The sequence below is a fragment of the Lottia gigantea genome (assembly GCF_000327385.1).
Source record: "Lottia gigantea unplaced genomic scaffold LOTGIsca_4, whole genome shotgun sequence".
Lineage (NCBI taxonomy): Eukaryota > Metazoa > Mollusca > Gastropoda > Lottiidae > Lottia > Lottia gigantea.
Window position 1 is genome coordinate 2,804,961 of NW_008709379.1, and position 130,304 is coordinate 2,935,264.

The 130,304-nt window shown below is 34.2% G+C and overlaps 12 protein-coding genes across 12 annotated transcripts in view; 2 read left to right on the top strand and 10 right to left on the bottom strand.

Moving 5' to 3' along the window:
• Positions 1-1,637: 1,637 nt before the first annotated feature.
• Positions 1,638-6,925, top strand: LOTGIDRAFT_105230 (hypothetical protein; the record flags this gene model as incomplete). The annotated part of the gene is made up of 8 exons (XM_009059730.1): positions 1,638-1,786; positions 2,033-2,143; positions 2,386-2,652; positions 3,418-3,553; positions 3,968-4,134; positions 5,551-5,672; positions 5,924-6,597; positions 6,818-6,925. Coding segments are annotated over 8 exons (1,734 nt in total), but the record flags the coding sequence as incomplete, so codon positions are not given.
• A 7,786-nt stretch (positions 6,926-14,711) lies between these two features.
• Positions 14,712-15,587, bottom strand: LOTGIDRAFT_58927 (hypothetical protein; the record flags this gene model as incomplete). The annotated part of the gene is made up of 3 exons (XM_009059547.1): positions 14,712-14,761; positions 15,002-15,186; positions 15,457-15,587. Coding segments are annotated over 3 exons (366 nt in total), but the record flags the coding sequence as incomplete, so codon positions are not given.
• A 20,539-nt stretch (positions 15,588-36,126) lies between these two features.
• Positions 36,127-41,134, bottom strand: LOTGIDRAFT_153709 (hypothetical protein; the record flags this gene model as incomplete). The annotated part of the gene is made up of 3 exons (XM_009059731.1): positions 36,127-36,150; positions 37,250-37,490; positions 41,040-41,134. The coding sequence occupies 3 exons, from the start codon at positions 41,132-41,134 to the stop codon at positions 36,127-36,129; spliced, it is 360 nt and encodes a 119-aa protein (XP_009057979.1).
• A 16,292-nt stretch (positions 41,135-57,426) lies between these two features.
• LOTGIDRAFT_105703 (hypothetical protein) lies at positions 57,427-61,677 on the bottom strand (the record flags this gene model as incomplete). The annotated part of the gene is made up of 7 exons (XM_009059732.1): positions 57,427-57,531; positions 58,123-58,217; positions 58,905-59,067; positions 59,480-59,680; positions 59,843-60,027; positions 60,325-60,450; positions 61,581-61,677. The coding sequence occupies 7 exons, from the start codon at positions 61,675-61,677 to the stop codon at positions 57,427-57,429; spliced, it is 972 nt and encodes a 323-aa protein (XP_009057980.1).
• A 2,884-nt stretch (positions 61,678-64,561) lies between these two features.
• LOTGIDRAFT_228761 (hypothetical protein) lies at positions 64,562-70,211 on the bottom strand (the record flags this gene model as incomplete). Its single annotated transcript, XM_009059733.1, has 4 exons — positions 64,562-65,240; positions 66,801-66,890; positions 69,978-70,084; positions 70,166-70,211. The coding sequence occupies 4 exons, from the start codon at positions 70,209-70,211 to the stop codon at positions 65,181-65,183; spliced, it is 303 nt and encodes a 100-aa protein (XP_009057981.1). The 3' UTR covers positions 64,562-65,180.
• Positions 70,212-80,145: 9,934 nt separating this feature from the next.
• On the bottom strand, positions 80,146-82,613 carry LOTGIDRAFT_153713 (hypothetical protein; the record flags this gene model as incomplete). The annotated part of the gene is made up of 4 exons (XM_009059734.1): positions 80,146-80,367; positions 81,114-81,364; positions 81,835-81,977; positions 82,600-82,613. 4 exons carry the CDS (start codon positions 82,611-82,613, stop codon positions 80,146-80,148), a joined length of 630 nt encoding a protein of 209 aa, XP_009057982.1.
• A 286-nt stretch (positions 82,614-82,899) lies between these two features.
• LOTGIDRAFT_182555 (hypothetical protein) lies at positions 82,900-84,507 on the top strand. Its single transcript, XM_009059735.1, has 5 exons — positions 82,900-83,014; positions 83,378-83,503; positions 83,695-83,759; positions 83,935-84,222; positions 84,287-84,507. Exons 1-4 carry the CDS (start codon positions 83,009-83,011, stop codon positions 83,999-84,001), a joined length of 264 nt encoding a protein of 87 aa, XP_009057983.1. The 5' UTR covers positions 82,900-83,008; the 3' UTR covers positions 84,002-84,222; positions 84,287-84,507.
• A 2,706-nt stretch (positions 84,508-87,213) lies between these two features.
• On the bottom strand, positions 87,214-88,857 carry LOTGIDRAFT_153715 (hypothetical protein; the record flags this gene model as incomplete). Its single annotated transcript, XM_009059736.1, has 4 exons — positions 87,214-87,396; positions 87,760-87,851; positions 88,214-88,315; positions 88,755-88,857. 4 exons carry the CDS (start codon positions 88,855-88,857, stop codon positions 87,214-87,216), a joined length of 480 nt encoding a protein of 159 aa, XP_009057984.1.
• Positions 88,858-89,209: 352 nt separating this feature from the next.
• On the bottom strand, positions 89,210-92,537 carry LOTGIDRAFT_153716 (hypothetical protein; the record flags this gene model as incomplete). The annotated part of the gene is made up of 4 exons (XM_009059737.1): positions 89,210-90,343; positions 90,823-90,962; positions 91,768-91,903; positions 92,448-92,537. 4 exons carry the CDS (start codon positions 92,535-92,537, stop codon positions 89,210-89,212), a joined length of 1,500 nt encoding a protein of 499 aa, XP_009057985.1.
• A 5,738-nt stretch (positions 92,538-98,275) lies between these two features.
• On the bottom strand, positions 98,276-109,551 carry LOTGIDRAFT_91696 (hypothetical protein; the record flags this gene model as incomplete). Its single annotated transcript, XM_009059738.1, has 19 exons — positions 98,276-98,377; positions 98,767-99,302; positions 99,921-100,095; positions 100,416-100,434; positions 100,737-100,901; positions 102,016-102,157; positions 102,395-102,540; positions 102,660-102,729; positions 102,962-103,039; positions 103,422-103,561; positions 103,710-103,899; positions 105,072-105,276; positions 105,889-106,021; positions 106,362-106,509; positions 106,799-106,944; positions 107,325-107,484; positions 107,870-108,015; positions 109,107-109,170; positions 109,479-109,551. Coding segments are annotated over 19 exons (2,838 nt in total), but the record flags the coding sequence as incomplete, so codon positions are not given.
• An 8,869-nt stretch (positions 109,552-118,420) lies between these two features.
• Positions 118,421-120,241, bottom strand: LOTGIDRAFT_105396 (hypothetical protein; the record flags this gene model as incomplete). Its single annotated transcript, XM_009059739.1, has 3 exons — positions 118,421-118,739; positions 119,338-119,814; positions 120,195-120,241. Coding segments are annotated over 3 exons (843 nt in total), but the record flags the coding sequence as incomplete, so codon positions are not given.
• Positions 120,242-130,156: 9,915 nt separating this feature from the next.
• The window catches only part of LOTGIDRAFT_153720 (hypothetical protein), a gene marked incomplete at both ends in the record, with an annotated part of 4,602 nt that continues 4,454 nt past the window's right edge, over positions 130,157-130,304 (bottom strand). Inside the window, one exon of the mRNA XM_009059740.1 lies at positions 130,157-130,296. Coding sequence (XP_009057988.1) covers positions 130,157-130,296 — 140 coding nt within the window. The remainder of the gene's footprint in view (positions 130,297-130,304) is intronic.

The following is a 130,304-nucleotide window of genomic DNA, read 5'->3' on the forward strand; positions in this document are numbered from 1 at the left end:
TCAGGACAACCAACACCAACTCTGCTCAGATAGAACTTTGGTGATTTTTAGACATTGCTTCAGAATAATTTTACGAAATGTACTTTTAAATTCTTAGACACAAGTTCGAGTTTTGCAGGCGCCAGCGTTCCTCTTCGTTCGATTGTGGTAGATAGAGTTCGGTGATTTATCTGATTTGAAACAATGGCTTCTATAATTGAACTACTTGTTGTAATATGTATGATGGTTGGTCTGTCGCACCAGAAGAAGGTAAGTTAGTACTTGATTCTAAAATTCAGATGGATTACCAATATTTTATTGTAAATGTACACATGTATGTGTTTTGCAAATTGAAATATTTTGATAATATTTCAAAACAAGATAGGAGTGACTTAAACTCACTTGTTGAATTTGCGAAATATGTGTCTGAAATTGGAAAACTATCTCCTTAAATTTATAAAATGCCACATGAAATTAAAAGTAACAATCCTGTGTTAAATCAATTTAATCAAAGTTGACAAACGTCTGCTCTGATGACAAAAAAGTGTCGGAAAACCACAAAAATCTGTTCTGATACTAATCAGCGTGTCTGAAATAGGCCAAAAACTCAATTGAAAGATCCAAGAGAATCTATAATTGGATAAAAGGGTGATCTGAAATGAATCAACTTGTAAAGTAACGTGCAAAGCTGTGCAAAACTGCTTCCGAAAGTCTACAGAAGTTTAAGTTCAAGAGACGTAAATTCGTTAAGAAAAAAATCAAAATTTTAGCCTTAATAGGAAATGAGAGTTCGATAATCATAAGTTTGATCAAATGTTGTTCATCAATGTATCAAAAAATGTTGATACAGGTTCTGTCAAAATTGTGTTTTTGCTATCTGTTTTTACAATCATACTTTTCTGACACAATTTGGTTAGTGGCAATGTTTATTCTTATTAGGTAAAATAAGCATTGGTTTTAGTAAATACATGACTTTTATACTGACGCGTGTCTACAGTTTCTAGACCAAACTCGCCAGAATAACAAACTTCTGTTCAGGAAACTGAATTTTAGTGTATAATAATAAAGTTTAATTTTATGGGATTATATGGGAATTTCCTTATAACATAGAATATCTAGTGGTCGGATTCCAGATGACACCAGATTGTTACATAAACCTTTATTTTGTTTTATACTATAACTACTAAATCTAGAAATAAAGGTATAGATAGGTATTTAGTAATGATACACTCTATTGTCTTAGAAACGTTTATCAATGTCGTCCCAAAAGGCTAAAAGTTGATCATTTTGACAAATGATGTCTAAGAGTATCTCACATAAATTTATCTTTATTGGAACAGAGGATTTGATTGGTTGAATATTAAATGATCCAAAACACGATATGGATAACAATTTCGTCAGATCATGGATGGCAAGTGGAGTCACAAACAAAGAAACCCAATAAGAAACGAAACGAAACATCCAGATTTGCATCAGTTGCATATGTTTGCATATAAGAATAGTGGACATAAGTTTCGAATGCAACTCCCATGCCGCTTAGTTATGAGGTGCGTCCGGCAAACTGGCAATCGTTTTGGTGTGAGGACCTCTTTACGATGGTTTGACTACACTATGTACCTATGTAAATTGCCTTGATTAATGTTTTGCAGACAACAGTAATAGAGAACCTGTATATTAATACTGATATCAGATATAGATTTGCTACCACCACTGTATCTAGTACCATATCAAATCCTACGTATGTCACCCGAGAAATAGACATGGATGTAATCCTGCCAGAAAATGCATTTATTTCATCTTTTGTCATGTAAGTATGTACATAAATCAGGGTATATATTTTATTAATATATATATAATATTATATATTCATTATCGTCAATGGCGTATCTGGACGTCCAACGAAAACTAACCTTACATGTGAAATCAACAAGTTTCTTCTGCCTTTCAATTTATTTCTTTTGCCCGAAATCAGCTTATGTGGACATACATCGTAAAGATGAGTGAGACCTTAAAGTTTCCAGTCAATAATGAGTTTAATGTTGGGTTATTTCAGGGATATTGAAGGCAAAGAATACCAGGGTCACGTGGAAGAAAAGTCAACAGCCAAGCGAAAATATCTGAAAGCTAAGAAAGAGGGAGAAAGCGCAGGTCATTTAGCTGCCAGGTTAGTAGTTCCTTAAAATTCAGAAATTGAGTCAATTGAAGATTTAATAAAAGTCAACTCTTGTCGTGAAGACGAATTGTCAATGGACTCGACCCTGAGAGTGACAGAATCTGTGAGAAACTGTATTTCAAAGACTGCTAGCAGCTAAGAGATCTGATCAATCGTTCAAAAACGACATCGTGTTCTTTTCTTTTCATTAGAATTCCAGCACCATAAATATTATTGTGCCCTGTTTTTTTCAGACCTCGAGATACCAACAGATTTATTGTACAAGTTAATATCAAGGCACACAAGAAAGTGGCATTCAATTTGACCTATCAAGAAGTGTTACGACGAAAGAAGGGATATTATGACCATACAGTTTACATTAACCCTGGAGAGCCCGTCGATGATTTAAGGGTTAACGTCAACCTCGTAGAATCTCGTTATATAACGTTCCTGAGAGTTCCACCAATCAGAGATGATCTACTATCGAGCATGGATATGTCAAGTATGTATCTAAAAGAGCTGTTCGACTTTGCATTTTAAAGACAATCAATGCTAGATTGTGGTTGAAATAGTCTAGAGGAACCGGTACCAAATTCTTTGAAAAGTTTGCCCTTTCCTCCGAAAAAAATCTGTACTGAGATGCCGGTTTATCAAATTTTTGTAACGTAAAAAACACGTCCTGTCCCAAGTTTGAACAACCCAAACAAAGGAAAGGAAATTCAGAACCTTCCGGTATAAAAGTGGCAGTGTTTTGTCAAAAGCTTGTAATTGTCACCAGATGTAAAAGAAACAAACACCATTTTTTCATCACAAAATTCAACTTTGAAATATGATGATGTATATGCACCCAGTATAGCAGGACAAACATTTATCAGGTCCTTGGGGTGTTAAAGCCTTTTAGATGTAATAATACATCTTGAATCAGCTGAAGAACTCAAAATCTTTTTTCTGATTCTTTAGGAACAAGAGTACCACTTTGTTCATACTTTTCTGAATTGTTTACGTCTGCATGTTTTAGGAGGCAGTCATTGATGTGTGCTTTGCCACATCTCGAGGTTTCAATCCTGTCATCGATTGTAACTTCGGATCTTTCAACCTAGTGCATCCGGTAGGAGGGGCCGGACAAACAAACTTGTGCATGTGACAGATAGCAATAGATGGAATAAAAAATATAATTAATGAATGTATGCCACTATCATCATGCATAGCGACATCTCTTTACAGTTCTAAATGTATAAAGTAAAACCTTTTGTTTCAGGAGATAATCCATTGGTGAATATTTACAGACCAAACAATGTGACCGCCCATATTAGTTTCCATCCTACTACTCAGGAACAGATGAACTCTAACCCGTGGGGTATATCAGGAATGTTCAGTGTTCTCTATGACATTGAACGTGATTTTGACGCTGGTGATGTTTTGGTAGGTACATTGCTCACAGAGAATTAGTCTCTTGGCCACAGTTCAGAGTAGTTTAGTCACAGATGTTGGTCAGCAGTGGCAAGTCCCCCCATCCCTCGGACGTAAACCTGGCTCAGACACTGTTGGTCAGAAGGTAAATTGGGTAAACTATGTCCAATTATTGAGACCAATGTATATTAAAATGTCCTTGTGGCTACTGTCAACCATTTTCATGTGATACTATGTGTACCGGACACACGTTATAGTTTCTATTTGCGCTATTCAAATTTTTACTTGACTAAGAGCCTCTGTCGAAAACCATTCTGCTTGAATATAATATATTATCACACTACCAGCCCTCAACCAACAATATACTTCCCAAAGACACAATTGTTTCCTATGGACACGACTTTTCAATGTAATTTTGCCTTGCAGATTATTGATGGATATTTTGTTCATTTTTTCGCACCCAAATTAACCTACCCATTGCCAAAAGATATTTTGTTTATATTGGATACCAGTGTTTCCATGGATTTTGGTAAACTAGATCAGCTGAAATCTGCTATGAGAGTTATTCTAAACCAACTTCGACCTGGCGATAGGTAAGCTATGGAATAACAGTCTATTTTAACCCAAACATTTTATCAAAATAATATACCTTGTTTGGTTCATTATCTGAAAAGCACAATAATTCCTGAAAATGACCCGGTTATAAGTCGTTTACCATGTCATTATATGAAGGGCGAGAGTGTTTATTATTTAAACCATAATGTTAAGAATGTTAAGCTATTGTTCTAATGTAAACTATAATATCTAACATATTATGTTATTAACTGAAACATGTGCAGATCCAGATTTAGCATTGTAATAGGCACTCTTGTTTTAGAACAATAACATGCATATTAAAGGGACAAGTTTGCCATCCGTTTCACCAATCATACTTTAGTCTCAGAAACGATATGTTTTTTACCTAAGCTAATCACCACTAGTGTTGACAGCTCACCATCGAAATTGGGACCTTCAAATCCATGTGTGTCCAGAATTATCCGCGTTCTCTAGTCAAAATGACGACTCGTCTGTTTTGGAACTCTGCGATATTTAGACAAGACATAGAAATAGACAGTGAAATTCCCAGTTTGAGGTATTTTTGAAGGTTTTTTGCGATTTTCGTACATAGCTAGAATTTCTGAAGATTATTTGAATGTATTAAGACTAAAATCAACCCCTCAAAATTGACTAACCTGTCCCTAAATGCAGAAGCGGAGCACAATTTACGGATAAAAATTATAAAAAATAAGTGTTCACTATACGCCGATTCCATGTCCTTGACAAATTGTTCTAGAAAGGGGAGCGACACTGTTAATCGGGTCAACATGACATTCTATAAGGAATGTCTATTAACTGTAGACTAATGGTATTACAATTTTTGATAGTTAACAGCCCAGGTTTAGGTTAGTTACTAACGCAATATGTTAATTTGACCTAATTTATTTTCAAATTTAGTAACGGTTTCCTCTGTATAATGGTACGACTAAAACAAATTCGTAAGAGTTATTACCATCATGGTTGAAACTTTATAATTTGCTTCGTATAAAAGCTTCTAAAATAGAACTCCTGAAACTCTATATCATTCTATTATTTTCGTTTTGATAGTATTTCTGTTAAAGGGACAGTTATGCCATGATTGGGAGTTGACTTGAGTTTTGAATATACATGTATGTAAATACACTTCCTTCAAAAATATCTCAAACTTTTCCTATTTTTATATATGTCTTTTCTATATATGGCATTGTCTCAAGAAAAGACGACTCATCTTTTTAACTTTCAAACGCAGATAATTCTGAACAGATATGGATTTGAAGACTCACATTTCGACGGTGAGAGGTGGATATTATTACTGATTGGCTAAGTTAAAAAGGCATGAGTGGTACAGCTGTCACTTTAAATGGTTCTGATCTCAAAATATCCAAGGCTTGATCTGGGGTATTGAAATTTCCAGTTTCTTTACGTATTGTTAGATTTAATATCCTGGATTTTAACACCTACTCTGACTTTTGGAACAATGAAGATATGGTTCCTGTAAATGACGTCACATTACTGAAGGCAATGGAGCAGATAGATAATTTACAGACACAAGGAGGTAAATGGCCATTTCAGGCGGAACATAATTGAACTTTGAATTTACTAAAACAAGTTGGTCAGCAGACGACAAACTATCAGCCAGTTATAATATGAAATTTAAATTGTTTTCTTCGCGACTTACAATTTGAAATATTATTCTATCTGAATGATAATCATTAAATGATTCAATCGAGCATCATATTTTTTGTCACTCTCTGTCCAATTCCAAACAGTCCCCATTAATTTTGTTAATTAAATTATACCTTTCAGCAACCGATATAAACGAGGCTATGGTAAAGGGGGTTAATTTTCTTTATGATCATGCTAGTGAACACAACAGATCAGTCGTCATCTTTTTAACTGATGGGAGATCAACTGTTGGTGAGACTCTGGACTCCGAAATCTTGAAAAACATCCGTGACGAAAATCGTTATCATATCCCTATTTACACACTTGCTTTCGGAGCTTATGCCGATTGGCCTCTCATGAAGAAGATTGCCGTCCAAAACGAAGGATTCGCACGACGTATTTATGAGGAAGCAGATTCGGCTCTTCAAATTCAAGGTTTCTACGATGAAGTGTCAACATCCATGGTAACAGATTTAGATTTTGACTATTTGGACGAAAGCGTTGATCGAGACACAATTACCAGTCGAAAATTCAGTAACTACTTTAACGGCTCTGAGCTCTTGGTGGCTGGAAGAATTGCTAATGGATCATGGGAAATACCAATCAATGTCCACGGAAACACCTCACTGGGCGAAATGGAGCTAACCCTTGCTGCCCGAGAAGAGCGAGAAGAGGCTAGGGAGGAATTTAAAGGAATCACAGAGAAGATGTGGGCTTATCTTGCTATTCAAGATATTCTAAGAAAGCGAGACGGTGCAATAGATGAAGACGAGCGAGAGGACTTGAAACAGCAGGCTATTGATCTTTCCCTTAAGGTACTGAAGTTTCCTTTCTCCTCAGAAAAAGCATTGGCGTCAATGATGCGAGGTTTCCACCTTAAGAGACTAATTAAATCGTTACAGAAGCCCATAATTAACATTATGATGCCGTCACCTCCACTGGTTTCAATTGTTCCTTTATTATCTGATCTATGTTGAATCGTACGTTGGATTTCAGTCTGACTAATCCTTAATCCTTATAATCATACATTTTCAGTATAACTTAGTAACACCAGTAACATCTATGGTAGTTACTAAACCAGGAGATACTGATCAGAGTGACCAAAGTGATCTGATTAGTACACATGAAGGCGAAGGTAAGTAGAGTTGCCTTCCGTGCAGGCAATCCATTATGGCGGCACATTGCGTATAGAGAAACTCATATTTCAGGAACACAGGGGTCGATTCTCTTAAATGTGTGGTTGCGATACTTCAGCCAGGAATGGGAAGACCTAATTTGAAAATTTCCTTGTAACCCAAAGCCGAATTGGTAGCGTTAAGAATTTAGACTATTTATACACTGCTTTCATATTGTAGCACCATCTATTCCAGTCTCTGGTGGTTATTTTGACAGTTGTCCGCTGGAGTAAAAACATGTAGGCCCTGTTTAATGTTGATTTTAAACACCTCCGAAAATGCGTTTTTTCGAACATAACATTAAATTACCTTTACTATAACTGTAAATTAGTGTTGGGCATCACATAACTTTCGTTTTGTTAGTATCACGTGACTCTGTGACCTTTGAGCTTTTGGCTGCGCACACAGTTTAAATGACTGCAAGAATGCAAGATCAGTTTGTTGAAAAAAATGATAGAACCGGAGATACATAATTTATTACATAAATTGAAAGAAAATGATGGTAAGACTGGAATGCAAAAATATTCTTCTTTCCCTGTGTTTTGCAGACTGAAAGTATCTAACTAGGTTTTAAAAACACACACTGAAATTAACAGGGCCTATTTTGTCTTGTCTCGACAGGAGCCGGCATCGATCAGAGGCTGGTAGAGAGTACAGATGTTTCGGTCTTATTTTTAGCATAGACCTAAGCAAAAGTAATTTTCTGCAGTGTGTGGAAGACGATGCTTAGTAAATTTGCCCCATAACGTGTTGATATATATTTTGACGATATACCGATTTTCACCTATGTTCATATTAATCTACAGGATTCAACATAGGACAGTTTGGTGGCTGGAGAAACCGTGGAAGAGGTAAGCATATAGATGAAATAAACCCATAGCGTGTTACCAACACGTGTTATCGATATAATGGCCTTGGTGGAAGAACTTTTTATCACAAGGGGTTTTATGTCAGAAACTGACGCATAGGTGCAAATGAGCCGAACTTGCCAATTTTTCAACCATAAATACTTATTCAAATAAACCAACTACATTTCTTTACTTATCAGTTGGTGGAGATCCCCATTTTATGGTGGATATAGTTGGTATGGAGGTTCCTGTTTGTTACGATGTGAAAGGGAGAAACAATGATGTCTTCCAGTTAATTCAGGATCCAGATCTAGGTTGGTAGTTTCTGTTGGAAAATCCACCATCAGAGGCATAACTTAAGAAGCCTCGTTATATTTTAAGATTTCATATAATGTCAACAAATAATAAGACAAAAATGGCATCAATTCGATTTGGAAAAGTCGTGGACTAGACGCAAGAGCAAATAATATATGTGTGCTAAAATGCCCAAAAAAACGAGATTATTATCAGTAAAATACCAATTTCCACGCAATATAACGGCATATTGATTTGATTTTCCAATTTAAACCAAGGGTCGAGGTCACAATATATCCTACATCATTTACATTTTGCATATTATTTAAGTACGCAGTGTTATTAATCACCCTATTACTACTATTTGATATTATACATAATATATCTCCAGATTTGCGAATTAACATCAAGATGAAACTAGGAAAGAAGAAAGACAGAAATGGTCATCAAAGAAAGTTTATTAAAGCTGTAGCTGTATTGTATAAGGAATTAACGGTAGTAGTTAAACTCGATACCGTGGTAATTAACGGTAAAGATTTCAAATGGGAACAATACAAGATCTTACATCGTTCAGGGGCTACCATTAGAGTAAGTTATTTTCAAAATAATACGGACAGAATTGAGTTGTATCGGATATTAAAACAGACCCTGGCATCATATCCGAACGAATTTTTAATTCAAGCAAGTCTTTCCTTGTTCTGCAATTACATTTAAAATATCGGGTATTTCGGTATGGTATAGGTAGATATGGAAAGTCTATATCATACTGAGTAACACCGCTGGTATTACTGAAGGCTTACTTTTATTGAAAATCTGATGGGATTCTGCGACTTGATGTATCAACTTGTTTTGAATTTCGCAAATGCTATATGTTATCATAGCGGTAAATGATTTTAAGATTTGAATGAAGCAGTTATTAGGAGGGCCCCCTACATGGCGTCAGTTCTCTATAATTTTGAAAAATTCGGATTTTCTTTGGATTTTTTTTTTTGCATTCTTTTCTGAATGAATGGCTTTGAATATCTTTTATCATTAACTTAGTACATTACTGACTTTGTGATTCTGAACAGATCGAGGAAGATGAAGCGGTGCTGATCATCACGCTAGAGAATGGTCTACCAATTATTATAGACAGACACCAACACTGGTCTCATGATGACGCTACTGGCGATGACTTTATTAATGTTGATATCCAGAAAGAGAATAAGCTTTCTCATAAAGCTACTGGTGTTTTAGGTATGTAGCGGATACAATAGAATTGTACAATAGATTAATTGTGCAGCAGGAAATAGTGCCGAGCAAGAAACTTCTCCCATTATATGGAATACAGACTCAGACCTAAGTTCAAATATTATCTGTTATTTTTTCAATTATTTGTTTTATTTAAAAGCAGCCTGCTTTTATACCTTTTGATCCTTGTGACACATATGATCTCTTTCAGGCATGTTCATCCATAAACATGTAACAGCAAAAGAGTACAGATTAAACGGACGACATACAGCAATTATCCGAATGATGATCAATGGCAGGCTTCAGGGCGATTCTGCAATTTTAGCCAAACGTCACGACCCTCTGGTGAACGCAACAGTGCCGTGTTGGTCCTTGCCAGAGCACGGGAAGATCCAAAAACATATACAATCCTTCCAGAAGAAGCATTTTCTGGATAAGTAATCTATTTGCTTTGATTAAAAATCAGAAGAATATGCATTTATTTGATGTAAATAATAAACTAAAATTCCTCTATAATACATAAATTGAAGAGGTCATTAGAAAGGGAGATAATCGAAGGCAAAAGGCGGAACGGAAACGTTTTTTATTGAATAGTATAATAGGGAGATTTGATAGAGCACGTTCAGCAGAAAGGGATGACAATAAGTATATCAAGTCAAAGGGAGGTAATTTTTAATAGAAATTAATCATGTAAGGTTTCTATTTTGAAAAGTCCATAACTTCTTCGACCTTTCTACATTATGGCTAGATCAAAAGCATGGATCAAACAAGTCCGGGTTTTAAAATGTTAAATTTTTTACAATGCGAAAACGATGGACGAGGGTTATAGATTTTAAAGGATTCACGAGGTTGGATCTAGAGCATCCAAGTAAGCCTGCTCTATAATAAATCTTATGCGCATGTATTTAAAGATGGATTTCCTCATTTTTTAGTGTCAAATTAAGCAAAGTATTTGATTAATTGGTGTTTCTAATGAATTATCATGTTCTCTTAATCATATCATTATGTTCTTATTGCATATGATTAAGAGTTTTTTTTATGTCCATGTATGTACTATCTGGATAAACAATCTTTGCAACCTTTCTTGATTGGTCACTCATTGTAATTCTGCTGGTAATTCTCTTCTAATTTAGCTAATGAATTTGTGAAACAAACTGGTATTTTTCTAAGTCATTAGAACACCTCAACTTTCTATTCATATAAGTATTAGAATTTCTATTTTCATAAATGAAAACAAGGGAACCCATCTTTAACACATCGCAGAATTAAGAGAATATTAGTGAGATTATGTAAATGGTGTTAGAGCCACGTATTATTCGGAAGAGTATATCAGGAAATATTATATAAATAAATAATATAAATTAATAATAGTTTTATTTATCAAATATTAGAAACCAATTTCAGCAGTAACAATGACGTCACAACGCAGAAAGAATTAAACTAAGGAATATAGCAACAAGGGGGAATAATCCATTTTTCCACCTATTATCTTTCCAGCAAAATTTTATGATTTGTTTAGTATAAGATTTTGATTGAGATATTCATGGCAAGCCTTTATTACCGTCGGAAAAGGGTTAGATATCGAAACTGACCCAAAAATCCTTAAGATAAGAAAAAGATGATACGCATCTTAAGTTGATATGTTTTACATACACAGGACACAGATTTCATTATATCGACACAGAGTTTATTGAAAGCATCGTTTGACTGTCAAAATATTGTGCTTCTTTCAAATGTCAATCAATTATTTCAATAGCAAAAACTCGTTAACGGCTATTAAGATGCCAAATTAATCAGATATTATAATTACAAAAGTTGGTTACACAGTGACACGAATGTTGATATAACAAATTTTAGAAACCAGGCATGTTATTTCTTTAACGGAAAATGATAACAATAATTTAAATATTCTAAAATCACAATGCTTGGATATAAATAAAACAATAAGTACACAGTTTAAATCCTGAATTATAATTTGAGCTATACACATCACATTCATACAGGTTAAAGTCACTTTATGCTATATTCTTTCTACACATCAAATTTAACATTGAGCTGTATATATTATATCCATTTGTTTGTATCTATTTCAAAGTTAGAAGCATACATTCTATATCGTATCTATACATATAAGAAATATAAAATAAAAATGTGCACTATTCTACATTTTATAAACATGTACACTTGTTATATTATAAAATACGCAAGAAATGTACTCATTGTACATCTATTTGCATGTACATGTACACTTAAAATGATAAATATGCATGTACACTTAATATTATAAATATGTACAAAATACTATATAGTACACAGATAATATCAACATCTTTGAACTACATGTAACCTTAAAGTTCCATATATCATCACCCATCTTCACTGGTGCCTATAGCTGTTAGTAATATACGTCAGATATCAGTACATAACTATAACATTATAAACACAGAATTATTCGGCAAATACATCCAATTTTTGGCACATTTAAATATTGTGTAAGCTAAGTATATACCGTTTGTACATAAACATTTTATTTGTACATATAATGTAAAGTATGCATACAATTATTAATACATATAGATACATAGATAATATATGAAGGATAAGGTACTTCTGAACTTCTCTAATTGTTTTGTTTTGCACACAAAATAATGTGTACACAACATCTGTACAATTTAAAGTTAAGCTTTGTACATCATATTATAATGGTCTGTATATTTAAAATATGAATAGAATAAGCATACTAGTATCCACGACAAGAACTGCATAGGTAAGTCTATAATGCTACACAATTTGATGATTTTCACTGTGTTTTTTTTTCATTTCTTGTGATGAACATAAGTTCATATAACCAGTATCTTGCCGTTCAAGTTAGTACTTCAGTATTGCTTAAAGCTTATGAACGCTTCACGATTGAAGAAGATTTGTCAAAATCACATAGATTTTTTTTTCAAAGCAGTGTTACAGAATCAGTTTTGAGAGCAGTAAATGGTAACAGCGAGTATATATCTTTCTGTTGGCGAAGCTTCTGAACGTCTCTAGAGGATGATCTTTTCTGGTCAATCTTAATATATTGGTTCAATCTTCAATTAATCAAAAATTCAACAAACCATACACAATTCAGTTCACGTTCATTTTTTGTTATGATTGCTGGGTTAAATTTTCTGAAAAAAGAAAAGTTATTCATATTTAATAATAATTTGCAATTGCTTTTATATACATATGCATAAATATATATATATATTTTGGACATATCTCTAAAAATACATTTGCGTACCTGCCAACACGACAGGCGGTACCCGAGAGATTCAACTGGGACATTCAAATAATATGTTTGTAATACAAGAGGATGGATTGAGACCCCTGTCGACCGTATTCAATACTTTTGGATTTCCTTGCATTTGGTTGGAAGGTGGTGTACAATGCGCAGAATGCACAAAAGGTTAGAAACCAGGAGCTTATTGGGTCGCATATTCTTACTATGTATTTCATAGGGCCAGTAGTAAGTACAGTAGTCAGTTGGTTCCTGAATATCTAAATATTGATAATTCCAAACCAGTTGTCCCAAAGATAATTATATATCGGTAGTACAAATGTCGACAGTACACAATGGGTTTATATCAATTAAATTGGATTGTGCTGTACTGTACTTATAACGTTCTTCCTTTTGTATCTTACTATCCCTAAAGTATTCGAGGAATTGCGTCCCTAACTAAGACTGGACGATTAAAGCAGTGAACAGTTGATCACAAACATCACAGACAGTGGCAAAAGAACATATAACCAGAACGAGGTAAGATGGAAAAGTTTGAAAAAGAGAACAAGTGGACATTTGAAGAATTAAGTTTTTGGAAAAAGAGGAAATTTGAAAAAGTGAAGAATAAAGAACATTGTAGTCAACAGATTAATAACAAAAAACTGCAAAAACAGAAAAATAGTTGTTTGAAGTCAATAAGTGGACAAACTGCAATAAAAATTTGAAACAAGTGAGTACATTGCCAGAGAAAATTCGGAAAAGAGAGATAAGATTTATTGGAAAAAAAAGGGACAAATTTCAACAAACGAAATAGGATTGGAGACAAATATCAAATGAACAAGTGCACATGAACAAGTGTGTAAACAACAAATGTAACTGAACAATGTCGAGTTCTTACCAACGAAATGGCGAGCCTGTAATACAATAGTACATATTAACATAAGTGAGTATTTGGGTGACAATAAAAAGTTAAATTCACTTTAAAAGCATGATAAACAACACAATAGAGATAAATAGGTTATGTTTGGATACAATTAGTATTGTTCTTTTATACGACTTAAATGTCATGCTTGCATTTACTTGTATATGTTTCTAAAAGTGATTTGGTTCTGAACTTACCACTGGATCGAGATTTATTGGGTGATCTGGAGTCACGTGTTCTTCTCCGTGGTGATGGTGACGCATGCGCTGACATGGACTGACGCTGTCCTTTTCTAGATGGCGCTAAATTCAAAAAGAAACATTGACTAGATTAGTTTCCAGCGTCAGTGGCTATAAAGAGAGCTGCCTAAATTAGCTATAGCTGTGTAAACGCCTTTATGCTAAAGGTTAGAGTTCCTCTGAATCAGCCAAGAGCATGACAATCTTCCAATTCAAGATAGCCCATTCGTATCAATTTCCGTAGACGATTAGATCAATACTTACAAATTCTTGATTGATCTGAAACTTCATCTAATGCATCAAGTGAGCGTCTTCTCTGATCTAATCTTCCATTATTGGAATCGTCCTTCTGCAATGATTAAACGGGATTACAATAAAGGAAATGTAAGCGGTACAATTAAGTGATAAAAGCACGGACCTATACGTTTCGTGCTTACCTTCGGGTTCCAAACCACATTCAGATCTGCATTTATAGCCTATCAGATTATATTTTATCATTACTACTAATTAAGTCATAAATTGACTTTTTTTTTAATAAATGGAGACTGGAGCATTTTAAACCCAAGTAAAGCCGCGAATAGAGAATAGACGAGTTAAAGCGTCCGGTGCGGAAAAATCGAACTCAAAAAGAAGAAGTGAACAAACGAGGTACGGGTCCGGAAACCATTCGTTTCGTTTCTTTTATTTTCTACTGTATCGATAATCCCGCACCATACAACGCACTGTACGCTTTACCTCGTCTATTCGCATCTTTATTCTACAACTGTATGCTACCGATCAAGGGATTTATCAATACCTACCTTTGCTTTGGCCGGATGTCGTCTGTGATGACGTGGTGACTTCGAGTTATCTCCCTTCTTTCCATTTTTACTGGAACTGTTCCCACCACCTTCGGCACCACCTGACGAACCACCAGAATTCGGCGGAGGAACGCTGGATTTTGGTAGTTGAAACCCTTGTTGTAGAACATGATCACGTAACGGATACCAATGGGGTTTGTTGTCTAGGAATGCCTTTTCTGGAACAGAAATGACGAATATTGCTAAAAGCTTTCTAAGCATAATATTTGGTTGGAATTTGAAAGAGAATATGGATGAAAAAGGTTGCATGCATGGCTTCACAGAGGATTTGTCCGAACCCCCAAAACATTCACATAGTATACATACTGCTTCATTCAATTACAGGTGAATAGTCCTTTTCTCAGAATGACCTTAAAACCAACAAATATCAATATGATTCGTATTCAAAATCAACATACCATCTAGTTCAATGATGAGTTCTCCAAGAAAATCATTACTTTTAAATCGGTCGTAATCCCAAACGGTGATCTCCAAAACTTTATTTTTCAATTCCTCAGTAGCTAGATTCGGGAATATTAACGTTTGGTGCCACTCGGGGTTTAATGTCCGAGCAATGTGCTTCGTTCGCCGTTTATTTTCGGCCCTGAAAAGGTGATACACGATGATTTTGAATGTTTGTTACAATTTCAAGACCTATTTCAAGTTATGTATGAGCTGTTTGGACTACCAAACGGGATGTTTTTTTTTGTCTCAAACACCCATCATTCTGATTTTTGTTTCCATATACGCAGTTAAATCAATTACGAAACCAACCCATCGCATTTCAAGGAGGAGAATGGTTGCATCTTCTGTGGGAATGTCAATCTCTTGAACCAAGTAGACACCCCCGAATAATTATAATTATTTTACTCACCCTCTGCCAGGCAAAAGATAAATCTTAACGAAAGGGTCAGAGAGACCGTTGAGATCACGCGGTTTCAGATTACGAGCCTGGATTACATGAATGTTCAAAATATTATCAAAATCATCGTGGCTTATCTGGATCTGAAATCAAGATTATCACAATTGTATCTTGAGCATTTAAATATTGTATTCACATATTGACAATATGAATGTTCTTCAACTTGCAGGTTTGTAGACGAATATGGTCTATCCTGAGGTGGAGGAATCCCTTACAAAAAGAAATATTTAAAAGATTTCTCCTTTGACTCTAAAATATGGATTTTTGAAAAAGTATAGTTTTTGAGAGATGTTTAATCTATATCTCGGATATACACTCCATTGTCCGGAAGGAAATCCTGATGTATTAGTGTTACGAATGCAGAATGAATCCACGTGCTTTAAGACAGGACCTACCTGTATGGTGCCTTCGCCATTACTATCAGAACTGTTTACTGACGGTGTGGCGCTACTGGCAGTAGACAGGTTTCCTGGGTTTGGTGATTGTCTTGGTGGTCTTGGTGAATGGCTTCCTGGATTGATACGGCTTGGTGACTGACTTGAGCTGGAAGACTGGGGTGATGCCATTGCTCGATGCGACGTTGATGTTGTTGGCTGTATTGATGTTGTACGCTGTGTTGTTGTTGTATGCTGTTGAGAGGTAATAAGCGAATTAGTTCACATAATCATTAAGAGGAAAGTGCATGTAAAAAATTTGCCTATTTATAATTTAAGATTTAAAAGGTACCGCACAAGACACTAAATATGGTGCCAATTTCCCTATACAAAGGCCAAAAACCTGTTATCCATTCCGTGGAGTAAACGACAGGGTGCAAACAAACATAGATGTTAAAGTCAAAGATGTGCAGTATTTCGCAATTACAGATATTGGCTATATTTTGGACCGCTCGAATATAATAACTGATAAAGTATAGAGGATGAAATGAAAACTTACCCGAGTTGTTGTTGTAGGAGATGTAGTTGGTGGGTGAGAGGTAATGTTGGGTTGAGAAGACCGTGTTGAATGGGTCGTACGGGAGGTATGAGATCCGGACTTCGTGCTGCTGCTTCCGCTCGTTCCAGTTTGGCCTTGACTTGAATGACCTTGACCTTGCTGTTGTTGCTGGCTTTGATGTTGTTGTTGTTGTTGCTGTTGCTGTTGTTGTTGCTGAGCGACTTGGATGGCAAGAGATTGTGATGCAGTCTGAAAGAAAAGTGATCGCTAAAGTTATGTTATAAGGGTGTATCGAAATAATAGCCTACCACTGTTTATATATGAAGCTTTGCTATTGACCTCGTTAACCAGTAAAATGGGACAAATTAACATGCGCAATAAATGACCCAGTAGAATGAAATTTACAATTTTTATCAGTAAAATTCCTAACAAAAAAAATTCTAAAAAGTGAAAAAAGGGTTCGTACCTTATCATGAGATAAGCGTTGATGTTTATCAGAGGGTGTAGAGGTGGGGTCAGAAAGAGGGGTGCTGCAGGGTGAGGATACACTGGGGGTAGCGAAATCGTGCTGAGAGGAAGATGGAGAGTTTTCAGGGGAAACGTCTTCGCGAATTTCTTCTAACTGAGCTGCCAGTTGCTGTGGATCAACACCCTTTGGTGAAACTCCAGATCGGGCTTCTACAAGAGAAGTAAAGAATTCTAATCAGACTTTGTTCGAGAGGAAAAGGGTAGCTCTATGATTTGGTTGACTGTTGTGTTTTATTTTATTTTTTTTACAGCAGATAATTGATTATTTCATTCTTTTCTGACATTTTCTCTTGTAACTCATTGCAATAGAGTCACAAAAAAAATCGTTACTTTCGCCATCGACAACAGTCAACCAATAATGATTGCAACGATGAATACAAAATCTACCTACTAGTGACTATTAAAATCAAAATCTAAATACTCGTAATGGCTCATATGTAACAAATCAAATACTGTCGAATGATGATCTATAGTCATTAAATAATGAATTAAGACAAGATATTCAATAATGAATTATGACAAATATGTACAATTTGATTTGTAATAAACGGGCATATAATTGGATTATTCTATCGTGAAAATGGAGAATTAAATAAGCAGTGATATGATTTGGTACATGTGAACCATATTACTAGACGCTATCTATATTTAATGATTAAATGAATATAAAATTGTATTAAAAATGATGTAATAATGCAAATTGACTTACTTTCACCAAGTTCATCATCACTATATGGAAGGTCGAGGTTATCGTAGGAGGAATGGCAACTATTAGAATGGCCACCTGGTTTCTTAGATCCCGAAGGAAAGGCAAGTCTGAAAGCATATAGTCATTCAACTATTTAATTCATGTAGACCAAAACTTAAGTTCCTTTCTTTTGTAGTCAAATACATACACCGAAAAATGCAAAGTACTGCTGTCAACACGCTACCATATTTCAAAGCTCCAACTGTGACCTGGGATGATAAGGAGGAATCAACAAATCAGAAACTTACGGTCTGACAACCATTTCTATTTCGCCATTAGGTTGAGAAATAATCTGCTGTACATCTTCATAACTTTTACCTGATAGAGTTACACCATTCCATTCTAGTACTTGATCACCTGGAAGAAACGAAATCAATGTTTGAAATAGTTAACAATGTCCCAATTCAAAAAATAAAGGGTTATATTCGATTTTTTTTAATTCGTTCCTACGCACGGTATCCGACAATGTTTGGCGCTCTTAAATAAGAAGATTTGAATGCTTACAATAATTCGGCATCCGAGAGACATCGCATTGAACATTTAGAAACCTAACGTTGCTTATTTCCTTTTTTTAATTATTCAAAAAAAATATTGTTGTTCATTTCGCTTGATTTGCACTTACTCCTTTAGGCCAATATTTCACAGTTAACACTCATTTCCAAGGCTGACTGTCTCTCTTCTCCTTGTATTCCACAGGCATTCGAAGGAGGCCAAAATAAATGGCTAAAAACAATTACGCTATTGAACCCTTTGGAAGTTCCAAATTATAAACCCTGTTAATATCCTTAAACCCTAGAGTAAATACAAGGATACTTACCAACTTCCAGTTCTCCATGAAGTTGATCCGCAACACCACCTGAGTAGATAGCTGTGACGTAAGCACCAGTTTCTTTTGTTCCTGGTACTTGTTTACCACCGACTATCTTCATTCCAAGACCATTTCCTAGGAACAAAATATATTCATTCAATCATTTTGAGTGACATATGGACAACACTACATTCAAAGTAGCTAATGTACAAGATGCAATGGACACTTTGGCATAACTGGGCTTAAAACTTAAATGTAAAATTTAGAAAGACTCATGCTGGCGCATCCTACGAAGACGTAATCGACTCTGCCACAAAATCATCGTGTAAACAATTTACAAACAACAAATACCAAAAATAGCGATTGAATAAAAACAATGCTGTATAATCAACATCCAAAAGGAAAACTTTTACAAGAGCTCAAAAACTGAGCAGTTATCACGGGAAAATATAAAAAAAAAAGACATAACATACAAAGAGGTGCTGAAGTTTTGTTGCTCACACAATGGAAGTGCTTTTTATAGATAAAATGTGCTGTTATATTCAGAGTGAAAGTGCCAAATAAAAGAAATTGTTATTTCAGACATCCGATGCAGGGAAATAAGATGATAATCCCAGTGGCAAGATGCCACCAAGTGATTATGTGTTCTGGATTGACAATAAAGAAGTATGCTCGATTAAAATTGAGCGATAGGTTTAATATGTATGAGGTCAAGGCCAAGTTGAAAAACCTTGATGCACGGTGTCAAAAGCTTTATAACACAGTTACGAAGTGTGATCGGATGCCTATGTCAAAAAGTCTGACAATAAGCGATACATTATTATACTTTTAACACGACAAGCAATAAGATAATAAAAGGTGACTCACTGACAATAAGCACAACACTGACGAAGTTTGAATTAAAATTACTATTACCTGTCGTACCTGTCACAGACCTGTCTTTAGGGTCACGTGTTACCAGGATTCGTTTGGTTGGAAAGGGATACTTTATTGGATCTCTGGAAGGAGTCTGCAAAAATGAATAAAAACAAATATTTAAAGGATACTTTCTTATTTGAACTTGCTGCTTTTATATACATATATAATTTTATTTAATTCGTACAGCATCATTTACAATATTTATAAATTATTCGGAATTTCAAATCATAGTGATACGTGTATTGGTGTTTTGGTTTATGGTTCTGAAGTAATCACCTTTACCTCTACAAAAAATATTCTCATTTATTCATTTATTCATTCATTCATTCTAGTAGAGATCAATAAGCAATCACTCTATCCCGTTTATTATTCATTGTATTAATCTAGTGTATAAACAAAGGCTGTTATTCTCATGTTATCTTGATAAGTTTCTGTGGTGCTAAATACACAAATTATTCACATAATAGTATAGCTGGAAAACTCTATTTAAATAAATACTTTTGTGGAGAATAATGTCGACAGAAACAAAACCAATTATACGATACAGATGTGGTGGATATATAATACCTTATAAACACAGTAAGAATGTACAGTCAAGGAAAGAAATTTGTACATAAGTTTCAATGTCACAGTTAGTCCGAAACATTTACCTCTATCTGGTAGATATTTTGACAGTTATCGGCTGGAGACAACTTTCAAAATAGTTATTTCGGTCTATGTCACAGTTAACCGTGAACGTTGTTCTAGTTCATGCAACTCGAAGGTTTCTGTAAAATCTGTATTTATTTGCATCTCCTCAAGAGTTTTCAGAAAATGGTTTGTAGTTAAATCTTCGATCAATATCATATAAAATAATATCTGGAACAACAATTCTTCATTGTCAGGAAAAATGTCCAAAGTGCCCGAGAATATCAGCTTCCATCAATCAACGTTTAATGACATCCGATGTGAAATGACAGATACCCAGTGTACTATTCAGATGACAACATGGTGGATTACAATATTCAATCATCTCAATTAATATTAGATATCCTAATTAGGCTGATATTTATAATCCCTTGATTAAATCAATCATGTATTCCTGTTTTCGGTCATTTCCACTCTTTGGGGGCTACTCTAAAAACAAACTAATAAACAGATTTTGAATAAAAAAAATATTATTCATTTTTTTGGTTATGCATTTCATGCTCCTATACTATTTGTTTTCTTCAAAGTGAAAACTTGGAGATCGGTATAGTAAGAGAAAGTTGTATTCGCTATTTCGTTGTGTTGAACTTAAGTAAATGTACACTGTAGTTAATGAAATCTAAGTGTATTGTCTGAACTGAGTATGTGTGCCTTATCTCCATACGGATACGATAGGGTCTGTTTGCGACTTAAAATAAATTCCGGCATATGATTGTTACTTTTCAGGTCTCATTACACAAGAAACCGACCTTTTGGGATTTTTTTCGCCTGGATGTTTGGTAGACACGAACGCTCGTGCTTCTTTGTAATTTAATTGACAAACCTTTTTCTTTCTGTCAAGCTGTTTGAGAATAGTGACACCACCTTCTGTCATGTGTTTCATGATAGGTTCATCTGCATCCACACTGTTATCACTTTCTACACGATACATCGCGTTCATTAAATCTGAAATTTATAAATCACAATCATTCAAATGACAGAACTAGAAACAAATCATAATGTATCGAAATAGCCAATCCTTTGTTTGCTTTTTATATAGTAGCATTTTAAATACCACTTATGACAACGAGGTTTGTAATCAAACATGGGGAATATAAGAAGTTGCAACATCAGCATGTCTGCTATTGATTGTAGAAGTCAACGAATCTACTAAAAGAATTTTTACTCGGACACCTGCATAAGTCCCCCTTGCTTCCTTTTCAGCTTACCAAACACGTTGACTCTGTATAAATAGGAATCTCTCCATACATCAGAAAGAAAACCCATTCCAAAATTAAGACAGTGTATATTTTAAAGCCTACCTTCAACACCGCCATCTAAATTGAATTCAGCTGATACTGGTCTACTTCCACTTCCAATATCCCGGATAATCTTCCGAGACTTGGCCATGACGTCATCCAACAAAGGCATAGCTGGAGTATAGTCACTAGCCGGACTTCCTTCCGACCCAGAATATACACTAAACGCATCTCGTGTTGGAATGAACTCATAGTCAGACCTATTGTGATACATATCTGGTAACGTTACACTTGCTGAAAGTCGTGCCTCTCGACACGGCGTAGCAGAGGGGTAGGACGATTCCATCCGAGTATTCATATGTCTCGGGGGAGATCCCACGTCCATTTCACTATATCCGTCTGAATAATGCTGATCATCCGAATAAATACCGGCTTCATCTGACTTATATCTCCGCGATTCATTTTTATGGGCTAAATATTCCGTAGAGCTATATGCATGTTGTCTCTGTCTACGTTGACGTCCATCACGACGCACCGGAACGTCTATATCTTCCATATCATCGTCTATTGGTCGTATTATACCCGTAGGTATCGGTCTTTGTGGTGCATAACGATATTGCCCTTGGTAATCACCACCATAACGCCCAGGAATATCGTCATAACTGTGAGCCAATGCTTGTCGTGCTCGTGCAAGTTTCAATAGTTCGTGTTTAAGACGAGTAGTCTCTTCGAGTTGTCGCTTCCTTTTGTCGATTTCATATTGAAGTTGAGCCTTTTTCTCTTCCTTGGCTTTGATTTCTTCATCAGAATAATACGACGGTGTCCGAGATCCTGACCCGGAACCAGAGCGATGGTCGGAACGATAACCACTTGTCAAATGCGACTCCGACCTACTTACTGACAGTTGATTTTGAGACGACGTTGGCTCCAATTGATCACGGGGCTCAATATGTTGTTCACCTGGTGCACCTTTATAAAACATCCGCGCGTACGCTGAGGGTTTGATCTTTTTATACCGAACGTTTGAGACAGGTTCAGAGCGCGCACTATCACAGTCACTAAGTCCTGATTGGGAACTATCGTCCGTAGAATATTTGGAATGCCTAGATTGGTCCGAATTATCACTTAATTTGGATTGGAAGTCCGATTCAATATCTCTGTCTTCCTTGATCGGAGAAAATTTGGCGATCATTGGATCCGATGATTGTCGTTTGTGTCTTTGACGTCGAGGAGTCACTTGTGGAGAAGATCTCGGGGTTAAAGAAGCATTAGAAGGCGACATTCCTCCTCGCTTTCGACTTTGCTCTGGTGGCTCATATTGCTTTGCTATAGGAGACCTTTTACCGTTTTTAACTCTAGCAGCGTGTCTCGCATCTAGTTGTAAAGCACCAATTTGTACTTGGAGTGCTCTGATTTCTTCCAACTCTTCTATCTTCCGTTTTCGATCTCGCGTCACTCTTCGTAGTTCTTCTTGCAGACGCTTTTTCAAGGATTTCATGGCTTCAGTTATTGGAATGTTATAAATACTGATAAGAGAGTCAATAATTGCATCGGTTTCGTCTTTAGGTCCAACTTTCTGACCAGATCCAACAGAGCTAGCTCTGAGCAGTCTTTGAGCTTCAGCACGAACTTTACTTGCCTTTTGAACCTGGGCAACCACATCAAGACTTTTAGCCTTGCCCACATCGGAGATGGGTTTACGTTTGTGAACATGATGTTTGGTGATCCTAGCTACCTCCATATCTTCTTCATTCATAGAATCATCACTAGCAGACACTGTCGATTGTTTTGCCGGTTTCGGAGCTGTTGCAGGTGCCATTTTCGTTTTGGCTTCCGGTTGCTGTTTGTTTGATTTTGTTCCACGAATTTTAGCCTTTGGTTTGAGAACAGGTTCTTCTCCGACAGGTATGGGAGGTAACTTTCTTCGTACTTTCTTGGCATCTTTCTTGTCGTTTTCCATTTTCTGTGCCCTTGGTGTCGGTTCTGGTTTACTTGCATTTTCGGATTCCTGTAATAGTAAAATAAAAGTCCAGATCGTCTTCCAAAGCACAAAAACAGTACAAAAAGTTAAAAAATTAAAAGCTGAAAAGACAAGACTTAAATTCAAAACTGCGATACCTTATATGAAATTCATTCCTTACAATATAATACAGAAATATAAAACTGAAATATTTAAAGGAAAATAATACCTTTTCAAATTTGGCTATCTTTTCCTTTAAAAGTCGCTCCTTATCTGGAGAAATGGTGATAGGCTTGGAAGTTAGTTTGGCAATGGTTCGTACTGGAGAGACTTGGGGTTTCACTGGTGGGATTGGTTCGTCAAGAGCTAGAAGATCATCTCGAGAGGACTTGTGAGAAGCTTCATCGTCAAGATCTGTACCAGTGGATGAGGGAGAATGGGGTTTTGGAGGGGATGAATCGGAGTCGGGTGGTGTAACTGGCGAAGGGAACATATAAACATCTTGATCTGGGGATGAAGACGGTGACACTGATGTGCTCTCGGAGAATTCTCTCTTGATCGGTTTCTGTCCTGGAGTAGGTGGGGAATCCATAACTTTGTATTGTGGTGATACAGATTGTTCCTCTGATTCGATATGTTCCACTAAGATAGGGTTTGGTCGGGCTTTCAGATATTTAGCAGTCTTCTTCTCAAATGAATCTTGCTTTTGAAGCTTTGGTTTGTGTTCCGCCTTTGGTTCATCTGTTATCTCTACAATTGTAGCAGTCTGTTCCCTGGGCATGACCGGAACAATGGCTGGCTTGGGAGCAACCAAGGGTGGTGTCTTTTTAACAACCGACTCAGCTGCTGGTTCAGGCAGTTTTCTTCTTGGTTTAGGTGGGGGGAGTGGTTTGAATTCTGCCACTCCTTTACGTGCAATCTCTTCTAAGTCTTGACTGATTTTTCGAATTTCGATACTTGTTATTGTTTCCATCACTGTTTTGTGGTGATTATTGTTTTCTCCCTCAGTATTATGAAATATCGGAGACGAGCTGTAATGTGGACCACCTTGATCAGCCGGCGTTGGTTGTGCAAGACTTACGCAATGCATCATAGCGAATTCGTCCTTTGGTGGCGAATCTTCAATGCCGTAGTTTGGATCATTGCCATTTAGTTCATCTGAGAGAGTACTCAGTGTCAATCCATTGTCGCCGATTTTGCTCATATCTTCGAAATTACCGTAACGTCGCAAGGATCTGAACAAATATGGGTCTGGGACTGGTTGTGCTGGCACTTCTTCTGGTTTAGCAAGCGGACTATCTTCTTCCTCTTCTTCTTCTTCGTCCTGCTCTGCCATGGCTAGTTCTGCTCTCTCTATCTCCTCCTCTCTGGATTTCTGCCTCTCAAACTCTTCTCTCTGTTTGGCCAACATGTCGGCGTGTTCGGCCTCCTCGATAGAGGGAGATACATCTAGGATCGGAGAAAGATCAATCACAGGAGACCAATCAGTAGTTGGAGGCCGTGCTTTCTGTCTTTTAGAACCCTGATAGTCTATTGATTTGGTAGATGGGTCTGCTAACTCTACCTCTTCTAATTCCCCTTGGTTCGACACGTTATCGTAATATCCTGGAGATACTGGAGAAGTTGACTCTGCACTTTCTTGAGAATCAGGAGACACCGTATCACCATCATAACGTGCAGGGTGAACTTGAAGATTCGTTGGCGAAACGCTCATGGATGTTAAGCTAGCAGTGCTGCTTGCAATTGTTGCCGCATACGTGGCCAAATCCATGACCTGCACTTGATCATGGATATCTTCTGCTTTCTTTGCTGGTGGGAAGGTAAGAGCCGTCTTGAATTTATCCCTCGGTGGCATAGAGAAAGTGAATGGTTCCCCGGATGTAGTCATAATGGGTGGGATTTCATCGGGAGAGATCGGAGATGGTTTTTGTGCCATGCTTATCAAGGGTGGGGTGCTATCTATTATCGGACCTTGATTGTCGCCGTAAAGTTCATCCACAGACAACTGCCTTGATGGAGGGGAAAGATCAGAATAGCTAAAATGATGCCTTTTCTCGTCATCGCTACGAGAACCCGGTGACCCAGATCGTCGTTTTCCCGGGTAGTTATCTTTCCTTTTAGGTGAAAATGGGGGACTTTCAATGCCTTCTCTCCAACTGGGACTCCTGGGTGGGGTTGGAGAATTGATTGCTTTACATTCTATATCCAGGGAGGAACTCGACATTGATGAAGATTCGTGTGTCTCTGTTGGTTCTTTGGCACTGATAATTGTTACTGGAGGCGGCTTGGTTATGGGTTTCTTCGCAACAGGCGGGGGTTGTTTGGATTTAGCTTGAAGGTCTTGATTTTGGTTTGTCACTGCGATTGCCTGTGCTACTCCTTCGGATGTGTCCTCCTCGTCGGAAGAAGTTAGACTGTGGGACCTGGATAAATTTAGGGATTTGGGTCGGTACTTTCGACGGAATGATCCTCCGTCTGTTTCTTCATTACTTACGGTACTTATGGACATATCGTCCCAAGCTTCATCTGTACTTGCACCATCAGCTCGGTACCGTTCACCAAATATTTCCTCCATGTCCAGGTCGGAGGCTAAATCGGAGAAATCGTCTGAATCGCTTTTGGAGCCGGTACCTAAAATATATAAAGAAAAGCAACATCAAAACGTGATAAAACTCTGGGTTTCGTACAAGACAGTTCCTAATGCAGTATTCAAATGTACAAATTTGTCATATTATTTTGACTCTCAGTCTAAACCCTGCTGTGTCTTTCCTTAATAGACGGTTCAAGTTATTTATTTTTCTCAGTATTACGACATTGCAAAATTTGCTATATTTTTAGACGGAGATTAAGCCCCCAGCTCCCAACAGATTTTGTATTCATTAATATCTGTAATGGTATGTCTTGACAATCGAATAATCGAGACTTGGAAATGGAGACTAAATTCCAGGATATTGTTTAATATTCTAATCTCAATAATACCGTCTCCCATCTTATCCCTCAAGCTATGAATAACCCATATTGATGCATAGGAACTGCCTAATTAAATCGATTTAAGCAGCAATTCGGAGTAGGTCATAGTGACCAAAAAAAAAAGAATTGGCAACAGACGAAGAGATGCTTTTTAACAGCCGAGTCCTGAGGGCAAAAATACATGGATTTGAAAGTTAAATATAGGTTTATAATACTCTATCATTATCGACTATATCATAGTGTCAGAACAGTATAAAAATTGATAATTGTGATTGTTAAGTGTCAATATGAGTAGGCAAGTGTTAGGCTGTTTTGAAATGAAATCATTTCTTTTTTTACGTCCTGCATTGCTGCACCTGATAGGGCCAATGAAGATTGACAAAGCATTTTGCAGTTTGCAATAATAGGATATTGAAAGAAGAGCAGCATTAGCATTACACTTTTTCCCTTTGTTAAATATAAGTGCATTTTATTAAGCATTTAAGTTTAAGTATTTCCAAAAAATCTGGATATTCAAGTGAAGACTTCACGAATTAGGGTAACTTTGCAAATTCTCCATATTATTAAAGAAGCAAAAACAAAATGCTTGAAATTTCCATTAAAAGATTGATGATCTTGTAATAAGCAAAAAGCTCTCTCTCTAAAATTTTTAATTCCAGTTGACAAGAAAATAAAATGTTACACACTTTAATGGGTTAAAAATGAGAATATAGGCAGGACAAATTGGACACATGTCTAAACGAGTTGAATGATGAAGACGATATTCCGTTGGGACGTGGCCAAGTTTAGAATTTTCTGATACATTTGTCAAATATTCCCGCTGTTCAGCAAATGATCAATTTTCTTCAGGACAAACTCCAACTGCGAGAAGAAATTGAATCTGGTTGCATTTACAAAATCGATTCCCGTCTTAAAGTGATCGTCTCATTTCAGAAATGTCATCACAACTTAAATTGGTGTAAACTCAATTGTTTATTTTAGCGATACAAGTGTGTCGAAATAGAAGTAAAAAATCTACAATCTAAGTTAGAAGTATAAGTCAGTTATTCCAAAATTTGAACAAAGCTTGGAGTTGGAGAACTGAACATCAATCAAGTCGTATAACAGAATTATACACAATTTTAGTGAAAGCCACGCATGACAGGTTTAAATATGGGTAAACTTCCTCTGCAGTCTGCAATATCATGAAGATTGCCTCTTGCCGGTGTTGAGTATAAACGTTTTACAAGTAACTGAATATTTCTGGCTTTAATAGTAGAATTATTCATAGTTTGCCTACAGGGAATTATTAATTCATGTATGTAATGGTTTATCCAGTATGGAGTAACAATAAGAATAAAGAACAGAGTGATAGTTATTTTAAAGAGCTCGTTGTTCTAGAATTCCTGGAAAAACCCGACTTTGTATCCACCTGATTAAAATTCATATTTTAATATTTCGTTTCGGTTTTTTCTTCCGATTACTATAGTTGCTACAGGTCATTGTCAGATTTTGGAGAAACAAAAAGATGAGCCCCAAATCAAATTGGAAGAAGGGTTCTGAGCTTTCTTAGTTGGCTGAATAGTCAGCATTCACGACAATATCTTTTTATGGAAATGATATCGATTGAAATTCAATCGAAACCTATTAATGAAAATTTCAATTTTAATAGTTTATACAAACTTTGTGTCAATTATTCTTTATATTATAATGAATAATGATCACATGCTATAAAATAAATATATTCAACACTGTCGTGAACTTTACTGAATTTAAACTCAAGGAGGTGCAAAAGAAGCATGCCAATTGGGTTGGGGTGTCTTTTTATAAGGGTCTAAATTAATGAAAAGGTATGAGTCTATTGCAATACAACAAAATGCAAGTATCAATTTAAAGCAAACATGCAAAAAGAAAAAAAAAAGTAAACTGTGAATAGTCGTTAAATTAAGTTAGTCATGAATATTCATTGCCTATTTACTTGCGTGAAATTGGGAATATAAGAAACGAGAAAAAGCTTCATGCGGTTGTCATGTAAACCGTTTTCTCACTGTCAAAGTTACACGCATCGCTGTAACTTCTAAAATTTGGTCGTTGTTTTAAAATGTATTTGCCGCGCTTCCCATCCCTACGCTGCGGCCTTGCCCTAAAGATATATATACAGCAATATTTTCAAATTGAAAAGAGTAAGCGTACAGTGTGTTTTCCTTTTTTGTTTGGCGTTGCTTGTTTCACAGTTCATAATAAAAAACTACATGTATGTATTATTTGAATCAGCGAGAAAACGGCTCCGCTACACATAAACTATGAACAGTACAACTAAAAGAAATAGTCACCACATTGGCCTATGACTGACAACAGTACACCTTTAGTGAGAAAACAAGACAATGAATAATTAATGAACACATTACAATAATTTAGAGGGAGAGGTGAGAGGGAGTTAAAAGGATTCATGTGGTGCATAAAGATTTAGGTCAAATATCAAATCAAACATCAAATTGTTATTCTTAAAGGTACCATAGTGTTTCATCAAAAAGAACTTGATTAGCATTATGGGAATTTAAGAAAAATCGCAATGTGCCAGATTTAAGTCAGATTTGTGTTGGTTATTCATTCTGGTAGAAATAAGTCGATAAGTCGAGTTAAATGGCTAATAAAGTGGTAAAATATAAGGGAAATGTGACGATTTCGTTCAAAAAGGATCCAAAAATGTAACTTACCTTTCATGCGAGATGGTGGTGTCTCAGATGAACTTGATCGAGACAATCGCTCAGCCCTTTTACTCTTGCGATCTTCCTTTGACTTGCTGTCGATCTTATTTCCCTGTGCATCCATCGGTTCTAGGCGTTGGTGAACGATTGGACCTGGAAATAATTTAGGCTTTCCGTTGGGGAATCCTCTCGGTCCTTTACCAGGAATGATTGGGGTGGGTCCCTTTCCAGATGTCGATGGCTCTTCCTGCTTTTGTTTTTCTGTTGATTTGCCTTCGTATGTCTTTGTGCCTTTTTTAGGTTTGTCTTCATGGCCGGCCATTTTCCCAGAATCAGAATCAGAAGATGTTTGTCGACTGATGCTTTTAGTTGTTGGTTTCGGTGGCGGTAATGGTGGTAGAGGCTTAGTTGTCACTTCCTGTTTGGGTTTCCGTGATGGAGACTTGTCCGATTTAACTTTCACATCCTTAGTATGCGCACTTAAACTCGGTGGCTCCTGATTGAAATTGAGAAAACTTGCACCAGGTATGTCTGAATTAATAACCACTGATGGATCCTTCTTGGGATCGACAACTGGTTGGTGCTTAGGACTGAGAGATTGCTGAGGTAAGTCCTGTTTAGGAGCTTTTGGACTTTTTGCATGTTTAAATGGCACGCACGGGACCGAAGAACTACGTTTCTGACTGGGTTGAGGTTCAGATGTCTCAAAAGGTTTGAAAGGTGAAGGACCATGCTGTGTAGTCTGAGCATTCGTGGAGTTGGCTTGTGATTGTACTGGCCCCGGGAAATGCAAAGCTGGCTCCCTAGCGCCCGTCTGTTTAGCGTGATCTTTTAAAGGTACAGAGTCTTGTTTCCGAGGTACGTTTTGTTTTTCCGTCACAGTCTTTGACTTTTCCTTTTTTGGGGATCTATCTTTAGTTGTCTTCGACCTTGAAGAATCCACATTATGTACGTCCAATGTGGCATCTTTTGATGAACTTTGAGATTTAGATACCTCTTCAATGGGTATATTTGACGAGTCTTTCGAAACATTTGCAGATTTCGGTGTGAAAGATGTTTGATCCTTTGAAGCACTACTTGGTTTTGACAAATCGGCATAGGGAACGTTCACCGCCGTCTCCTTAGAGATGGTCTTTGATCTCGACAGATCCACAAACGATGTGTTCGATGACGTATCCTTAGAAACAGTCTTTGATTTTGACAAATCGGCAAAGGGAATGTTCGATGGCATATCCTTAGAAACAGTCTTTGATTTTGACAAATCGGCAAAGGGAATGTTCGACGACGTATCCTTAGAAGCAGTCTTTGATTTTGACAAATCCATAAACGGGATATTTGATGACTGATCCTTAGAAACACTTCTTGATTTTGACAAATCCACAAATGGAATGTTTGACGACGATTCTTTGACAACACTTTTAGTTTTGGATTGATCACTTCCAAGAACTTTTGAGTCATGTTTCGGGCTACGTTTATTATTGCTACTTTGATCTGCTGGTTGTAAATTAGGAGACACGAGAGCCGTTGGATCTGAAATTACAACTTGCTGTGGTCGAACTGGGGATCTTTCTTTGGAAGTTGACGGCGAAGTTTTGGGGATCTGGAAGTAGAAAGGTTAGCACAATATCAAACTAGAAGTACAGTCAGTAGAATTTCTTGTCGAATACTCTATCAATATTGAGAAATCACTATTATTACCAGAAAAAAGAAAATGTATGTAATGAAAAAAAAAATAGAAACCAGACTAATTTTATACACTGGAAAACTGATCTACTCATTGATTAATTTAACACATTATGAATTTTTAATTGTAGTTTTTTAAAATCGACGGAAAATTATTCACTGATACAAAGGAGGATTAAATATTATTATATTCGATTAGTTTGGGTTGTCATCACAGTATTTCTAAACTTACAGTTTGAGATGAAAATGTTTGTGGAATGATGAGTTCTTTCTCGAGTGGTAAATCTGTTTCCGGGTGTGACCCATGGTACCATAAACCACTCGTCATTAATAACTTCCGGCGTCTTTCACATACATCGCAAACCCATTCTTGCATCTGGAAAGACAAAATTCACAAATGTTATTTACACCCTGTTTTACCAAATCTGACACAGCTCACTAATTCATATGTATTATTATTGTTTATAAATATTGACAAAATGTTGTAGGTTATTGATTCCGGATGCTATTTCATTACAATTCGGTCCAGGATGATCATGGATTCTAACCAGAATGTTTTACAATGTAGATAAGTCACTGATATGCGTATTCAAAATATTACTGGAAAGTTGTAGATAAATGCAGTGTTATGTATTCAAAATAAACTTGGAAATTAAGTAAAAATAAAATGTAATTTCAATGTATTAAAAATATTTTGTAAATGAGCATGGAAAATATAATACTATAGGTATATTTAATAAAATGAGTTTCAGAATATAATTCTGATTGTTAGAAGAATGCTTCCAGGATTGCGTGTTGGAACATTTCCTGCCTGTCTACCTCGATTTAAATCTGTGCTCATACACGCAACTCCTGTCATTTTAAACACTTGTATCTTTTATCTTAGTTCAGTTTCAAAGAGCATTAAATATACTATGGCTTCAGGCTACGTATTGTTAAAATAAATTAATGAAATAATCATAATCTGTATGAATTTTGTGGAAATGACAACTAGTCGCTGGTATTCTATGATACGCAAGAGCTTGCATGCGTCAACGTATTATTGGAAGCCATTATAACATAACGATTAACGAACACAAGGCGTTTTGAAAGAAGTAATGATAATATTAATACATAAATAGTGGTACAAAATAATAAATCTTCTTGACATTTCAGTGTGTTTGCGAAGATGTCATGTGCGCGTGAAAATTGAAAATTCACTTTTTGAGCAAGACAGACATACGACAGAAAATATTCATGGTATGAGCCGTTTATACCACATAATTGGTGTGCTCGTGAACATTTGTTTGTGCCTACCTTATTGAACATGACATACATGTTGAGGGTATGTTTGTAAACATTGGTTTCTATATTTATTGAACATAAATTGTCAATGTATATGCGGCTTTATTATATCTCATCTCACATATTTCATGTTCTCACACGTTGTTGTCTTCGTGTAATTGAACATGACAGAAAATTGTCTTGACTAATCGGTTTGTTTGATACTCTGAGTTCGTGAACAATTCCATCAGCTATTTTAGTGAATAATATAATCAGCATTTCCATTAAGAATTTTTCAATCACGTGACATTTTGAAAGTAAGTAAGAAGTCGCTTCACTCCTTCTGCCAAATTAATGGAGAACATTTACTTAATATGCATATGCCGTTTATATCCATTTCTATCAAGTGATTATATTTCATTTACTGAAACTTGACATAGAACTTTCACGTTTCTCTTTTGCAATTGAAAATGATCTTCTCTAATAAACCTCATGTACACAGCGTGACCGTGAAAATTGGTTTGTCTCTTTGTAATGTCAATGGGTGGGAAAAAACAAATTGAAATAGGAAATATGTTACTTTTGAATTATAATCAAATATATCAAATTTTATCATCTATCATTTTAACTGAATGTCAAGTCAACACATTTCTGTTTCCATTCTATGGCAATTCCTTAACATTATTCAAAAATATACAAAATAAAACATACAATGGTTAACCTTTGTTCATACAATGTCCACAAAAAGTAAGGACTGTTGTTAACGACACAACGTTCTGCGAAGTCAAAAAATCCTCAGGATTGTCAGTCTTAATCGATTTTTAGATTTGTGACAAGAATTGGTTTTGTTTGTATATCAAATTTTAATAGACGTAGCATCCTTCATCATAGATCTGACTCTCTTCTTGCTGTTGTCAGTGATATTCGCATTGTCAGACACAGTTTTGTGTTAGAAAACAAGCGTGTAATTGTTCTGTCACTCCGCTATTACAAACCAATGTATTCTAATTGCCACAGGATCAGAGCCATTCTACGAGTAATTCCTGGAGATTTAACATCTTTTATTCCAATAAACATCGAATACGGATAGCTTTTATCACCAGTTTTAATTTTTTGTAGAAGCACGCCACGTTGTATGTTTCCGGTTGATGTTTTCTATGACTGCAAACTCTCATTAAAACTACACTTTATAAAAGACCTAATTCAATTGACATAATGGAAAAACAAATTTTTACCTCACAATGCTCACAAATCAATTGTTGATCATTTGAAGAACGGATTTGGTTACAATTCCTGTTGTTAAGAAATTGATACCCTGTCAGCCACTAATAAAACTTTAAAACATGCACATATACCTCTAGCGGTCAAATGACAAAAGGTATATCATGGTTTATTTCACGATATAAGGCGCTTGGGTCTGTTCTTGGAATCATCAATATGATGTATTGGCTTTTACATTATTTTATACATTACTTTCAGGATGCCTACTATTCAAAACATTATATTTATGGTATATTGGTAAGTCTAACTGTACGTTAAATCCAGTCTATGTTATTTCTTTTGTCATCATTACCCGTGCCCATTTCAATTTATTGTCGTATCCCTGGGGCATATTAATTGTATAGATAAGTTTTCTACTGCTATCGGAGCCAACCATTAGCTATAGAAACAGTTTTTGATAGACGTGATGTAACTTCAGATAGTGGAATATTGATGGAAGTAAAAATAACTATATTGATTCTAGAAAATTACTGCTGACAGTTCTGAGACTTGGAACTTAATAGGCCAGATCAACCAGACTTACGTCCGTCTGGCTTATCAAGACGCTAAAGCATTTCTGAAATAGGACCTTTCACTGAGCTGCTAGTGGTGGATTCCACTAGTCATTTCATCTAACCTGCATCAGTGACTAAATGCAATGAAACAGAGTTTTACGCCAAGCTGCAGTGAAGGGTTAGAGAGAGGTTAGAAAAAGGATAGCCACCTTACCCGTTTGCAAAATCATATTTGCGACACAACGTCATAATAATAATAATTAATGTTTAATATCGAGTTAACAGGGACACTTGACGTCATGCATGAAATCAGAACACTTCAAATATGACTCTTATTCATGGTTACAAAACCTTTTCTTGCTTGGAATCAAACTATCACAAATCAGAGAATGCTAGCAAAAATAATTGACTGACGCGATGGTACTCATCAAATTTGCATCCATTCATTACTTTTAAGTAATTTAAGTGACTATAGATATAAAAGACTAGCTCTTTGAACGCCTAGAAAACCTCGACTAATATCAATTCTCTACGACAATTTCTTTAATGGAATACCTAGATACTTTAAATCCAATTTCCAATAAACCCAACTTCACTAAAATGAGCTTCGATTTTTCTCCCATGTTTTTATGTATTTGTGTTGAATGTTTTTGACCGTGATTGATTAAAGTGCTTGTTCAAGTGTTTCTGAATAATTTACTTCCAAATTATAGCACCGCCTTTTTTTTTGTTTCAAGGTAACAAGAGATTTGTAACGAGATAACGACATAAAAGCTCGGGGAGCAAATTTGTTACTTCCGGTCTGTTATTTTGATCAATTCTACGAAGTAACGAAGGAAAAAATCTGTGCGATGGCAATGATAAATCTTTAGAAGGAAAGAAAGATAGAAATATAGAAAACTACCTAAGGTTTACAAATACGGAGCTGATGCAAATTGAAGGACTGTGTTACAAACCTTGTAAATACCTTGTATTAAGAAATATATGAAAATGAAATATCGTTGAAAAAATTTCAAAGGCGATAAAAATTAGGACAATTATATATTTCTAGTTTTAGCATTTGTCAAAGTTTCGAATATTTGGTAATAAAACAGTCAACTGTAACTAAAATCTGTCCAAATTCATATATATTGCTATATTATCTTCGGAAACATCTAAAATTGATATTTTCATTGGTCAGTATTCTATATTGTGTTTTTAATGAATATAAACGTAACGAAGCACACGATATATGGATACACTATTTGTGACATATCTGATATTTCATATCCATATATATCTTGTGCTTCGTTACCTACTCCTATTTCTATATGCCTTATAAACAGAATATAAACGTATTTCCGATGTGTATATCAAACTTACCAAACTAGACTATTATTTTCTAAGATTGACAGTTTTCAATACAAATAACAAAATGAATAACTCATTTATTTTTCGTGGTTCATTGTGATTTGATTGAATTCAAATTGAAAGAAATTCTCCAATTAACAATCCAGTTAAACATTTAGAGAATTGCTTGATTGATTATTGATTGTATCGATAGATTATTGGGAAAGTAAATAATGGTGATATATTGACATGAGATACTAATGGGAAAACGAGACAAGTTATGTTTTAATGCAAGTCTTAGGATATAAGGTGTGAACGTTGAACAGCGTGCTGGAAACAACAAAATTATAATTCGGTGAAACATTCATTGTAATCTTCATGAGTCTATAGTACTAACAACAACTCCGAAATGCTGAGCTGAATTATAAGTTTATTTCTTATCAAGTGAAAATATTTCATCCACATCTAAGAGTCTAAGAAAAAGCAAATTTCAGTGCTGCATGTTTTTTTGAGTCAAGATTCTTCATCAGTTCTCTACAGATTTTACTAAGTATGTATTTGATTTCTTGATTGAAATCGATTTGACCTGAAGCTTTTACAGAACTGATTGAATGAATTTCAACATGACTTTATATTGAAATGAAAAACAAATAATGTTTCTAGTCAAGCTTTCAAATGCTACAGAAATAAGCCTCTATAGTCATTGTTCAAAACACCACGATTTGTAAAGACATAAATTTAGAATTTGATTGTCTTATATTTGAGTAGAGTTTTATTTGATATTGCAATTTCTTCGTACAGTATAGTCCTAGATTATTGTGCTAAGTATATATTTAACCTTATATGACCTTATTCTTGCCAAAACAAACACGGTGAATCCAATAATGCGTTGCCATGCCCTAAGCAATCCTCGACAGAATCTTGCAACTGTTGAATTAATACGTCTTGATTCTAATGAGTTGTGGTCTAAATCCAAGATACAGTGCCGGCAGTAATTCACTTAGTATCAATATTGTTAAGAGACGATGTAGTCCTCGTAACCTAATTACTCCATGTTTCAACACTATCCGCTGTCACTTCCGCTAGATCCGATCACTAATCGACGCTTATTGACAAGACCTGAACTGGATAATCAAATCACAAATACATTGTTACTGAAGATGAAATTGAAAGTAGAAGCAGCGTTGAAGTGGTAACAAAGATAAAGTCTTTAAAAAGGTTGTTTATATCAAGGAGGTGGTTTCAAACAGAATTTCCATTCCATAAAATAATATTGTTCTATATTAGCTTTTAAATCTACTTAAACCTAATTCAATTTTCTTTCTCGCTCCTTTTAAGGTGGTTGACATACATTCAGAGTAGTCTCAATCACCTGGCCATGACCTAACAGTTTTGTTCCGAGAGACACGTTATGGTCGGTTTAGAATATTTAAGCACACTTTAAAACGTTTCCAGACAAACAACCTGTTATATTATTAAAGGGTAGAATAAGTGGTAATAGACACAATGTCGGTCTGACATGGTCTCAATTACTTCTATTATATAATATTAGCTTATATCTATTAAAGACGACTGTGCGTGCAGTATTTATATATCAAATGCTAGCATAGCTTGGGAGTATCATAATTATAACATATATATGATATATTATATCATAACAAAGTATAACGAAGTATACATAAGGGTGACCTCAATTGTGACATTTAAATTAAAATTTTCTGAAAACTGCTCTACTTCCTGTTACATAAAGTTTACTTTTTTCAACGAAAACACGGCAGCAATGGCAATAGCTATCACAAATAACGCAGATGGTGCAATATCCTTATCCGATACTGGTATCAGAAAGTGAAGAAAAAAAACCTTGGAAAAGCGTATTTTTATTTTTGCTGACGAATGTGAAGGTTGTTTTGAACAATACTGAGCTTTTCTATTCAGGGTTAGTTTTTATTTCTATATGGGAAACTTTGATTTGAGTCAAAATAGATATTTGAAGATATCTTAAAATGATTTACTTGTTCAGATATTTCAAGGGCTTTGATTGACTGTATTTACTATCAATCCAATCAAATCGCTGCATTTACAAACTTGAGTGATACAAGAAAAGTGTTTAATGATGTCAAGGTAGTAATGGTATTCATAATACCTCGACGTTGTAAAGATGGATCTTTTTTTTATATGACATTTTCTGGAGTAGATCTAACAAAATATATTCTCTTACCTTTGTAGTAAGTGACACTGAAAATTTCCCACATTTTGAGCACGTGAGATGTTCACAGTCAACACAGATATTAGTTCCGGTTTTATTGAGTTCAGATGGTGGTTTGTTCACATCCACGGCATCACAAATAGTCTCCTTATTACAGATTGGGCACTTGAGGAAGCCTTGTTCACTGATATCTGTTAGACTAGCTTCACGTTCAATCCTAGTCGCATATTCTATATAATCTTCTTCTAGTTGCCTGCAAATATACAAATATACACATGAACTTCTAGATGCTTTGCCATTATCAATAACACCCCTTGCTTTCAACAATTTCAGGTAGGTTATTTCTTGGGATTGTGGACGTGGAATCTCCACTCATCACCTTTGTTGGTTTGTTCTAATGAAAGAAAGGGGTTTTGGACTAAAACGTACATGTATTTGGTGAACTGGCCACGGGCACATTTAGATTGATTTAGTAGTATCACTAGAAAACACAATTTTATCATTATATACAATAATTAATTCACAAGAGGTGTTGCTAACTATTGTATGAGTATCGGGGACACTTATCACTTCCAATAGCCTTTTCGCAGATTTCCCCCAATACACGTACAAAAACTAGAAAACCTCTGTAATGAATATTTTTACAATTTCAGACTACAAACTTGTATCTGGAAGACTACGGACTCGGAAAATAAGTTTTAAGAAATCTTCAAACAATCAGTGGAATTTCCTTCTTAATAGTTGACCCGAATACGAACATTACAGACAATAGAACAATAGTTGTAGAAGTTATACCTTTTACACCGACAACTAATTGGTCCCATAATATGTACTGCCCAATTTAATTTAACCTATTGTCTACACGTATATGTATAACTGTGGAATATGATCAGGCATTAACTTATTTAATCATTATTTAAACCTTTTGACATCATATTTTCATTGCCGCCATTTAAAATGATAACTATGATACACTCGAGGAACTAAATCTCAAGGGTTTGTTGATCATGTCAAAGACCCACTTCAAGTAGCAACATTTCTCACGCCTATGGAGGTCAATCGTATTCAGAATTAGATGCTATGTACTTATGTCTAATACATACGACACGATACATCTGTGCAATGTTCAAAGACAAAATACTTCTTTTACTTATGTCATAATACGTCTAATTCATAATGCAAATGTTGAATTACATAAAACCACCGACAGAATACCTAAAATGATACGTGCAATGTCCTTTAACTTTCAACATTGTACATTGAACAAAGCATAATTGTCTTTGCGTCTTTTACATTGCACTAGTTACGTTACATCTTCGTCTTAGTATCTTCTACATTGCATTAGTGAACGTGTTTTATCCCGACTGCATTATCTTTTTGTGACCTGTGGGCGGAGCCTATCAGCAATATTAAATCATACACAATAACTTCTCCCCCATGTAGAAGATACTAAGACGAAGATGTAACGTAACTAGTGCAATGTAAAAGACGCAAAGACAATTATGCTTTGTTCAATGTACAATGTCGAAAGTGAAAGGACATTGAACGTATCATTTTAGGTATTCTGTCGGTGGTTTTATGTAATTCAATATTTGCATTATGAATTAGACGTATTATGACATAAGTAAAAGAAGTATTTTGTCTTTGAACATTGCACAGATGTATCGTGTCGTATGTATTAGACATAAGTCCATAGCATCTAATTCTGAATACGATTGACCTCCATACACGTCCTCATGTTTAAATGTTTTTCAGAATGTCTCTACATTGAAATGAAATCACACAGGAGATCCATTTCAATAGACATTCCTTTAATCATTGAAACACTGTAAAAGACTCATGGCCACAAGTTTGATAGTCCAGAATAGCTGCTTAATTTAAATGAAAAATAACACGATGTTGGTCACAACTTTTCAAACTCTGATATTTGTCTGTTATCCAAAGCTGAAATTCATATTTCCAAACTGAGGCACAAAACAAGTACATGATTAGTTTGAACTGATTTCAAAATATCCCTTCCATTCAAAGAACCAGAATATTTGCACAGTATGTTACCAAGATGTCTTATCCAGTCCAGTACACAGAAGCAATAGAACCACGAGATTCAAACAGCTACGTATAAAGCACAAAGTGTTAAGATATGAGGGTGTTGACATTTACAACCAGAGAACTATTCAAAGTGATTGAATACAATTGACATTTAGACTAATAGTAACCCTATATATATTTAATGATTTCTAAGTAAAATAAGAATTTGAAAACTACCCAGACGCAACTATGCAATTATTATGCTCTTCAAAATTGAGAGTAAAAAAGCTTAAATGCGATAGTTGGCGCGTTTCAGTTTTCATTTTAGACATACGATATTGGGTAATAAATAAGGTATAATATAATAAGAGTAACGTAATGGCAGAAGCATTGACGTCATTACTACCATTTTGTTCCATTTTGAAATTCATATTTAAATGTATTAGGGCTTGTCGAAATATTGACAAACCAATATTATGAATGCATATTGATATACCCTTTTTTTTACCTTTCTTTATCTGTTAGTTTAACAAGACAGGTTGTGTAGTGAAGCTCTTCCCCCAAACAGGGGTTACAAGGATCTCTATCTATGGGACCTCAAGTTTTTATACAGGCTGTGCACGTTTAATATCACTCTTTGCACACTGTTAAGCGTTGCCTAGCTTTAGCCCAATAGGAGAACAGCATGATGATACACATTACTCTGTTAATGATAATGTGTTAAATATAAATGGGTGTTACAAGAGAAGGAAAGCACTATGATTTAGTGTCTAGACTTTCTACAAGATATGAATATTTGATAGAAGTTCAGATTAATTACAGTCAACGTCCACAAAACTAATGTCGATCGACCTAGTGTGGTGTATGTCAACTTCAGACATGGTGGCAAAGTTAAATGCTTCTACATGAATATTTTGAAAATAAATGAATTTAACTCTAATGTCATGTCGTCTATGGTCTAAAGGCACATGGAAACAAATGGAAATGAGGATGATATAAAATTAATGAAATGTTACATCCTTCGGGTACCTTGCTGAAACAATGAGCTTTCTGCTTAGGATTGGAATAATGAACACGGGCAACACAATTAACTGTGTAATGTGATTTTTCATCAGTATCGCTACAATTTCCAACAGTTGAGATATTTATGATATATATTTTATATAACTTGTTGTTTACGGGGTTCTTGTTTCGTTTTTCAAATGTGTACACAAATATTTGTTTTTGTCAGTAATAACTCTCTGTGTGTTTTAATTGTCGGAATATGTTAAACCTATCCATTCTGGTGTCGAAGAACTTATAGCCCCGTCACGCAGGACTGCGACCATGTTACGTCTCTTGTCTAAAGACAATCCGTTGCGATATCAACGGCGATTATTGACGACAATTTTCTACACACTAAAAGCAACACCACGTTAATGCGACCACGCTCTGAGCTAGTATTCCGTCGCCGTAACAGCTCAGTAAGGACGCCTTTCCGGAAGAAACTATCATTAGAGAAATCAGATTCATTTTTTATGTCTCAATGTGTCACTTCTATAATAGATGGATCTAATGGTTAGTGACTATTAAGTCCTCTACGATTGTACCGTGTCTGAATCTGGTTTGCAAATTGTTCTCTAATATATAGTTTTCTTTTAAAAGTCCGAGCAAAATATCCATTATCGTATTTGATTTTCGGTTGACTGTAATAATTCGATTTGGGTTTATCATCTCTCGTCATGCGCAATGTCTCTGCTATTAAGTGTAGAATATAAAACAAAGCAACAATTACCGTTGAATATATCGGTCAATAATGTTCATAGACTCGAATGACCAGCGACAGTACTGAATATACGTAGATATTGTGACACGGTTGTCCGGTGTCATATTGATCTCGCCTGAGGCACATTTTACTATGGTTACTTGAGCATGGTAGATTCAGTCCCAATGAATCCTGATAACGAAGCCTTGAAGAACCACTGCCTCAACTTTTGAGTATTGAATCGTTTTGCCTGAACTGAGATGATAATGAAACATTTTCATCTTGATGTTCGGTTAAATGCTCTGAAGAAGGAAAGGCAAGGCGTCTGATATCTGAGGTTGCCCGAATTTCTAACTTAGTTATGAGAATTTTGCAACTCTTCGAAACACTATTGTTATTGGCAGAGTATTTTCACTCTTTCTAGAACACATGAGACTACCCCCCTTAGGAGATCCACAAGTATTCAGTTTAATTTACGGGATGTACTGTTTTCACCCGATGTTGGGTGAGATTTTCGGCTAATGGATATGTTATGTTTGCATGGATTTTATTATTTCGATTTTTTTTTTTTTAATTTCAATTATCATAGTTATCAACTTTAGTCATACATAGCTTTTCTCCTTTTTTTCATCATTGAAAACATCTGAATGACTTTGTCGAAATCAACATCTTTGGCAAAATTCCTTTCTATATTTATCAAAGATAAATTTGAGATGTAAAATATAATCATACGAATGACATTCGGGCAGTGATTTCGATCCTTAAATAATATGAATTATGAAATATTATTATAGGAGAATACAATCGGGCTATCAATTTAAAAAAAAATACAGTTATAGTATAGGATATTCGGGCAAAGATATGGTTTCATTTTTAAATTCCAAAAAAAAAAGAAATAATAAAATCGGGCCGTTCAAAAAAAAAAACTAGCCTTCGGGGCTGCGAGGGGGGCGGCTGCGCCCCCCCCCCCCCTTTGGCTCCGCCACAGCCTATTTTGCATCTAAAGTACGAAGAGTTTTCTAATTAACTGGTATTTTCAACTGTGAAGATTTCAATACTCTAAAGGGTGATCAGACCCATTCTCATTACCTTTAATCCACACGGATAAACATCAAAGGAGTAGCTTAAGTCGCCTTTGCCTTGAACTTGTAAAAAAGCAAAATAATCCATACCCCCTCCCCGTCCGTCTTCACGATTTCGTATCAAATGTCAGCCCAAATGAAGCATCTGCAATGCAGGACAAAAAGTCAAAGAAAAAATCACAACTCGAAAAACGGAAGTAATTTCCTTCACTAACAGACGTTTACTGTAGCGTGCTTGATCTGATAAATTCTTCACAATTTTTCTTATAGAACACCATGTATGGAATTAATCCAGCCAGCCACCAGTAAAACAGAGTATATATTGATCTTAATGACAGATTGTAAACCGTTTAACTACCTTTTAATACCTTTTAATGCTCATCATATGGTACAATGTTGTAATTAAATGTCACTATTCCATTTATTAATTTATTTATTTAATTTGCCTTGAAGAAAAAGAATTATAGTAAAATGATATCTTGTACAGTTTCTGAGTGAAAATTGAGTAACCTTTTGATAATTTACCTTTAATTGGATCGGTTATCGATTTATGCTTCGTTCAAGTTCAATGCGGTGATAGGTGAACGGTTTTCATGGTGGCACAAGACTCCATTTGAGTTCATTAGAAATTCGCTGCTGTTGTGTCACAATATGGTAGAAGGCAACAAAAGCTTCATATAGCAATAAGCGGGATGTGGAGCTCCAAGAAATATTAAACCCTGTTATGAACTGGGGTTAACAAGTGCTCAAAGTTTTAAGCTTTAAAATTTTAAACAAAAAGAATATGGGGGCGAGGAAACGGAAACAGACGTAGATCTTTTTATGCAATCAACCTCCATTCTTCAAGCTAATGAACCTACTTTCATTGTCTGAAGAGTTCTACGCGTCCAATTCACCGTCCTCAGAGAATCAGTAAAGATTGATTGTTCTTTTATTTAATAACGAGTGGAATCAAATTAGTCCAATTTATTCTCAGAATTCCTGGAAGTACCAATCAAAATCATCAATGATGAAGATTATCTGTAGACTGGCGGTTTTGAAATTTTCACGGAAGCTGGTGTTCATTAGATTTCAATGTGAAAATCAGCATCCATACAATAATTCTTATCTGAGTGAACAATATTAATAAGTGAACAAAGTGCTTTTCGTTCTGCAAAAGCAGAAAGAAGACCCCAAAAGTCTTGAGGTTCTCAAATAATACAAATGTGCTACATTTCCAACAGTTGTTGGAAATTATATTGATCCCATCTCCTATACCTCTATGTAGTTTGTTGGAAATATTTAAAATTGTCATACAGATAAAATAGTTGTCAACCTTGTAGCTTTGTGCCGTTTGCATAGGTTGTTCACCTCAAAGATCTCTCGACGGTCGGAAAAAAGTTGGTCAATTCCTGTCTTTACACCTCTATCGGTAAAAAGACATTTGCACATCAGTGGCGCAGCCAGGTTTACGTCAGAGGGGGAGCGAGATATCTGGAAATTGCCCGAATCTGGAACCTAGTTATGAGATTTTTGCCTGAAAAACTTGTCTTCGGCTCCGCCACTGTTGCACATTATTTCAAAGCGAATTTGAATATCAGATTCAAAACAGTAACAGTTTGCCACTTTATATACTCGTATTATAACTGGAATATTACGTCCTTAATCACTGAATATTACATGTTTTAAAAAACTTTAATACCATCGTCTGCTAATCTCCTCAATACTTCTACAGAATTAAATAGAGTCTTCTTAATTCTCTACTTTAAAAGCGCGCCAAATGTCAAAGTTTAGGCGGGAATTATACTGGTACATATAATGACAATTCATATTCTTAAATGGTTAGTGTAGTTTAATCCTCGCCAGTTCCTAAAATTAGGCCCAGCAGACATGGTGAGCAAAATTATTTGGAATGATGGTTTTCACAATAACAGAACATTATCATTGCCGAGTCTGATATTCTCCAGGTCGCAGTTCCCCAAAAATATTGATTGAGAAGGGTACACTTTCACTCTACGAATTGCAATGACAGTATAGGCCAATATTTCATTCGCGACACATATGGCCGAGTACCGAGTAATTTTATAGTTTTAAAGGCGTCTTGCACCTTTTCAATAGATTTCAATTCTCGACTTTTGTTTCAAAAACTTATCATAGATCAACAGACATTCCATGGATCAGTCGATTGTTTAATTAACCAGGACTTGGATTGTTGCTTGTATTATGCTCATTTCAAAGAAAATCCCAACATAAGCAAATGACGTAGAGCTGAATTTCAGCGGTTGCTCAAGTCTACATACAAATTTACTTTTATTGGAAAAGTTAAAAACATCTACATGTTGTGTCTATTCAGAATGATTTGTAAGTAACAACCCTTCTTTGTCCATCAAACTCTCTTTGCTATTTGCAGTCCTTATTCCATCAAAGACAAATTAGTCTTGTACTTCAAGACCACTGTATGCTGGCTTTTATCATCGAGATGAATTACAAGATTGTTTCAAGTTTAAGTAACAAATTATTCTAAGGTTCAAGACAAATTGGATTGAAGAAATTGGACAAGACTTTTAGTTCAGACAAATTCTATATCTGTTTTCTTTCAAATTCTTTAAAGTGGCAAAATCTGATTTTAAATAAAACTTTCAACTGCCAATATAAATACAAGGTGTTCATAAACGGTTTTAAGTCAGACCGCAATTGAGTAGATAGTTAATAAAACTACACTGTAAAAAAAATTTCCTTCCATTAACAGAAAAAATTCCGGCAGCTGATTTACCAGAATTTAAATTTTGCCTTCAGTTATATAACAGAATTTCTTGTAAAATATTTGCTTTAAATAACAGAAATATTTTACTACAAAATCTGTTAAATTACAGAATGACTAATAATATTTCCTGTAATTAACAGAAAATAGGAAGGATATTCTGGTAAATCAGCTGCCAGAATTTTTCTAATATTTCCTGTAATTTAACAGAAAAATAGAGAGAATATTCTGGTAAATCTGCTGCCGGAATTTTTCCTTCCAGTTCTGTAAAATAACAGAATTTTAAAAAGGATATTCTGGTAATAAATCTGTTGCCAGAAATCATTTTCATTTTACTGTAAAAAAACAAAACATTTCAACTTTATGTGTTTATTGGTATTATTTGTGCATCTAAAATAATCAGAGAAAATGATGTTAACTATACCTTTAATTATACATACAACTGAAAATGTGGGCGTATAAAAACAATCTCTTGCATAAAAACAAATGATGAACTTGAAATACATACTCATCACTAATAACATCTATAACATTCTGATAACTAATGACATCTTTTAATGATATTCTCATAAGTAATGACATCTTCATAACGTTCGTATTTAACTAATTTGGATTTAATTAATGTCTTTTTTTTATTTATGTTGACACTCTTTTCTCCACATTGCCCATATTTTATTAATATTGACAGAACCTGTGGTCCAGTAATTCTACTACTTCACTTTTTTTAGTGTTCCATAAGGTTATAAGACTCCATCATCCAGCGCAATACTGTTTATGATGCAACTCTAATCATTATTATAAGGCCTAATTGTTTTTGATGTGCACAGTTAATTGTTGCTCGTTCGAAAGTCAGGTCAACTCTCATAATGCTCCGTAACTTTTAGCTGGTAAATAATGGCAGAAACTCTAAAGGAAGGGAAAAGGTGACATACCTGAAAAGATAAATTTAAAATGAGAAAATATTTGTTGTGCTAATGTACTGCAGTAGTGTAGTAATAGTAGGGCACTGGATCTTTTAGTTCAATAAATCCAATTCGCCCTCGTTTATGAATTTTGTAATGCCTCGCCCACGTAGTGGGTCCTAACATTGAGTGTAAACGGTTAAGGTTTATTGACAAGAATATTAATGACAGAATTCTCATTCCTTATATTCTTGTACTCTGGTGCAATCATAACCGAAAAAGGCTGTAAGTACAAAAAAAAAGCGAGGACGTACAAAAACAGAAAAAGAAATTATAAATTAAAAATAATAAAATAGTAAAGGCATAAGAAAGTGGATGGAATTTAAGATCATGATGCAATGACACACTGTCACTTATCATGGATGGCCGTACAACATAATTTCTTAAAAGCAGATTGCACAGTTTGACATTCCAGACATCGATAAGACATTGCAAATGTTATTAATAGTAGGTACAAACATTTTATATAGTGTCACATGTGCAAAGTTGGTGGGAAAACTGACTTGAGGAATCTATGCATAATTTGGCGCCATTTTGTCGGGTTTGTTTACATTTTGGTAAGAGTTTTTCAGGCAGCATGAAAAAACATAAAATTGCAATAGAAATTATGGATCCTGTGATATTTCATATCGTCGGTGGCTTTCTTATGTAATCGGGTATAAACTTACATTGCGGTTGGCTAAACCTGAAGATTTGAGATATGAATTTGAGGACTTCATTGCTATGAAGAATTATTAATTTTTCTACTCTCTTAGACAGAAGAGTTCTAAACAGAAAGATGACTCTTGACAAGACTGATCTAAGTTTCAGACCACAAATACGTATAAAGTGATAAAATGATAACATTACAAATTTACTTAGGCAATAATTAAAATACACTCACCTTTCTAATTTGTATTCAGTGATCATTTCCACTCTACCCAAGACCAAGTAAGCTAAGCCTAGTCTAGTTCATCGTGTAGGATAAATTTAAGTCATTTTGTCGTTGTCCCCACACGCTTAAAATTCAGTAGAACATTTTGCTGTTTTTGACAAAGGGTGATAATAGAACAGGAATGAGTGGTGGAATATCGGGTCAGCATTTCAAGTTCTCCATGCATCTCACCATATTAAATTTAATTTAAGAAATTCACAAAAACCTTGTATTGTTTTGATGTGGGATAAGATGGCGGCGTGACGATAGACTGACCTCGTGTCTTTACCGATGACGTCATACCTACTTTGATTGGCAGGTCGAAACTATCATAATGCAAAATCACTTTTTCCGTAAATTAACAGCAATCCTGTTATAATTTAAGGAAACATAAAGTTCCTGTCAAAAAAACAGTATGACCACGCATGCGCAGACTTCGCTTATCTACAGACAAGTTTGGACATACATGATAATAACACAGAATTTACGTAAATTTACTGACAAATAACGTAATTGTTCTTAAATGACATGCGACCAAGATTAATTTACGTAAAATAACATATTTCCTTATTGCGGAACTAACATTCTGTTAATGTAAGAACAAAGTCCGTAAATCAACAGAAAAGTATGTATATCAGCAGAAATTTACGTATATCAACAGAAAATATGAAGTATATTTCTGTAAAAAAAAAACGGACTTTTTTTACAGTGTAATGCATTCGTCCTGGCAAAAGTTGTCTAATTTCACAATGTAAGTCGTAGTCCGTATTCATCAACGCTATCAAGAGAAATAAAACTCTTTGAAAGTTCATTGTACATATGCTGTTAAATCATGCTTTGAATGGTTTATTCGATTCACTAGAATCACATCAATTTGGTGTATTATGGAGGAACTGCTCGATTCAGTAACTTATTCCCCTGTATTTGATTAACAACTCTCGTTCATATTCTGCTTAAACCACGAACCCGAACCACTTTATTCCCAGTTTATCAATTTTAATCACGTTTATAAGATTTAATTCTGCAGTAAAAACGACTTTAGATCGATATTTTCCTGCTCAAATAATTTGATAGAAGGTGGAAGATATGATATATTTGACAGATCTGTAACTGGTCGTGTAGTATTATCGGCAAGGAGGATTTATTCTGTGAGTTTCTAGTTTCCAGAATGTTTTTTAGTTTCTGCCTTGGAAATAGACAGGTTCAAATTCATAAAATAGGAGTTGTGGGAACTCTCACCAAATTCTCGATATTCAGTCTAGCTCTAGTGACCATCGTTATCTATGCCAGTAAAATGTAGTATTTCACAATAGTTCCAATGTGTAACTGTAAAACTATTGTGTGATCGAAAAGAAAACATAACTTTTTGTCCGATGGATTTTATAACAAATGCGATGGATATAAGTAACAATTGGTTGAATGAAAATCACCAAATATCACAAAACAATGCAATCTTTTTAATTAGAAAGGCGATGGTAATCAGTAGTCAGGTTTCTTCGAGCCAACAACAATATATCGTGATTTATCAACGATGTAAGTCAGGGTAGACCTGCTGGCTAACCTGAAGGTCCAATGTACAAGCATAGACCGAGCATACCTTTTTTTTCAGTTTCCCCTGTCAGTAATACAGGTCAGAATGGCTTAATTGGAAAAAGTGTCTAGTCGTTGGGAAGTACTTAAGGATGTGCATGTGAAGGATTCCTCGACAGGCCTAACAAAATTACCCTCATTGCACACTGCATGCCGTCGCCCGTTTTCAATAGACTTACTAGATGTAACAAGTAGGATATAAAACATCATTTCATTTCATTTTAACTGTGTATGAAGTTATTCTACTAGTTTAAGGGATAGATTTCACCAAACGTACTTGAACACCGATAACGTGAAGACGGTCACAAAAAATAACTAATAATTCTCCGTTTCTCTGAGCGAAAATCTCGTTGGAATTGTTATTCATTAAAAAATATCGACTGGTTCACCTTATTAATTAGAAACCTTACAGAAATCGATTGCTTTACAAATAACCTTCATCAATAAATCACAAATTATACAATATATTCTAATAATCACGTACTCTTTTAACTCGTCTTTTTACTAATAGACTTCTCGGGAATGCACGTACAGATTTGACCTAATTAATTGAACTATACGTATAATCAAATTTTAACACTTATACGAAAAAAATCACGTTTTATTCATATATATTCAGATTCTTTGATAACCTACAATGGATCTACATGCACGGAATATTCAATCAAAGCCTATGTAATACATATATAACCAGTTCTTAAATACTTAAATACACATGCATTCTGACTGTCAATTGATCACGACTGTGCTTAATGGTCAACGATTACGTATTGACACAGAGAATAATTGCAGTATCTGTGATGCCGAAGACATTCTTCACTTTTGATTGATTGGTAGAGGTTCCACAAAATTTAACTCAGTAGTTCTATATCTATATCGCTTGTTTTAATATGCAACACCATCGGTACTTGGACGCTTTTTTCTTATTATTGAAAATGGAAAGATATTGAGAGTTTATGTTCAGCATGTATTCTCCTGGTTTGGTGACTATATGAAGGGGCAAACACCATTCAGTATGCAGACTAGATGGGGGATTACTGGACATTAACCTATTCTTTTTCATTTTAAAAAGCCAATGGAAATTTAACATGTCCACGAAACCAGAAGTTGGGGTTTAGTCCCATCCAAACTTCGCTTTTAACAATGTCATTTCCTTTGACCTACATCATTGGCAGTTTGAACTTGAATTAAATGGTTTTTATCATCTGCTTTTGATTGGACTAATGAAGACGATGAATTAACTTTAATGCACTATGAAATGTAATCGCTTTATATAGAATGGCTTTCAAGTAAGCGTAATTGTATGTAACAATGGTACTTCCCTGCAATAAAAAGACATTAATTTTAACGGCAAAGAACCAGAGTGAAGAGAATTGGTCGGCAAATATAATTAAAAGTCAATACTGTTCTACTTTCAATTTATCAAACCAGGTTAATCGTTTAATCATTATATTCTCATTTAGCCACGTGACCGTTCCTTATTAACTATTTATAGTATCATGGTGATAATTGTTGTATCCAATCAATCAGTTGGTTGGATGAACCGATTGATCATTCTGCTTGGCTTTCACTTTTCACTCCATGTCTGACAACAACTATGCCCTTAACTGAAATAAATCAATAATTGTGCATAGTTATCGCTGGTTCTCTTTGGACTATCCCTACATCTTTCTGTGTTTTTAAAGTTCTCGTTGTACTTTTACCAATCATAACAAGGTGAAAGAAAAGAAAGGCAAAAGAAGATACAACAAATTTGAACTTAAATAACTGCTTAAATACTTGCTGGACAAACCTCTTGGCATTGATCATTCCCGCATTACCCGTACCAATTTAAAGCATGATAAAGAGTCCATACTTCGAGCCCATTTCTAAAACTAGGTGTTATGAATGGGCAGCGTGATATGAAATCCAGCCAATTAGATAGAACTGTTACGAATAATTGTGACCCGTGTACAAAACAAAGCGTGTCTCACTTCTATCGGTAACCACATGTAATAAAATTTAGTCCTGTGCAGATCGATTTGATTATTTTGGTCAATGAAACAACATCAATGTTTAATTAACAATGTTTTTGTCAACTAATTATAAACATAGAATGTACATTAACCCTACACCAACAGGTTGTACTTGGCGCTCCTCGTAATCAATATAAAGTCATTGTTTATTTTACTCCAGGCGAGGAAGCAATCATTGTTCATTAAAAAATCACCGTCGGTATGGAATCGATTCCCTGGTATTCTTGTAGAACAGAACAGTCCAATAGGACAAAGAAATGTTTCTGACAATAGATTTTAGACTTATAGACAATAAATTTGTTGAACTTTTGCGGGATCTTAAATAGAATGTCGATTATCAGAAAATATACGATTTCATAAACAAATGCAAAACAGTCGATAGCCTACAGGAATAGCTGAACTCATACAATCCAATTCAGCATGTGTAACGCTTCTCAGCTCAGGTTTAGTCACAGGCGACCAGCTTTCTTTACAACTTCAAAAACAAGAAATATCTCTTTCATCAAATAATTTGGTCGACAAGTGTTATGAAATCAATGACAATTGCTGTGAAAAAAAAAGTAGTCGGGCGTCTTTCTAACTTTCGTATTCGGAGATACACTTCATTTTGATGCCACCACGAATTTTTGAAAAATTTGAAAAATGCAAAAAAGCACATGTAATTAATTCAAAATCACGATTTTCTGCAACACACGAGTTAATCTATCATACACGCATTTATATTAACTGAATCAGGGTAACCCGACCTCAATAGAAACATCAATCACTACAATCATTAGGGACAAACTCCTTGGCGTTTTTTACATTTTCTACCAGTTGGCTTGTCCTTTGATCGATTTTGTGCATTCATAGTAATATTTTTACTATGAATATCAGGAAATATTTCAAAGATAGGCTTGCCTTTCATGCTCCATAAATCTTTTGTAAAGCTCAAAGTATAATGATAATAATAAATGATTTGTTAGATCTAGTTTTTGCTCAAGTGACCTCGAATCAGTCATCATTTCTCTTTATGAAATGAAGTTTTAGTTTTAACGAAACGATAGATTGAAGACAGACAACGTCATTATGTATACATACAAATACAAATTTGAATTGAATCTCCGTGGGAGTCTTGCTATGAAACTTCAAACTGTCTTAGGCTGATAGTTGTTGGAAATATTGACGTTGATTGAAGTAGGTTTGATTGACATCTCATGAGTTTGTGGTAGAAAAAAGATTATTATCATTAACTTGACTTTTGTGTTTCAAAGGCCTTGTTCACGTACCCAGAAAATGTGTTGTTATTTGCAATTAGACAAATAGTTTTGATGTGCAATGAGGATTGGACGACGTTTTGACAGTGCCTCAAAATGCTGGTTTTACATTTTTATTGTAAACCTTATTTTAGCAACTACAAAGTGTTTTCAGTTCCCCTTTTCAGATAGGATAGATGAAGTGAAAAAACCACGCATAACGGAGAAAAAACTACGCTCTAAAGTCTGTCTGATTTGCGATATGCTCGGATGCCTGCCACTAACTAACCTTGAATCAATAATTGAACTTTAGAAAGCGAAGAATAATAGCAGAATAAATGGCCTTCAGATGTGCATAATAACTGATAGGAGGAAACCGCATTCCGAAGATTTCATCTCGACCCTTATGTCACCTCTCGCCTTGAGATGTCCTGACTAGTTGAACCACAAAATATCAGAACAATCTGTAAACTGTGGGAGGAAGAAAACGATATAAAACTATAGTGTGAAAATATCAGATAAATCCAAGTTGTCCTACACACAATATAACAGCGTATCTTTATATATTTATCAATCATCTCCTGATAGGTATAATGATATGAAGGCGGGTACAGACGCATTTATTTATAAAAAAGGAAAAGAAAGGGAAAATCGACACCAATTATGGAAGAAGCTAATTTGCCTTATTGGAATTCAATCGAATTAAACCTTAGCATGTGTATCGCTAATACATGTTCCTATCTACTGTCTACTTTTAAAGCTCTTAGAAATACACACTTGTGACGTCAAAAAGCATTTACCCGTTTACCTACAGGAGAAATCTGGTTACTTTTGAAACTGGATATCTTGTCCAGCACTTCAGGCAAAAAAAGGTTTTCTGGGTTAGATTCAAATAACAAATATTGAAACAATCCTCAAGGCCTTCTTTGATGCAATGGTCAGAGATCTAATTAGAGTATATATTTACAGACGGTTTCTTTTTTAAAAAAATGTTTGATACAACATTTTTAGACATCAACACACAATACATGTATACAACAAACCAAGATCATAAATCAAACGAGACTGAAGTATCCCTGAGGCTGGACCAGTATTGGCTCCATTCCATTGTTAGGTAGCCTACCAGTGGAACTAGACGTTTGAAAGAATGGAGGGGAATTGAAAGGCAGTCGACTGATAGATCAGTTTTTAAGATTCGCTGGGATTTTTCCAGGTGACGAGAGAAATTTAATGAATGGCTTTTCAGATGACTTGTGGAAAAACAAGGATTATTTGGACACGACAATCATGTTCTGTAACTGACATTAGACTCCAAAAACAAAAAATGGAAGTTAACCAGTGCTAAATAGAGAACATTCATAAGAAACTGTTTGGCTGAAGGTAACGCACGATCTACCATCACTTTGAACAAGAGAAGTGCTCTTCTGCGGCCTTTGATTCTTTTAGCAAATTGATCACGATTGTGTTACATGACAATTTCCTTGTAAAGGTAAAGAATATCACACCTTCCCCCTTCCATCCACTCCAGAGAATAATTCCGATATCTGTGATGCCGAAGACGTACATCCTGCCTATCTCGACTTTCACCAAGATTACTGGTATGGCTCATCACATATGTGCACTGGAAACAACAATAAATTTTGATTATTTGATGTCGTTTCGTTCCAGACCATCATCATAACAAAATTTAACCCAGTCTATATATGGGTCGCTCATTTTAATATGCAACACCATCGGTTATTGAACAAATTGAATAACAGGTATCGATGAAAAAAATATTGGCCCGCATTGTCAAGTGTTTGTTTGATCTAACTAACTCGCATTTCCTTGATGGTAAACTAGAATCATCCTATAAGCCATCAAATATCTCTATATCATCAATTTACCACGAAGAAGATGATGAAGATCAATGAGCTAATTTCTAACTCCCTTGCTGGGTATATAATGTCATATAACCTATAGGACAGTTCGCTTTCTCTGTGTTATATTTCACAGGATGTTGCTCAGATATGGAATTATTGTCGCTTATGGAATATTTTATTCTCATGAAAGATTCTATTTCTATTTCCAGGAGCAGCTACCCAACTTGAGAAATGCCAAAGGTATTTACAGAGCTATGTGTCAGACATTTTTCAAGTTGTGCTTGTTTGCTTCCATACACTCTCTAATAGAGTTTCTATTGTGATTGGCTTTTATGTAAGTTTACTTTGACGAATGTTCCACGAAAATGTCCTACTTTATGCACCGACTGACAGACTATATTTATTGTCCTATGTGACAATATCCATTTCCTGATGACATATTACTCTGTAGTGCACAACAATGTTGATTGCATCTCGGCTGAATGTCAAAGAGATAGCCAGAGTATATGTCCTTGGGAAACAGGTCATTTTAGATTATATATGTATCAGCTGGAAGTTATGGCATCAATAATTAATTGGTACTGAATCTTTGACTTTTTTTTCGTGATCTTAACCTATTGTTTTAAATAGCTTCAAGTTAAAGGGACAGATACTTCTTTTTTTGTTAACAATCATACTTTAGTCTCAGAAACGTAAATATTTTAGCTAAACCAATCAGTAATAATGTCCACAGCTCATCGTCGAAATTTGAGCCTTCAAGTCCATGTTTGTCTAGAAATATCCGCGTTTGAATGTTGAAATGTCGACTCTGTGATATATAGAAAAGACATTTATTGAAATAGTGAGTAAAATTCCTGATTTGAAGTATGTTTCCCTACATGTCTAGTACTTCTGAAGACTATTTACATATATTAGACTAAAATCAACTCTCCAAAATGCCGCATCTCTCCCTATTAAAGGAAAATCAAACCACCATCAAGACACATACTTTGCATAATTAAGAAACTGGGTCATCCATCCTTCACGAATGCATCCCTCTCAGGACTCAAGAATTCTGGCAAAATGACAACATACAATCAAGAAATATATTAGATTGACAAAAATGAAACTAATGAAATGAACTTACCGAACTCTTGATTGCTCAGCCGATTGCATATCCTTGGCTCTGTCCATTACAGCCTTAATCTGGGCGATTTCCTCCGCCGTCAGATGACTGAGGTCGGGTTCCGGGGGCTCCATTGGAGAGGGTGCACGGGTTGAATGACGGGATGAACCGGGTTTATTGTCAGTGTTTACGGAATAATTAGACTGGTAATCCTGATAGTCATAATAATCAGACAGAGGCGTACTACATTCTGACAACGTGCTCTCTTCGTTTCCCATGTCACACAATTTTATGAATTCCTGCAAAACTCTTGGATCCTGGAAGTCTTGAAGCTTCCAAGTATTTCTCAATACCTTGAATGGATGCAGAATTTCCTTCACTACAATGTTATTGGATTGTAGAATGTGCTGCAAACGAAGAACTCGCTCCGAAAGTAATTTTATTCGCAATTGACTCAAAAGAACGTCGCTTGGAATCCAAACGTCACAAAATGTTGGTTCAAACAATTGTTGTTGCTTCAAAAACCAGAATTCAAAACATCTCAACACAGAAATGACAGCTATAAGGCACAGAAGACACACTACAATACGATCCAAACAGCACAAATTATTAACATAGGCACAAAAAGTCACTAAAAGATGCATAGAATTCTCTCATGTGACGTCAAGAAGTTTCGGTTACTACGTCAACGTTTTTTAAGTGATTCAACAATTCGTCTGCTTTGATTATGTGAAGAAGAAAACCGATTGAACGAATGCGACGCCATTTTGAATTATGGTATCAACGAACGATTGTTGTAGAGAGTAAACTGTAGGTTCTGATCAATACAGCACGGCAGATCACAAACGTTTAATCCTGGAATATAATTAATCCTCCATTTTACCATAAATATGGTTCATATTCAGCTTGATATGTCTCTAATTCACATGAATGTGGAGGGTTCTCGACGCCTTAAATCTACAGGCTTCCCTAATCACACCGCAGTGTTTCGAAGCCAAGTCGATACCAAACATTAATTCTCCAAGACTCTCAGAAACCGGCAAGTTGTCAACTTGGCACCGATCGATATTCCACTACGCTATAGACTACTATAATTATTCCATCTTATAAAATCAACCTTTTTTACACCACAGAAGCCGATGCCTATAACAAACACAGATCGAAGTCTATATGCTTGATTAGAGTGAGAGACAAATAGATGAATGAGTTTATATCATGGATGAATGAAGGAAATAATGATAAATGAACTAACGTCAGTGCTGGTGATTGTGAGGCATAACCTAATGTCTTTTCCTTGTGTCCAGGTTAGTAGCCTAATTCGACTGGCTATATATGATTTTGAGGACAAGACCTAATGATTACAATAAAGGAACAGACTCCCTAATAAATGATTTAAAAAGTTAAAAGGGAAATTCAACAAAGGGGGCTAATTACAGTTGTAATTATGAATTAATTATGTCGATATCCTAGACACCCATTGACCACCTGTTTTATCAACTATAAGATTGTTTGGATGCTCAATTATTTCTAGGTCGGCCCGAAATCCAATCCATGTGCTCGTAAAGGAAATTGAATTATTATTTTGTCCTATGCAGGCCCGTAGCCAGATTTGATTGTTCGGAGGGGCAAGTAATATATCCGGAGGACAATGTTGTAGAATGTTTAGTTGCAGTAATGGGATTGAATAAAGGACGAACATCAGTATCCTTATAGGTTCCAAAACAACTCTCTGAAGTAAAACAAATAAATTTCTACAGCTAGCTTATCTGAACCTTGCTGAGATAGACCTACTGAAGATCCAGTTGACAGTATAACTGGCAAGCACATCTATTTTACAGTCTCGAACATTCCCCTGACTCGACGTCAATGGGTAACTTTAATAAGTTACAACCTATGAGGACTTTCTCGAGATTTTTATGTAACAAGCATTGCTCCTCAATATATCTAGGCTCTGATTCTGGACAAATCGTGATTGACTTTCCTTTGTTCTTGACACCAAAGTTTTTGAGAGCTCAAAAATAATAAATGACCTCAGTACGAAATTATATAAGTTGCCGATACTTTCTAAATACCTGATGTAATTCCGCAACTGTGATGTTGAATTTATTTTCCCTTTTGTTAATGTGACCTAAGTGACGACCTTATAAATATAATATATTTAGATAACAATGTCGCTGTGGTAGACGTCATTGTCAATATCCCGCCATTTACACTGTAGACGACAATATAATAGTCTTGTAAGTAAATATCTACATATAGTTAATTCAAGTGTATTAAATCGAGTGCTAATTGGTCTAATGGTTTATCACATAGCAGGTGGTTCATTTCCCTCAACTGACTTGATCCTTCAATTTGTCCTCTATGACACTAAATGAACAAAACAGGCAAGTGATTGGCCTACATGTTCGTCATCAGATAACACTCTGCGATTAAGCTTGTCAACTCAGAGCCTTCATTTTTTTTTGATTTATTACACTAATGTCAAGAGTTGGTTTTCCTATTTCGAGAACTTTATTTGATTGAAAATTACAAAGTATTTGAAATTAGCCCGGTTTTCAGAATTCTGTCACCATAACCTTCATTTTTCGACTGATATACAAATGTATTTCAAAATGTACATTGACCCTAATTGAGACTTTAAGTGGCATAAGATATATACTCATAAACAGCATAATTTTTTCAATACATGTATACCTTTATTTCAATATGGTTCTAACTTAGTTACGTTAAAGTCTTAAATGTGAAGGTCGGATTGTCCTTTTGCTGACCAAGAATACTGAAACAATTTCACATTGATTTTGTAACAAGAATCATCGTCGCCAAAGTTGTAAATGGTAATCTCCATAATATAATATTGAGTGTATGATTTGGAATTCAAATTGATAACGTTAGGATGGATTTTCGCGGGGCCGTTTATCGTTGTGAGTATTTTACTCCGGGAAAGACGCATAACATTTCAAATATAAAGTTTGCTGCCGTTAAAGCTGTGTTTCCGCTCGTATCATAGCCTGGAGAAACCTGAAAATAGTTCAACATATACTTTGAAGTACAATGTACATAATCTTTGGGATAGATTGGCTTGAAAGAGCCTTTTCTGATCATTTGGATTATAATACGCACATTATGTACCCATATTTACATTATAATCTGGTAAGGTTTAACTGAAGACAGAATCACGTGATACAAACAAAACAAAAGTGACATCACTAATATACAGTCAGTAGAAAGGCAATTTAATATTATGTAGGAAAAACCACATTTTCGGAGGTGTGGAAAACCCATTAAACAGGGTATATTTTTTCTGACTTTACTCCAGCCAACAACTGTCAAAATATCCATCAGATGCTGGAGGCAGATGTTTCGGATTAGAGAGATACAAGGAGTACAAACAGGAAATCATAAGTATGTACATAGATGCTGCAAGTATTCTCCAATAACAAATGCAGATTATTTTCTAGAATGTTGGTCACATTATGGACTTTGAAATCACCATTGGGCCATTTTCTGTGTGACCAATATACTTTGATCAATTATGCGAGGGCCATTTTCCATAAGACCTTTGTATAATGTTGGAAATTAAGGATTATCATTCCAAGAGACTGTAATTACCTCGACCATATCGCCACCTACGATATTTAATCCTCGACATCCACGGATTATCTCTAAACATTGTATCGTCGTTAATCCACCAATTTCCGGAGTTCCTAAAATATCCATAAAATAATGTAAAGGTATTACAATAAAGAATAAACGTTTGCATGGATAATAATCACATTATATCCACAACGTTTCGAAAAGATTCCTCGGGATATTTTGTTTGTTTATATTTATGCCTAAACTCAATGGTACCTCATTTGTTTTATATTCTACACTAAGTCTTGATAACGAACAGTGGAATCTTGTCGAAACGTCGTGTTGATGAAGTTAGTGATTATTATCTAAAAAGACATTTTCTATTCGTGTCGATTACTAATTGCCTATTAAACAGCATCGGGTATCACAACATGGAGAAAGTTCCTTTCCAATTTTAATGATGGCGTCTGTGTCATTGACGAGACGGACACAAACTGACCAGGTCACCTTAACTGAAAATCAGTAATTTCCTATTTCACAGATTAAACATTGCGCCCAATTATTCTGATCTTAAAATGGATACAGCCATTTGAATATGTGCCTTATAATATAGCTTATTCGCAGCAATGCTTTCAGAATGAAGATTTGATTTTCAGTTCGTCTACAATTATGCAATAACATACCGTCGGAAGACGACCATATCAATGCAACCTCTTGAAGTTATTTCTTAAGATGGCTGTATTTTGTCAGAGTTGCACATGAATTTGATTTTTACACGAATAAGAAGCTTAAGATAAATCGACTGTCCGTTGTAATACCAGAAATTCTGTACGTGCCTGTTCCAGGACAGAATCCAGGATCAATAGCATCAATATCAAAACTAATATATACAGGGTTATCTCCCATTGTTCGTCTGATTTCTTCCATCAAAGGCGCCATTGATTTATACCAACATTCTTCTGCACGAATTATATTAAATCCCTGTAAATATTCTTAATTACATTACAAAATAATGCATTCTGATTAGCATTAGTTCATCTATAGTGAATTGCACTCCAGCTAAATTGTCCGAATATAATCTCGCTTGGCATATATGGTCTGCAAAGCCGTGTCGCAAGTGTATATTGAGGGAAATGTTGTCAAGACAATATTAGATCTTTTTCCATTGCCATCCAACCTGGGATATTAAGCCTCTGTAGCATGTAACATCGGAACATCAGTTGATAGCAATTCTATAAACTTCCACGAAGGTAACCCTGATTTGGAAATCCGTGGGTTTCTTTTCGGTGAAACCTAAATCAAGATATTCAAGCGCCTACTTCTACAAGCTCTTGGGACCATCATTGATTTTGTAGGTTCGAATGAAAAAAGTCTATGACATAACAAGACTTACCTGTTGTTTGGCCCAATCACAATCTTGTAGCGAGTAACCAGAACCTCTGATACCAATTTGAAAAACTTTAGAACAGTCTAGACAACCATCCTCAACGGCTCGTCTAAACGGTGTACCATGAGCCACTTTATTACCAAACATCGTGTCACTGGTATCCGAGTGAGCATCCAAATGAATCAAACCGACCGGTCCATACTTCTCCTGAAAGGGTATAGTATGATGATATTGCACAGCTGGTCACAAGTACAATTAAGGTTAATTTCGTAGATTTTTTTTAGGTACCAATGTTATCTTCGCCTTTGTTGTTTTACTTCATCAAATCATACTATAATGATCCATCCATAAAATAGAGACGTAGCCTACCTTCACTGCTTGTAATAGTGGATAAGAGATAGTGTGATCGCCGCCCATGGTTATAACTTTACAACCATCTTTCATCAGGGAACCCACATGCTTTTTTATTTGTTTACAAGCCTCTGGTAAATCATACATACACAGTGGTATGTCACCTACATCGGCTACTTGTAAACAGTCGTATGGTTCTGCTCCTGAAAAGTGAATGAAAAGTTGGTATACACATTATCATTTGGGTTTTGTAATTCAAAATACCAAACACCCAAATATACCACGTGTTGATTTAATACCAACACCCAAAGGTAGTATACAGATCCAAATACAAGCTTTGGGGCTGGTATTCAATCAAGCAAACACCAGTAGTAGTAACTGACCCAGCCGGAAGTACGATCATAGATTTTCACACGACACATAACATACTTTGGATCACAAATACGACCAAAGTAAATAAGTACCGTAACAAGAGTACTAATTCGGAATTCCTGTCTTACCTGTGGCTGGGTTGACTTCTCGAATTAAACTAGATTCTGATCTGATTTGTCTGGGACCATGACGAGTACCTGCTCTATTAGAAGCACCAGAATCAATACAAGCCCCCGTTATACACACATCTAGACCTGAAGAATCAAATCATAATTATAAAGATGAAATGGTGATATATGTATACTACAATGCAATGAAGTGAAGGCTTATGTTCGCCATACCTCTCTGAATGGACAAATCAAAGATGGACAAAAGCGTTCAATGATGTAGGACAGGGCAGGAAGGAACCGACCTGTCAATGTATCATTGCAACTATTGTCCTGATCGAACTCTAGGTTATTCTTAGTCAACACCTCGGTTCCAACCAAGTCAACTGTTATTTTTATAGTACGCGGTTCTCAATCTTTCGGACACCTCGGTCCAAACTAGTTAACAGGTATAGAGCAGTTCCTGCAGATTCAGGTATTCCAAATTAGTGATGCACTGTAGAGCCAAATTTGTTCAGATTGTATGGAGGAAAACATTTAGTAACTTTTTGCCTTTAGATCTTAATGAACGTTTTGACGATAAATTTTGGAGATAACATTGGGCTGTTGTGTTGACACTGTGTTGATAAATTGAAATTGATACTTTACCAACAGGAAGCCAATATAGATTATTTAGAACAGGTGTGATGTGTGATCTTGATTAGGTTTTTGTAACAATTCGGGTAGCACGATTTGTTCCTCTGTGATGCCAGTAAGTATGGCATTACAGTAGTCTATTCTGGATAGCACAAATGAACGATCTAAGCAAGCAGCAACATCTTGTGTTATGAGATGACGAATGGACTCGATCCTCCGCAGATGGAAGTGGCAAATCTTAAAGATGTTATTGACGTGTTCATTGAAACTGAGGCTATGTTATGAATATTATAACGTGCTTTTGTTATGTGTATGACACACAACAAATATGAAGTACGGTTTAACATTGTATAACTGGGTCATGATTTATCTATTTGTGACTTATATGTTTATCAAGTTATCAAAACATTTACTATTATTGAAAGGACGATGGGAATAACACTATGACAATATACGAACAAGTTCATTGTGGTTCATTTATTTCAATGTAATCTAAATCCATTTAAAATACGTTATCCAGACTTCAAAGCCATTCAAGCATACCGCCTTACTGGATGCAAACATTGGTTTAACGTGGTTTTTTATATGGTGACATAGTCCCAGATTGGTCAAACTTCCAAAGTTACGTCAAAAACACTTACCCTTTGCATCCGTTTGATGTGGTAAACGAAACATTGTTGATATTCCTGCTGGCCTGGCTAAATCATTAGCTGATATAGGCCTGTTGAATTTACTCATACTCCTTGAAACGGTCCTGCTGGCCACCGGAGCCGCGAGGACAAATTGGGAAAACCTTTGAAGCATATTAATTATTCAGTCCCAGTTACACTTGACAACTAACTAGATGATAACAGTCACTGCACACTGTGTGTAGTGTATGATCAGCTGTTTTTATCTATATGATAATACAACTGCTAACACTATCACTATGTAAAGATAACAGAGTAATGCACGATATTTTCATTTTCAATGGTTTGATATACTTGAAGTTAAATTGGTGCACTGTCACGAACATGTTTTGTTGATAAGCTTTGATTTCTATATGCAGTTCAAAGCATGGGCACGAACGTATTTTGCTGATAAACGGTGATATCAATTTGCAATCAAAGCAAGGGCACGAAGATATTTTGTTGATAAGCGATAATTTCAATATGCAATCAAATCAAGACAAGAGCACGACCGTATTTTGTTGATAAGGTCGTAGTATATCAATATGCAATTTAAGCATGAGCACGAACATATTTTGTTATGTTTGGGCACGTACATTCAATAAAAGTATGAGCATAAATCGTCAGTGACTTTCAATTGAAAGTCAGTGACTTTCAATAGTCAGTGACTTTCAATATACCATGACTTTGATAGTAAGTGACTATCAGTAAACATTGACTTTAATGTGCCATGACTTTTAATATATAGTGGCTACAATATGCAGTGACTTTCAATATACAGTGAGTTCAATGTATAGAGACTTCAATATACCGTGACCTAATATGCAGTGACTTTCAATATACCGTGACTTTCAATAGTCAGTGACTTTCAATATACCATGACTTTGATAGTAAGTGACTATCAGTAAACATTGACTTTAATGTGCCATGACTTTTAATATATAGTGGCTTCAATATGCAGTGACTTTCAATATACAGTGAGTTCAATGTATAGAGACTTCAATATACCGTGACCTAATATGCAGTGACTTTCAATATACCGTGACTTCAGTTGTCAGTGACTATCAGTAAACACTTGATCTCTCCATTTCAAAGAATTTATCATCTTGGTGAAGCACGAAAGTCAACGACGACGGGTGCACTTTGTCAAGAGAAATTTATCATAATGCCCACCTTTAGTGGTTATAAGTGTAAACAATAAATGTGATACTCGTATATAAGGACATTCACGGGAATATGGTAATAATGAATTGAATTCCATGGAAATTGTGGCTCACAACATTTTAAACATTTGAAACATTTTATTAATTGATGTTACAAGAATTCTGTAGAACAAGCAGATAGCGACGACGGTGGTGGTGATGGTTGCCGAGACGATGACATTTGACCTATACACTTTTGGATTGAATTACATAGGACAATATCACTAGACGCTATCCTCTTTAGGGCGCTTTTAGCGAGATCGTAATCACTCGCTGTCCAATTCTCAAGCAAATTAAAATCAGGAATGAAAAAGTGGGGAAGAGTTTTCTCAGAGATGAAGATGTAAACTTTGTCAATAAGAGCTTTGAAGCATGGTTCTAATGTTTGTCGCTGCCATCTTGGATTCTCGTCCACACAATCGTCCATTTCATGTAACAAACATGTCTGAATTTGATACTCATCTAACAGATGCAGTCTGGTGTCACATTTCAAAACGAGGGTAACTAGTTTTATGGTTGCCAGCCTCAGTTCTTTGTCTGTTTTCCCAATCGACATGAGAATCTTTGCTTCCCGTTTGGCATAGCAAATACGCCATCTTAAATCCGACGATGGATTAGCGTCTTCTGTGTACGGCTTTGTAACGTACACGGGTTCTTTTGATGACTTGAAAATGGCGGGGACAATTTCAAGAAGCCAATCACATTCAAGTTTAAGGGTTAAGGGTTTGTCTTTGTCCACAAGTTTCATCCACTTTATTCGAGGACTTCTTGGTTCCTCTGACCGCTTAATAGTAAAATTGACTGTTTCACATGTTTCAGCAACAGATATCCTATGATTCTGATTCTGTAATATCCGCCGCTCACTACTGGTATTTGTGATATTTACCAGGTCGTCTTTAATGGACAAAACATCAGGGTTGTTTGCAGCAGATGTTGTCTTGTTTTCTAACATTGGTGCATGTGCGCTACTCATTTCACCGAAATAGTGCATATTTGCATTTTGATTATCAATCTCATTTGAGTTTTCGATTAGTTTGTGGGCATCTTTCGCTTCTGAATCTTTTGGCACACCATCGTACACCATAGCTTCAGGAACTTCTGCTGATAATGAACCAAGCGGTTTTAGGCGACCTGTCTCTCCTTTGATTGTCACCAATTTTTCATTTTCTTGGTCAGGTATCGTTATAGTATTTTCAGGTTCACTTTTCTCCACAAATCGAACTTTTCGACGTGCCTTTACTAATTTGTCAATGGTTTTCGTGAAGAGCTGTTCAAAATGACTCTGGAACTTCAATGGTGAGAGTTGCGTTCCTTCATCAGACCGCAAACTTTTGAAAAGGTCATTTTTACCAGTGTCGACTTTCGGCAGCTTGAAAGTGACGTAACCGGGATCAAGATGTTTGACATGCGCACTGTCATATTTAAATGGTAATATACAATACAATGTTCTTGGTTCCTGTTGAAACTGAGCCTCATTTTCGATAAAATAAAATGTCTTCAGATCCAAATTTGACACATTTTTAAAAGAAGGTATAAATTTATTTAGTATTTTAATTGCTTCCACCTCAGCAGAATCACGATCCGAAATGTCTTCCGGCAAAAGTGAATTTAACTCCTCTAAATTTTCGAGCAGACCAGACTTTGGTAAGATTGCTGTCTTCTGGCGATGAACGTGAGGCAGATATCGATGATCAACGCCTGGTTTCTTCGCCAACGCTGTCTTATCAAAGCGTACCATGGAATTTTCCTTTCGCGTTGCAATCAAAGTATCACAGGGAGCTGTTTTGGCTTTCGAAGGTTGACTGCAGCGTGAGCCAGATCTGGAGGACGTCTGTTCAGTCGGTAAAATTTTAAATCCTTGAAGCACATTTTGGGCATCAATTGATTGAGTACGCGCCGTCTTTACAGATTGGCGTGTCAAATTAGTAGACGACATTTTCCTTTATCTAAAATTGGTTTGTCTACGTACAAAATTGTGTGTTTCTCTCTCATCAAAACATAACTCTGTTTTCTGTTGTTCTGTTGAGTACTTTTCCACTCTGGAGGATTGGATAAGAATTTCTTTTTATAGCTCGAGGGGTTTAGAATTCTTGTGTCCGTTGTTGTCATAGGAACACAGTAATGAAGAATGGCGATGAATTACACAGAATCAGGGTATATCGTCATTAATTCTCTTTTTATTTCATGACACAAATACAAAATAGTATCCCTCATTATTAGAAATCACTTGGATATCGAACACGTATCGATCTGTTCCTTATTAGCTGCCTCTTGCCTGAATCTTTGTTGGACTTCATGGAAGTCAATGTAAAATTAAAGTTTAAATCTCATGTCGAATTACGTAGTAATTGCTTTAATACTGTAAATCATTCTAACAATTATTGTACCACCATTGTATAACTCTCGTGATTATTACACCATATGGCACCGCCTGAAAAGATACCAATATTAGAAATTTTAACAAGCATAACTACCGACCTAACTTTACAAGAATTAATAAACAGCTATTATTATTTTACAAGGTTTCCAACGTTCGTTAGGAACAGTATAAGCAAAATAAATGTCGCTGTGCTGGCAATTTTGTTCGATTTAACACTGCACGAAGTCTGTCTTTTTGTCACTGAATCAGAAGCAGAACGTAAGACGTTAAAACTCTGATTCACTTCATTACATCTCGAGGATTCCGTTTTCCGACTGGCTTCAGGATAGTTTGTTCTGAAATTATAACTCAGAACATTATTCATTCGATGTAACCAAATATTTTTCTACTTCCAAAGATACAATGCAGCTTGATATTCCTGTGTATCCACAAGCATATATGTCCTTATTCCAGAGAGTACCTCTCGATTTGGGTCACTGTTAAAAAAGCTATAGGCTACATAATGTCGAGAGTTCTTTAGTAAAATAAATACATAAAACGTACAAGTTATTCATAGCAACTTTTATATATTAGTAAGTTAATCATTTGTTGCTTTGTGGACGTCTTAAAAGGGTACACTTTCAGTTTCACAGTCCCTTTCTCAAATATGTCAATAGCGTGGATATATGTTCTTTAAAGAATTTGACAGCTACATGTATAAGTAATATATATTCACTTATCCTATATATTGAATCATGAAATCATTTATATACCGTTTGATCCTTTTATTCCCAAATTTGTCAAAAAAAGCTCTCGGGTCGAAATACTTTATTTTGTGCTTAAGTCTAAAGAATGGTATTTCGTTTCATTTATGTTATCTTAAGTCATTTTAGATCTCACGACAATATGTATATGATATGTTCACAAATTAAACCACCCAAAATGTCTGTTTAGAATTTTTCAGACATTCTACGCTTTTCGTCATTGAACATTGGCTTATTCTGCAAGAACATCTAGATAAACTGCAGTTGTCCGTAGAATTACTACTATGTGGAAGCACAGATGTCGGACGGGAAGGTCAAAGTCATAAGTGTTCTCACATGTAAAAGCCAGAAATCTCTGGATTAATTAATTTAGTTCACGCAAAAATATAAGATACTGTTACCGACAATGGAAATTACGCCTGTAAACCCAATACGACAACAGGGGGGCGCTCGTCGGCTATCATCCAAGGTTTGATTGCGATCATACCGTCGAACTTTACAACGTCATTAATGCTTATGCCGCTTCCTCAAAATGTTATCAGTCAAATAATGCACAATATTAAGGCTGTCAAAGATGTCAAAAAATATGTCAAAATATTAATATGGCTGAACGTTACCTTAATACAAGCGTCTACTCAACTGATATATATATATATAAAAATTGTACCCGTTGCCTTCTAATCACATAGAAACTCTATGAATACTTTCTCTATCAAAGATCAATATAAGCTATCGAACACTAGAAAATATATGCCGAGTTGACGACATACGCTAACAAAGAGTAAATAAATAGTGTAAATATATATATAGCTTTATCGCAGTCGTGGGAGATATTTATATTTACTAATTGGCTTAAATAGTTGGTTACCTTACCCATTGAGTCCCGTTCTCGTGGCTCGGCGAGAGTCACCTGTTTGCTAACCTGGAGATTGGGTTTCAAACCATGGCACATCTGATACTGGAAATGAAATATAATCGAATCAAAATTACTTCGAAACATAACGAAACAAACAGAATAGTGTTTTCGGTTCATTACTAGGTAATCGGCTAATATTTTATGAGCCATATTAATAGCCTACCATTTTATAGAAAACAGATCCATGAAGGTGTAGAGAATTTTTGTCTCGTTTTGACCATCGATATTCAGTTAAAGTTTAAAGTACGCATGTAGCAATTCCAGACTATCATTTTAAACCATCGTTCCATCGGCTATGTGTATCACTTTTTAGAATTGAAAAGGCAAAGAGACTTTTAACTAATTGCGAAGAGAAGTCACAACAGGATAGAAGAGTACGTGATTCCAATATTAGGGCTGACTGGAGAGATCAAAGGAATAATTTAGTTTCCTATATCCTTGCTATCCTTGTTCTTGGTCTGTTTCAGACATGCTGTAATGTGCTTTCATGAAGATTTCTTCGTACTTTGGAGGTTGGTGAGGATGGGTTTCCGATGACGCTGAAATATTATCGTTGACAATAATACACATTATTCTAGAAGTATCTACCTAATATAATTCTTTTATTTATCTGTAACTTGTACCTCTTAAATATCATGGAAGAATTATCTGATCCGATGTATGTTTCGTCATCAATCATTGTTCGACAAAACCAAAAGTCAGACAGTCTAAGTGCTAACTTTCTCCCACCAAATATCATTCTTCAGGGTGGATTTTAAAAGCCAACCGCTTACCGCTGCCAACCGTCATACCGGAGTGAAAAAAAGACGCTTAAATGAGCATTGTTAAATTTAACGATCGTAGATTTTCATACACAAAACGAAACTATTCAATTTGATGGAATTTTTTGTTGACGTCAATATTATGGAATCAAAATTATTTTAAAAATGAAACGAAACAAATTAATATTTCTTTTCTTGCTTTGAGATATTTTCCTTCAAAGTTTCTGATTCAATTTGTGTTTAAAATAGCAATAATCTCTTTTAAAAATAAAATGGGGCACAAAATAAAACGTATTTACTGCATGTGCAAATTTGAATGTATCGGCTTTAAAGTGACATGTAGGATTTTGAGAGCGAAAGTTAGTTCACCTGGATATCACTTGTTCTGATATATTAGTGTGACACCTAATGTCGATGTTATCATGCTGAAAGATTGTTACTTTTATAATAAATTTAGGTAGAAAATCGTTGATCCTTTCTTGTTAAACATTTATGACTTGTCCTAATCAGTTAATTTCATCAGATAAACAACTGCCGTAAGTAAAATTCACTGCAATTTTTGATTGTCCTACGTGAATTTTTAATCGCTATTTAGTGTACATGATAAACCATTCACTTTTTGTAAAACGTTTGCATAAATTAATTGTTGTAGAATACTGATAAATAGTCGAGAAAAATATAAATTTTATCATTACTTCAAAATAAGCATTGGTAAATAAATATGAAACAAATATTGTTACTTTTGTTTTGTGGAATTGTTGGTTCTTCTCGTGCATTTTCGGGAATTTGGAATAAGGCGGAATTGTGGAGTCCGAAAAACAGCATTCCTTTTTCAGAATATTTGGAATTTTATAAGCAACTTCTTGAGAATTGTAACGATCTGCAACATGTAACACGAGATGCATGTTCTGCAGCACAACCTTCTTGCTGTGCATATTTTCAATTCGCCGATTTTTGTGTCAGTAAATGCAAGGAGCTCTTACCTGTAACAAGAGGTGATGTCTTACAATTCTTCAGGTTGATTTCATTCAAAAAATGTAGTGCTTTTGTGGAAGCTGCAAAATCGTGCAATCAAAGCAGTATCAGCATTGAGTGTATAATCTTGGAGAATCTTCTTGAAGCCTGTTTTACCAAATTTCCTGTTTCGCCTACAACAAGTCAACTTACATCACCTACAACAAGTCCTGCGACATCACCTACAACAAGTCCTACCACTTCGCCTACAACAAGTCCTACCACCTCACCTACAACAAGTCCTTCCACCTCGCCAGCAACAAGTCCTGTGACCTCACCAGCAACGAGCCCTACTACCTCACCTACAACAAGTCCTACCACCTCACCTTCAACAAGTCCTACTACCTCCCCAACAACTAGTCCTACCACCTCACCGATAACAAGTCCTACCACCTCACCTTCAACAAGTCCTACTACCTCCCCAACAACAAGTCCTACCACCTCACCGACAACAAGCCCTACTACCTCACCAACAACAAGTCCGACCACCTCACCAACAACAAGTGCTACTACCTCACCAGTAACAAGCCCTACTACCTCACCTACAACAAGTCCTACCACCTCACCTTCAACAAGTCCTACTACCTCCCCAACAACAAGTCCTACCACCTCACCGACAACAAGCCCTACTACCTCACCAACAACAAGTCCGACCACCTCACCAACAACAAGTGTTACTGACCTCACCAGTAACAAGCCCTACCACCTCAGCTACAACAAGTCCTACCACCTCGGCCTACAACAAGTCCTACTACCTCCCCAACGACAAGCCCTACCACCTCACCAACAACAAGTCCTGCCACCTCACCAGCAACAAGTCCTTCCACTTCACTTACAACAAGTCCTACCACCTCACCTATAACAAGTCCTATAACAAGCCCGACAACGTCAAGACCCATGGGTAAGTTAATTATGCAGGTCGTTGTAACTTTATGTCTATTGTGTAACCTTTTTTAAACTTTATTACTATTTTGCAAACATAATTCGCTATGCCTCATATATGCTTTCTACTAGAATTGTGACCTTTCCTTGTTTCTGTAATTGCAATTACGCTACCCATTCACATTCAAGTCAGATAATGAAACTCGTGTAATTTTAGGTGTATTTTATTGTGATGTTATGGGTGTAACGGGACGTGTTCAGATGCCGGTTTCTAAATGGTGTGATGGAGTAGTTGATTGTACACCCAATGGAGAAGATGAACGTAATCAGAACTGTAGTAAGTATGGCGATAAAGGGATATATTCGTGTAGATATTTGAATTACCAGTTGATGAAACTGAGTTAAGTTTGCAAAATAAATTTGACTATTCAAAATCCGACAGCTGGGTCGCTTAAAGCCGATGCCCACTTACCAATTTTTTGACGTAACGCCGTACGAACGGGGTCAAATTATGGTAATCAGCGCACGCTTGCCAATTTTTTATCAGGACTTGACCACCTAAAGCGGCTTTATGAAGAGCTACCATAAACAATAGTATGAAGAGAAGAAAACTTGCTCCTTTGATGCCACTTATTTCTTCCTTGTTGACGGTCCACTTACTTTCTTGTGGGACGGGTGATGAAGACTGTAAGTTTGCGGAAGTCATGTTGAAGGGACCACGTGATACAAGACAGACAGTCGCAACAAGTTATAGGGAACACCCGTACACTAGCCGAAAAGGTACTTCAGGTCGTCTTCCGATTAAACATGGCAGATATCTCCGAATTTTGTCGTACGGTCGTCGTGGACCAAGGCACACCGACCGCCGACTTTTCAATATTATCGGCGTCAAACAATTGGTGGATGTGCACCGGCCTTTACATTGAACTAATATCTTATCGATGGTAATTTTCATTTCCGCCGATAGAAAGCATAACGTCATAGTATCTTCTTACTAATGGAATTCATAGAAAATAATGCCTGTCCTCAATCACGACTGTACATTTATTTGAATGAAATTCCAGGCGAACTCAAATAGAAATAGATGTATATGTGATTTATTCCGTTCTATGAAATCATTCAACCCCTGACCATGTTTTAATCCTGGTTACTCATAACCATAAACTCCATATTTCTCTAACAACATATCAATAGATGAACCAATTCTTATTATAATAGCTGAAATCTTTTTCTTTTTAGATGGCTGCCACCCAGTCAATCAAAATTCTAATTTATAAATAAACCCAGTCAATCAAAATTCTAATTTATAAATAAACCCAGTCAATCAAAATTCTAGTTTATAAATAAACCCAGTCAATCAAAATTTTAATTTATAAATAAACCCAGCCAATCAAAATTCTAATTTATAAATAAACCCGGTCAATCAAAATTCTATTTATATGACTCGGTCAGTTTTAAATTTTGATATGTACTTTGACAATCCATTTTAATACATAGGCGTATTGAGTCAAATGAACTTCTGATCAGAAGCGTATTTTCAGATATTTTTTAACGAATTTTTAAATCAGCTTGCATTTCCAAGTTAAAGGATTATTTTTATTATAATAATTTTATATATTTATAGATGTAAACTATTCCAAAATATATTTTAATGATTCTATAGAATACATACATATTATATATTTGTACAATGATAAATAAAGTTTATTCTATTCTGTTTTTAATTAGAATTGATTGTTCAGGAAAACATGAGATGATTTTAGTGTCGGTATTAATAGCAATGAGGTTTTCAAGCAGTTATCATATGCATACGGTATTTATGGCATCTATTAACATCAGTTAGATTTTCCCCAAGATATAAGATGTAAGATGTCCCTGTCATTAGAATTGTTTAACAGTATTGAGGTTAATATCAGACTCAAAGTAAAATTTTAACATATATTTTGATTATTTTGACTTTTCGTGGATGTTTTTCTTACATGGTAAATAATTATTTCGTTGAAACGAAATAATAAATAAATATTTTTACAGTTGCGCCTTAGGGGCTCCGTAAGGGGCTGATCATTTCGTGATTTTAGCAGTCAGACCGAGCTTTAGAATGTTAATGTCGAATACGAAGTGACAATAATCTAAACTTATAACCATGCTGTAATGTAGATGCCTAGGCCCATTAACCTCTTGTCCCCAAGGACCACAATATCGTGACAGTTTACCTGTTCAACTTTAATTAGTATTCTTATGATAGAAAATTTTCTGAAGAGATAACTGCTTTGTATACAGTATATCATATATACTTTTATTCTATAGCAAAATCAAACCATTGAGCGCATAGTAATTGCCAGAAGATGAAACTCCGAAATTGCGTTAATCTAGGGAGGCCCATTGGATTGAGACGCTAAATACAGCAAGAAAGATAGGATTGAATAATCATCATAATGCAGGCATAGCAACCTTTGTTGTTTCTTTCAATACTACTAGCAATCGAGCAAATAAGATAGTCAATGTCCATAATGAGAGTCTGCGAGAGAAATTCCCCCATGTTAATAAACAAAAGGTGATTGTCGCATATTCAAAAAAACCCGAACTTAAATGACAACCTTGTTTATAGCAGACTAAAGCCATTTATATGAAACAATCTAAGCTCTCAACTTTGGGCGAGATATTATTTTATCCAATTAGCCTACAGATCAAAACAAAAGAAAAATACCAAACACTTCCAGACCGTTTATTACATTTTCTTAATGAAGTATTTTTTTTTCATCCTGGGCCTGTACATTTTGAGAATCAAACCCTCGCTTCCCCGAAACCTATAGAACATTCAAATGGCTCTCATACACTATTTCCTAACCTGATACTAGATGTTAAATATCACATCAAAAATATTCCCTTTGATGCCAGTTTCAATGACTGTTTGCCAGAGTTTGAGTCGTGGTATACTATCAAATGCTCGCCTATAGTCTATGAAGCGAGCAAACAAACGCATCATTTGCTTTGGGAATAGATCGATTAAAATTTTCAAAAGTGATCAAAAGTCGGGAAGTTTTTTTCTAAAACCAGTTTGCTCAGGACCTAAGATCAACTCCGAATCAACAAAACTACTCAACCTTGTGTTCAGGGCAGAAGTAAATAACTTACTAAGAATAGAGATGCCACGATAGCTATCTGTATCTGCTTTACTTAATCTTGTATATTGGACAGACCATGCCATTAACCCATTCAGTTTGGTACAATACCGGAATCAAGAATAAGATTAAAAAGTAAAACATATACAGGTAACATCATTGAATTGGTGGTTTTAATACATTCGTTCAATATTTGATCTGATCCATAACATTTACTGATCTTAAGATTTTCAATACACTTCAAGAGTTCATTATCCGTTATTCCACTCAATAAAACTTCACAATGGGTCATCATAAATTTGAGCTTTCAGGCAGTCTTTCTTCCTCGCCGATTCCAATTGGGCTACTGGTGTTCAAATACCTGAAGTGTTCATAGAAGAATTCAGGAATGAAGATCAACATCACTTTTGTATTAGATTACAACTTTATGACAGACGTTTTCAATATACTTTAGTATTTGCTCTCTTTAGTTTCTTCAAGTCATGATTGTAATCTTTAAGGTATATTTGACATATTCATGTTTTAATGGCTTTCTCCACTTTCGACTTGTTATCGATAGCCGGTCTTTGTTTATACACTTTTATTTCATATACACCCACATGAAATGGTGGGGGTGGGGGGCGTATATTGTTGTCACCCACGACCGTCCGTTGGTCGCTGCTTTCGTTGGTCTCATATTGTGGTTAATTGCACAGTACATCTGAATTTTAACATTCTAAAGCTCAGTTTGTCTGCTGGCCGTCTTCATTAGCCCATTTTACTTTGAGTCTGATATTAACCTCAATACGGTTAAACATTTCGGATGCTTACATCTTATATCTTAAATATAATAAATACCGTATACATATGATAACTGCTTGAAAACCTCTTTACAACCCCTTTATTGTAGTTCATTGCTATTAATACCGACACTAAAATCATCTCATGTTTTCCTGAACAATCAATTCTAATTAAAAACAGAATAGAATAAACTTTATTTATCATTGTACAAATATATAATATGTATGTATTCTATAGAATCATTAAAATATATTTTGGAATAGTTTACATCTATAAATATATAAAATTATTATAATAAAAATAATCCTTTAACTTGGAAATGCAAGCTGATTTAAAAATTCGTTAAAAAATATCTGAAAATGCGCTTCTGATCAGAAGTTCATTTGACTCAATACATATCAAAATTTAAAACTGACCGAGTCATATAAATAGAATTTTGATTGACTGGGTTTATTTATAAATTAGAATTTTGATTGACTGGGTTTATTTATAAACTAGAATTTTGATTGACTTGGTTTATTTATAAACTAGAATTTTGATTGACTGGGTTTATTTATAAATTAGAATTTTGATTGACTGGGTTTACTTATAAATTAGAATTTTGATTGACTGGGTTTATTTATAAATTAGAATTTTGATTGACTGGGTTTATTTATAAACTAGAATTTTGATTGACTGGGTACATTTATTATAAATAACAGTGTAAAAAAATCTATGGATGCCTATTAGGGACTATAACTATGTATTAGGAGTACATCTAGATGTTACTTCATCAAACATATTGTGACAATCCTGGACACCATTACAGATATTCATAGCTGTTTGACACGTAGAATCACTATTTTGACATTTAAACTCTCCGGGGTGACAACCATCTGAAAAAAAAGATTTCAGCTATTATAATAAGAATTGGTTCATCTTTTGATAAGATATAAGTTCATTGTAAAACCCAGAGCACACTCACCATTGTTTGAAACCGATTTTATCTAATAAAACAATCGACTGACGTGCGTTGGTCGACAACAGCCGTACGATAAAATCGGGAAATATCTGTCATGTTTGATCGGAAGCTATCCTGACGTACCTTCAGTCATGTATCATGTGGTCACTTGATCATGGCGGCTTCCACAAACTTGCTGTCTTTAACTCCCGTTCCAGAAAAATGAGAGTGGACCGTCAACAAGGAAGAAATGAGTGGCAAGTTTTTTTCTCTTCATAATATTGTTTACGGTAGCTCTGCAGAAAGCCGCTAGAGGCGATCAAATCTTGATAAAAAAAAAAGCGTGCGCCGATTGCACGTGTCGATAATTTGATCCCGTTCGTACAGCGTCGGCTTTAATTGAGCAAGTTGTCGGGTTTTCAATAGTAAAATTTATAGTTTCATCAACTGGTAATTCAAATATCTACACAAATATATCCCTTTATCGCCATACTTACTACAGTTCTGATTACGTTCATCTTCTCCATTGGGTGTACAATCAACTACTCCATCACACCATTTAGAAACTGGCATCTGAACACGTCCCGTTACACCCATAACATCACAATAAAATACACCTATAAAATCACACGAGTTTCATTATCTGACTAAAATGTGAATGGGTAGCGTAATTGCGATTACAGAAACAAGGAAAGGTCAAAAATGAAATGAAATGAATGGAGTTTTACGTCCTACTTTTCTGCACCATGTGGGCTAATGAAGACGGGCAACGCCATGCAGGGTGCAATGAGGGATATTTTGCCTGCTCTTTTTCGATTTCCAACTGTCGAGGGATCTTTAACGTGCACAGCCTGTAGCACACGGGGCCTCGGTCTATTGTCCCATCCGAACGACTAGACGCTTTTTCCATGTCAGCCCCTCGTACCTGCATCACTGACAGGGGGAAACCGGGTTGAAAAATCCGAAGGTATTATCTCGACCTATGCCGGGATTGAACCCTGGACCTTCAGGTTAGCGAGCAAGCGTCTAACTCACTGAGCCACCGCGGCTCCATAAGGAAAGGTCAAGATTCTCGTAGCAAGCATGAGGCATAGCGATTTATGTTTGCATAATAGTAATAAGTTTAAAAAAAGGTTATACAATAGACATAAGGTTACAACGACCTGCATAATTAACTTACCCATGGGTCTTGACGTTGTCGGGCTTGTTATAGGACTTGTTGTAGGTGAGGTGGTAGGACTTGTTGTTGGTGAGGTAGTAGGACTTGTTGTAGGTGAGGTCGTAGGACTTGTTGTTGGTGAGGTGGTAGGACTTGTTGTTGGGGAGGTAGTAGGACTTGTTGTAGGCGAGGTAGTAGGGCTTGTTACCGGTGACGTCACGGGACTTGTTGCTGGTGAGGTCACAGGACTTGTTGCTGGTGAGGTGGTAGGACTTGTTGTAGGTGAGGTGGTAGGACTTGTTGTTGGTGAGGTAGTAGGGCTTGTTGTCGGTGAGGTGGTAGGACTTGTTGTCGGTGAGGTGGTAGGACTTGTTGCTGGTGAGGTGGTAGGACTTGTTGTCGGTGAGGTAGTAGGACTTGTTGTTGGGGAGGTGGTAGGACTTGTTGCTGGTGAGGTGGTAGGACTTGCTGTTGGGGAGGTGGTAGGGCTTGTTGTTGGTGAGGTGGTAGGACTTGTTGTTGGTGAGGTGGTAGGATTTATTGTTGGTGATGTAAGTTGACTTGTTGTAGGTGATGTCGCAGGACTTGTTGTAGGTGATGTAAGTTGACTTGTTGTAGGCGAAACAGGAAATTTGGTAAAACAGGCTTTAAGAAGATTCTCCAAGATTTTACACTCAATACTGATACTGCTTTGATTGCACGATTTTGCAGCTTCCATAAAAGCACTACATTTTTTGAATGAAATCAACCTGAAGAATTGTAAGACATCACCTCTTGTTACAGGTAAGAGCTCCTTGCATTTACTGACACAAAAATCAGCGCATTGAAAATATGCACAGCAAGAAGGTTGTGCTGCAGAGCATGCATCTCGTGTTACATGTTGCAGATCGTTACAATTCTCAAGAAGTTGCTTATAAAATTCCAAATATTCTGAAAAAGGAATGCTGTTTTTCGGACTCCACAATTCCGCCTTATTCCAAATTCCCGAAAATGCACGAGAAGAACCAACAATTCCACAAAACAAAAGTAACAATATTTGTTTCATATTTATTTACCAATGCTTATTTTGAAGTAATGATAAAATTTATATTTTTCTCGACTATTTATCAGTATTCTACAACAATTAATTTATGCAAACGTTTTACAAAAAGTGAATGGTTTATCATGTACACTAAATAGCGATTAAAAATTCACGTGACAATCAAAAATTGCAGTGAATTTTACTTACGGCAGTTGTTTATCTGATGAAATTAACTGATTAGGACAAGTCATAAATGTTTAACAAGAAAGGATCAACGATTTTCCACCTAAATTCATTATAATAGTAACAATCTTATAGCATGATAACATCGACATTAGGTGTCACATTAATATGTCAGAACAAGGGCTATTTAGTTCAAATATTATTTCCACACGAACTACTTTTCGATTTTTTTGAGCTGTCTCCTACTTGTTTTCTATACTAGGGTTCAGTTTCAACTATCTATGGAGTGATTAAATTAGACATCGGACAGTGAGAACATAAAACCTGGGATCTGGGATTCACTGATCCGTCAAACATAGTGGATATCGACAAGGTGTTTTTTGTGATATTCCTTTTTTAACATCTCTTGTGGATATCTGGAATGTCAAATAATTACATTATTTACATGGCACATTAAAACAAGACTGAATTAGTGTAACCCCGTATAGGTTAGGGGTAGACCGAAACATCTATCTCTATTCCAGCCTCTGATAGCTATTTAGACAGATGTCAGCTAGTGTAGAGACTGTTAATATCCGCAGGTGTGGGGTTTTAATCCTATTTAAATACCTTGAATCTGCAAAACCCAGGTATATTTGGAAAGATGAATATTTTTGTAGTTAAGACATACCATCATTTTCTCCTTACACCATTTATGTCATGTCTCCGGTTCCATCAAAGTTGTTTTTTGGCGAAACTGATCAAGAATCAGCAATACGTACAATAAACGAAATTTCTTTAATGGTCAACCATTAAACTTAAATTGTACGGAATTTTTTAATGTGAATTTACATAGGGTATGGTATTGGGTTAAAAACTAGGTTAAAAGTTGGCATATTTATATTAAATGGTACAACAAAAGTCATGTGACGTCACCAGCAACAAGTCCGACTACCTCACCTACAAGCCCTACCACCTTACCAACAACAAGTCCTGTGGCCTCAACAACAAAAAGTCCTACCACCTAGAGGTGGACTTTTTGACCTATCTTGATCGGTCACTCATTGGAATTCTGCTGGTAATTCTCTATTAATTTAGCTAATTATGAATTAATTATGGACATGTTAGACAAACTGGTATTTTTTTTTTATAAGTCATTAGAATACCTCTACTTACTACTTTCTATTTTTATAAGTATTAGCAATTTCATTTTCATACATGAAAATAAGGGAACCCATCTTTAAAGTGATGAGTTGCTAAAGCTCACTTTCAGATTCCCAAATTTTAGAAAATAAAATCTAATTTAGGGATTTAGAATTTGAAACTCCTAAGGTCAGTCGAATTAGATGCCGGTTTCTAAATGGTGTGATGGAGTAGTTGATTGTACACCCAATGGAGAAGATGAACGTAAACAGAACTGTAGTAAGTTTAACGATAAAGGGATATATTTGTGTAAATATTTAAATAGAAGATATCGTCATAGTATCTGCATATCAAAGAAACCCTTGAAGTCAATGCCTGTCCTCAATCACGGCTAGATGTTTTTTGTGAAATTTCACACGAACTGACATAAAAAAAAACATTCCGCTATTAATTGTTCAATTTTATAAATACATTCAGCCGCTCATCAAGCTCTTAAGCCTAGTAATTTCCCATGTGGTTAATTACAAAGATCAGCTCCATATTTTCTAAATGACACATCAATTGAAACCAATTCTTATTATAATAGCTGAAATCTTTTTTTTCAGAGGCTGCCAATCCGGAGAGTTTAAATGTCGAAATAGCGATCCTATAGTGTCAAACAGCTACGGGCCTGGTACCGAGTCAATTAAACGTCTGAACTGAAGTGCTATTTCAGTTTTTTCTTTTAAACAAATTGTTGAATCGACTTTATTCTGTTATCAGAATTGATTTTTTCAGGAAAACATGTCGTCAGAAGACCTTAGTGTCTGAACCACTTTAAAGGCATACAGTAGTATAATCTACTTTCCTACCTCAATTTCAGCTATTTCAGATTTAGAACTTTAATTCAATGAATTGCCGGAGAACTAGGTAACAAATGTCAATTTTGTAAATTGTAGCTAAAATTGAGCTGTAACAGCTGCTAAAGAAGAATATTTGAATGAATATCGGATATTGTTCTAAAAATTTTGTTCATGTGGTAACGTTTGACAGAGTGCATTATCAAATTCACATTCTGAGAAAATCTTTTTCCACAATTCAATTTCCAATTCATAGGTGTATTCAATGTCCTATTAAGGTCAGAACTAAAAATATCATTGCAGTATTTTTGTCAGTGCAATCAGAAGTAGAAAAGTAGGAGGTAAAACACAAGTTCAGTTCATTTATTCAACAAACAATATACATAAGCATTCCCAGTTTTGCCAAACACCAATCACAGCAGTGTCTAGTGTGTTAGGGCAGATACACATCAGAACTTCCATTTAGTTTCAAAAGTCAAACCTATAATGTGCAACAAAAAATCACTTAACAAATCCAACAAAGATTTTTTTGATTATCCCTTTTTCATTCTTTGTCTAAAATCGTTGTTCAATTTACTAAACTCCACTACAATAAGTTCTATGGTTGATGTAGTGGAAGGTGTCCAAACTTGTGGCACCTGGGCTGGGAACCCATTATCCCTTTCAGAGAGTTTATATTGTTATATATTTTCCTGTATTTATTCTTCATGTAATTATATTTTACTGTTTTTTCTCATGTAAAAGGCCGAATATAATTTTTGCAATCAAAGTGCTATGTCCATTAAACAATTTATCATCTACCAGTAAACAATTTATCATCTACCAGTAAACAATACCAGTAAACAATTTATCATCTACCAGTAAACTTTTTATCATCTACCAGTAAACTATTTATCATCTACCAGTAAACAATACAAGTAAACAATTTATCATCTACCAGTAAACTATTTATCATCTACCAGTAAACAATTTATCATTTACCAGTAAACTATTTATCATCTACCAGTAAACTATTTATCATCTACCAGTAAACAATACAAGTAAACAATTTATCATCTACCAGTAAACTATTTATCATCTACCAGTAAACAATTTATCATCTACCAGTAAACTATTTATAATGTACCAGTAAACAATTTATCATCTACCAGTAAACAATTTATCATCTACCAGTAAACAATACCAGTAAACAATTTATCATCTACCAGTAAACAATTTATCATCTACCAGTAAACTATTTATCTTCTTCCAGTAAACTATTTATCATCTACCAGTAAACTATTTATCATCTACCAGTAAACAATTTATTATCTACCAGTAAACAATACGAGTAAACTATTTATCTTCTTCCAGTAAACTATTTATCTTCTTCCAGTAAACTATTTATCATCTACCAGTAAACTATTTATCATCTACCAGTAAACTATTTATCATCTACCAGTAAACTATTTATTATCTACCAGTAAACTATTTATCATCTACCAGTACTAACAGCAGTTGGTGGAATAGTCTGTTTTTTATAATTATTAAAATGTTCTAAATATTGACACATAGTATCTGCTGTAGTATAAACATGTTCTAGTTTGTTTTTGATAACATTTGGTTGCTGTTCTGCCACATTACCCACAATACTGGAGGCCATTTCTTTCAATAGACCCCAACAATCACCAGCTATTATACAAGGACAATATTCAATCTGAAAACAGAACAAATATGAGTCAATCACACGTGGGAAGCTGAAATTTAAAGGTGCCACAGTTGCAATACCAACATCATCACTGATATTAAAACATGCTTTTTTTAATTGAAATCTTCACTACCTTGGTAATCCTGTTTAATAATGGATTCCTGATTTTTTACTGTCAAATTAAGCAAACTATTTGATTAATTGGTGTTTCTAATGAATTATCATGTATTATTAATCATATCATTATGTTCTAGTTGCATATAATTAGGAGTTTTAACCAGTCATAAATGTCAATGTATGTATGTACAGTCTGGATAAACAAAAAAAGACTTTTTGACCTATCTTGATCGGTCACTCATTGGAATTCTGCTGGTAATTCTCTATTAATTTAGCTAATTATGAATTAATTATGGACATGTTAGACAAACTGGTATTTTTTTTTATTAGTCATTAGAATACCTCTACTTACTACTTTCTATTTTTATAAGTATTAGCAATTTCATTTTCATACATGAAAATAAGGGAACCCATCTTTAAAGTGATGAGTTGCTAAAGCTCACTTTCAGATTCCCAAATTTTAGAAAATAAAATCTAATTTAGGGATTGCAGGGATATAGTGCAGCTGTATCTATTGGTCTGAATTGGCATGCTGCATTTCTGCTAACATGTAAGAGAACAGGTTGGTTGATAGCTGATATCCAGACTGTATACCTTTAAAGTTATATATTACTTATATGAATCAGCAGAAGCCTCACCTCCAACAGAATACCTTTAAAACTAGAGGCCAGTGACACTGAACCGACTTTAAACACAAAGTCTCCAAATTCATATCTTTGTCCTTTTGATTCTATCTTTGAGCCTTTCCTCTGTTGATAGTAATGTTTTAATTTTTGCATCAATCCATCAAACAGAGAATCAGCTACTAGACAAGTACCTGCATCTAATATGGCAAAGCAGGATGCAGGGTGGTCACTGCTATGTAGTATGTTCACTTGTCTCTGTTGAGCTAAAATGAAAATCATTTATAATATGTGTATCAGGTTGAAGAACTAAAACGTCTGACTCTTAAGTTATTTGGTATATTGTACATTTCTATTAGTTTTATTTATCAGTTGTGTCTAGTTGAAAGTCTGTTGACACCGATTTTCTGTACAGTACATATTCATTTAAATGAACCATCTTGTACACTCTTTAGTGTTGGTCTACCTGGCTATGTATGTGCATTTCTTCTGTTAAGTTTTTAGAGCAGTATCTGGGCATGTCCTTACTCAATCTAAGTTAAACTCTACTTTTTTTTAGAAATTTGTATGGCTTATGCATGTCTTTTATTTATGAGATAAGGTGCTCCAGATTCTAATCATAAGCATGTGCTTTCTGGAATTGGAATATAAACTCTTTCCAACAAGATTATAATAGATAAGTTGTGAACCCCTTCCAATAAGTTGGAAGTTTAGAATAAAAGATACTGGTACTTACTATTTTGAATGCTGGTCTGAAAAGTTTCACAATCAACACAAAAATTACCAGTTTTGGTTGCACCTAGTAATTCAATACTTTTCTGTAAGCTTTCTACTACTTGCTGTCCACTCTTCCCTTCAGGAACTGGAAACATGTACACACTGAAGATAGAATTATAGTTAACTTATTATTTGGTAATCTAGGCGATAGAGCCCATTTTCAACTCACTCCTAATGAAAAGGTGCTGTTTGAACAAAAGATTTGAAATTAATAACTTGTCCATGTATTTACAATTTTACCAGAAGTGAAATGGATGTAAGATTAATTGAACAATTCTTTTAATTTAAATTTGAAATTTACACAAGGGGATTGTGTGGCCTTTTTAAAGAGGCACTCCAGGTTTTTTTGTAGGTTGAAATATTTTTTTGCTCAAATTCATAGAGTGAAATCTAGTTTGATCAAGTGAATGCATAGATGTAAAACCTAAAATAGCATAATTTAGAAATATATAGTATTTGCAACATTTTTGATAATGAAAACTTTACAAACCAGCACTGCCCCTAAAATTTTTATTTTGAAAGCTCTGTATAAAAGTCAAACAAATGGTATAAGATTGGTGGTAACAGAAAAATGTCAAACAACTTGACTCAGTTGACTGTTGTCACAGAAACAAGTGCCTTTGATCATAATAGAAGAGGGCTGCTGAAATCCAAAGTCATGATATATTTTCGTAGAAGACACTTTATTGCGGGTTAGACGGACAGGCCGAAATACAAATAATACCTCACAACACCCATTACTATACTGGATGATCACAAGCGCAAGAAGGCGCAAAATATAAGAAATCAGTAGAAAATTTGTGTATTTATGGAAGTCGCCATTGGCTTTCTTAAATTTCTACATTTCATATAAAAGAACGATATAATTTGAAATCTATTACTAATTCAAATTGATGGCATGATTTTGTTCATCTAGTTTTCAATGGATATATACACAAATAGTTATTAAGCCACCGAAAATGTGTAAATGGCCATTGGTCATCCATTTTCTCTTTATTCATTTTACTAATTGTACGATTCCAGCAAATAAACGACATATTAAGTACCTTTGCGCATGCTCCAACATTTACACGCTTTTCAACGTTCTACCGGCTACATCTTTTCCTTGAAATTAGAAAATATAACAGATAATCATGGCTGTAAGTAAATATATGTGAATTGTTTTTGCATTCGAAATTGTTTCTGTTGTGGATTTGCAATATCGTACTTTTATATCTTTTAGTAACATGATTTCTTTGTGGTTATGTTCGTGTGCTTTTGTGGGCTCTTCATTTCATAGTCATATCGGCCCAAAGGCGTTCGTTGGTTCTTATTGAATAATCAGATAGACGTAATTGAGTTCTATCAGTGAAATACCGAGTAAACTTGTAAAGCAAGTAATTAGTAGATGGATAAATTACACCATCGCCTCAGACCTTCAATTCAGTTCCAGCTCTACATTGACAGTATTTGTGGTGATATTTGAAATGTTTGTGTAGTCTTTCATTCTCTCTCTATTTTAGACCCTGCCTATGAACCCAAAGCCATTTTTGAATGGTCTGACTGGAAAACCTATCATGGTAAAATTGAAGTGGGGTATGGAGTATAAGGGTTATTTAGTATCTGTAGATGGTTATATGAATTTACAGGTCAGAATTGTTTTGACAACCTATAGGTCAAATGATGTACTCAATAATTAAGATATAAAAGCTCACCCATATCACTGTTGTGTATTGAAATGCAATTGATTTTATCTTAACTATCCTGCTTTTATTTGAAATACTAAGAACCATTTACTACGTTAGAAAATTGAGAATCAGTTTTCTTATTTAAATTTCAGTTGGCAAATACTGAAGAATATATTGATGGTATGTTAGCTGGAAACCTGGGAGAAATTCTTATCAGGTGTGTATATTATTTCATTCAGATTGAAAAGAGTCTTCTATTTTCTAGTCTAGTCTAGTATGTGTGTCAAGGGCAGTTATAAAGTATGGTTTGTGTGTTCGAAGAGATCAGTAAATTGGAGATGTTCAGCTCCATTTCTCATATGAGGTGATAAAATATTTTATTTGTTTTACAGATGTAACAATGTCTTATATATAAGAGGTGTGGAAGAAGAGGATGAAGAAGGAGAATTTAAAGACTGATCAATCATTTATCATCTTTATCATTCATTGAATATATCATTATCATTGCGCATTATCCATGTATATCTTCAGAGGTCTAGAACAGTCAGTTAACTTTAGTGGGGGGTCTCTTGTGACTTGAGCAATCATAGTATCTGATTGTTAAAATCATTTATCAATTAATCTCGGCCTAACTGTAGGAAATACTGTCATATTGAAACTTCCCATCACAATCATATTATGTGCTGAGACAAATACATTGTACGTAACATCAATCATGCTTTTAATTTTTTTTTATCCATAATTGGTATTGTTGGATACATCATTTTGTTTAACTTGTATGTGGAAGATTAAAACATGTCCTTAAAAGTGTATTTTGTTTCAAAAGGGCATTTTCAGGGCCATCACAATAGCATATACATATTCCCACATGTACACACTGACACTTGTGGCTCACCCAGCTAAGTACTTTGGATTTGAATATTTTATGTGATAGGCAAATTAGCTCATGCAATGTCAACTGTTCCATAAGTGGTCAGGAATTTGAAGATCATATCATGTCCAGTTTATTCATACTTAACAAACACAATCATCAAATACAATGACTTAAAACTAATGGTAGAATAAAATATATACACATCCAGAGTGAACAGTTCCCAGTCCTGCCTTGTGAGTTACATGAGTGTACTCTTAAGACATAATTCTAATTTTGGATAATTAACCCATTTCAATACTGCCTGTACTGATGAAGATTGTGAAAACAATGTGTTGGCAGCATGAATCAAACTCCAATCAAATGGCTCATATGGTTTCTACCTAAAAATTATAGCGAACATTTTGTGCCTGGATGTGCACATACCTCAGTTAGCCTATCAACACTAGTATTTTTCATGAAATCTAAGAACAATGTTTATGAAACTATAAAAACTCTATTTTCATCATTCACACCAGACAATCACCTGCAAATAGAAGACAACATTTTATCAAAACAATACATATTAGACGATTGACAGCCAAAATTCTTTCACTTATGCGATATGTACAGGAGCAGCAGCTATACTGAGCTTTGACTTGTATTTCATGGTATTTATATCATACTTCTTAAATTCAGAAGGAATGCATACATCCTCAGTTTATTTTTAAACGATGGCAAAATATCAATATATATATATCCTAATATTGGCCTATTTTAATGGCATGCACCATTGGAATAGTAACTTCAGTGACATCCCAGATAATAAATTGTTGAAACTGAGAAATGAGACTGCTGACGTATACTAATTATGCATAGCGATTGCTTTGAAAAAGAAATTATTTTAACATTGTTGCAGAATTGAACAATTTCTTGTTATCTTACGATTGATTAATACAGTAAAGACCTTTTTATGTCTCTACCTGACATGGCTACTTACACTTCCCAATCATTCATTTAATGAGGTGTTGCACTTTCCACTAAAGATTCTGCTGCAGCTACAGCCTCGGCATCTGCTATTTTGGTGATACTATAAATAGCTAAACTAAAGAGTCCTATACTTTTCACCAACTGCCTGAAAATAGACAACAGCCACTGGATATGGTCTGAAGATATATCGCGATAACATCAAGGGAATTAATTACATTTGCCTATGGAGCAGTTTTATTACTGGTAAACCTTGCTAGCATAGGGTAACATATTAGATCAGGTTTTAAATGAAATAGATGTTCATTGATAATGAGTCTGCAGTACAGACCCAAGGCAGACTTGATTGTTCCGCAGCGCAATGGTGTATGGTGTTTAATTGAAATAATGGTCGGTTTTCAGAATTTTTTCAGGGGGCAATAAAAAAGATTGGACAACCATAGTCATATGGACTCACTCCACTAAAACATTTTATGCAAATGATTGTATATGTAGTCCAGGCTATTTTTAGAAATCTTCTTTCTTCTCCCTTTTGGGGTTTTTGCATGCCTATTTTTTTGTAAAATTTGGTCTAGATTTGGAATTTGATGTCTGAAATTGCATTATCTTTCAGATTTGGTGAGATGATGAGAGACCTAAAGGCGGAAGGCTTATTCTAAAAATAGTCGTTTTGTGAAGTGCCAAACTCTAGCGGATGAGTATAACCGGTAGTAGTCTACTTTCAATTTTAGTAGCTCAAAATTTTCATGGTCATCATATAATGAATTTTTTAGGAGACATTGAGAATTGGCCAGGCTTTCATTCCACATATTGGAAAGCTTTCAACGAGATTTCTGGAAAAAGTTATAGAAGGTTGAATTTCGTGTTTTAACATGGGAAGAGATGGCAAATGTGGAGTGAGTCCATATTGATTATTGGTGTCTTGGTTTTGACCATCTTGCCATTCATTCGGTCATTGTCAAGGATCTTTGGAAATCTTACTTACCATCTGAATGGATCGTTCCATAAACTTTTGGTAAATTGGGTAGCATGAGAAAGAAAACCGGGAGATTTCTTTTCAGGCATTTCGCTTTTATAAAAAAAATAAGGCAAATGTGCAGTAAAAAAAGCGTGTTTATCTAAAAGGAGTTATCTGTCCCCAGGAAGTGGTCAAATCGCCCCGAATCAAATGCGTCCTAACAAAAACGGTTTAAGTCTGTGTCATTTCGTCACTTGGTCTCTAATCTCTGGTCTTTAATGAGAAATCAGATATATAATTTGTCAACAGTCCAAATTCTTTATAAAGAACACGATCAAATACTGTTCCTTGGATAATATGAACTAATCGATGTTTTGTTCCAAATCATTCGGCAAAATTCAACCTGATTTACAATGATTAGGCCTAATTAGTAATAGGTCTTATCAAAACTCTGGAATAAAAAATTGTACAGGCAAGACAATTCCGTTAATCAAAATCTCATCTATAGTCAATTATCAGAAAAAAGTTATTCCATAGGCGGGTAATTATATGGATCTGGAAATGACATGACTTTGGAACGTAAGTTTTCTTTTGACAAAAATTAACAAATCACGCAAAGTGACAATATATAATTAACAGTTCTCAATATATCAATTGAAGAGTAATATAGAAATATTAAAACATAACCTGAAACATATAATTTCCTGTAAATCCAGGACATGCAATAAACAGTGGCTTATGGACTAGAGCCAGTTCAAGGGCCCCCGCTCACCTAGTTGTGCCACTGACAATAAATAATAAATATTATAAATAAAAATTATCAGGTGTGTGCTCTCTCTTTAAGGTGTGTTCAGTTTACACACTCACAAACTGTATTCAAAGAAATTTATAGCGATGGCGATTAGTATAACAATCATTAATATCGAAGGTGTATTCGGGAGTTTTGGGAAGATGTAGAGATGAGCCAGCTTCATAGTTAGTTTTATGAAACACATCACATGACACTTTTCTACCGAACAACCAAAAACACTGCTCTAATTTCTCAGCTGAATCGTCATCCTAAAATACGAAATGTTAATTAATAATGAACAAGATAAAAGGAAATTGGAATATAAACTTGTCCAGGTCGATCCAATTGTTGCATAAACATGGACAACATGTGGCAATTGTCTTAGTTCTGTTTAATGTCAGCCTACAGAGAATACGGGCACAAACTGACTTAATTTAGGGTGGGGGAAAGGGGGGAGGGTGACAAGTGTTGAGATTGAAATTGTGGCATTGAAGCTTCTGAGAGTTTTTTTTCCCAAAAGAAAACAGAATTGATTTTGTGCATTGTGACACATACTTCGGGGCACGACAAAATTCACATTTTTTAGATTTGTCTCAAGTGAAGTGGGGGTAGGATAAATAAAGTTAACTTACTGTTACCAAGGGTCTGATTTCTTTTCGTATATCATATATTCCTGTTTGCTTTAAATATTGTTTAACTGCTACACATAAATGTATGCTATTTGCTATAATAAAAATAAGGTTATATCATCAAAAAAATAGGGGATGTCGATAAAACATCTTTCTTGGTAATATATTTTATCCTGACTATTTACTTTTGAAAATAAAGGTCGTGCTCATGATAAAGTAACTTATAATGATACATGTATATAAACGGGTGGCTTAAACAGATCAACTGAATTTTCAAAGACTGTAGGCAACTACTTGTAAATGGAAGAATCTAATCAATCGCTGGATGGTCTCAACTTGAGAGCACGAAGGACAAAAAATCTATGTCCTTTCTGGTCGTCGATCTTAGCCATCAAAAACTTGCGACCATCCGGTTGATAAAGTGGGCAAAGTGGAACTGAACTATCAGTAAACTTACGATAACAAGATGTGGCTAAATTTGTCGATTTAGTAATAGTTTCTCCAACAACTCGAAATCTTTTTAAACCACCAGTGTAAACATAACCCCCAATAACAGGTCCTAAAATTAAATTTAAAAATATTTAATGATTGTATACATTTTAGACAAAGGGGGTTCATTGAGTTAACATCGTGTTTGAGTTTTAAGAGTTAAAATCATGTAGCACAACAACTATTATTTTCTAGACCAAATTTTCTCAGTACATCCTTTTCGCTATAAATCTTCCAAAATATGGCCAATAGGAGTTTTAAATGTAAAAAAAAGATGTAGTCTTCAATAATTTTGACTTGACTGAAACATAAAAATAGTTAAAACAAATTATTTGGGACGGCCCTTCTATAGGTATTGGTACAATGGACAATGTTCGTTTTGAACGTGATTGGAATATGGGGGTATTACTCTAGATTACATGTCGAGACAGAACCACAACACTTGCAAAACAAGAGCACAGAAAACTCTTCAAAACTACACTTGAAGGCTATAACAACTTAATACTTACCACGACTTAGCCCTATTTTGAGTTCTATTTTAGTTGGAGTTGATGGACCTCCTAGCTCCAAATCGCTAGCTGATATTAACAAGTCCAAAGCTAGATTTGCCATTTCAGCAACTTGATAATTCCTTGTTGAACGTTCACCATTATTCAGTCCTAGGAGAAATACATACATGTATACATCTACATGTACATAGTTTTTTATAAATACATAAATGGATAAAATTTAGACCGCCTTATTTCTAAGTTCTCAAGTGCCGATATTGTGACCTTATCAATCATGTTCATGGGGCACTTTAACACCACGCCTATGTTTTATTGTTAGAGAACCAATGTCGGATATCAGTTCTAAAAAGTACAAGGACGAGCTGAAATCTAATGCAATCGGCAGGTGATTTATTTTCAAAACGCTGCCGGAAATTCGGCTTCTCGTACTATATCATGGCAACCATTTATAAAGCTCACTCACCCGATAAAATTGTGTAAAAGAAATCTGTCCGCTGTACGAAATGGACATCATACTGAGCAATACGATTATCTAATAAGTTGAGAACTACATTATAGATACCAATCATTTTATCAGGTTGTGCAGTGGGAATATTCCGCCAAATATGTCTTATATCCACTACTAGCACGGCGACGTTTTGGTAATATTTTGACGTAGTAGTTGCATCGCTTAACATTTTTGGACACTGTCGTGGCAAGACCTCTTCCAGAACTGATGACATTCGACCACGAACTTGACTTAGCTGACGACCAATTCTCAAAACATACTGCTCACACATTTGCAGGTATTTTGTGTGTTTGGAAACAACCAGATACAATGTAGGTGCAGAAATCAAAAGGCTGAGAATCAAAGTAAACACTTCCACAAGAATCCATCTCAGCAGTATATCTGTAGTCCTTATGACTTCCACTTCCATATCTGAACTCAAGGCGAAAAAACATTCATTCGCTAGCTGCAGTCTTTGTTTTTCGAATTCCATATGTTTTTGTGAACAGAAATCAATATGACTATGTTCAAGTTTCTTAAATGCAATTAATTCTGAACAGGCAAATGGAATGGTAACGCTATTTCGAGACTTGGAGATGAAAAAATTAGCCAGTTCCAAATGAGATCGCATTTCAAACTGATCATTGATATGCTGTTCGGAGCAATACGTCAGTCTACTGATATGAAACTGGAGTCGTATGTGAAACGCCAATATATCTGCAATGACGGCCATATTAAACCAAGGAATTAGCCCATCGCCTTCCGTGAGAAAATTCATAGAACACAAGGATAGCTCTTGCTCAATGGAATGGAATATAGCCGAATTCTTCCAAGCCTCTTTTCCTTTAGAAAACAGACGATAATTTCGTAGGTAATTCAAGAGAGAATATTTAGTTTTCATGACTTTCCACTGCGTACAGAGTTGATAAGGCCAGTCTTGATGGTCTTTAAGATAGTACTCTGTTCTAAGGAAGGTGTCTGTTAACGATTGCGTTCCCTCGCTATTCTGGCCATGAGAATAAGTTATTATTAATGTCATTTCACTTGATAAGATAGTTGATAATCCTAGAGTCATATTTAAATTCTTGAGGCCAGTTCTGATCTGAAAATAAAACGACAAGTAAAGAAATTATAGACTGTAATACAACTTACACAGAAAGAGTAAGTGGTGGCGCCAGAAAGTGGTTTGGACCCCAATTGAACCCCCACTTTATTTTCAGAATGCACAAAATCAATTCAGCTTTTCTAAAATTTTCTTGAGAGAACCCTCTAAGAAGCTCTATGAGAGGCTTGCGACTATGATCCCCAGCACACGACAACCCCCCAATCGAGTCATTCTGCCCCCAATCGAGTCATTCTGCCTCTGTACCTCCAGTGTCGGAAGGCCGGGCGCCACCACCGAGTATTTCGTACAGATGCTACAATAAAATGAATCGCTGCATGCGACGAATGGAAATTCTTCCCCTATTTCACACTCCATGTTTTTTCTATTTTCGATAACATTAAGTGGTGCAAAAATGTTGGAGGTAAAGCCCGATCATTTTCGAAGAACACAATATTTTTGATATCTACAACGCTCACCTGATCGATATTTTTCTCATTACTAATATGTAAAACTGAAACATACATGACGGCGCCTGATACCAGTAATATTGGTAACCACATAATAACAAAACATGCCATTCTTACACATTTTTCTCTTGAACTAGCATATGATACATCTACAAATTACACAACAGGTTCTTTAATGTTAGGTTCATATAATACGATTGACAATAACAGTGGTGCTAAACAGTGGCGTTTCTATGAGGGAGGGGGAGGGGGTTGCAATCCCCACACCACACACTTTCAAATTTTTTATCATTTTACATTGTGTAAGAATTGTAAAAATTGTGTGGCCCCTGCTCGTCCCACTCACATAATGTTTCCTAGAAACGTCACTGGTGCTGAAGTCGACCTCGTGTTTGGCAGATTCCGGGAACAACTGCATTTTCAACGACTGCGTGCAACTGATAGATTCTGATCAATCGATGGACCTTGTCAATCAGGGCGTACCGACGACCGAAAAATTGCCACCAGTTAGTTGCCGTGAGTTTCAGTTTGTAGTCAAGCTGAGCTTTTGGAACATGCGAGCACCCAGTAGGTCACAGTTGCTTGTTGTCAATCAATTTTTCGATATGGAGGTGCTCAGATCAGATGGGATGCCGTTAATAGCCAGTTCACCTGGACCTTAGACATTCACACCAATGTCAAGCATGTAAAACAAGTTACCATGAAGTATAGGTCTAGCTTTTCTGCTTGAACTAAAACAGGTATCATTTTTATTATTGCCCAAATTTCAAAGACGGCAATTCGATGGTCGATTGGAATTGCCGAACTGGAGAGATGGGAAATACATGTAGTATTATGGAATTACATTTTTGTCGTGGACTTACTCCAAAGTCAAAGTTAATTGCCACAATCTGTACTTTTCGGTGCCATGACAATAGAATCTCATAGCCTCTCAACAAGGTATTCAACACTTACCGTATTTTCCGGCTGTTGAAGTAGAAAGTTTTCTCAATTCCCCAATCAAGTCATGCTGAACATCTGAAGTCCGTAAACTGGGAGAGCTATACACTGAAAAACTGGCCATCTTTTCATTTTCTGTCATACGAAATCTCTGAATTAAGTAATAGTTATTGGACTTAAGATATCAGGAAGACGTTCAACAGATATAATTATTTACTTTTACATTGCATTGGTTCCAAACCTTTTGGACTTCACAATCCTCTGGTATCCTCTTGTTCAAAGAAAGGAAAGCTGCTTAACAGGATGGAGTAATTACAGGTCAAAACAACCACCCAAAACTATGAAATTTGACACATTCCAAGTTTCAATAAGCTATATATCTTATAACATAACACTTATTTTAATTCTCGGAAAATTACTCAGGTATCCATTGAAGTACCTGTAGATACACAAGGGAAATATATACCCAATTTTGGGGAACTAGGCTTCTATTGCTGAGATCTGTTGTAGCATATATACATGTGGTCCGAAACCTGCCTACTCTAGAAACATCTGATATCGACATAATCTATATTTTTTTTTACAGTTATCGACTGCCACACAAGCATATTGCACTGGCTTGTTCTCTGATTGCCTTTCAACTTACAAATATAACTTATTTTAAATGTCGAAATCAGATTAAACTTACAACTTACATTGATTTCAGGGCCGGAACGTTGACTATTCGGGGTGATAGTTGTAAACAAACGTCTCCAATTGATGGTTCTTGCAGATCGTGACGGCATCGTGAACTTTAATTTAATTCCAAATTAACGAGGAAGAATACAAATTAATGATGTTGATGTAACAATATAAACTGTTGAACTATGTGTATAGTAAGAGTAGTATATCGTTCCGATATTCAATGTGATCTCTTTCCCTAAATATCGATAAAGGATTACCTTAAAGATAGTTCCACTAATAACAATTACTTTATCCTATTTACTTATCAACGAACGATAGCCCAGACTCAACGAATTCCATTTATTTCCTCTTATTTAAACTAAATTCTTTATTTCGTGAGCAAAATTTAACACAGAGATCAGAGAGGACCTTATCATACCCAGTTGATCTAATTAAAGATCTTAATGATTGTCATGGAGATATATCTTAAGTTCACAGTTTGGCAAAATGGCAAATTAATTTTTCTTGTAAAACATGCAAAGTCTGGAGAAGATTTTATGTATGTTGCCGGCGAGTGACAACTAACGAGTAGGGGATGAGGAGACAGGGGCCTGAGAGACCATACGCCGTCAAAACTGATGCGGGATTTTACGGGTAAATCATTCATATAATTATGGGTCCAATATTGCCAACATTTATATCTTTAGGAACAAGCCTTCTTGCCTAGCAAGAATTTTTAGTATATCAAGGTCGGTCGCCAATCTGTGTCAAAAATCGAACTTGTCTAAAGTATTGTTGATTTACACACACAGTTTCCCAAATTTCCGGCTTTAACCTGCCACCTGTATCGTATTCACAAGCCAAATTTAACATAATTGTGTTACAAATGTAAATGATCACACTAAATTTCATTAAAATCTGTATTGTAAGTTTCTTTTGTGTTCAAAAACAAATTTTGACACGATTTTATTAAGTCAAGGGCAATAACTCAAAAATCGTTTATCATAAAATTGTCAAATTCCAACTTGACCTAGATCACATTGAATATCGGAACGATATACTACTCTTACTATACACACAGTTCAACAGTTTATATTGTTACATCAACATCTTAATTTGTATTCTTCCTCGTTAATTTGGATTTAAATTAAAGTTCACGATACCGTCACATCTGCAAGAGACATCAATTGGAGACGTTTGTTTACAACTATCACCAGTCAACGTTCCGGCCCTGAAATCAATGGAAGTTGTAAGTTTAATCTGATTTCGACATTTAAAAAAAAAAATATAGATTATGTCGATATCAGATGTTTCTAGAGTAGGCAGGTTTCGGACCACATGTATATATGCCACAACAGATCTCAGCAATAGAAGCCTAGTTCCCCAAAATTGGGTATATATTTCCCTTGTGTATCTACAAGTACTTCAATGGATACCTGAGTAATTTTCCGAGAATTAAAATAAGTGTTATGTTATAAGATATATAGCTTATTGAAACTTGGAATGTGTCAAATTTCATAGTTTTGGGTGGTTGTTTTGACCTGTAATTACTCCATCCTGTTAAGCAGCTTTCCTTTCTTTGAACAAGAGGATACCAGAGAATTGTGACCTCACCAAAGTTCATTAAAATCAGATAAATACCGTAGTCTCTATTGTGTTCACAAACAAATTTTATCCACAAGCCTATTGTCGGCGGACGGACGACAGGGGAGACAACAATATACGACCATATGAAAATGGTGAAAATGTATTTGATATTTGGGTTGTAAATAACAAAAGACAAAATAAATAAAGACTATTTTATCTACAAATAAATTATCATATAACAGAGATTCTTATCCCTAAATACAAAGAAATCTAAAAATAATATAAAATATACATCTATCTACAATTTAATGTCAATATATTGACTATAAAGGGATTATTTAGAATAATCTAAGTTGTTATTCCATTATGAGCACTAATAAATAAAATATTCAACATGTATTACATAACAGTACATCTAGTGTTCTTTAAAGGGGTTTAGTGGTTTATATATTTACTTTTACTGCTGGTAGGGGTCTAAAATTCAACAGAATCGATTGAACAGCAGACAGCTTTAAATGGATATTCCCCTTTTTTTTGTATTTTGAAAAAAATTTTTGTTCTAATTTGTGAAAACTATACACCAAAATCTGGAGAAATGTGCCCTTTAACATATCTGAAAATTTAAACTAAAAGAATCCAGGAGTTAATTCTTAAACGCCCAAAAATATTTATTAATATTTAAAAACATTATGTTTTTAAGTTCATTATGCTTTTTGGAAGCTGTTAGAAAACTTCTTTACAAGTAAAATAAAATAAACGCTAAATTGTAGAGTAATAGTATGTAGAGTAATAGTATTCTGAAGGTTTCAACTAATAATATCCAGCCGAACACCAAAAACTAGGTCAAACTGTGTAATTAACAATTAGTACTCTCCGTTTTTAATCCACCTTTTAAAACAAATTAAGTTTGATCAAGAAGATACATAGATAAAAATAGCATACTTTAAAAATATCTTCAGGTATTATTTTTGACATTTTTGATCATGAAAACTTTTTACAAAAAAAGGGAATATCCCTTTTAAATATTTCCTCTATGTTAGAGGATAGATAAATTTGAACTATATCAGAGGGTAAAAAAAATTTTAAGTCAACTAATCCCTTTAAGTTTTTATTACATATTTAACCAATCCGGCCAAAATGAACACTTTCTTGTGGTTACATGTATTTCTATGAATGGATCAACCTTTCAATTCCAATAGCATTTAACTTAAAGTATTTGCCCACATAGCTGCCAATGTTCAAAAATTATCTACCACGAAACTAGTTGAATTAAGATTTTCCAGATTCAATTGATAGTAAGAAAGTGTGAGCACTTTAGTCATAATTATACAGTATTTATTCAAAAACTATTTCAGTGATAGACCATTTATATTAGCTTGCTCCAATGAGCAATTAGAGAAAATTTCATCAAAGCAGATGAACTTTCATATTGGGATAATATGAACAAATGAAAAGTGCATTTTCTTACACAAACTTAGTCTCTGACATGTAGACTTCTCCTGACTAGTTACACAAAAAATAGACAAAGAGGGACTGGATGATAGAGGCTAATATAAACTCTATAAAACATAAAGAAATCTTTAAAATGATACAAATATAAAGCACCAAGGTTGCCATGATTAACAATAAATAATGATATTGAAAGAAAAGATGTGTTCTTTTTTAAATGCAACTCCTCTCAATTGAAAACATTTTTGAAACAAATTTATAACAAAGAGTTGGTGTTGGTGCCAAACTAAATCAACCTTGAAGTACTTCCTTTTGTAATATTATTTCAACTTCTTGGTTCCCATCCATTTGGACTACTTGCAGGCATAATTTTTTGAGGTGCCCCCCAATTCTTTGGATACTTCTCTGTGGGCAACTGTGGTTTACCCTAGTTTGGGAACCTCGAGTCTGTTCTACAAACACTTAGCAAGGGATTATTTTAGTCATCTTGTTATATGATTGGTCAATCAAGCTTTATAAACCAATCAGATTACTCTATTTCTTTAAATCTTGATTAACAAATTGTGAAACAGGCCCCACGGGTTTTAAACAAAGAATAGTTGAAATCTTCTCTTGATCAATGAAAAATCAAAAAATATGGGTAAGAAGTAGAATACATATTTCTATATACTACTCTGCACCTATTTCCGAGAGTTCACATAGCTAGTTCTGTTATTTACTGATTATGCTATTCCATCTGTCTAATATCAGCGAGATACACTGTGGACTCTCTTAAACAGGAAGAGTCATTCTAAATGTACATAATAGTCACCATACTATATTGAACGAAAGTAGAGAAGATTTCTTTAACTCTTGTCAACGGATCAGACCAGAAATGAAAGTCGGTCCTATTTACCAACAAAGGTTTGAATCTATCGTGTGATTATTGGGACATTATTTGGGATTAGAAACAATCACAAAATAATGTACATCTCAATAGAGGACAAAAATACATTTAAACATGTGAAAAACAAATTATTCACCTTAATATAGGTTTAAATATATAATACGGTTTTACAGTATTATTAACATTTTGATGCCATTACATCATAATATGATGATTTTAAAAGTGTGTGTTTAAATGAAATAAAACGTCATATAACCTGAACTCCAAGTGACATTACAGGCTGTTCAGATATATATAACTCACTTATATGAGGCTGCAAGTGTATATTTATATGGGATTTTAGACATTGGAGATCTTTGTGTTCTCTCAGTGTTCAATCAAAGGGTTAAAAAGAGGAAAAAGAAATAAAGTTGCCCAGAAAACAGGAATGAGGTAGAGAGATCTAGTGATAACAGATGATAACTATAACTTTAGAGTCTCTAAGACATTTCAGCAGTGATAGAAAAAAACCCAATAATATATGATAATACATGAGTATGATTATCTTTACCCATACAGTTCTCTTATCATTCAATTCATCAGCTGGAGACTAATTCTTGCATTAGGTTTGTATGCAATTAAATGGATATTTCCTTCAATTAGATATCTTAAACTTTAACAAAAGGTTTGAAAAATTTGTTGCAAAAATAATATAATTTGTTACTTATCCCCACTATAACAGTTCATTTTTATTTGATTGTAGACAAACATAAGGTATTCATTCATAAAGTGCTCTGGGCAGCTGATAAATGGAACATTCTGACAACTGTACAAGTAAATGATATTTATGAACATATGAAACTGCAAAGCATAACTATAAACCAATTGCTATAAAAAATTTCTAAAGGCTAAAGGTAACAATTGATGATGAAAGACATTTTGTCAAGTTATAATCTCATCTAAATTAGTAATCTCATAATAAATAACAGCCAGGATAGCCTTTCAAATGATTCTTAACAAAATAAGTTGCCTAGCACATGAAATGAATCTGAACAAAACAAATTGCCTTGCTTTGCCCATCAAATGTTTTCGAAAAAACAACAAGTTGCCTTGCCCTTTAAATGATTTCGAACGGAACACAACATTGAGCTATTGAGGCCAAACAAAAATATTCTATAACTAAATACTTGTATCAGTTACATTGCAGAACTTTATGCTTAGACCTAAAAAGAAATGCAAATCAAAGTCAAAAGATCACTAACCTCATTTGGTACACAAACAAAAGTTTTACCCTGATATTCTAGACAATATCCATAATTGATCTAATAAAATAAAAGGGAAACGGGACAAAATGAGGTAAAGATTTTTAAAGATAACTATAAACATGCTTCTCATGATAAATAGAGGTAATTTCTGAAAAATTCAAATTTTTATGCCCTAATCTTGTGATTGAATATGCAAAGATTTGGGTATTCCGAGCGATTTTATATAGACTTCAAACAAAGCCATGAAGTTCTGATTTTCTATTCATTTTTGTAGCTTTGGTAATTTTGAAATATATCTCATCATAACAGCTCAAAAACAGAAACCTAAAAGATTCGTTCATAAAATCCATTCCTTTTGTAATTTTCATACATACTTCAAAAAACAAAAAATTGTGCAAATCTCCCGAAATCTCAACCAACCCTTGATCAGCTGGTTAAGGAAGGCAATTTTAAAGTTTTTGTGAAATATAACTTCAGATATTCTGAATGAAACTGCAAGATTAAGAACCAGTAATAGTAGCTACATGCAATACACATAAACTACACTATACATATTGCTGTTAATTCTATATACAAATTAAACTGTTTTATTTGATGTGTCACTGTTAAAGGTTGAATCATAAGCATTCACATAGAGTCTATCTTCCTTCACAATTAGAGAGCTGTCTTGTAAGCCAGTTGGACGGTTTCGTAACAATGGATTTCGACATACTACAAGATGAAGTTTGTTACCAGATTCAGCAATCAGAGGTAAAGTGTGACGACAACTGTAATCTTTAGTTTTTATACGATTTACCTAAAATACAGGATAGATTTAAATTAATTGTGTTGGAGTAGAATAAGCTACCGATGAAAACGCTTACATATTTGCCTTTGTCCTTTAATATTCTGACCAAATACTATTTCCAGTCAACATAGCACAGATCATAACTCAAGTAATGATTTTTTTTTTAGGATTGAAAAATTGAAATTGAATTTTAATGGGAGTTTTATATGATTAATAAAAAATAATGCCACATTCTTGTGTGAAATTCTTCCGAGAACTGAGACATTAAGAGACTTCACAAGCAAGCTTAAACAAAACACATTAATAATGGTAAAGTATACTACCTAGAGACATATACAAATAAACATTAAGAAAAGAAAATCTAGTAAATTTCTTGAGGCATAGAAACTATTACATACCTGCAAAATTCGGTCATAAGCTCTCAAACCAGCCTTAGAGGCAGGACTAGCTGGTTTAATACCACTGATAAAAACACCTTTCTCATACATGCCATCTGATAACCCAAACCCATATTCCTCACTGGCCTTCTTCACCACCTTAACTCGGTGTAACTGAATAGGTGTTGGGGTAAATATAGTTTGTACATGTTCACTGGTTGATTTATTACCAGTTTTAGAATTGTTGGCTTGAGACATTTGAGTATGAATACTGAGAGAATCATGAGAAATAGCACTTCTTCCAAATCTGCCTGTACTCTTGGATCTCACATAACGATCATTAGGTTCAGATGCTCTCGACCTACGGTCCAAGCTACTAGTGCTACGGTCCCTCAAACTTAAGCCAATCTGCTTCAGCATCTCTGATCCTGTTCCATGCATGAAATCTTCAAAAGTGCCAACCCAATCATCTTCTGGGTTGCTACTGGAGTAACTATGGTTACTAGCTGAGTGGTTGTCCCATTCGCCGTCTGACATCTGTAAATCAGCTAAACCCTCTCCACTTCCTTCAGCATCATTACTTGACTCACCAGAAAATGGCCGAACGTAATCTAAAAAAAAATTACATGTTATCCCTAAGAATATTAACAGTGCCGTAAGTTTTAATCTGCCTGAAGGGACAGCCAGCACTTTCAAGTCCATTCTCATTTCCTTAAATCTAAAACTAAATGGCAAAGCAGGACCCAAAAACTTTGCTCCTATTTTACATATCAGGTAAAAGTTACTCATAGTAGGTCATGATAGGTCAAAATCACTGAAATATTTACATAAATTGTCCACCTAGACACTTAATTACTATAAGAGAAGCAACCTTGACCCTTGATCACCATAGAAGCAACCATGACCCTCAATTACCATGAAGAGACCTTGACCCTCTATTAATATAAGAAAAGCGACCTTGACCCTAGATTAAATATAAGAAAAGCGACCTTAACCCTAGATTAAATATAAGAAAAGCGACCTTGACCCTCTATTAATATAAGAAAAGCGACCTTGACCCTCTATAAAAATAAAAAAAGTGACTTTGATCCTCGATTACCACGAGAGAAATAACCTTGGCCCTGTATTACCTTGATTTGCCCCCTGAAATTAATCTATTGAAAAAGGTATTATACCTGATTTGCGTCTTTTCTCTGGAACTTTAGGTCTAGAAGAAGATAATTTGGATTGGTTGTGATGAACACTGCCCATTTCTGGTCCAGAACTATCCCATGACTCCAGAGCACTGTCCAATCCTGTACTCTGTGTTAGTGGTTTACCAATTTCACTCTGATTAGAATTATTATTATTCTGAAAACAAACATTCAGTTTAAAAACAAATAATTAACATGAAAACAATAAGTTTCCATTCAAAAGAGAAAATAAATGGTCGTATAGTTGAGCAAAATAAATACAAGTATTTCACTTGAAAAGATAAATGTTTAAAAGGGAACTAACTTTACCTGTTCAATTTGAGTTTTCCCTTGATTTCCTGCAAGAGAATAGTAATTATGTGTACATTACAGTACTAAATGTATTATGAATCTAGGACAGAGCCTCTCCTTGACATAATTATTTTAATATTGGCTTTACCACCTGAGAGTAAATTCTAATTATCTGGTTCTTTGCACTTTGTCACTACCAGGAAGTCTTTTAAGAATTTCTTGTTCAGTTATTCCAAATAGACCAGAAGGAAAATAGGGGACTAGCCAAACATATGGGTAGAAATTCTAAATGTTATTATGTATTTATGATAAAGAATCCAAACCTGCATGTGAAGTTCATTCATAATTATGCTATCCACCAGTGGATGTTCTCTTGCTTGTTAACTGACTTTGTTTTGATGAAAAACTTGTTTTGATGAAAAACCTTGTTTTTCATTTGGCAATTTTTTATTGAAGAAGAGAAAATCCTTTTCATATGACAGTTGAATCAGAAATGTTTAAAACAACAAAAACTTACCATTACCCTTACTATCTGAAACCTTTCTTGAAATTTTCAAAGTGACCACTTCTCCTGCATTCTGTAACATCTGAATAGCCTCTGATAAGCGTTTATATTTAGTTGATCTGCCATTGATAGCTAGTAGATTGTCTCCTACTCTTATAGCTCCAGTCCTAACAGATTAGAAATAAACATTCAACTGTTTTGGACTATCAAAAGCCAGAAAGTACATAGTATGCATAACAGTTCTGATTTCAAAATGTGGGGTGACATTTGCTCATGCACAGCCACAATTTATCATATGATTGACTAGTCAGTTTTCCAATGTCATCCTAATCAAACATACATCACTGTCCGATGTGTGGCAAAGTAACATAGAGTTTCATATTGACTTAAAGTATGCATGTGCAAGATTTCAATAAAAGAATGACAAAAATAAAAAAATATGACTGACACACTGTTTTAATCAGCCTAAGCCTTAATAAAAGCTCCATTTACAAAATCACAAAGCACATTGCAAAATTAAGTAAATTATCCTTATCTCAGTCAAACATGTAAACATAGGCTTGCGGCAAGTCTCGCAAGCGTATACGCCCACCAGTAGCTTGATAAAGAGCTAAATGTGAACTGTAAAACAAACTCTATATCATAGCCTGTAGAGTGAGCACTAGCCAAAAAAGTGAAAAAACACGATATCAGAGTTTTATGCGATATCTCTAAAGAAAATCGATCGGATCCTCACCAAATTCAATAGTGCACATCTTCATAATGATATTGACACAAATACAAAAGATAAAAAGAATCCATAGAGAATTGTAGCCTGTAGAGTGAGCACGAGTCAAAAAAGTGAGAAAAAAAAACGAACATGATATCAGAATTTTATGCGATATCTCTAAAGAAAATCATTGAATCATCAGCAAATTCAATAGTGAACATCTTCATAATGATATTGACACAAATACAAAAGATAAAAAGAATCCATAGAGAATTGTAGCCTGTAGAGTGAGCACGAGTCAAAAAAGTGAGAAAAAAAAACGAACATGATATCAGAATTTTATGCGATATCTCTAAAGAAAATCATTGAATCATCAGCAAATTCAATAGTGAACATCTTCATAATGATATTGACACAAATACAAAAGATAAAAAGAATCTATAGAGAATTGTAGCTTGTAGAGTGAGCACGAGGTAAATGTGAACATACGGACGGACCGACAGGGGCAACCACAATATACGCCCCTACTTACGTGTGGGCGTATAAAAACTAATTTAAAGAATAATACTAACCTTTCAGCTAAACCACCCAGTATTAAATCTGAGATAAAGATATTATCCATTGGGTCTTCTGTACCAGATATAGTTATACCTAATGGTCCACCAAATCTCTGTAATTCTACTGTATATGTCACACTATCTGAACTACATTCAACTGGAAATACAAATGAAATGAAATTAACCACAAAATAAAATGAACCATGAAAGGAAATGAACTACATAATGAAATGAACTAAAGTATAGAAATGAAAAATATCATCATCATCATGAGATCAATTGAAACAAGTTCAGTTAATATGATCAATGATTCCCAGATATAATCTGTAATGTAGTTTCTTTTTGCATTCACTTTCGGCATAAGAAGTGTTGGCATATAAATAAGAATATTTACCAGTATATGGGTCTTCTCGTTTGATTTTTAACTTTATAATATCATCAGCTGTTTGTAGTAAATGTGCAGCGTCTTCTACAGTACAGTTGATAGTTTTAATATCATTGATAGCTAACAGATGATCACCGGGCTGAATAGAACCACACCTATAATAAAACAGATTCTGAAATCAAACATGCTAAAACCTAGCAATAATAACAACACATTATCCATGGAAGAATGGATTAAAGTCACATCATTCACATCTAGAATGAAGTTAACCCACCTGTATGCAACACTGCCTTTTCTTACATTAGTTATTACTAATGGATCTCCCGAATTTCTTCTCAAAGGAGCTAAAATACAAAAATAAAAAAGGGAATGAATATACTGGATATTAAATAATCTGGCCATAGTTAAACAGGGTAGAAATACACAATAATTTAGGACATGTTGAAGGGACAATGTGGCAAAAGTTTCAATCAAGAATTTTTTACCACTCTGGACTAAGAACTCTCTAAAGACTGTCTTAGTGACATTATCATGTCCATATATGTCAAGAAGGAATAAATGTATATTGTTACTTACCATTTATAGTAAAACCAAGTCCACCGGTAGGTTTTGGTAATCTAACACAGTAGGTACCAGAACTCATAGTTACTGATTCTGAAATTAATAATTAAAAAACACGTTTTTAATCTAGAAGAATAAATTTCAGGGTTAAGTTGACATACAGTAAGTACACCGAAGACAAAAATTTACAGTTACAACCAGTTGCTTGTGTTCTGCTTCTCGAAAACATTGGATGTTGTTATTGAACTGAGTAGTCAAATCCAGCAACCAAACAGTTGTTCACAGTTGCTAGTAGTTTATCAATTTCTGGACATGAGTGCATCACTCATTTTGACTGGGACACTTCTGATTTGATTATTTGACTCGACCTGAAATCTCCAATTAATTCTATAAAATAAATTTATCAGTGAGAACAAATGAATGTATTTACTCATATACATGTTTAAAATTAGACAGTCAAAACAATTTAAACTACCTGTAACATCAAATTCTATTTCTAACACACATCTTGGTCTTGAGTCACGTAACATTAGAGTGACTTCTTCTAATGATTTATCTGCTATATCCACACCATTAACAGATAATATTCTATCACCAACTTGTATTAAACCACACCTATTTCAACACAAAAACAACCATAGACAGTCAAGAAATGTAGTAATATTGTCAAAAAACTGGAGTGAATCTTCAGCATAAGCAAAGAAGGTATAGGTACAAAATATGTAAAAGTACAAGTGTCTTGTAAAAAGTCATAAATACATACTTTTCTACAGCACTATTATGTTCTATTTGAGCAACTATTGGTGGTTCAGTGAGTATAGTAGTAGAAAAGACACCACCATCTAATGTCAGACCTATACCACGATGATCAGAGAAAACTATAACTTCTGTGGTTTCTGGGTGACAGACTTGATTATTATTCAATAATACTGACTGACATGTAGCTGCTGATGCTATAGATACTGAAACACAACAATAACAATTCAGTTTAAGATAGCTGCTGATGCTATAGATACTGAAACACAATAATAACAATTCAGTTTAAGATAGCTGCTGATGCTATAGATACTGGAACACAATAATAACAATTCAGTTTAGATATGGATATGCCAGAAATACCGAAACACATTAATAACAATTCAGTTTAGATATGGATATGCCAGCAATACTGAAACACATAAATAACAATTCAGTTAAGATAGCTGCTGACGCTATAGATACTGGAACACAATAATAACAATTCAGTTTAAGATAGCTGCTGATGCTATAGATACTGAAACACATTAATAACAATTCAGTTAAAAATATGGATATGCCAGAAATACCGAAACATATTAATAACAATTCAGTTTAAGATAGCTGCTGATGCTATAGATACTGAAACACATTAATAACAATTCAGTTTAAGATAGCTGCTGATGCTATAGATACTGGAACACAATAATAACAATTCAGTTTAGGTATGGGTATGCCAGCAATACCGAAACACATTAATAACAATTCAGTTTAGATATGGATATGCCAGCAATACTGAAACACATAAATAACAATTCAGTTTAAGATAGCTGCTGATGCTATAGATACTGAAACACATTAATAACAATTCAGTTTAAGATAGCTGCTGATGCTATAGATACTGAAACACAATAATAGCAATTCAGTTTAGATATCGATATGCCAGAAATACCGAAACACATTAATAACAATTCAGTTTAAGATAGCTGCTGATGCTATAGATACTGAAACACAATAATAGAAATTCAGTTTAGATATCGATATGCCAGAAATACCGAAACACATTAATAGCAATTCAGTTTAGATATGGATATGCCAGCAATACTGAAACACATTAATAACAATTCAGTTTAGATATGGATATGCCAGCAATACTATATCAGTTTAGATATGGATATGCCAGCAATACTGAAACACATAAATAACAATTCAGTTTTAGCTATTATAATTGATATGGAAACCAATTTACAAAAATTCAATATAAATAGTTGTTGAAGGTATTGATATTGGAATAAGATGAAAAAATAGCATGCAGTGTGCAATAAGGGAAATTATCTTTTAAAAATGAATAAAAACTTACAACATGATGAAGGTATTCTGTCCACAGGACGAATCCAGTTTCTCTTGCTTCTACCAGAGCCCCTTGAACTAATAGTACCAAACTGATTAGCTACACTCAGAGCAGAGCGTGTAAAGCCAGCAGTAGGCATAGTACCGAAACCAGTGGTTGAGGAAGAGGAAGGAGATATAGAAGGCAAGGTAGCAGTAGAATGTGCAGGCAATAGAACTGGAATGAAATTATAGTGCACATAAACCTTCAATTCAAACAAAATCCTGCTCACAATGCCCTACTTTAAAGAAAGCATGCCCATCAAAGTTCAAATCCAATAAACTTTTAAATAAAAATAGATAACCAGCAAGCTACCATGCAATATTTGATAAAGCAAAATATAATCCATTAACCTTAGCAACAGACTATAAAGCTGAACTTTAAACCAAATAAGCGTAAGAAAACATTTAAAAGTAGGATGTGTTGCTTCACGTTTGATTGTTAATTTGGAAGTTTCCTTAGCAACATGTATTGGCCTCTTGGTCTTGTTTCCATGAGGTTAATCTTCCACCTCGAATACCACTCTGATTTGTCAACTCTGCATACCTTTCCACATAACCTAGATTATAATATTTTTTTGGAATATCTTTTCCTTCCTTTCATTTAAAAAATGATTTAAATAAGTCAAAAATATTCAAATATTTATCTAAATAACTTTCACAATTAATCCCAATTCCAAAATCACTAAAAAAAGAAAACACCAAGACTAGCAGAAGAGTATGCTTAAAAGATTTTTAAGTACCAGGAGCTTTGAGAGGAAATTCTCACCATTCTTTGACATAAATTCTCTGTGAGCTTGATGTTGTAAGTGAGACACCGGTAATATTTCCAGTCGAATCTGTTCCTGGTTACCTGACTTCAACAGCTGGGTTGCCTCGGCAACAGACATATGTTCTACACTAGCTCCATCTATTGATAAAATATGATCACCTTCATGAATTGCACCACATCTGAAATAAGCAGGAGCATTATTTAGACATGGCAAGAAAAGAAAATACAAAACAATTCAGGGCTAGTGGAAATTAAGAATTGGAAATGATCTTTGAACCAAATAAACCTTTCATTTGCAGGTGGATCATTCAATGTCACTAGTCTTATTGGGGCAGTTTAATAGTGAGATAACTTGTGTTTTCACTTCTAGAACACCTATTTTCACTTTGCAATGGAGCTCACATACTTAATCCCCATTATTCTAAAATAACTGATCATGAGGCTAAATCTAAAACGGTTTGAAAAGACTATCTTGGACCATGGACATTATTCTTATATTTTCTATATTTAATAACTTACCTATCAGCTACACTCATAGAATGAACACAATCCACACAGACACACCGTCTCCCAAGATAAGCACTCTGTGATAGCATTATACCCAGTGCTGTACCAGGTATTTTATCTATTTCTACTAGTATAGGACCATTAGCATTCTGTACTTCTTCTGAAAATGGATGTAGTGGAAATTCTTAGTGACCATAATATTCAGGTACTTCCATTATAATACATTAAAATAGAACAGCTGAACCAAAACAGGGACTCTCTCTAGGGAAAATATTTAGAATATAGAGTGCTATATATAAAGATATAGCTCAAACTCAAGACACCAGATAATTTTGCAGATTGAACAGATTTTTAAAAAGTCTATCCTTCCACGGCAGTTATACATTTAGTGGGCAATATCAACAAAACACAGCTGACATTTTGCTTGATAAAAAGAAAGTGAACCGTACCCATGAATGAGACATCATATTCCACACTGAACGTAGCCTCTTGTTCTACTTGGTGTATTAATGTCATAGTTTCCATCAAACTAAGATGTGTTACTCTATATCCATTCATAGCTATTATTCTATCTCCTTCTTTTATTGATCCTTCTCTATAATATACAAGTTTATACAAATATCAAGAGTTTACTTGTGAAACAGTCTATATCCAAACTTTAGGCAATATTTGTCATAAATTGTCCATATCATATCCACATTATAAAGATATCTTTTCTGTATATGGCAGAGTCTCATAAAAAGACAACTCGTCTTTTTAACTTTCAAACACTTTTCTGGAAAAACATGCATTTGATGTCAAATTTCGACAGTGAGCTGTGAACGCTATTACTGATTGGATTAGCTAAAAAATTCACGTTTTTGATATTAAAGTATAATTGGTCAAAAAATGGCAAGCCTATCCCTTCATCGGGAAATCACAAAGAATAAATTAATCTAAAATCCACAAAATTATCAGCAATACATATTTACTAACCTATCTGCTGGTCCACCAGGTCGTATATTGGTTACCATCAGAGGATGAGCTTTCATAGTATCAATAAACATTCCACCTCGTAAGAGAAAACCAAACCCTGTACCTTCTTTAGGTAACGTCACATCTTGACATTTACAATGGACAGAATGAGCCCTTAACGCTGAAATCAAATCAACTAAATGTTTGAGACATGATAATAATTGATAGTTAAAAAATGCGCTGAATGTTGAATGTAAGACTGGACACTTCTAAACTTCAAACAGACTGGGGAAAAAATATCTTTCTTATCCAGATATTGCTTTTGAGCTATTGCTAGAATAATAACTCATTTCATATGAGTGATGATTGTAAAATCTACCAAATGTAGCAAGAGCTCATTTCAAGTTATCAATGAATGTAAAAGCTAGAAAACATGAAATTTTGGTAAGAAATTAGGAGGCAGACTTGCAAAATTTGGACTTATTAAGTACAACTTTTGGAGCAAGTAAGGTAACGAAGGGCATCAATAAAATTCAGACTTCATAAGAAAGTATCCTCGATGTTACCTGCTTCGGGCAGTTCATATTCTATCTCTAATATTATCATTTCTTCTGCATTTTTCAATAGATTGATAATTTCATCATGTTTCAGATTGGCTGTACGAATACCATTAACTGATATAATAATATCACCAACAGCTAATGAATCAGATCTATAAATAAAGTAATAAGTATTTGAGAAATATATTGATTACAAGCAACTGCAATCAACTTGTTGATCGCAGATTCCAATTGCTCAGGTAAAAAAGATATAGTTTTTTTCTTGAGAAAGTGGCAAGAACTGAGAGGTTAACAAAATCAAGCAATTTATCAGATTCTCTCTGCTTCCACCAGTTGCTAGTGTAGAGAAGAAGTCATTGAAAAAATAGTTACTTTCAGATACTGTCAGTCTGTCAGGTTTACCCTGTCAATATTGAATTAAACTTAAAAAATACATACTAGATACTTGCAAATATGTTACAAGTCACAAGAGCAAGATTTGCTTACTTTTGCAACTCATGGCTCAAGTTTCACATTGTTAACCAATAAGTTTATACATCTTGTCAAAAGTCCAAATTCTTTAGAGCTGCATGTTAGCTCTATCGTGCAATTACCAGTCAAGGATATGATAGGAAATAGGAGTAATCTCACTCATCCTGAATTCTGATCAAGTTATTTAACTTTCCAATATAATATCTATTTAAACTAGTAATATGTATTTATCATAAAAAGAGATATGAATGTGACATTAAAGAGCATTAGTAAAGTTAACAGATAGGAGGGGTTGAGTTTGAAAGGTCATCATATTAGGCTAGAGTAAAATTACATAATAAATATGTACAATAATTCCATGAATGATAATTGGATAGAACATTAGGGTATATATAATAACAATAGATGAAATGATAATATCTAACACTACTGTCTATATTCTTATAATCAAATTAATAACACTTGGACACAATTTCTTTTAAATGCTAAATGCAGTTTTCATGAACATTATGTATTGAGTATGTATTGATCCTAATATATCCAATTGTCTGTTCCAAGTTATTTATGCCTATTATACATGACTTGATTTATGTAAGATTTCCACTTCTATGAGACGAGAATAGAATCAAAGACCATCATTAAATTAAAATGAGATCAGATTTCATTGGTTGTTGAAAATCTGATTGGGTAAAAAAATATATATCAACAGCTCTGCCACAGACGAAACCAGACTAAAACTCTTCTTCATGAATAGTTCAAAATCGGTACTTACCTATGAGCTATTCCACCAGGTCGTAAATGTGATATCTGAGCTAGACAACCTTTGTCTGTACCTCCTGAAACATTTCAGTGGAAATTGGGTGTTTTACGATACAGATTTAGCTTTTAAAGATTCAGAGACAGAAACATTTGCATTTTAAACAGTATTCAGAAAATATTTTTGAACATCATAAGTAAATTAACCACCTTGTAAAGCGTTATTAAAACTAGTTTTTATTTCAAAATCTGTGCAGTCTTATTTTATATTAAACTTGCTGTTCTAGAGAAACAGTTATGTACCTCAAGCCTCAAGTTAAGAGATTTAAACTTTATGTTTCTATTTAGTAAAATTAATTTATCAAGTTATTAATAAATAAAATCTTACCTGATACAGTTAGTCCTAAACCACATCCTTCTTTCTTTTGTAATTCAACAAATGATACTCCTTTTCGTTCTTCTAAAGAAAATAATTATTGTTATATATAATCTGAATACAAAAGTATTCAAATGATATGCTTGTATAAATTCATATTAACCATTACTTAATAAAAAATGTCTTCTAGACTTGTCAGTAAGGCACAACTTAAAAGCCCTTATGCAATAACAATAAACAAATTATAATTATTGGATAAGAAAAGTTTTTGAACTTACCATCAATTTCTTGACTGCCATTGATACCGCTATCAGTACCAACACTGTTTAAATTCACTGGATCTGTAAGCAGAAAAAAACAGAAATATGAGAGGAGATATATTTTTAAGTACAATCTGAATAGAATGTAGATCTTGATGTTTCATTTTCTGTTTTTCTGTAAGAGATTGTACTCATTTATGAATATTTAGTTGATCACAGTTTGTAGAACTCTGTTAATTTCTTGCCCATATTGCCTGCCGGAGATCAGACAAGACGCTGAGTATAAGAAAAGAATAAGATGCAAATTTTGTCAAAAGAAAAAATAATTAGTCTCAGTTGGATACTCTTTTTGTATGTATGTCAAATTTGTACAAGTAAGCAGAGCATGAATAAATATCCTTTCAGTTTACAGTACCTGAAGTTTAAATATCAATGGTTATCCTCTTTTATCCTAAGGCTGGGTGACATAGACAACTTTTATGTAATGTATTTTAAGGAGAGGGTACTATAGGCGAAAGCCCGTTCCCTAATCATATTATGTAAATAAATATTGTTTATACAAAAAAGAAAAATAGACAACTGTCAATTATTGGTAACTATCTAATAACGTGGAACAGTATTACAGATATTGACTTTTCTTCTGTTATTAATATTATTTCATTGAAAATTTAAAAGAATACAGTTGTCTAAATATTGCTTTAATAACTGATTAAAGTTTATTTTCAGCTATCCATTTCACTGCACAGATTAGTTCTCCTGTAATTGAGCAAAAATGTATGATATATTTAGACTGTTTTCACACCCAAGGAGGTTAATTAAAAGTATGCAGGTAAAAAAAAAGCCCTGAAAGCAACAACCATGGTAGTTGGCTAGTTCATGAGGGAGAAGTCACTTGTGCCTAAAATAAGTAGAAGACTTGATAAGAGACAAGAAGAGTATACATCTGGAAGGAGAACTGGGACAACTATATTCAAGAAATAAATAAAATATATTAATATCCAATAAACTCATGAATATTAATTTTTGCAATTTTTTTAAGAGAAATCTAAAATTATAAAAATTTAATGAAATTCACTATATTCTAGAAAAGAAAATTTGAAAAATTGTGCTTTTCAAATCTGGGGCTATAAGAACATTTCTGTATATCATTACAATGCTTTTAAAAGTTGGCAGCAGACAGTAGAATCTGCAGAAGTAAATATACTGTAGAAATATATGTACTGAATTGTCATGAAGCTATTCGTTAACCTATGTTATGTTAGAAACTAAAAACACTGGATGTTACATTAAGATATCATGTTACTCAGTTAGCATACATATTTCTTGTTAAAAATTATCTTTGATGTAGGGCAAATCAACTACTGGGGACATGATAACTGAAATACTATCATTATGTAAAATATTAACAGTATTAACAGTATTTAAATATATCCAATGTGAATTTTTCTGTAAAACGATAATGAAGCTCGTTTGTGAAGATCATTAACAATGAAATCATCTCATATTAGTGAAAAAAAATGCCTGAAATTACACTGCAATAGAATTCTGCTTCCCTATGGGAAGGTTCACTTGCTCATAATGTTAGGCTACTCTGAAAACATATCTGGATGATTTCAAGAAAATAGTCTATGACCCCAAATTGCATCAAACAGTAGCTAAGAATATCATCTAATAATGCACTACACAGTTGCCTCTACATACACTAATATACATAAGTTTTTTCCTCTGTAAGATAAATTATACCAATTATTATTTAATAGTAATGCTAGTCATAGATTTAGAATCACTTTGTGTTGATAAAAGAAAGTGTTCATGTATAAATTTACACACTTTCCTACAAGAAATTTGAACAGAAACTCAGGTGAAAATTGCCCCCTGTAAAAGCAAATTTCAAAATGATATGTGCCTCTGTACATACCTTGATCAACACAAAGTCATTCTTAGACTATCAATGCTATTTTGAAACAGCTTTCTTATTCACATAAAAGTAATCAGCAAAATTAAGTTAAAAAAACAATTTACCTTCTTTCCGATTTAGTATAATTTTTCCTTTAACTACAGATAAAGTTAATGTCATATTGGTAAGAAGACTAGTACCGTTATGACAGTAGTTTAGTACTTAACAAGTTGTCTATTATTCTAGTCTGACATATTAGAAGTATGTTTTACTAGGTATGTTGATTAACAACTGATTAGATGTTCCGATAACACAATTACTAGTAACAAGATTCTTCTATCAGATGTTTATTATCATGAAGAAGAATGGGGATTATTGTCTTATCAACATAAAGTATGTTTCTTTTGGAATAGTTTGACCCTGTATCGGTTTACAAGATGTCAATTGTCTTATGTTCAGTTGCCATGCTTTGACAGGTCTCTATTAATATCTGTCTTTTAAAAACTTGCTGAAATTGGCATTTTTGTTAAAATGTGAAGTTTTTACTTTGAAATTGAATCTACGTAATAATATAAGCCAGCATATTCTTCCCCACATACTTTTAAATGTAAATCAAATATTAGCAATAAATTTGGAATATCCCTGTATCAGTGTCCTAAAAAAAAGTTAACTCCCATTTCTATACAAATACTGACAGTTTTAATCTTGATATAGGAACAAAATCTTCTAATAAGTTACCTTAAATCTGTTGTCTATTGGCTTTTGATTCTGAACATTGATATAGAAAAAAGTTGAGCTCTATCAGTTGGTTAATATGTTATGCATAAAGTTTCATAAAATGACATTTTAGTACTGTGTGGGTAGTGGGAAAAACTAGGACAAACTTTTATTTCCATGATATAAGCTTTCCCTCTTGAAAGTAATTTAGTTTTTGTTTGCATGTCTTTGATGTAGATATGAGGGATCAATTGTGTGTAGCCATTCAGCTGTGCAAATTAATGATCTTGCGACCGCCATTGTCCTGACAATGCACATGACATGGTTTTCTTTACATCTTCAACTGAATACAGAATATTCATGAAGCTCTGAGACAGCTTGATTTTTTCATTAAATAAAGATAAACATTTTACTTTCTAAGATGACAATGACTATTTGAACAACAGCTAACAGAGTTGCCCTTTGGGCGTAAGGAAATAAAATTTAGTCGCATGATAAAAACCCAATTTGTATTCCAGAGTGAATATCTGGAGTGACCTCTATGATTTTAATTGCTCCTTTTTACATATTTGGATAAATTTCACGCCTAGTAGTTCTGTGGTCAATCTGGTCAATCAGGAGTAGGATATTCACAATATAAAAATGTACAATACATCCAGATTATAATTTTAATTTTGTATTTTACCTGTTGGTACGTGGTTGTATATTAGTTGTATATTTGTGTATGTAATTGTATATATGTGCATTTTGATATTTAGTTGTATAATTCTGATATATGTTTGTATAGCCTATTTGTGTATGCAGTTGTATGAAATGTATATATAAGTAACTTTTAGTTGTATAATTCTGTTATGTGTTTTTCTATTTGTAAATTTTGATGTAGTTGTATACTTGAGGATTAAAAATGTCAAAACTGAACTTGAAAACTGAACTTGTTACTGATGTAATTGATGTATTGAGCACTATTTTAACAGTGAAAATATTCATTATAGTAATTGTATATTATGCATATCTCTATGATATAAGATAGATGTAATAAAAAAATGTAGGCTACCGCAAATAAACAATTTAGCTAGGGAATTAGTGAAATAAGATGACAAATAAAAAATCGATCCAATTTGAAATAATAAGTTTACAGAATACCATTCCAGCCATATAGTGTAATTTATGGTGACTTCATAATCTGAGCGAATTCCCTGGAATAACAGGAACCACAGATGTAGGACTGGAAATCTGGATGATGAAAATGGGAGCTAAAACCCTCTTGAGATACAAACAGAAAGGTTAGCAAAACCTCTTTTGATTTGAATTGCATTAATAGAAAAAGATTATCATTACTGATGTCCTATAATGAATATTACTTTGTTGTATTTAGTATCAATGTGCAGTTGATATTTACATTAAGAATTAAGTATTGACATACATTGTTGCAAAATGTTCACTGATTGTGAATGAACAGTATTCAAAGGCAAAAAAATTAAACATGTCGTTAGTAATGGCAATCCAGCATCACATCATACCAATTTTCATCTGCAAAGAGCACGTCTCTCAGATAAATGGATTTTTTTCTTTATAAATAAAATTCATATGAATGAAATTGAAAACTGTTAATTTTTGTGCTACTTACAAGGCTCGTAAAGGGATCCCCTAAAGCAATCAGGTTTCCAAACAGGCATAATGTCAACAAATCCTTTACATTTCTTTTCACTTTACATGTAAACAAATACGACAAGAAAACTTTGTTCAACTTTTCACATGTCAGTAACCATTAATGACATTCACAACTGGAGCTAACAAACTCGCCAAAATATCACGCACTTGAACGTTCATCACTTAATATAAACTACAGTTTTTGCGTTAATTGCGTTTTTAAGAAACGTAACCAAATAACTCACAGTTATAGTTCAAAACGTAACTAGTATTTCAGGTTTTAATGGTTAGTTGAAATTATTTAAACAATGTAGAGACTATCTCAGTCCTATTTAATTAAGAGACTGGCATGCCTTTTAAATTACCAAATAACAAGTAGTCCTACTTGTTCAGATTTATTTAATATGATTCTTGATTTATTAGTTTTTAGTTGATTTATTAGATTTAAGTTGATTTTGGTGATAAATTGGATTTTAATTGACGGTGTTGTCATCAATAGTGAAACATTCACTACAAAATTGAGGTTTATAACTCTTCATGGTTCAAGATTCCAGATCACAATCTGTTATAAAGGCAGCAAAAATGAAAAACTATTTGGTAGAAATATGCACGTAGAATACTTTTTCAAATTGCTTAAAATGTCGGATTTAAGTCCTTCATTTTCAAGAAATTTTCTTGTGACCAATTTGTTACCAGTCAGCAATTACCTGATCTTGTTAGATTACAGTGCAAAGCTTGTAGCACAAGAGGCCCCCTTATATTGTCCACAAATGACTTGTTACTATTCCATGGCAGCCCCTACTACTTGCAAAACTTTAGGCATTTTTAGGTTAGTGTATTGCAGTAATTTTACGAAAGTACAGGCACAGGCATGTAGGTGTAACCTGTAGTGAGAGTGTATTGTTTGCGCAGTTAGGGAAAATCCTGCAGATACTACTTCAACTTATGCCAAAATGAGCTTGGACCATCAATAATTTTACTGAACAATCACCCAGCCACAGAAGGGATAGAGAAATAATAAGAAGAATACTTTATTATATATGAGCTATGTTATAAGATTACATAATATACAATTATAAAATATTATATTTCTTACAGGGATTTAGAGGTTTTCTGAATTTTGTTTGCGTATCAGGGACACCAATACCATCAATTTGCACCATTCCAATTTTCAATCAGACATCTGTGTAATAATAATAAATAAGAGTGTTCGATGATGTCACTGATATTAAGTGATAAAGCATATTATGCGATTATCGTACACTCTAATTTTTAAAACAGACGTTTGACTGAAAATTGGAATAGTGCAAATTGATGCTATCAGTATCCCTGATACACGTGACGAATTTAGCAAACCTCTTTACAATCCCTTTAATAAAAAAACCTGTTTAAATATATAATTCTAATATGTCTGAAGGCAAGAGTTAAGTACCTCTATATGGAATGCATTATAATATACAGTAGTTTACTGTTAATACTAAGAAAATCACAGTTGATAAAAGACAAGTAGTTGGAGGTCCATGGCCTGCCACAGATTACTGATCTCTAAAAGCATATTCACTTGCCAAATCTTATTCCTATGATTCATAAAAAATCTCATAATTATACAATTTCAAATTGTGTACAATGGCAACTGTATTTGAGTAAAAGGAAATAAGCAAGCTGTATTCTAAAGATTTTTTCTAACATTTGTATGTGTAACACAAAACACAAGCTCCTATTTGCATATTTGCAATTTCCTGTCCAATATCAGAAAACAAAAAAATAAATGGGATAGTAGTATGATTTTGATATCTATTACAAAAGTTAGAAAACCTCCTTGAATTAGAATAGATTGGTACAATATTGTTCAGCTTTTAACCTGGACAATTTGAAAAAGCCATTGTTAATTTTATAGATTTTCTATTGAAATCGTGTGTATTAAAATGATCTTGAAGGCACAAGTGCAACTGATAGCTTGAACACATTATAATAAAGTATAAAAAAACAGAGTGTATAAATCAGTCGAAATATCTCATTCATTGAAAAATTTTCAGTGTGTGCCAATTGACAGTATATTTTGAAATAATTATATCCTAGTTGTAAATGAAGAGTTGGAATGCCACAGGCAAACTGCCAAATTCAAATATCTCCCTTGATCATTAGCTGTCTGAGGGGGTAAAACTTATTGGGCAAATATCCCTTTTATACCTTGGCGAAGTTTCTAAATAAGGTACAATCTTAATATAGTATAACTGATAACTAATAAGACACCCTTTTTAATATGTTCAATTTCAGAAAGGATTTTACTAATGGAAAACTGTCCCAAAACTGCATGTTTGCCAAACAAGCTGATAGCACTAATTTTGTATCACTTTTCAATATAACAATCTATTGTACAGTTCATATGAAATTTAAGTCCTGGAAGTGACATCAGTCTAACCTTTCACAGTACGTTTTTCTATGAGTGCAGGAGAACAGTGTGTCGGATTATAATTTCAAAAATTGATACAATAGCCAACATGGAGCAAATATTAGTGACTAATGGCATAAGACATAATTTTAGGGTAGTCTTCAATGAATTAAGGATACACTGGGCATAAATTCAAAAGAGTTATAGTGGTGGATAATCAAGCTATACATTGACAAAAATTCGCATTAATAGAAAAAAAAAAACAAAGGAATGATAAAAGCTGTTGTGAAGCAAATGTTAATAATAAAAGATATAAATATAAACAAAATATATACAAGAAATAACAATTCTAACTAATATCTTATTCTAATATATCTTAATTTTACAGCTTATATTTATATTGTTTGATTTACTAATATTTTGATTGATTGATTAAGTACATATACAATCTGGAATGTAAACTGAGCAGTAGTCTGAAACCAGCTCACCCTCCTCTGACTTGGATTGTGAAGAGATTTTGTAGTCTTTGTGTGATGATCAAATACACTTATAGTTTTCAATTGCAACAATCCCCTTCACAGCCAGACATCCATGATATCAGCGCTTAAAATATTCATTAATAGAATGTTAAGTCACTATCATACATGCCATTTGAGCCAAACTTAGTTTAGCAAAATTACAGGAACCACAGTTGTCAAACAGAATATCTGGATGATGCAAATTGAAGCTGAAAGTGTAACCAATACTCGTACAAAAACAAGAAAAACCTCTTGACAATTCCTTTTAAAGTAGTTGATTAAAGGTTCAAATAGAAAAGTTACAGTGAGTTATAACGGCTGATTCAAAATAGAAGCTAAAAGTGTCCCTGAAACAAAAAGCTAGAAAGCCTCCTATGAATCCCTTTTACACATTGGATGTGGAAAGCATCAAATAGAAAATCATAATTTATTTAACTTAATGCCATTGCATAAACATAACCTTGAATCCATAATAAAATATTTTAAATCTAACAAAATTAATTTCCTCAATAAATCTAAAATATATAAACTTATACATAAACTATAATCGTTAACATATACATCATTACAAATATTAGCGCCATATTTAACATAAGCTTAGCATGATTTAGAATTAAAATTCTAAGAGGTAAAGCAATTAGATAATCTGAATTATCCAAATATGATGTGTAATTGACGTTGTTAAATTTACCAAACTTTTACCAAAAAGTTCCAAGTGTTCTTTTGTTGTTATATATTTTTTTTATTTCATATGTAAATTGGATTAAATATATTTAACTTGATAATGATTCAATAGAGTAGAGCAGAATACCATTTAAAAGCACTATTATATGATATTCATGGTATTTAAATTTGAAACATCTATCTTACTTGTATCATAATCCACCGTAAGAAAAAAAAAAAGGTATTCACTCAGTTTTTAAAAATAAGCATGTATTGAAGAGACAATTTCCCAGTATCTACATCAAACTTTCAATGTGATCAAAAATTGTAACAAATTTAACTATTGATTATAGAATACAATTCTAGTGCTTTATTCTTTAGAAAATATTTCTGCTATAAAGATTGTCATGATTCTTGTCATAAACATGTAGAAATCTGTTCAGAAAAATTTAATGAACGTAACTTATCATGAATATTAGAAGTGCAACATAGTCGTCTAAATATTTTGTTTAATATCAGATAGCAAATATTTAGACATTTTTTCCATATAATATGTAGATAAAAATATCATGCGAGAACCTCATATAATATATTTCTAAGCCTCATCTAGTCCACATGGACATATTACATGTACCATCCAAACATGGACATATTACATGTACCATCAAAACATCTCGATAAACAATAAACCAACAAAAATTCATTCATTTTCAATGGAGGTAAAAAGCTGCAATATCATTCCTCTAAATGTTAAAATAAAGCAGAAAAATGACTATGCTCAATAATTATGGTACTGCTACTAGATTTACTAAGTATATACAAATACAGATATATAAAAAATGAAATCAGGCAACATTCTACGATCTCTGAGCTTCTCTGGCTGCATTGATGAGTGGTTTTAAAGTTGATAACGGCATAGATTTTTGCAGGAATGGGTGCTCCAGCAATTTCTCAGCTGAGGATCTTTTTTCTGGTTCTACCTCCAGACAATTATTAATAAAACTTTTAAGATCTGGTGACAGTTTGCTTTCATTTTTGATATCTGGTTTACCTTTCGTAGCAATTTTAAAGATGGCTTTCAATGGTGTTTCATTTAAATATGGTGGTTCCCCTTCTAACATTTCTATAATCATGATACCAAGACTCCATATATCTACTTTATTATCATACTGTTTTCTACAATAGAAATAGGGTGTAAGTCAATGTTCTATACAATAACAGAGATCTTATTTCTGCACCTTGCAAGGCTGAAGAATAAAAAAACACCATGAAAGGTTCTTTGAGGATAAAACTATGAAGGGTTCAAGTTTGCCATGACCTACTTTTTTCCTCCAAAACTATGAAGGGATTGAATTTGCCTATAGCCTACCATTTATGACCCAAACTATGAAGGGATCGAGTTTGCCATGGCCTACCATTTATGAACCCAAACAGCTATGAAGGAATCGAAATTTCTATAGCCTAACCTTTTCCTGTAAAAACAATGAAGGGTTCAAGTTTGCCATGAACTACCTTTTTCCTCCAAAACTAAATTTGCCTATTGCCTACCATTTATGACCCCAAACAACTATGAAGGAATCGAAATTTCTATAGCCTAACCTTTTCCCAAAAAAACTATGAAGGGATCGAAATTTCTGTAGCCTAACCTTTTCCCAAAAAACTATGAAGGGATAGAGTTTGCCATGGCCTACTCTCTATAACCCCAAACTATAAAGGGATTTTAAACATACACAGCATGACAGATTAACAATGCTGCAGATCTTTTCGTTCTTACCTCGAGACAACTTCAGGAGCCATCCAATATGGTGTTCCCACCATAGTATCTCTTTTATTTCTTTCTTGATTGACTTGAGCACAGAATCCAAAATCAGTCAATTTGACTGCTCCTACCATACCTAACAAAACATTGTCACTCTTAATATCACGATGTATAATATTTCGGGAATGAAGGAACACAAGGGCCTTTAAACACTCTTGACAGACAGCGGCTATTTGTCCTTCTTTCATTATGGTTTCCGTGACGACGTCAGTTAGAGCCCCGCCATCTAAACACTCCATGACTACCCATAATTCATTGGTGATCATGTAACAGTCCAGAAAATTGACGATATTATCATGTCGATATGTCTTCATCACTTCTATTTCCGTTATAATTAATTCTTTCTTTGGTTGATCTGTTAAATCCATCATTTTAATGGCAACTACATCATCTGTGCCTTTTTGATGTGCCATAACAACATTACCAGATGCACTGAAATGATCAACATAATTCATATTTAGACTAAATATAAATTCAAACAGGATTTAGAGCTCCAATGAAATTGACTGCAATTTGCAATCTGCGAGGTATTCTGATTTTTTCAAACATTATTGAGAAAAAATGGTACAAAATTTTAATTCAAGCCTTGTCTAATTGTCAAAATAGAAACTTCTCAATTACTCTACTGTTACTATTATACTATTTCTACCCTTAGATATCTTGCATTTTGATTCTGTAATCAATCAGCAAAACTAAAACTAGCAGACTTTTGTCTTTTTATTTTGGTTAAATGTTAGATTTCAGCTTTAAGGGTTAAGACAATATACACTGCACAGTCACAGTCAATTAAAAAATTTTCCTAAGGATCTTACCCTGAGCCCAATTTTTTCTTAATATCATATTTTTCTTGAGGGTTACCAGGGGTTGATAACTTTCCTGAAAAGAAAAAAACATCAATTTAAAAGACATTGATTAGGATGCAGTAGCACTTACAGCAAGTCTCATCAATTTGAAATGTCCTCAGGTCAACTGGCAATTCATATCTGATCAGTTGCAGTTTTATCATTTGCTAGAAAAAAAAGTCAGGACAGCTGCAATTTTTTCGGTATGGGCTGGATATCGATGAGCAAATTGAGATCGATCATTGATGGCAGACTACCGATCAATATCTATAATAATACAACAATAATAGATTATTCCGATCATTTTACCCAGCCCTAATTATGGTAAACTAAATATAGTAATTGATCAGATTATCTTAGGTTATGCTAGTTAATAGCAATTGATGATTATGATTCTGCCAATTGCAAGACAGACCTAACCCCCCACCCCCAGGTCCATACTTACTTAAAGCTTCATGTATTTCACTATCAGTGAGAGCTTTCTTAGGTCCTGGTTTAGGACGTCGTAATATTTCTTCTTTGCCACCATGAGCACCATCTGATGTATCTTTACTGTCATTATCTACTGTATGATTTGTGTCCAGTGACTTTGATTTGGTTTTAGGTGGCTAAAAAAAACAAAATGTTTTTGAGGATGAACCAAAACAAATTATACAATTTTAATTTTGAAGTCATGTTGACAATCCCAGCTAGTTCCATTAAAGTGATATTGGGTGTTCGTAAAGAGGGGCCTGTGGCCATAGCAAGATTACTTAAATCATGATGGAAATTATGACAAGCCACATATAAACAGATGAAGAATTAGTACAAACTTTATCAAGATAAATGAAACATGAAAAGTCAAACAATTAAGATTTCTGAATAACTAGTTGAAATGGAATTTAAAAATACAGAGCATTTGATAATAACTGCCTTTTGCAAAATCAAATTTCCACATATTTTGTTCCATGAATTAAAATATTCATCAATCCAAAGACAATATAAGACTCTCCATACTATTTTGAAGTAATATGTCAATTCATCTAAAAGAGAAACATCAAAATGTGATTCAGAAACCACAAGAGATCTAAAATATATAATGCAATCAGATTCAAAAACATAAGAAATAGAAAGGCAACTCCAATTTAACTTACTAATTCTGGTGCTACGTCATCAAGTTCCTGAGATAGTTTATCCTGATTAAAAACTTTATCATCCTCAGGTACGTTTTCACTACTCCTATCACTCGTAGAATCATCAGTATCTAATAACTCATCTGATTCTCGGATCTCTTTAGCTATTAAAATAAACTTCTGACCAGTTGACGACTTCCTCTTTACTGATTGTTGGAAGGTTTTCAGTGAGTTGATGACAGCTTGTGGATTCTTTTTCTGTTCTTCTTTTCTGTAATAAAAAGTTGTCAAATTCCTCATTTTTGTGTGTCATTTGTATGTAAAACTTTGGCATTGTCTTGCAAAAATCGCATGATAGAAATTTGTTACATAGTGTAGAATCTCACACACAGATTTTTGACGAAAGGGTCCAGTTTTTCTAATAAATTTGAAGAAAAACCATAAATCAACTTACGAAATATCAGATCCTTTCAACAAATCAGTCCAAGAGTCTGGTAAACCTACAAACTTTCCCTGGGAAATATCAAAGCCAACATGTATGTTATGAGTAACATTACTGGGTGTACCAATCACCATGCTGTCAGCTGGGTTATCATCTTCATTACTCAGTTTCTTATTCTTCTTCTTAAATCTTCCTTTAAACATCCTGGATTCTTTCACAGATATCAGAATGTCTCAATCTTAAATTTCAACAGAACAGATTATAAACTCTAGGGGGGAGTGGTTGTAACAACAAAATATAATTGAACTTACGAAAGAACGGGTCAAGGTGAAAATTCGACGACAACGGAAAGTAATATAGTGATTATTATATCATAATAAATTAAAAGATGAAATAAAATAGGTGCCTGGGATATTAATTCTCCCTGTGTTGGAATACTGACTTATAATGGCAGCACTTAGAACATGTCTGTAGGCCTGTTGGGCACTATAAGGAATAATTGATGTTTTGACTAATATAAAATGAGTAGTTTATTGTTAAATTTATCACTGAGCTCTAGAGTCTGTTTACAGCAATACTAGGCTAAGACGATACATATTATTGAGTTATATAAATTTATGTTGAAGAAGGTAATGAAGCATGCATAAGATGAAGATTAAGGCCTTATAGTAAACTAACACCTGTATTTTCAAGCTAAAACAAGTGTTACTGAAAAAAACCTATTTGTTTTGTAAAATAAAACTCCTTATCAGGAGGACACAAGTAATCTGTATCATATTTTGTGTTTGTTATATTCATAGGACAAGGCTTAATGTTTTTTTTATTGCTTTAAAGGACCATTTCTGAATGAAAACTTCGATGACTTTTGTAAAAAGTAGTGTAGAGGTTTTCTTTTTAATGTCTCTTTATAATATAGAATTAAATATCTTATTTATAAGATGTCAAATGAATCAAAAATGTAAAGTGAACAAGTCAAACAAATTCATCAGCAGCAGAACAGGAAGTTGATCAAACCAGAGAATGTCTTGTGGTTTAGAAATCAGATTGGAAAGTCCATGTAGTACTGTAAAGGAATTGTTTTGGACATCCATGCTATGAAATTAAAATAGTGAGCCATGGACATACAATGTTAAAAGTTCAAAAAAAAAAAACCAGCATTGTCCTTCCTTACATGTAACAGGATACCCAGGCAAATGTTCAAAAGGCAATGTCAAGGAAAGGCCTTTTAAATATTAGGGAGTGCCAGAGTGCAAAAATACATTTAATTCATATCCAAGTTTCAGAAATAAGTAATTTAGTACTTGTCGTTTAAACTCCTTTTTCATGACAAGAGAAGAATGTCACTTCCGTATTGCTATTAAGAAAATATGATGTCTTCTCCTTTGCCATATTAATAAGTGGAGTGACTGTCCGACTTTCTTGTTTGACATTACGCGAAACCATAGTTGTTACACATTAAAAAGCTTGGCATAAAATCGCATAGAATCAAAAAGATGCAATAAGCTTAAATGAGGCAAAAAAGTTGCTAAAATGACGCTAAAAAAGAAATTTACAAACTTTTTAAAGTTTTAGGAAGCTCTCGTCTCAATCAAACAGGAAACCATAACCTACCCACAGTGCACTACTCTTTGACATCCAGTCCATATCTATGATTTCTCTTTAAATGGGAAGTAACTCTTCTTGGACTTCAAAGACTATGACTATAAATAATTTGAACCTGTTCTTTGCAGAACCTCTATATGCGGCTCTGGTTCTTTGTTTGCAGTCACTATAGGTGAAGATATCTATGATATCCTTTCATTAGAACTTACTTAGAGTTACATATTGAACATCTGTAAGCGACTCTTATCCTAAAACAAGTTTACATCGGATTACAAGTTAGTAACCTGTTGTTGATATAGCTTTGCTTGCCACAATGTTCAGCAACATAACTGGGCTAACCTGGTGGTCTTGAGGTAGTGATTGATTCTTTCTTTTATAATAGGTCTTCAAAAATGACCTCAAAGTTAAGACATTGGTTTGTCATGCAGTTCGGAGGGGTTGACATGAAAAAAGCATCATGTAATTTAGATGGGACGATAGTGTTGGTTTCCTCATCAGTTGGACACAGATCTCAATTTCATCCATCATCATCGTCAAGATCGCTCATATCAAGGGATTGGTCGCAGATTCCAGTCTTGACAACAGTTTTTGCTAGAAGGCAGAGCATAATAACAGACTGGCGGCATCTGCAATTTATTAATAGTTAAGGCAGAGCCCACCTTTAACGTCACATATTAAGTATCAAGCACTTTCTTTGTTCAAACACTCACAGATGTTTCTCAGAGCCTTAAACAAGGAAAGAAAAAGGGCCTATCCATTTCAGTTGGGCAACAATTACAACTTCATTTTAAAATAATATATTTAATATTATGCATAGGTGTAAAAAGTACAATTAAAAAAAGCTTATGACCACTTTAAGCAGTTTTACACCAAAGAAGTTAAAATAAAACAAAGGACTTACAAGTTGACATTTAAAGATGGCTTCCCATCAAAGTTCATTGCACAATAAACAAAATATATATTGAAAATTGATCCAAATGTAAAGGATTAAAAGGGATATGTGGCTTTAATATCTGATAAAGAAAAAATATTTTCAGGAATTCAAAGACGTAAAATAACAGAATTTTAAACTAAGAGATGAAAATGTATTTAACTTTATAGTATTTTCCAAGCTTATCACTCTAAAAGGATGAACATAAAATTCAGATTTTGAAACTGGGCCAGTAAGAGTATATATTCATCTTTGAACCTTCCAAGTGCCATAACTATACAACAGAATCCCTCTATAATTCGATATATCTATAAAACTAACTAATTAACCTTAAAACTACAAAGGATTTATTGGACTATAAATGTATGACTGTATGCTTATACAACAGTTAAGTCCAATTGATGAATATATATTATTGGCCAAGTTTAAGAAGTTAAATTGTATGTGCATTCTAATTCAAGGTTGTATCCAATGCCTAATTTGTCTTAACGTCAGAGCAGAAGTGTTGACATACTAAATATTCAGATGGTAATTAACATTCTCATATATAGTTGTATTACAGAATTTAATAACAATTGTACTGTTATCAAAAAACAATTTGAGAAACCTAATGTTAACAACCACTATTCATATTAATCCTTCTTATTTTCTAATAGATACATGAAAAGATTTTGTTTCACTATAAATACAGATTTGATCTTTATATGATTATTGATATATCAGAAGAATGTTGGTTCTTATATTTTCAGCTATTTCAGCTAAAGAAATGATACTACCACTGATAGTATTACAGATATATCCTTAGTTAAAATATCTAATCATCTTAACCTTTAACTTGCACCTTGTTTTATCATAAATCTTTACTTTGTAACCTAGGCCAGTGCTTTCATGAAACAATGTTCTCATCACCATCTAACAACAACCACTAAAACTACACATAAGAATTTCCTTCTGGCCAGGATGATTATACTGCTGTTAATTATGTTATTGCATCAGTCATAAATGTATTTGATATTGAATTAATTGCACACTTATCAAATTAAAGTAATAAAGAACAAGAGTCACACTTTTAAGTGCATGTCAATACAATAAATTATAATAGCCAAGTTTTTCACAGGCTTCGACAGATGTTGATAACAGTCACTTAATCAATGAAAGCCTGTAAAGTTTCAGAATTTCTTGCCGTTAGTAGTATATAATATGAATCAAATTATATTATATGATGAATTCAAATCTTTAGTTATAAATATATAGTTACAAATTTGTCATTATACAGTTATACAGGGCAGTTAGTAGGTCAGTTTCAGCCCTGTTTTCACTTTTAAACAGATATGCATTATTTAATTTTGGCCCTCACTTAATTTTAATTAATTTGGCTCTTGAATCCTTTCCAAAAATATTATGCATGGGTTTGATGCAAGTGCATTATTTTAATTTTAAAGATAGGTTATATACGCCCACTGGCAGCTTTGATTTTAAATAAAAATATTTGGCAGTTCAGTAACAACTACCAGTATGAAATCTTAACCTTCAGACATACACTTCTTCTGAATTTTTTGAGGCAATACTGAATAATATTACCAAGTTTCATCAAAATCTGTCAAGAATTGGGCCTTCTGGAGTGTTTACAGGCTAAAACTTGAACATGTTTTTAAGAACAAGGGCAATAACTCACACTAAATATTTTTCGATTTTTCTGATTTTCAATAGGGTTCATCCTTTGGTGATAACAAACAACCATACCAATTTTCGTTGAAATCAGTTAAGAATTGCGCCTTGTAGAGTGTTTACGAGCAATTGTGGATTGACCGACGGACGGACCAACGGACAGACATGGTTGACGGCAATATACGCCCCCCATTTCATGTGGGCTTATAAAAATTACTACTTTCACTTCCACTTTAATACCATAAGGTACCAAGATAAAGCAATAAAGTAATAAATCTGATGAATTTTGGTATCTGCAATCTATATAGTATGATCATCTGGTCCAGAACATAAATGAGCACAAAAACTGCACCAAAGTGAGCAAAATTAATAAAATTGTTCACAAAAAAACAGCAAAATAAAGAAAAATATATATTGGAATAAAAAGAGTATAATAATACATGTATATAAATTGGGTCAATCTGATTCAAATGCAGATCTAGATGTTTTTTTTTCCTTTTTATTCTGTACCCGATTCCACATGCACTACTGATCTGATGAACTTGTTATCCAGGATGTGTTCTAAATTACTAAGATATTGGCCAATCTCCTTTCAATAACTCTTTTCTAAAACAAGATGTAGAACCTTGGATATTCATTATTAGACTTTAACTTATATTGTATTATTTGTCCAGTTATAGGCATTTCTGGATATTAGGACAATAGTCAGTCATAATATAAAAATAACTAGTCAGTGATATCTAGAATAATGCATAAAATCTGCATTTTAATCAGATGGAAAATAATTAAATCTTAAATAAAGCTTATATAAAGTACAGAGTATAGCTTGGCATTACTGTAAAATATATACTTATATACTTATATACTACAAATAATAATAATATTAGTTATGAATTGAAGAAATGCAGTGGTGGAAAATTCAAAGTTTGGTTTGCAGGTATTGCCCCTATCATGACAACATAGATCAAAACCGTCTCTGACAATGTACATTGCAATCTGGATGACAACTTAAACTTCTTTAAATTGAATTTAGCAATTGTGATATATACACCTAGCTTTATTGAACAACAATCTAGTTAGTTTTAAGAAATGATAGGATGTGTTTTCCCATGATCCTCAGGTACATAGTGATGAAAAGTGATTTAATAAAAAGCTTGCATTTAAAGGAACGGATGCTATTTTTTGACCAATCAATCCTTAGAAACATGAATTTTTTAGCTAAGCCAATCAGTAGTACTGTTCACAGCTCACCATCGAAATTTGAGCCTACAAATCCATGTGTGTCAGGAATTGGCCATGTTTGAAAGCTAACATGTCAAGTCATATTTTCACTGACATATATAATTAAGACATCTATAGAAATAGGACAAGAAATTTCTGTTAGATATATTTTTGAAGGAATAATGTGATTTATATATTAATAATAACAAGTTAATAAGATTATCATATACTAGGATTTTATCTAATATAAATTGTTCAACTGCAGGAATAGATGGTTATTATTTAATAATATTATAATATACTAATATATCTATTGTGTTTTCTTGTTGATTTTTGTACAAAAATTTTAGTTTATTGATCTCTCACATCACTGTGTGCAAGCAGATGACAGAAACATGTCAAAAAGTTGCATTTTATCAGTAATTAACGTAAAAAACTTAAATGAAAATGTAACGGTTTTTGGTTCATTTTGGACTGATATGTCTATTTACAGACATTTCCATACACATTTCTTAAAAACTAATCTTTAAACGAAACTAAGGAACAAAAAAAAGGTTTATCTGCAAAACTAAGTTCTACTAACTAAATGCAAATCTTGATGTTTCTTTTAATGTTTTTCTGCAAGTGACTACGTATGCCTTTCGTGTCATCTAAAACCAATCAAAAGTTCTGTTCAATAAAAGATATCCTTACTCTATGTGAGGCATTCTGTGATATTCATTGGTACGGTAAACCTTGAGTTGAATTTTCTGTCTAATTTTAACACTGTTTTTGAATGGTTGCCAAATTTTCACATTAAAATATAAAACAAATTTCAATTTAAAGAATAATTTTGTCAGATCAAGGATGAGAAACCTGTAGAAAGATTTGCTTTTAGTCAGAGGGAACTATACCAATGTGATATGTGATAGATGATATTCAGAACTTAACAGAATAGTTTCATTATATTTTATATAAATCTTAACAACCATATAAATTTTACAACCATAAATAACATAAAAAAGAATTGCAATACAACCATATTGTATAATTAAATGATCACTTCACTCCATCTGCCCACCTCTAAACCATGAAAATTTTACATATTATTATGATCTATTTATGATTTATTACTGATAACTTAGTTTTAATCACAACTTTGCTTCGTATTTGTATAATAATTACATCACATGATATAAGAATTTAATGATATTTATTTATAACTTAAATTCTTAAAAATAAAACTCCTAATAAGTTGATCCACAACTCAGACTAATTCACAATGGTATAACCTTATAGAAGGGTTTGTTTTCTTTGAATATATAAAAGTAATATTTGTCACAGAAGACAAAAGTGTCTTGTGGAATACTAAAAAACCTAAAATTGTCAAATTCCATACACCTGAATCAGGCGAGTTCTAAACTAATGAATTTAAATTTACATAGAATGTAGAAATACACAAACATAGGAAAAATTCAACTTTTATATAGATTTTGGCTCTAGGAGAGACTTTGAAAAGATAACAGTACCAAAATTATCCTTTTTTTATCAGTCATAATGATACAAAAAAAAAAAAAAATTTCAATACAGAAATGAATAATTTTTATGTAAAGAATATAACTGTAAGAAGTTTTAGCAAGCCATCATTTTTACTAAGTCTAATAAAACTATTTTAACTTTAATGTGCGAGCTGTGTAAGACAAATTACAAAGCAAAACAAAGATTTGAATCTACAAAAAGCTTCTTCTTGCAAGTTGTGAAAATTAAGTGAAGTAAATATATAACAATAGTAAAAAAAATAGAAAAAAAAAACAAAGACTATAAATATATACAATAAAAATTTGTCTTCAGTCCTTGAATATAATTAAGGCATCTCTTCTGATATCACATAATAAAATAAACTCTAAAATCTACTAACTCTACATCCTCTTCAGTAACATTTGGTATTAATGCTGAACAGTTTCAGACTCGAAGAGATACAGTCTTTTTTTAATGGTATAAAATTTCATCAAGCATTTTTCACTTTTGTCTACACTTGGCCTCAATTCAACACATCTAATATGTTACACAGACTTACTATATTGCACTGTCGCTTTAATGTCCAATCATGATCTAAATGTAGGACCTTAAACTTCATTTCATTCCTGATAATTTCATTTCAAGCAAACCTTAAGTGTAAATTTCAATGTGAAAAGTGCTATTGATACATGTAGATGAATCATCTGGTAACCCAAATAATAAAGTGACTGTATCTCTTTAACAAAATCAGGTTTCATGTTTACTCACTGAATTTCTGGTCTCAATTTCTAAAAATATGCATGATTTCAAACCAATCACAGCAATTTTTCATGATTATTATTCCTTTAATGAAATTGGCAGCCAATTCACAGGCTACACTACAAAATACCAGCTCTTGTTTTTTAAAGTTAAAAGGCGCTTCTTCATACCACAAAAACATTTTCCATTATTTGTTTCATATTTGTTTGAAAATCAACTCCTCCAAACTTAACACACTACTGTTTCATATATTGTTTATTAAATGCATATATGGAAGAGCTCATTAAAAAGATTTGGGGGTGTCATGAAAAAGGTTGTCACTCGACATCAAGATACATTGGAAACATGAAACCTGATAACAATTAAAATGGCACGTCATATAATTCCTTACTGGTCTCTTTTGCTTTCATTATATACATAGGGTTAACACTATACATATATACAAACATGGCATCAACAATTTGGTTTACTATCACAATAAGCTTTGAGGAATCACCATAAAATAACACAACAGACACCAGTTTCTCAAAATCACCACTTATTCATTTCAATGCAATACCATCTCCATATTGCTCTATCACATTCCAAAATTTGGTAAAATTGATTAACCAAACAACATCTTTCTTGCACAAGACATCTTTGAGAAACCAGCTCTGGCATATAGTAGCTTTATATCACTTGCTACTAACTGCCAATAATTTTAACCTCCACAGCCTCCACATCCACCACAGCTAGCACCCCCACCAGCACCCCCTCCACCATCACCCCCACCTCCTCCAAAATCACCTCTGCCCCCTCCTCCAAAATCACCTCCGCCCCCTCCTCCATCACCAGCATCCCCTCCAGAA

Excerpts from the sequence above, each read along its gene's own strand:
- LOTGIDRAFT_182555 (XM_009059735.1), top strand. Across the intron at positions 83,504-83,694 it reads ATGGTTATATGAATTTACAG|TTGGCAAATACTGAAGAATA; the intron begins GTCAGAATTGTT and ends TTTAAATTTCAG. Across the intron at positions 83,760-83,934 it reads CTGGGAGAAATTCTTATCAG|ATGTAACAATGTCTTATATA; the intron begins GTGTGTATATTA and ends TTTGTTTTACAG.